This window comes from Scyliorhinus torazame, chromosome 3 (genome assembly GCF_047496885.1).
Source record: "Scyliorhinus torazame isolate Kashiwa2021f chromosome 3, sScyTor2.1, whole genome shotgun sequence".
NCBI lineage: Eukaryota > Metazoa > Chordata > Chondrichthyes > Carcharhiniformes > Scyliorhinidae > Scyliorhinus > Scyliorhinus torazame.
The window spans coordinates 107183618-107327796 of record NC_092709.1 but is presented as its reverse complement, the minus strand read 5'-3'; the positions used below and the strand labels follow the sequence as shown (position 1 = coordinate 107327796).

At 49.3% G+C, this 144179-nt stretch overlaps 1 protein-coding gene across 1 annotated transcript; it reads left to right on the top strand.

Annotated features, from left to right (window-relative positions):
• The first annotated feature begins 36758 nt into the window (after positions 1 to 36758).
• Positions 36759 to 133046, top strand: ednraa (endothelin receptor type Aa). Its single transcript, XM_072496096.1, has 7 exons — positions 36759 to 37688; positions 39117 to 39229; positions 69658 to 69856; positions 99562 to 99714; positions 116641 to 116780; positions 129555 to 129663; positions 131915 to 133046. The coding sequence occupies exons 1-7, from the start codon at positions 37197 to 37199 to the stop codon at positions 132059 to 132061; spliced, it is 1353 nt and encodes a 450-aa protein (XP_072352197.1). The 5' UTR covers positions 36759 to 37196; the 3' UTR covers positions 132062 to 133046.
• Positions 133047 to 144179: the final 11133 nt, after the last annotated feature.

The window sequence follows — 144179 nt, the reverse complement described above, 5'->3', positions numbered from 1 at the left end:
AAGCTGCTGTGCCCTCCCAGGTGGGGGTGGTCACCTTGCTGGAAGGCTGCTCTCTGGTGTGGCGGTCCAGGACATCCCACCTCTGCTGGACTCCATCCAGGAATCTGGTCAGAGCTCCCTCTGAGAAAAGCGATGCTGCCTTCCTGGCAGCCATCCCCTTGAATGGATCTCGAACAAAGGCTGTGGAGGCGTTTATATGGCGCTCCCCACTGATTGCAGTGATTAAGTTCCCCCGGGGCGAGCGAATCAGCGGGAGGCTGCTAAGAGTGCGCCGTGATTCACGTGGGAGAAAAACTCTTCTTTCAGAGACTCAATTCTGTCTCTCTCACCAGAACTGACACTTGGCCATTTTTCGGTAAGATTCCACCCATGATGTGACAGGGTAGGACAGGGAGGAGTTCAATGGGTTTAATGGCAAAAAAATTTCTGTGACAGTAAGTACCAATGATACGGAAATATTCAATGCTGTGACGCCTTTCCCAGTCTTTGATAAAGCTACAAATAAGGAGTTACAGAGATTATTCTTAGTGTGTGGGATGCATCGCACAGAGATCTGTTGTCATCTTTCTAAAACTGAGAGTGCAGATTTGCAGACATTGATTATTCTGACTCTTTCCCAGTCCACTGCAGCATACGGTCTGTGAAGAGTCATCATGCCAGCCACTGATAAGTTGCACTTTCAGTTTAGCTTTGCATCTCTTATCATTAAGTGTCGCTCAGCTAGCAGATATGACTATATTCTCCAGGCTGTAAGAATGTCACTGACTATTTCAAATATGTGACAATGGTTTAATTGCCCGACATTGTTATCTGTATTAAAGTGTGTGGAGATGTTTTCCATGAATCTTATCCTTGTCTTATCACTTTTCACGCACGGGCAGAGCTTTGCTATATCCACTCAGCATAACTCAGCTGTACTATGCACGAAACACAAGACATCATGGCTTCAAGAGTCATTGAACTCATTCAACTTCAGCACCTTAACATGAATCAAACCCACGTGACCAGCAATAATTCCAATGTGTGACGATCATGAATTGGCTGTCTTGCTGTGGTCTGGCGGTTGCCCTTTAAATCAGGCCCAAAGCACAAGAAAATAAAAAACCACTGGAGAACAATCAATTTTGGCTTTTTGTTATAAGTAGGAATAATGCACATTTAATATGCAAAGTATTTTTATCAACTACGGTGGTATGGTGGCACAGTGGTTAGCACTGCTGCCTCACAGCTCCAGGGACCCGCAATCAATTCCGCCCGTGGGTGACTGTGTGGAGTTTGCGCTTTTGCCCCGTGTCTGTGTGCGTTTCCTTCATCGTTCAAAGATATCGGTTTAATATGGCAGAGAGGTTCACCGGCGAGTCCGTCACCGAGTTTGTGTCTCGCATACACAAGATAGCCGGGTTTTGTGAGTATGGAACTGTTTTATTCAATATGCTCCACAATCGTTTTGGTCTGTGGTATTAACAATATGAAAACTCAGAAATAGCTTCTGGGTAAAGTCTCCATCACATTTTAGCAGGCCCTGCAGCCCTCCCTAGCCCAAGAAAGCGCAGAATGCGGCATCCAAGAGGTACAAGGGATGGAGGTGAACATTTTGGGTCATCGCCCCTCATGTACCTCCATGGCACAGACCAACTGCCACGACGACTTTGGCTTCTAGGCGAGTAGCCGGCCATCGGGACATGCGCTGTCCCCGGACTTGGCAGAGGCTGATTCTGGCCCGTGCGCTACATGTGGACGCCGGTTTGGGCGGAGGACGGCCAACACTCCAGGCGCCCTGGTCGAGGTCAATGTCAGCCCCGGGGCGGGGCCTTGCATCTGGATGACACAGAAAAGGCCAAGGAATAGGCTGAGATGCAGCTGAACTGTTTGGCAGCGCCCCATGTGGCCCCTATTCGCGTTCCCAAACAGGTGAATGATCATATGCTCCAAATGGAGGTGGATATGGGAGCGGCCGTTTTTGAAGTGACACAGAGCATTTATGAGCTTATCAAACAGGAGGTGCATACTTTGTCTTTGGCCAACATGACTGCTCATTTGGCCACTTTTTCAGAGGAACGATTGGATACCGTGGGATACACCCTCACCCCATTGGTTTATGAGCACCAATCAGTGCGTCTTCCCTCATTGTTATGCAAGGAAGTGGTCAAAGCCTGTTGGGCCTCGATTGGCTGCACCAACTGCAGTTGGGATGGCAGCATATCCTCCAAGTGGAGTCTGATGGTTTGTGCATGGTACTAAGCAAATTCCCGGAGGTTTTCCAGCTTGGTTTAAGTACCATTACAGGGCTTTGCGTCAGTATTCACCAAAGAGAAGCCTTTGCATCAGTATTCACCAAAGAGAAGGAATTGGTGGATGTTGAGTCTGGAGAAGGGTGTGTAGATGGCCTGGGTCACATTGAGATCCAAAAAGACGAGGTGTTGGGCGTCTTGAAAAATATTACGGTAGATAAGTCCCCAGGGCCTGATGGGATCTACCCCAGTATACTGAAGGATGCTAGAGAAGAAATTGCGGAGGCCTTGACAGAAATCTTTGGATCCTCACTGTCTTCAGGTGATGTCCCAGAGGACTGGAGAATAGCCAATGTTGTTCCTTTGTTTAAGAAGGGTAGCAAGGATAAGGAAACTACAGGCCGGTGAGCCTTACGTCAGTGGTAGGGAAATTACTGGAGAGAATTCTTGGAGACATGATCTACTCCCATTTGGAAGCAAATGGACGTATTAGCGAGAGGCAGCACGGTTTTGTGAAGGGGAGAGCGTGTCTCCCTAACCTAATAGAGTTTTTCGAGGAGGTCACAAAGATGATTGATGCAGGCAGGGCAGTGGATGTTGTCTATATGGACTTCCGTAAGGCCTTTGACGTGGCAGACTTGTACAAAAAGTGAAGTCACACGGGATCAGGGGTGAGCTGGCAAGATGGATACAGAACTGGCTAGGTCATAGAAGGCAGAGACAAGTAATGGAAGGGTGCTTTTCTGATTGGGGGGCTGTGACTAGTGGTGATCCACATGGATCAGTGCTGGGACTTTTGTTGCTCGTAATATATATAAATGATTTGGAGGAAAATGCAACTGGTCTGATTAGTAAGTTTGCAGACGACACAAAGTTTGGTGGAATTGCGGATAGCGATGAGGACTGTCAGAGGATACAGCAGGATTTAGATTGTTTGGAGACTTGGGCGGAGAGATGGCAGATGGAGTTTAATCCAGACAAATGTGAGGTCATGCATTTTGGAAGGTCTAATGCAGGTAGGGAATATACAGTGAATGGTAGAACCCTCAAGGGTATTGACAGTCAGAGAGATCTAGGTGTACAGGTCCACAGGTCACTGAAAGGTGTAGCCAGTTAAAATGGCTAACTCCCGATTTAAAATGGCGAACGGCAAAGGCTGATGGGAAAGTCAGCCAACAGGACACAAACAAGCAGCTGCGGGTTGAGTGTGTATTTACCTCTGGAAAGGCCAGACAAGATCGAGACCGGCAACCATCAGCATAACAAAACACCAGCCATCTGCATATTAATGAGCGATCCCCGAGAACAATGAGCAACATTTAGATACATAAAGCCAACCCAGACTCGTCGGCGCCAGCAGAAGCCTACACAAAGGGAGGTGAACGACCACCTCAAGACCGCCCATCGATCAAGGAATCGCTCCAACATTGGAGAAAATCGAACCAAGTGATTGGAACAAAGTCCTATCACTTGGAACCAGGTACAGGGTCCGCCCCGAAAGGCGGGAAGCCCCTGGGGACTATAAGAATAGAGTCCAAGTTCAAATAGTTCTTCTTGACCGGGTCACTCAGCGACGCAAACCAACCCTTGACAGCGACCGGTCCAGTCATCGCTGAAATCGAGTAAGTCTTACTTCAACGCTCGCTACGAGATAGGTGCTCCGAGCTACCAATCTGTACCAACTTCGAATCCCGCAGGCTCAGAACCCGAACGAAAGGCCATTCGTTTCCCTGACCTGGTGGGCCAGTTCCGAGTTAAGTATTGGCCTGTTAGTCGTAGAAGTAGCTTAGACGTAGAATTTATGCATGAGTAGTGATTACTGTGTATAATAAATGTGCTTTGATTTAAATCTTACTAAGCGGTGTATTGGATTATTGATCATTACTCGGACTTGAACCACGTGGCGGTATCAGAACGATACCTGGCGACTCAAGAGCAAAGGTGATAAAACAGAGCAATTAAACTAAGGCAAAAGTTAACAACAAAGGGGCAACACAGGTGGAGAAGGTAGTCAAGAAGGCATACGGCATGCTTGCCTTCATTGGCCGGGGCATTGAGTATAAAAATTGGCAAGTCATGTTGCAGCTGTATAGAACCTTAGTTGTGTTCAATTCTGGTCGCCACACTACCAGAAGGATGTGGAGGCTTTAGAGAGGGTGCAGAAGAGATTTACCAGAATGTTGCCTGGTATGGAGGGCATTAGCTATGAGGCGAGGTTGAATAAACTCGGTTTGTTCTCACTGGAACGACGGAGGTTGAGGGCGACCTGATAGAGGTCTACCAAATTATGAGGGTCACAGGCAGAGTGGATAGTCAGAGGCTTTTTCTCAGAGTAGAGGGGTCAATTAATAGGGGGCATAGGTTTAAGGTGCGAGGGGCAAGGTTTAGAGGAGATGTACGAGACAAGTTTTTTACACAGAGGGTAATGAGTGCCTGGAACTCGCTGCCAGAGGAGGTGGTGGAAGCAGGGACGATAGTGACATTTAAGGGGCATCTTGACAAATACATGAATAGGATGGGAATAGAGGGATACGGACCCTGGAAGTGCAGAAGATTTTAGTTGCAACGGGCAACATGGTCGGCACAGGCTTGGAGGGCCGAAGGGCTTGTTCCTGTGCTGTACTTTTCTTTGTTCTTTGTTCTTTGGCTGTGGCTAAAATCCAGGTGGTCCCAGAGGCCCAGCCCCAGATATTTTCGGTGCCCGCCCCACTCTCTATGCTATAGTGGAGAAAGTTGAGACCAAGCTGCGGCATTTGGACACCTTGGGCATCATTTGACTGTGCACTTGCTGATTGGGTGGCGCCAGTGGTCCCCGTAATGAAGCTGGATAAGGCAGTCCATCTCTGCGGAGACTATAAGTTGACGGTGAACACAGCTTCGAGGTTGGACTGTCACCCTTAACCTCGCATCAAGGATTTAAATGCAACAGTGGCCGGTGGCTGCACATTCACAAAATTAGGCGGGAGCAATGCATATCTGCAGCTGGTGCTCAATAAATCCTCATGACAGTACGTCACAATTAATATGCACATGGGACTCTATGTGTGCATCCAGCTCCTTTTGGAGTATGCTCGGCGTGCGCAGTCTTCCAGTGTGTTATGAAGAACATCCCGTGTGGATTTCTGCGTGTTGCGGTTTACTTAGATGATGTGTTCATCACAGAGGACTCAGAACAGGGGCATTTGTAGAACCTTGAGGCGGTGTTGAAATGGTTTTCCGAATATGGGGTCCGCCTGCGCCGCGCAACGTCCTTGTTTCACGCAAAGGAGGTGATATATTGGGGTATCGGGTGGACCGGGATGGCCTACACCCAGTCGACAAGAAGGTACGGGCAAACAAAATGACCCCCACTCCGCGGGACGCCACAGAACTTTGCTCTTTCCTGGATTAGTGAATTATTATGGGTGCTTCATTACAAGTTTGGCTACTATCCTCGTCCCCCTCCACTTGCTTTTGAAAAAGTGCCAGCCATGGGCTAGTGCATGGCCCAGGGTATGGTGTTTGACAAGGTGAAGCGGCGGTTGTCCTCTTCATAGGTGCTGACGCATTTTGACTCCTTAAAACCATCGTACGTCATGTGTGATTCTTCGCCGCATGGCATTGTGGCAGTTTTGTCCCATCGGATGGGCAGTGGCTGTGACCGTCCGATTGCTTTTGCCTCCCGTCGCTGGCTGCAGCCAGGAGAAAATATGCCCAGATCGAAGACGAAGGTCTGGCGGTCATATTCGGTGCAAAGCGATTCTATCAATATGTCTACGGCCGCCATTTTTTCATCGTCACCAATCACACACACGTCTTCCAAGGTCGAGATCCCCAAGAACCACGGACAAATTGTACTTCTCCCCGCACACTATTTTTGTATGCAAATATGGGGTTTAGAATCAGTAAAAATGCATCTCTGTGGAGAGCACTTGGGAAGCCTGCTGAGGATGGAGTAACATTCAGAAAGGTAAGCATAAAATATTTTGACATCTTCAAATGTCACTATTAAATGCTGTATTGTATTGCAATGATTCGTCATAGGGATCTGCATCACAAAGGTAAGTAGACAATTAAATTGACCAGTATTGTAGTCATACATTACAGAATTACGTGCTTACAGGACTTTCCAAATTGTCAAAGGTGCCCTAATTAATTATAAATGTGAACAAAGTGTCCAGTCGATCTCTTCTGCCATGCTTTGTACTGTGATTTAAAATGGCTGACAGCTCTGACTTTTGAGTAAGCACTCCCTTCCATTAATTGACAGGCATTCTGCTTTGAAATTGATATGGGACACCATTTTGTTTTGGCAGTGTAACCGGAAGCTTTTGTTATGACAGTTCAGGCAATTATGAATGGTTGGCTGGGTTTCAAAAGCTAACAATGGTTTAAGCCCAGCAGGTGGTGTATTGATCCAATAATGATTGAAACTTCTAAGAGCTTGTAACAGCAGAATGGGAGGTCTTGTGGCACAATGAGTAGTATCACAGCCTCTGAGTCAAAAGCGCTTGGTTCCAGTCACAGTCGGGGCCCTGATTGCCATGGAAGGTGCATTTATAACGCAGCCAAACAGGTTGATTATCAACCTGCAAATCGTTACAATATGTTAATGACAGCTAGCAGGAGAGTCTGCTGGTCAGCCATGCTTGTTTTGGAGTGGTGCCCCTCAAGCTATAGCTCTGGTGACAGATTAATGACCTGTTCCAGAAAAATCTAGCTATGGAAATAGATGTGAGCTATGTTTTTTTGCACTTGGGTAGCTATTTTTCCTTTCAGCATCAATGACAGTGTGTTCAAATTCAAGATTTTATTTGATTGTAATGGTATTTTTTTCCAGTGAATCTAATATACATCCCATTGCTATTGCATAACTCCTGAGGGATGAAGATAATGCAGACTGAGTAAGTGGCTATGTTGAATACATGGGGAGCATGGAGGTGAAGTGGGTGATCAGAGGCGGCATGGAAGTGGGTGGGGGATAAGGGGGCATGGTGTAGGCATGGATGAACTGAGGAGTCATGGAGTGGCATGGGGGAGGTGGGGGATGAGCAGTGAGATTTAGGGGGCCTTTAAACGATGTTGGGAGCGTGGCTGCTCTGTTGCAGAACCGAAGCAGGCCTTCTAACCAACCCATCTCTGCATCCACACTCCTCCCCGACTCCACTGTGCCTCACAAAATGCACTACTAGCCCAGCCCTTGTGTGAATGGACAAAATTCCCAGGTAAAGTCACACATGCGTTGGGTATGCATTTGGATGTCGCAGAGGTGCATAGATTGGGTTTTCCTAAGTCCTCCCGTTAATTATAGATTGGCCTTAAGCAGTGATTACTGGTTTCTTGCCATGCTATGGCAGGATCCGCCAATGAGGGTGGGTGGTTAGATCGCAAATAGATTGGCGCCTGGTGCGGATCTCGGTTTGGGCCTCTCCCACGATCGACTGGCCTTGACGCGCTCTCGCTTCAGCGCAACTCGGTTATTAAATCATGCCGGCGTCAAGGTCACCGCAGCCCTGAACCTCTACGCCTCAGAATAATTCCAAGGCTCATGCAGAGACTCGAGTGGCATCTCACAAGCTGCAGCCCACAAGTGCATCCGTGAAGTCATATTTGTCACCTCTCTAATTCCTTACATATATTACACGCAATGGATGAGATCTTGGACCACGCGGAAGCTGCCCTTGTGGTGCTGCTGGCAAACCAGGTGGCCAGACGCCGGAGGAGGCAGTGAAGTCACTTTGACATGGACCAGCCCCAATAAGGTGCCCGGGCAACAGGATTCTCCGCCATTGACAGGATACCTCAGGTCCAGGGGGTAACAGATGGCACACATGATGCCTTGAGCTCGCCGGGCAGTCTGGGAGTGCCTTACGTTAACAGGAAGGGGATCCACTCCATGAACATCCAGCTCATGTGTTACCACCACTTGAAGATCATTCATGTGTGTGCATGCTTTTCAGGGAGTGTGCATGATATTTACATCCTGGGTCAGTCGGTCATGCGTGGCCTCTTCAAGGACCACCCGAGGATGGTTGATTCTTGGGGTATAAGGGGTACCCGCTGAGGACCTGGCTAACGACACCAGTACGGAGGCCAGTGACCGATGTAGAGTCCCGACACAACGACACACCTGTGGCCATGCAGGCTGTCATTGAGCCAATCTACATGCAGATTAAAATCACCCATAATTACAGGTGTTCCTTTATTGCATGTGCCTGTAATTTCCTGTTTAATGCCATTCCCAACATCACCACTACAATTTGGGGGTCTATGTACGATGCCCACTAATGTTTTTTGCCCCTTGGTGTTTCTCAGCTCTTACCCATACAGATTCCACATTGTCAGAGCTAATATCCTTGCTCACTAATGCAGTAATTTCCTCTTTAACCAGCAATGCATCACACTGCCTTTTCCTTTTTGCCTGTTCTTCCTAAATACTGAATACCCCTGGACAAATGTTCCCATCCCTGGTCACCCTGCAGCCATGTTTTCATGATCCCGATTATATCATACCCCTTTACGTCTATTTGCACGATTAGTTCATCTGCTTTATCGCAAATGTTCCGCGCATTAAGGCACAAAGCCTTGAAGCTTGACTTTTTAATATTATTTGTCTTGCTCCCAATATTTTTCACTGTGGCCCTGTTTGAATCTGGCACTTAGTTTCTCTGCCTATCACTTTTCTTATTCCCCTTTCTGTGTTTTTGTTTATGTCCTTGTTTCCTCCTCCTCTGACTCCTTGCATAGATTCCCATCCCCCTGCCACTTTAGTTTAAACCCTCCCCAAACACTCGAGGAAAATCTCCCCCAGGACAGGTTTTTTCAAAGTCAGAGTCGTGGGCAGGTGTCGGGAGGGCCGTGGAACGATCGGCCATTCCTGCAGTGGCCCCGATCGCAGGAGGAGCATTCATCTTTTACGTTGAGAATGGCCGCCAAGGGGGAACACACACCCACAACAAGGAGGGAGGGCATCGGTGGAGGGGGGGCGGGGCGAGGGAGGAGGTGATTGTCATAATATCCACTCATGTATATAATGAGATGCAGACAGGCAGTGATTGACACATACAACACAGCACAGCCAATCACCAGACAGGACACTACCACTATAAAGCCAGAGGGCACTAGGCTAGCAAGCACAAACACCATGCGGTAGCTAGTAAGTCTGGTCAGGCTACTATAAGGTCACTAGTCAGATCAATATAGTGTCGACCCACAGCTGAATATGTACAGCAGTTCATCTAGTTGAATAAAACAGTGTTGGATCTTCTCCTGTGTTAGATGTCTGTTTCTACCTTCCCTGCATCGAGTGCAGTCCGCATCGAACCAACCTGCCTAACACATCATGGTACCAGAGTGATACTGATCTTGACGGACCTACCTCGAGTGAATCAGCATCGACCAGCAAGCAGCCATCCAGCGAAATGGGAAACATCCAGCCTCCTCCGCAACTCCGCATCTCCGGCAACCTCGGCGGCAACTGGATAATCTTCAAGCAAAAGTTCCTCTTGTACATCGAGGCCTCCGACCCCGAGGCAGCATCGGATGCCAGGAAGATCGCGCTATTTCTCTCCACCGCGGGGGACCACGCCATCCATATCTACAATTCGCTTACATTCGCCGATGGCAAAGACAAAACAAAATTCAAAATAGTCCTGCTGAAGTTCGACAGCCACTGCAACATTGAGGTGAATGAGAGCTTTGATCGGTACATCTTCCAGCAGAGGCTTCAGGGTAATGATGAACCTTTTCAGTCCTTCTTGACCCATCTCCGCATCCTAGCACAGTAACTGTGACTCGATGGCTGATTCCATGATCTGGGATCAGGGGCGAAATTCTCCCCAAACGGCGCGATGTCCGCCGACTGGCGCCCAAAACGGCGCCAATCAGACGGGCATTGCGCCGCCCCAAAGGTGCGGAATGCTCCGCATCTTTGGGGGCCGAACCCCAACATTGAGGGGCTAGGCCGGCGCCGGAGGGATTTCCGCCCCACCTGCTGGCGGAAACGGCCTTTGTTGCCCCGCCAGCTGGCGCGGAAATAACATGTCGGGGCGGCGCATGCGCGGGAGCGTCAGCGGCCGCTGACAGATTCCCGCGCATGCGCAGTGGGGAGAGTCTCCTCCGCCTCCGCCATGGTGGAGACCGTTGCGGAGGCGGAAGGGAAAGAGTGCCCCCACGGCACAGGCCCGCCCGCGGATCGGTGGGCCCCGATCGCGGGCCAGGCCACCGTGGGGGCACCCCCCGGGGTCAGATCGCCCCGCGCCCCCCTCAGGACCCTGGAGCCCGCCCACGCCGCCTGGTCCCGCCGGTAAATAGGTACTCTAATTTACGCCGGCGGGACAGGCAATTTCTCGGCGGGACTTCGGCCCATCCGGGCCGGAGAATTGAGCGGGGGGGCCCGCCAACCGGCGCGGCCCGATTCCCACCCCCGCCCAATCTCTGGTACCGGAGACTTCAGCAACCGGCGGGGGCGGGATTCACGGCGGCCAACGGCCATTCTCCGACCTGCTGGGGGGTCGGAGAATGACGCCCCAGATCTTTTTCGGGGTCCACTCCGACTCCCTGCGACAGCAGCTCCTTAAAATCAAACAGTTGACCCTCTCTGTCGCTATCGAGACGTGCGTTGTCCATGAGCATGCCAAGAATCGTTACTCCCACATCAGGGCAGCAGAAACTGCAAAGCTGGCCTCCCACGAGACAGAAAGGGTGCAGGCCATTGCACAGATGCAGGGCCCGAGCATCGAGGAGAGTGGCCGTTTCACGCGCATTTCTCAGATCCCTGCGCATGCGCGCCACGACCGAGTGGACGACGAGACCGAAAACCCGACTGCGCAGGTGCGTACGTCGGCTGACCGCATTGCACATGCGCGATGGCGCACGGATCGCGCTGACGTCAGCGTCATGACGTATCCGAATAGTGGCTCCGCCCACTTAAAGCGGCAATGTCCGGCAAAAGGATGCTCCAGTGTGGCAAGTTTGGCCACTACGCAGCCCTCTGCAGATCCGCTCCACCGCTCAGCAGCCAGCGATCCCAGCTGCGGCGCAGAAGTATCCGCTCAATACAACAAGGCATGCCAGATTCTGATCCCGACATCCCAACGGACCCTGATGCTGATTGCCTCAAGTCTCCATATCGGGTGGGCATCATAACCACACATGAGCTGGCCTCCACCACACCTGCGCAACGCCTCTCAATCCTCAGTGTGGATCCCAACGATGAGTGGTGTGCTGTCCTCACAGTTAACAAGGCTCGCATCCGATTTAAACTGGACACCGGCGCGTCTGCGAACCTCAACTCACAATCCGACCTCGACACCATCTGGGCCCGACCAAGCATTCTTCCACTGGCCTGCCAGCTCCTTGACTACAATGGCAATGCCATAGCTGCCAGTGGTTCGTGTCAACTAGGGGTATCCAACAAGGTGGTCAAGATAACGTTACGATTTGAAATCGTCAGGCCTGACAGGGCATCCCTGCTCGATGCTCGCGCCTGCAAGCTCCTGAACCTGGTTCAACGAGTCCACATCATGTCACCGTCACCGGCGACGGCCTCGGCCGATGGAAGTTTGCAAGCCGACATAGATGACATTATCACGCAGTACCACAGTGTATTCGATGGAATGGGCACGCTCCCGTACCGATACATAATACGTAATCCATGCACCACGCCGGGTGCCGGCTCCCCTCGAGGATCGTCTGAAAAAGCAACTACAGGACCTCCAAGACCAGGGCATCATCTCAAAGGTCACGGAGCCAACAAACTGGGTCAGCTCCATGGTCTGCGCAAAGAAGCCATCAGGGGAGCTCCGCATTTGCATTGATCCCAAGGATCTAAACCGCAACATCATGCGGGAGCACTACCCGATCCCGAAGTGTGAAGAGTTAACCAGTGAGATGGCTCATGCCAAATTCTTCACCAAGCTGGACGCCTCCCAGGGTTTTTGGCAAATACAGCTGGACATGTCCAGTCGCAAGCTGTGCACGTTCAACACCCCGTTCGGCCACTAATGTTACAACCGCATGCCTTTCAGTATCATATCTGCCTCCGAAGTGTTTCATCGCATCATGGAGCAGATGATGGCGGGCATCGAGGGGGTACGAGTATACGTGGACGACGTGATCATCAGGTCCACAACGCCCCAGGAACACATCACTCGCCTCAAGCAGGTCTTCCAGCGAATTCATGAACACGGTCTCCAGCTCAACAGGGCCAAGTGCTCATTTGGTCAATTTGATATAAAGTTTCTAGGCGACCACATCTCGTGGCAGGGTGTGCGGCCAGACGGCGACAAGGTCTTGGTGATCAACGTCCATGAAGGACAAGAAGGCGGTCCTCCGTTTCCTCGGGATGGTCAACTTTCTCGGGAAATTCATTCCCAAAATGGCAACAGGGGCTGTTTAGCACAGGGCTAAATCGCTGGCTTTGAAAGCAGACCAAGGCAGGCCAGCAGCACGGTTCAATTCCCGTAACAGCCTCCCCGAACAGGCACCGGAATGTGGCAACTAGGGGCTTTTCACAGTAACTTCATTTGAAGCCTACTTGTGACAATAAGCGATTTTCATTTCAGTTCATTTCATCCCACACCACGGCCCTCTGCCATCTCGTCAACAAGTCAACGGAATTCCAGTGGCTGCCCACACATGAAGCGGAATGGCGTGAGCTGAAGGCAAAGCTCACCACAGCCCCAGTTCTAGCGTTCTTCGACCCAACCAAGGAAACCAAGATATCAACTGATGCAAACCAGGACGGCCTTAGGGCGGTGCTCCTCCAGCGAGATGACTCCTCATCCTGGGCTCCAGTAGCATATGCCTCCAGGGCCATGATGCCCACTGAGCAACGGTATGCCCAGATCGAAAAGGAATGTCTGGGTCTCCTGACAGGAATAGTCAAGTTTCATGACTACGTTTACGGCCTGCCGAAATTCACGGTGTAAACGGACCACAGGCCTCTAGTCTACATAATCCAGAAGGATTTAAATGACATGGCACCTCGGTTACAGCAAATTCTTCTTCGACTCCGCCGCTATGACTTCGAACTTGTCTACACGCTAGGCAAAGACCTGATCATTGCAGATGCCCTATCCCGGTCCATCACCACACCGTGTGAACAAGGTGACTTCATCTGCCACATAGAAGCGCAAGTGCAATTGTGTGCCACCAACCTCCCAGCCTCTGACGAACGTGTGGTCCAAATTCGTGAGGAAACGGCCAAGGATCCTTTACTGCAGCGTGTGATGCAGCACCTTACCCATGGCTGGCAGAAGGGACAATGTCCCCAATTCTTTAATGGTAAAGACGAGCTGACGGTTGTGGAGGGAATCCTTCTGAAACTCGACAGGATCGTTATTCCTCAAAGCATGCAGGCTATGGTGCTGGGTCAACTCCATGAGGGTCACCTTGGAGTAGAGAAATGCCGACGCAGAGCTCGGGAGGCAGTTTACTGGCCGGGCATTAACCAGGATATTGCCAACACGGTCCTCAACTGCCCCACCTGTCAGAAGTTTCAACCAGCTCAGCCCAAGGAAACACTGCAACAGCACGAGATCGTGACCTCTCCGTGGTCCAAAGTAGGTGTAGACCTTTTTCATGCCAAGGGGCGTGACTACGTACTCCTGTAACTACTTCTTCCGTTACCCAGAAGTGGTGAAACTGTCCGACTTCACGTCGAAGGCGGTCATCAAAGCCTGCAAAGAAATGTTCACCAGGCACGGGATACCGCTCACGGTAATGAGCGACAACGGTCCATGCTTTTACAGCCAAGAATGGTCTGATTTTGCACAGTCCTACAACTTCCGTCACGTTACCTCCATTCCCCACTACCTGTAATCAAACGGGAAGGCCAAGAAAGGGGTCCATATTGTCAACTGGTTGCTGTGCAAAGCTGCAGACTCAGGCTCCGACTTCAACCTGGCAATTCTGGCATACAGGGCAACCCCACTGTCCACTGGGTTGTCCCCAGCGCAGATGCTCATGAATCGCACTCTGAGGATCACAGTTCCAGCCATCCATATTCCAGACCTTGACCACCTCACGGTACTACAAAAGGTGCAGCAGTCCCGGGCCCAACAGAAGGCCACATATGATGCTCATGCCACGGATTTACCTGAGCTGGCTCCAGCCTATCATGTTCGCGTCCAGTTGCCTGAGGGCGGTTCGTCAGTCACAGCTGTTGTTGTCAAACAAGTTTGGGGCAGCACGGTAGCCTTGTGGATAGCACAATTGCTTCACAGCTCCAGAGTCCCAGGTTCGATTCCGGCTTGGATCACTGTCTGCGTGGAGCCTGCACATCCTCCCCGTGTGTGCGTGGGTTTCCTCCGGGTGCTCCGGTTTCCTCCCACAGTCCAAAGATGTGCAGGTTAGGTGGATTGGCCATGATAAATTGCCCTTAGTGTCCAAAATTGCCCTTAATGTTGGGTGGGGTTACTGGGTTATGGGGATAGGGTGGAGGTGTTGACCTTGGGTAGGGTGCTCTTTCCAAGAGCCGGTGCAGACTCGATGGGCCGAATGGCCTCCTTCTGCACTGTAAATTCTATGAAATTCTATGAAGTTGCCCCAAGGTCTTTCCTTGTTCACATGACTGATGGATCCCTGCTACGGCGCAACAGATGGGCATTGCGAAGAGTTCCACGCCCACCACCTGACCGCAGTGCTCCGCCGGCTATCATACTTCCTCCGGACGTACCCTGCCACGAGGCCACCGATCTTCCAGCGATCCTGCCGGCCCACGTGACCACCGCAATGACAGCGATCCCACCTCTCCACGTGCAGGCAGCTCCCGATCCACCTCTGCGGCAATCGACAAGAATTTGTCGCCCGCCACAAAGACTGAATCTGTAGACTTAACTTTTGTAAATTTTTGTGACTGAATCCATCAACTTAACTCTTGTAAATATTGCTTAGTTTGCCATGTATCTGCATTATCGACACCTTCCCATGTATATACGTTTGTTCAATCACCGTTTGTATATAATCAGGTATATGTATATATATATATATATACAAATACATATATATATACACCTCAGTATTTATTTAACTCAAAACAAAAGGAGATGTCATAATATCCACTCATGTATATAATGAGATGCAGACAGGCAGTGATTGACACATAGGCTGACCAGTAAGCAGAACAACACAGCACAGCCAATCACCAGACAGGACACTACCACTATAAAGCCAGAGGGCACTAGGTTTCCCGCTCTCTCGGGACCCAGCTACTGAGACAGTCAGAGTTCACGAGCTAGCAAGCACAAACACCATGCGGTAGCTTGTAAGTCTGGTCAGGTTACTACAAGGTCACTAATCAGATCAGTATAGTGTCGACCCACAGCTGAATATGTACAGCAGTTCATCCAGTTGAATAAAACAGTGTTGGATCTTCTCCTGTGTTAGACGTCTGTTTCTAACTTCCCTGCATCGAGTGCAGTCCACATTGAACCAAGCTGCCTAACACATCAGTGGTTACGAAGAGGTGGAAGAGGCGGGGGGCAAGGAGGATTGTACGCCGAGTCAGATGGCGACAAACTGTGAATAGAGAAACCTAAGAAAAAAACTTTAGGACTGTACAATAAACAAAAATGAACGACAATGTATTTAATATGGATGTCCGCGTGTCGGTTGGCATCTGAGAAGTTTTGTGGCAGACTCTTGGGGGGAGTGAGACCTGGCATTGAGGGGGAGGTGAGGCCGCTTCATCCCCACAATAAGCAGTTTACCTTTTGGACAAGATCTCAGACTGAATCTGCTGGAGAGAGCTGCGCAGGAGAGTCCAGGGCAGGACAGAGCAATGCTAGTGTTCGCTTTGCATTCAGTTCCAGGGCCTCTGGTTAGCAGCCTACAAAAAAGAAACTTAACTTGGGAACAAAGCAGTATAAAGATGATTTTGTGATGTTTGGTTTTGTCCTTCATGAGGACCTACATGGGCAAGGTTGAAGTTTTCATTTTGGTAAAGGTGAACAAGGTACAAAGGAACTGGCTGCAGTCTGCGCCTGATGTGCACATTGTCCTCTCCTCCTTCGTGCCTGATTCAAGTGAGATCGCGAGGATGACGCAGGCTCCGCTTCTGCACTAAAGGTAATGAAACGTGGCGTTTGTCGCAAAGGTCAGCCGGCATGTTTTCTGAACATCAGCCGGTTGGTAAAAGTGGGTCCCGGGAAAGAAATTTGAAAAACACTGCCCTAGGACATCAGTTCCAGTCCTGCTCAGGTGTAACCATCCAGTTTGTACTGGTCCTATCTCCCCCAGAACCAGTCCCAATGTCCCAGGAATCTGAAACCCTCCCCCTCACACCATCTCTTCAGTCACGTATTTATCCAATGGAACCTGCTATTTCTACTCTGCTAGCACGTAATCCTGAGATCACTACCTTTGAGGTCCAGCTTCTTAACTCATCCGTATCTGCAGGCAAAGCTTTCTATTAGTTAGAATGAATGATAGCTCCCCCCTGATAGGCGGGGTATAAGAACCAGTGCCGCCCCAGCAGCCTTCATTCTGTACCTGAGCTGCTGGGGGAAACATCTAGCTTATTAAAGCCTTCAGTTGGACTACAACCCCGCTTTGGTTGTCATTGATCGTGCATCACGTCTCTAAAACCACGTTTCAAATTGTGTGCATTTAGGGAATTGCTTATTACTATGAGGTTTCTTAAAGTGGTCATGAAGCACAAATTGTTAATTTTCTGTGGTATTGACAAGATAATAAGCTATTGGCTATATCCACACTCGTGAGTATTCTAGAGCACATGAAGAATAATGGTACCAGCACTGATGCATTTTATTCAAATTGCTGTTTTGTATGACTTCTGTGTGGTGTGTGGCTGGTTGTTTTCCTGATCCACCAATTTATTACACAAGATATGGGAACCACAACTGCACGCAACACTGTTACAATCATCTCACAGTGGTAAAGGACCAGAATTTGAGTGTCCTGCATCCTGAGAGCTTGCATAGTGTTTACATGCATTTTGGAATTAGTTTAATCGGAGCGTTGTATTACGTGAAGTCCCATTTTCCAATGTGAGCTGTTGTCTGACCTCTCCGTCGGTCAGTCGGTGCACTGATACATGTGGCTTTCTAGGCACATGTGCCTTGTCGATTTACTGTTTCTATAAAACCTGTACATGGTCCTAATACTTTTAACTATGAAATTGGGAGCTGGAAATGATTTTCAACATTTTCACTGGTGGTTGGAGAGGGATGGTCTTTTCACAGGTCGAAAAAATGTTTATGCAGAGTCCAATTTGTGCTTTTAAAAATTATAAGAATTTATTGGGGGAAATACAACCTTGTGTATTTGTATTTTTTTAAGTAGCTCCCAGTGGCTCATTAAGCACCATTGCCTGGTGCCTAATGAAGCCACATAAACCTGAAGGCTAAGTTTGCTGACCTCACTTGGAATAGTAGTAGAGGTTCTGCAATTATTCTTCCTAGGTCAGGAAGGGGAATATCAGCCAGACACATTCCTGTTCATGAACAGAATGAGATTCCTGATGGAAAGTTCACATGCACAGTTGGCTGATGGGGGTGGGGTTGGGCCTGCAGCAAATGAATATTCCACTGGTACTTACCAGCTAAACATCAGCACAGAACATTTCAGGACAGACATAAGTGGGGTAAAAACATTTCCATTGCATGTCTCCTCAGACATTGCCTGGCTCTATGGTAACGTTGTTCATCCTTAGGTAAACAGTATGGTTTGAGAAATCCATTCCCACTATGCTGGACGTACTGGAATAGTTTAATCAGCTCTGTAGAGTTTGAGAGTTTGGGGGATTATCTGGATATGTAACTGGTTGCCAAATATATAAATAACAATTGTGCATCAGGAAGCAGTGTAGTGTTTGTAATGAGTGTACTGAGCAAGGGATTTGACTAGTGTGTGAGAATTGCTAGGTACTCCAACTGAACTGTGAGCTCATTCATGAGATGAAGACAAACCTATTATTCCCAAGCACTGGTAAAACTAGTACTCTGAGAAAGGGAATCCATTCATGTTCATTCATTTACATTTCAGAAGACCCATTGTGGATTTAAGGAGTCAAATGGGAAAATGGGAATAAAGTTATTGTGTTGCATCTAGTTTTTGGCAAGTTTTAAATGTAACGTGCTATTAAACTTACCAGAAAGCATCAATCGAGTATCCATTTAATATCAATTATACTAGTAGGACACCAGATTATAATAATAATAAACTTCATTAGTGTCACAAGTAATCTTAGATTAACACTACAATGAAGTTACTGTGGAAAGCTCCTAGTTGCCACATTCTGGCGCCTGTTCGGATACACAGAGGGAGAATTCAGAATGTCCAATTCACCTAACAAGCACGTCTTTCGGAATTTGTGGGAGGAAACCGGAGCACCCGGAGGAAACCCACGCAGACACGGGGAGAACGTGCAGACTCCGCACAGACAGTGACCCAAGCCGCAAATCGAACCCAGGTCCCTGGAGCTGTGAAGCAACTGTGCTAACCACAGTGCTATGTGTTTATCCTGTAATTGCAAATTGGAATATCAGGACATCATTGGACATGTAAATATGTTGCTCTTTTAATATTGGTCTCTTAGTTCTTGAAGTAGGGAGGGAGCAGTTTTTCTATTTCAAGAGAGCATTGCCTCGTACTCACAGGGTTTAATAGTGAAATCCTGAGAATAATAAGGCATTGCTCATTACAAAAGGATTTTGTTGTAATAATTAATTTGTTATCATGCTCCCAGTTTCCATAGCCAAGGGGCAGGATTTTCCAGCCCTTCCCATTGGCGAGATCTTCTGGTCCCGTTGCTGTCAGCCCCCGTGGCGGGTTCGTTGGCGGTGGGGCGGGCGAGCCACGCAAAACCCCAATAGCGGAAGGATCAGAAGATCCTGCTGACAGGCAACGTCGAGCAACCTCCACTGCCCCAAAACAAGCCACAGAGGAGATCGGAAAATCTTGCCCCATGTGTCTGGGTTTTTTTAATAGAAAAAATAACAAATTGTTTAATTTCCAAACCACACTCTTTGTCATAGTTTACCTTATGGATTGCTTAATTTTTCCAATTAAGGGGCAATTTAGCGTGGCCAATTCACCTACCCTGCACATCTTTGGGTCATGGGGGTGAAACCCACGCAGGCATGGGGAGAATGTGCAAACTCCACACGGACAGTGACCCGGGGCCCAGACCGAACCCGGGTCCTCGGCGCCGTGAGGCAGCAGTGCTAACCACTGCGCCACCGTGCCGCCCCTTGCTTTTCTAATATTAGGGGAATACGAACTATTTCTGATCCAGTATTACATAAACTTTGAAAAGTCCTCTGGGCCAAAAATGGGCATTTTAATCTCGATTTTAAGTTATCAGTTGCCTCTTGAAAATGTTATCAGTGCGCTCAGGAAACTTAACAATTTAACGGCCATGTAAGCCAAAAGTATGTATCTAGTTTCTCACAATAGAATGTTCAGAGGGTTGTTCTCCCTGGTAACAGGTTTGACAGAAAATCTAAAATGTACATGCGAAACATCATGATGTGTTCAGTTTCAAATTGATGGAATCTTCCTTTTTGAATCTGAGAACCCCAAGGGGGTAATTTTCACTTTCACTGTCCCAGGATGGTTCTCTGGCTGAGAGAACTGTTGTGGGACCCACACAAGTTCCAAGCTATTGAAATTAATGGATGAAAGTCAGGCGCGGTTCTACAATAAGCAAATTGCTCTCTCCCCCTCCAGTCGGGACAGACAGGTCGTGGGGAATTTAATGTCAAGCCCAAGTGTACAGCAAAGATGTATGTGCCGAGTTTGATACATAGCTCCAAAAACAAAAGTTATCTCTTAAAAAATAATTTATTTCCTGCCGTACCATTTTTGTCACATTTTTGTATCAACGTTTTACATCATAAATTCCAATGATGGAAACTGCCGATGGGAACTGTTATTCCATCCTTCCACTAATAGTGATATTGTAGTTTCTCTTATTTTCATCTCCCAGCTCCTCAGCCTCTACTGCAGGGAAGCTTTAATGTTCCAACCAACTCCAGTTCCTTATTTTCCTAAATGTTACTCTTTAATCATAAAAAATATAAAATCAACTTCCGGTGATGGTGATGTGCTGAGTGGGCACACATTAAGTGGCTCTCCTCTCAACCAGAACCAAAAAAGACACTTTGGGAAGAATGTGACCTGAGAAACCAGCAGAAAACAACCCCAATGGAGGAAAAGAATCAACGGAGGAGAAGGTGCCGGCGAATGGGAGCTCGAGAGGCCGACGAGAGGGCAGGAGTGGCGCAGAGGGCCATGAGTAACAGGCGGACGAGCCGGTGGACCCGCAAGGCAATGGGGAGGCTCTGGCCGCCCAAGAGCAGGGGGAGACCGGCGACCCCAGCACCAGCACCAGCCTCCATCTCCCCGCCAGAAGACGGATGGAGGACCTTCCTAAAGAAGGAGCTGGCCGCCATGAAGAAGGCGATGAGAATCGAGATCCAGGTGGCGGCGAAGGTGGTGGTGACGGAGGCGATGGTCCCCCCACAACATACGATCGACGGTCTGGGAAAGAAAGTGGAGGCGCAAGAGAAGACGATCCAAGACCTTAAGAGAGCCTCGACGGACCAGAGCTCTGGAGCAGAGGTCAAAAGGTTGGTGGAGGCCAGGGGAGCTTGAAGGGAAAGGTCGAGGACCAGGAAAACAGATCCCGATGGCACAGCATACGATTTGTGGGCCTGCCGGTAGCATCGAGGGCGGAGACCCGACAGACTGGGCAACCTAGTCAGGAGAGACAGCTTCCCCAATCCCCCAGAACTTGACAGGGCACACAGGTCGCTCAGACCGAAGCCAAGGCGGGGGAGCAACCGAGAGCAATCGTAGCGAAGCTGCACCGATACCAGGACCATGAAAGGATCTTGCGGTGGGCCACACAAACAAAAGCGAGCACATGGGAAGGACATAGAATCCGGGTCTATCAGGACATTGGGGCAGACCTGGCAAAGAAAAGGGCCGAGTTTAATCAGGGAAAGTCGGCGATATACAAGAGTAAATTTGGCATTCTATTCTCGGCCAGACTCTGGGTCACGTACCAGAGCAAAGAATATTATTTCAACACCCCAGTCGAAGCAAACAACTTTGTACAGACCAACGGCCGGGTCAAAGAGCAGGCGCAGCAGCGATGAAGGCGTGTCAGAGGAGGATTGCTGAAAGAGACAGAATCAGCAACTGGCGGGCATAGACAAGGGGTGGTTCAGCCCTAGGAGGGGAGCCACCATACTAGCAGGGAGGGCTAGCATGGGATGACAGGCAGTAAGAGGGGGGGGGGTGGGCAGCATACCTCTCAGCAGAGAGGGAGCGCCTGACCAGGGTTGAGGGTGGGGGGGGGGGGGGGGGGGGGGACAGGGCAGGGCAGGGAGGGGGAACATGGGGCAGGGGACAGAGAGAGGGAGACGCGGGTAGGGGGGAACGGGGGGAGCAGGGGCGGAACAAAGAATACATAGGGAATAGAACGGAGAAAAAGAGTTGGCAATCGATTGGCTCTAGCAGACAGGGAACAGGCCTAGGAAACAAGATGGGGCCGCAAGCAGCAACTTTGGAAGGTCCCTAAACAACGGGAAACCAAATGGCATACACATAGTTGGCGGCCATGTTGGGTGCCCCCTGGACAAAGGGAAACCCCAGAGCGCAGGGGCCCGACCTTATTATGAGAACGGTGCACCAACTCCGCCAGACACGGGGAGCCTTCTATGAACACGGAGACAAGGCCGGCCGTCTACTGGCTCACCAGCTGAGGAAGCAAGCAGCCATGAGTGAAGTAGCGCAGATATAAATTAGTGAAGGCAGACTGGTAACCAAGCCAAAAGAGGTCAACCGGGCATTTGAGACCTTCTACCGGGGACAGTACACCTCCAAGCCCCCCAACGGAGAGCGGGGATGAAACAGTTCCTCGATGGACTGGACATGCCAGTTGCGGGGGAGGACAGACGGGGGGAGCTGGAAGCACCAGTAGAAATGGGAAAAATTCTGGAGAGCATCAGCTCCATGCAGGCAGGGAAGGAGCCGGGACCGAAGGGTTCCCGGCAGACTTTATGTAAAATTTGCGCCGACCCTGGCTCCACATTAAGGGACATGTTTGCAAACTTGCTAGCGACGGGCCCCTGCCTCCTACATTAATACAGGCCACGATGTTGCTGATACCCAAAAACGACAAAGATCCGACAGAATGCGGATAATACAGACCCATTTCGCTGCCCAATGTAGACGCAAAGATACTCGTGAAGGTCCTGGCCAAGACACTGGAGAACTGCATTCCAGAGGTGGTCGCAGAGGACCAGACAGGCTTTGTCAAGGGTAGGCAGCTTACTGCGAACATCAGGCAGCTGCTGAACATAATAATGACACCCCCCCCCCACCCCCGGAGAGAGAACACCAGAAGTGACCGTCTCCCTGGACGCAGAAAAGGCCTTCGACAGAGTTGAATGGAAATACCTCCTCAAGGTACGGTTTGGGCTAGGAGCGGGATTCACTGCCTGGGTGAGACTCCTGAACAACTCCCCCAGGTGAGCGTTTGAACCAACACCACCAGCTCTGAATACTGTCATGATATTCAAGTGAACATCACAGCACATACACACATACATAATGATAGACAGAGCAACGGACCAATTAGCACACATAACATGACAGCCAATCACAGACAAGAGCATACACAGTACAAAACAAGAAACACGACACTTCCTGGGCAGTCCATCAGGAGACGGCACAGGGCAAGGACCTCAAACCAGACACTCACACAGTCACCACGTGCTGAGTACCAAGTTTGTTACATAAATAGTTTAAAGGAATAAAACTGCGTTGTACCAATCGCAACCATGTTGGTTCGTCTGTATCTCAGAGCACCCAACACATCATGGTACCAGAAGTGAATCAAACCCTACCCACAAATCTGCCATCCTGCGCCATGGACACTGTCAACACACCGCAGCCGTTGCAAGTCGCTGGGAACCTTGGCATAAATTGGACGCTGTTCAAGCAGCGCTTCGAACACTTTATGGAAGCCAACGAAAAACAGGGCGCCTTGGACAAAAGGAAGATCGCCATCCTCCTCACCACCGCAGGTCAGCACGCCATCCATGTATACAACTCCTTGGTGTTCGCGGAAGGCGAGGACAAATCTAAATATGACACGGTCCTCCTCAAGCTCAATCAACACTTCAACGTTGAGGTCAACGAGAGCTTTGAGAGGTATGTCTTCCAGCAGCGCCTGCAAGGTAAGGATGAGCTCTTTCAGTCATTCCTGACGCATCTCCGCATACTCGCGCAGTCCTGCGGTTACGACACCACCTCAGAGTCCATGATACGGGACCAGATCGTTTTTGGGGTTGCCTCCGGCAGCCTATGCCGGCAGCTTCTTAAAATAAAAGGCCTGACCTTAGCATCTGCAGTTGAAGCCTGTGTCCTGCACTAGCGACTAGCCGCTATGATCCATTTCAGGGGACCGAATCGGCGCGGAGGGGGTTCCTACGCGACCGGGTTGGCGAGCCAGGTGCCCCACGAGGCCGAACGGGTCCAGGCAATCGAGTTTCTCCCAGCCCGCGGCCCGGACGAGGGAGGCCGTTTCGCGCACTTTTCGAGGCCTCCCGTGCTTGTGCGCGCCAAAACCTACGGCAACACTGAGGGACGTGATGCGCAGGCACGCTCGACGCAAGACCGAACTGCGCATGCGCAGTGGCGTAACGAACACCATGACGTCACGACGTGCGGCAACTGTGGAGCTGCACATTCAAAAGGGCAATGTCCCGCAAAAACCCGGCAATGCCTACGCTGTGGCAAGATGGGCCACTACGCTGCTTACTGTCGAGCGGCTCAACCTGTCAATCTTCCACAACTCCGACAACCTCGCAGGGACGTGCGGACCATTCAGCCTCCACATCACGACATCCAAACCGATGACACAGATGACCAAGACGCCTTCCGGGTTGCGGTCATTGATGGGAACCGGGTCAACACCATCAATCCGGCCGATGAATGGTGTGCCACCCTGACGGTCAACCGATCGCCGATCACTTTCCGCCTGGACACTGGCGCCTCCGCCAACCTCATAGCATGGTCCGCCTTCTACGCCATGAAGGTCAGACCACCAATCCGGCCGTCCCGGTGCAGGATGGTCGACTACAACGGGAACGTTATCCCGGCTATGGGATCCTGCCAGCTCCAGGTGACACACAACACACACACGGCCACACTCTCGTTCGAGATAGTCGGCTCATCGAAGGACTCCCTGCTGGGCGCACAGGCATGCAAGGCTCTCCACCTCGTGCAACGAGTCCACTCTCTCTCTCCAGACGGCACATCTGACTTCCCGGATGCAGAGTTCCACGCACAGCTCCAATCGCTTCTCGCCCACAACCAGGAGGCATTTGAGGGCATGGGAACACTGCCATACACCTACCGAATTCGCCTCAAACCGGACGCCATCCCGGTCGTTCACACACATCGCAGGGTTCCTGCGCCACTTAAAGACCGCCTCAAGCAGCAGCTGCAGGATCTCCAGGACCAAGGGGTCCTATCCAGGATCACGGAGCCCACGCCGTGGGTCAGCTCCATGGTGTGTGTCAAGAAGCCCTCCGGCGAGCTCCGCATCTGTATTGACCCCAAAGACCTCAATAATAATATCATGAGGGAACATTATCCCATACCCAAACGGGAGGAGATCACCAGTGAAATGGCCCAGGCGAAAATATTTACGAAACTGGATGCTTCTAAGGGGTTTTGGCAGATCCAACTCGATCCCTCCAGCCGAAAGCTATGCACCTTCAATACCCCTTTCGGCAGGTTCTGCTATAACCGGATGCCATTTGGCATCATCTCGGCATTCGAGGTCTTTCATAGGATCATGGAGCAGATGATGGAAGGCATCGAAGGGGTGCGCGTATACGTGGACGACGTCATCATCTGGTCCACCACACCACAGGAGCACATATATCGTCTCCAACGCGTTTTTGCCCGCATACGGGAAAACGGCCTGCGCCTCAACCGAGCCAAATGTTCCTTTGGCCAGACCGAGTTGAAGTCCCTGGGGGGACCATATCTCCCAGTCAGGGGTCCGTCCGGATGCAGACAAAGTGAGCGCCATCACAGCCATGCCGCAGCCGGCTGACAAGAAAGCAGTGCTACGCTTCCTTGGCATGGTCAACTTCCTGGGGAAGTTCATTCCCAACCTTGCCTCCCACACAACGGCTCTGCGCCACCTTGTCAAAAAGTGCACAGAGTTCCAGTGGCAACACACACACCAGCTGGAATGGGAGGAGCTCAAACTCAAACTCACCACTACACCGGTATTGGCGTTCTTTGACACGTCTCGTGCCACCAAAATCTCAACTGATGCCAGCCAATCCGGCATTGGAGCAGTGCTCCTGCAGTGGGATGACACGGCATCATGGGCCTATGCATCGCGGGCCATGACCCCCACAGAGCAGCGCTACGCGCAGATCGAAAAGGAGTGCCTGGGCTTGCTAACCGGTTTAGACAAGTTCCATGATTATGTATATGGTCTTCCCAGGTTCACTGTCAAAACTGACCACCGCCCCCTGGTCAGCATAATAAACAAGGACCTGAACGAAATGACCCCTCGCCTCCAGCGCATCCTACTTAAACTCAGGAGATACGACTTCCCCCAGGGAAGGACCTCATCGTGGCGGATGCCCTATCCAGAGCAGTGAGCACGCCGCCACATGCGGAGGGGTTCGTATGTCAGGTCGAGGCACAGGTGGCTTTCACATCGGCAAATCTGCCAGCTGACGACTCCAGTCTGGCCCGCATTCGCGGAGAGACTGCGGCCGACCCCCTTCTACAGCGTGTGATGCGCCACATGACGAGAGGGTGGCTCAAAGGGCAGTGCCCGCAGTTCTACAATGTCCGAGACGACCTGGCCATCATTGATGATGTCCTTCTGAAGCTGGACCGGATTGTGATTCCGCACAGCATGCGCAAGCTGGTTCTCGACCAACTACACGAAGGCCACTTGGGGGTCGAGAAGTGCAGACGGAGGGCCCAAGAGGCGGTATACTGGCCGGGCATCAGTGACAATATTGCCAACATGGTGATCAACTGTACAACCTGCCAAAGGTTTCAGCCGGCGCAACCTCCTGAAACGCTTCTGCCCCATGAGCTGATGACGTCCCCCTGGGCGAAGGTGGGTGTAGACCTGTTTCACGTGCTCGGCAGGGACTATGTCATCATAGTTGACTACTTCTCCAACTACCCAGAAGTCATACGCCTGCACGATTTGACGTTGTCTGCTGTCATCAGGGTCTGCAAAGACACCTTTGCTCGCCACGGCATTCCGATGACTGTCATGTCGGACAATGGGCCCTGTTTCGCCAGCCAGGTTGCTGCCTCGTATGGCTTCACACACGTGACGTCCAGCCCTCTGCACCCCCAGTCAAATGGAAAGGCGGAGAAGGGCATTCGCACTGCCAAGCGGCTCCTCTGCAAGGCTGTTGCTGCCGGGTCGGATGTCTGCCTCACCCTGCTGGCCTATCGCACGGCCCCACTAGCCACTGGTCTCTCACCAGTACAGCTGCTGATGGGTCGCGCCCTCAGGACCACTGTGCCTTCCATCCTGGCACCAACAATAGACCATGCTCCGGTACTGCACAGGATGCAACTGCAGCGCGATCGCCAGAAGAGATCGTACGACACAAGGGCAACTAATCTTCCCGCCCTGGCCCCTGGAGACGACGTCCACATCCACCTACCAGAAGGTGGCTGGTCAGCACCTGCTGAAGTTCTCCGACACATGGCTCCCCGCTCGTTCCTGGTACACATGCCTGATGGATCCGTGCGCTGGCGCAATCGCCGGGTTCTTCACCTACTTCCATGCTCGCAACGAGACCTTACACTGACACCGTGTCCTCCTATGGTTCCTGATAGCGACTTTGCGGAGCTGCCTGCTACCATGCCGCTTCCGTCGCCGCCCGTGGCCAGGCCCACACCTCAGCAGACCCACCCTTGAGGCGGTCAACCCGAATTCGTCGCCCACCTACTAGACTGGACTTATGAGACTGTTTACACGTTGAACTCATGCAACCACAGTTTTAACATGTCTATGTTCTTCTCGTTACAGGCATTCGTTTTATCGTTCCACATTTCCACGTTTTTTTTGTTATGGTACAACTCGTTAGTATGTCACACCCGACATCGCCCCTTGTGTATAGTTAAGCCCCATGTACATGCTGTAAATATTATAGTAAGAAGTCTTACAACACCAGGTTAAAGTCCAACAGGTTTGTTTCGATGTCACTAGCTTTTGGAGCGCTGCTCCTTCCTCAGGTGAATGAAGAGGTATGTTCCAGAAACATATATATAGACAAATTCAAAGATACCAGACAATGCTTGGAATGCGAGCATTAGCAGGTGATTAAATCTTTACAGATCCAGAGATGGGGTAACACCAGGTTAAAGAGGTGTGAATTGTGTCAAGCCAGGACAGTTGGTAGGATTTCGCAGGCCAGATGGTGGGGGATGAATGTAATGCGACATGAATCCCAGGTCCCGGTTGAGGCCGCACTCATGTGTGCGGAACTTGGCTATAAGCTTCTGCTCGGCGATTCTGCGATGTTGCGCGACCTGAAGGCCGCCTTGGAGAACGCTTACCCGGAGATCTTCTTCACAGCCTTCAACACGTCATCGATGAAGATGAAAATCTTGCCAAGGTCATCCCCACACCCCCACTACTTGCCTTCAAACAACCGCGCAACCTCAAACAAACCATTGTTTGCAGCAAACTACCCAGCCTTCAGAACAGTGACCACGACACCACACAACCCTGCCATGGCAATCTCTGCAAGACGTGCCAGATCATCGACATGGATACCACCATTACACGTGAGAACACCACCCACCAGGTACGCGGTACATACTCGTGCGACTCGGCCAACATTGTCTACCTCATACGCTGCAGGAAAGGATGTCCCGAAGCGTGGTACATTGGCGAGACCATGCAGACGCTGCGACAACGAATGAACGGACATCGCGCGACAATCACCAGGCAGGAATGTTCCCTTCCAGTCGGGGAACACTTCAGCAGTCAAGGGCATTCGGCCTCTGATCTCCGGGTAAGCGTTCTCCAAGGCGACCTTCAGGTCGCGCAACAACGCAGAATCGCCGAGCAGAAGCTTATAGCCAAGTTCCGCACACATGAGTGCGGCCTCAACCGGGACCTGGGATTCATGTCGCATTACATTCATCCCCCACCATCTGGCCTGCGAAATCCTACCAACTGTCCTGGCTTGACACAATTCACACCTCTTTAACCTGGGGTTACCCCATCTCTGGATCTGTAAAGATTTAATCACCTGCTAATGCTCGCATTCCAAGCATTGTCTGGCATCTTTGAATCTGTCTATATATATGTTTCTGGAGCAGACCTCTTCATTCACCTGAGGAAGGAGCAGCGCTCCGAAAGCTAGTGACATCAAACAAAACAAACCTGTTGGACTTTAACCTGGTGTTGTAAGACTTCGTACTGTGCTCACCCCAGTCCAACGCCGGCATCTCCACATCGTAAATATTATACACACACACATTTAGCTGCACTCAGTACACATTTCTATTTATAACCACGTAGGCACATAATCTTGTAAAAAAGGGGGCAATGTCATGATATTCAAGTGAACATCACAGCACATACACACATACATAATGATAGACAGAGCAACGGACCAATTAGCACACATAACACAACAGCCAATCACAGACAAGAGCATACACAGTACAAAACAAGAAACACAACACTTCCTGGGCAGTCCATCAGGAGACGGCACAGGGCAAGGACCTCAAAGCCAGACACTCACACAGTCACCACGTGCTGAGTACCAAGTTTGTTATATAAATAGTTTAAAGGAATAAAACTGCGTTGTACCAATCGCAACTGTGTTGGTTCATCTGTATCTCAGAGCACCCAACACATCAAATTCTTCCAGCTGCACAGAGGCACTCGACAGGGATGCCTATTGTCCCCACTCCTGTTTCCCCCTCGCAATTGAACCCCTGGCGATCACACTGCGAGATGCAAAAAGCTAGCAGGGCATCCGAAGGGGAGGCAGACAGCACAGAGTCTCACTCTATGCGGATGACCTGCTCCTCTACGTCTTGGAACCACAGGAAGACTTGAGAGAAATCATGCAGCTTCTGAAAGAGTTCGGAACCTTCTCTTGTTATAAACTTTTAAAAATAAATTTAGAGTACCCAATTCATTTTTTTCCAAGTAAGGGGCAATTTAGTGTGGCCAATCCACCTACCTGCACATCTTTGGGTGGTGGAGTGAAACCCACGCAAACACGGGGAGAATGTGCAAATTCCACACGGACTGTGACCCAGAGCCCGGATCGAACCTGGGACCTCGGCGCCGTGAGGCACAAGTGCTAACCACTGTACCACCGTGCTACCTATCGCGTTATAAACTTAACCTGGGAAAGAGCGAGGCATTCCTGGTGAACCCAAACAGGGGAGGGACACAGCTGGACGGACTCCCATTCAAATTAGCCCAAAGCAAATTCCAGTACCTGGGGATCCAAATACTGGACACAGATCCACAAGTGGAACCTGACCAAGCTGGTGAAGGAAGTTAAAAAGGACCTACAGAAATGGGACACACTCCCGCTCTCCCTGGCAGGGAGGTGCAGACGATCAAAATGAACATGCCGCCAAGGTTCCTCTTCCTGGTCAGATTTATACCCATCTTCATCCCCAAGGCCTTCTTCCACAACATAGACAAAATGATCATGCCCTTTGTGTGGGTGGGTAAGAATCCAAGAAATCCCAAATCAACACTGCAGAGGAGAAACATTATGAGTGGCCTGGCGCTACCAAATTTACAATACCACCATTGGACAGCAATGGCAGAGAAAGTGAGGGGATGTATACGCGAACTGACCACAGAATGAGAGACTTCCTGCAAGGGAACGACCCTCGAGTCCTCACCACGGCAACACTCCCATCTCACCCGATAAAAACACATCCTGCCCAGTGGTGGTAGCTACACTAAGGACAGGGAACCAGATGAGGCAACATTTTGGAAGGCCAAATATGAATGCAGAATACAGGGTTAACGGTAGGGTTCTTGGCAATGCGGAGGAGCAGAGAGATCTTGGGGTCTATGTTCATACATCTTTGAAAGTTGCCACTCAAGTGGATAGAGCTGTGAAGACGGCCTGTGGTGTGCTAGCGTTCATTAACAGAGGGATTGAATTTAAGAGCCGTGAGGTGATGATGCAGCTGTACAAAACTTTGGTAAGGCCACATTTGGAGTACTGTGTACAGTTCTGGTCGCCTCATTTTAGGAAGGATGTGGAAGCTTTGGAAAAGGTGCAAAGGAGATTTACCAGGATGTTACCTGGAATGGAGAGTAGGTCTTACGAGGAAAGGTTGAGGGTGCTAGGCCTTTTCTCATTAGAATGGAGAAGGATGAGGGGCGACTTGATAGAGGTTTATAAGATGATCAGGGGAATAGATAGAGTAGACAGTCAGGGACTTTTCCATCGGGTGGAACAAACCATTACGAGGGGACATAAATTTAAGGTGAATGGTGGAAGATATAGGGGGGATGTCAGAGGTAGGTTCTTTACCCAGAGAGTAGTGGGGGCATGGAATGCACTGCCTGTGGAAGTAGTTGAGTCGGAAACATTAGGGACCTTCAAGCAGCTATTGGATAGGTACATGGATTACGGTAAAATTATATAGTGTAGATTAATTTGTTCTTAAGGGCAGCACGGTAGCATTGTGGATAGCACAATTGCTTCACAGCTCCAGGGTCCCAGGTTCGATTCCGGCTTGGGTCACTGTCTGAGCGGAGTCTGCACATCCTCCCCGTGTCTGCGTGGGTTTCCTCCGGGTGCTCCGGTTTCCTCCCACAGTCCAAAGATGTGCAGGTTAGGCGGATTGGCCATGATAAATTGCCCTTAGTGTCCAAAACTACCCTTAATGTTGGGTGGAGGTGTTGACTTTGGGAAGGGTGCTCTTTCCAAGAGCCGGTGCAGACTCAATGGGCCGAATGGCCTCCTTCTGCACTGTAAATTCAATGATAATCTATGATTAATCTAGGACAAAGGTTCGGCACAACATCGTGGGCCAAAGGGCCTGTTCTGTGCTGTATTTTTCTATGTTCTATGTTCTATGTCCACCATGGCCCCCATCTGCGGAAACCATAAATTCCCCCAGCCATGCTCAACATCACTTTTAAAAAATGGAAACCGGACGGGGGGACGCTAACTGTTAGGGACGTTTACATGGGAGACAGACTAGCGACACTGGGCAAACTGACAGACGACCTAGAACAACCGACAGGACAGGACCTTAGGCACCTTCAGGTAAAGCACTTTCTCCGCAAGGAGAGGTAGGATACCCCAGGGCCCCGAGAACCACATTACTAAAGGACCTGATAAACACGGACAGTAAGGAAGGGGGAAATTGCGGGAAAATCTACGGGCAGCTACTGGACAGGGCAAGACTGCCACTGGACAAAGTCAGATGAAAATGGGAGGACGAACTGGGGACAGAAGTGGGTTGGGGACTCTGGAGCGAAGCACTGAGCAGGGCCAACTCCACCTCCTCCTGCACAAGGCTCGGCCTCATGCAGTTCAAAGTGGTGCACAGAGCACACCTGACCAGAACCCAAATGAGCAGGTTCTTCCCGGAGGTGGAGGATAAAAGTGAGCGGTGCCAAAGAGGCCCGGCCAACCACACCCACATGTTCTGGGCTTGCCCCAGACTTGTAGCGTTCTGGACAGCCTTCTTTGAGGCAATGTCCAAGGTTGTGGGGGTGAGGATGGAGCAGTGCCCTAGAGTGGCAATCTTCGGGGTATCAGAACAGTCAGAACTATACATGTGGAAGAGGGCCGCGCCCTTGGCTTTCGCTTCCCTAATCGCCCATCGGAGAATCCTGCTCGGCTGGCGATCAGCAGCACCACCCACAGCTGCAGACTTGTTGGCAGACCTGGCGGAATTTCTCCATCTGGAGAAAATCAAATACACCGTCCTAGGGTCGGAAGAAGGCTTCTTCAAAGCATGTGGGCAGTTCATCGGACTGTTCCAAGACCTGTTTGAGGCCAAAAGTGCCGAGGGAACGAGTGAGAGACGGGGGAGAGCAGGAGATCCACAACTCTAAGAGGTACAAAGGGAAGGGGGAGGAAATGAAGAGAAAACTCAGGGGAACCACAGGAAGAAGTGGGAGGGGAGGTGGGCAGGAAGCCCCTCCCCCGAACCCACAACGCCGGCACAGAAACCATGGAAGAAAGGGGGGGAAGGGGAGAACAGAAGCTCTGGGACAGAACACCCAGAACAAAAGAGGGGGATGCCAAGGAGGGGTCAGGGAGGGGGGACAGGGTGAGGGGAAGGGGGCTGGGGGGTGGAAGAGGATATTCCAAGAAAGATTGTAGGTACATCAGAACTGGATAAACTGTAAATATCAGACGCAAAGTTGCAAAGTTTAATTACTCAAAATTGAAAATGCCAATCAAATTTTTAAAAAATATATATATATATAAAATCAACCCAGATTAAAATAAAGACAGTAAATATGATTTCAAAATAGGGACTGAATTATACCTGAAAACGCTGTTTCAACATTAACCATCATCTATCCTATTTCACAGAAGACTATATTTGGTCTTGACTACCTGTGTCTGGTGCCAAGGGAGATTGATTAGATCAGGACACAAATTCCACGGGGTAGATTGTCAACCTGCTGACCCAGTTGTAAATCTGACAATGTGGATTGTCCGCTCACTATAAAAACTGCTCAATTATAATTTCACCAAAATGAACAGAAATAAAGATGGTGTGGTTTCTATAATGGCCAGCTGATATGCAATGTCAATTTTCAACATTTAATAATGAATTGAAAATATATCTGGTTGTAACTATTTACTCGCAATGTATAAACAATTATTCACATAAACTGCTATTAAGTAATGTGTGTGATACCAAAACTCAGATCACTTCCTCTTCTTTTACCACTCACATTCCCCTGACGTCTCTGAATCTACTGGTCTCACTATTCACTATTCACCCAGAAAAAAGCTCTCTTCCCTCACAAATTTACTCTTAGGCTTCCAGCTCACATTTTGCTGGTCCTTCCTCGTTCATACTTCTGTTAACGTGCCTATCGACTCCCTCTTCTGATTTACACAGCCTCGTTTACACCAAACTATTCACCTTCCCTACCCTTGTTGTTCCTCGAGCACATACCCAAACTTCACTCCCTTAAATCTGAAAGCTGCAATCCTGAACACATCAGAAAGTTAGCCAGTCTAAGTCTGGCTCAATCATAGTAAGCAAAACTCAGGCCCAACACGAACGAAGATAGTAAAATGCGAAGTGCTAAGACTTTAATCAACTGTAATCTTATCAAGATAATAATCTTTATTATTGTCACAAGTAGGCTTACATTAACACTGCAATGAAGTTACTGTGAAGAGCCCCTAGTCCCCACATTCCGGCACCTGTTCGGGTACACAGAGGGAGAATTCAGAATGTCCAATTCATCTAACAGCCGTGTTTCAGGACATGTGGGAGGAAACAAGAGCACCCGGAGGAAACCCACGCAGACACGGAGACAATGTGCAGATTCCACACAGACAGTGACAGTGACAGAAGTGACAGTGCTAATCACTGTGCTACCGTGCCGGGAACTGCTAACCAGCCAGGAGAGACAACCGACAGACACCCAAACACCCTGTGGAGGATGAAAAAGCCCCTCAAGTCTTGAAATCTGTCATAATTTCCTGAGACGAAACATCAAAGTTTGTACTTGCTGTACAAACAATGGCTACAGCAAACAGAGTACTCGTAGATCATAGAATCTACTGAATTTACTGTGCTGAAGGAGGCTATTCGGCCCATTGAGCCTGCACTGGCCCTTGAAAAGAGCACCCTACTTAAGCCCACACCTCAACCCTATCCCTGTAAACCAGCAACCCACCCAACCTTTTTGGACACTAAGGGCAATTTAGCATGGCCAATCCACCTAAACCGCACGTCTTTGGACTGGGGGAGGAAACCGGAGCATCCGGAGGAAACACACAGACATGGGAGGAATGTGCAGACACCGCACAGGCAGTGACCCAAGACGGGAATCGAACCTGGGACCCTGGAGCTGTGAAGCAACAGTGCCAACCACTGTGCTACCGTGCCCACCCATCAAATTCATCAAACAGCAAATGCAGTTATATGGACCTCAAATCATCACCGGGATTTTAAAGGAATCAACAAACTTAAATTGGTCACAACATTCAACAATCTGCGACTCAAGGACAACAAAAAGACTTGACAGTATATTCTTTGTAACTTTTATATGGACACTTAACTTTTCTTAATTCTGATTTCTGTGTGTGTATGTGTAACGTTCTATCTTCCATTATTTTGCCCTCAAGTTGAGTAGTAAATAAACTTGCTATTTCTTTGATTCAAGAAAACCTCCTTTGACTGACTCCTTATTGCTTGCCAGCATTGATAGTAAAAAATACATTGTAGATTTGGAAAAAGCATCCACAGGGATTTATTTTTTTTCCAAAAACCTTTGTTGTGACCAACCCAGGAGGCTGAATAGAGGGACGCCTGTTCATTCCTCCTTAACTGGTTGTAACAATTGTTAGCAATGCCCTGACCCTGTGCACTCACGACAGTCCACCAAACCCGTATCCTTGGCCAGCTCCTCTTTTGCATCTACATGTCAGCCCCAAATTACATTATCAGTTGGCATATAGTAAGGTTCCCTTTACATGCTGAGGCATTCAATACGCTGTTCCCTTGCCACTGTTTTGATTCCTCTTCCTGGACACAAAACCAAGCTGTGCAAAGTTTTAGCATCCTATTCCACTCAAAATAAGCTTATTTATCCATTATTAAACCCACAAACTTACACCAAGCAGCAAAAGACAAACAGTCCTCATATTGCACCACCAAATCAGCAGGAACCCTAGCCTTATTTTTGTGATTTTAGGTTCAATTTGTCCAATATTATCCAGTATCCTGGCCTTCCATCCGATATGAATTATAACTTGTCCAAAACTCAGGTGCCCATATCTTGCTCCATGGTAGCACAGTGGTTAGCACTGTTGCTTCACAGCGCCTGGGTCCCGGGTTCGATTCCCGCTTGGGCCACTGTTTGTGTGGAGTCTGCACGTTCTCCCCGTGTCTCCGTCTGCTCCAGTTTCCTCCTACAAGTCCCGAAAGACGTGCTTGTTAGGTGAATTGGACATTCTGAATTCTCCCTCTGTGTACCCGAACAGACGCTGGAGTGTGGTGACTAGATTTTCACAGTTACTTCTTTGCAGCATTAATGTAAGCCTATTTGTGACAGTAATAAAGATTATTATACTAAGTTTTGTTCATTTAATGACCCCCCCCCCCCCCCCCCCGCCATGCTCAATGACTGCTTGAAATCTTTGTCCAACTCTCCATGAATTTGCCCTCACCCTACCTGTGCAGTGCCCTCTAACATACACCCTGCTCACACATCTGATCCTCTGAGTCTGATCTTTCAGCCATTTTCACCCCATCATTTTGTTTTATAAATTTAGAGTGCCCAATTCTCTATTTCCAATTAAGGAGCAACTTAGAGTGGCCAATCTATCTAACCTGCACATCTTTGGGTAGTGGGGGTGGAACCCATAGGGAGAATGTGCAAACTCCACACGGACAGTGACCCAGGGCGGGGATTCAAACCCGGGTCCTCAGCGCCGTAGCCCCAGTGCTAACCACTGTGCCACGTGCCGCCCTTCACCCCATCTTTGGGGGATGGGCCTTCAGCCAATCTGGCGGCACCAGTTCTCGAACACCCTCCCTAATACCTCCACCCATCCTTCCCCCCCCCCCCCCCCCCTCTTCATTCTCCACCTTTCCAACCCTCCTCTAAGGCTCAAAAGATATCTGCGTTTTTTTGATGAACTGCCTTCCTTCCCTGCTCCTTGCAACCTCTTCCACCTTTCCCAGTTCTGTGAAGCACCTTAGCACTGTTTTATTTCCCTGGTACCGAAACAGATGGAAAAACTCCACTTGATTGAGATTTCAAACAACTCAAAACAAAGAATTCAGACATACTGCGGATATTTTGCTCTCCCACTGGCTCCCGGAAAGCGGGATGGTGAATCCTAGAGATTCAATAAATGTTTATGGAACAGAGGAAAGCTTAACAAAAAGTTTTTGTTTTAAAGTCATGGCTTCCGCTTCACCTCGGGGCATGTGTTCAGCTGCTTTTAATATAAACTCAATATGATACAAGGGGTCAGTGTGCACTGAGCGATGGCCGATGGGAATCTTTTTGTGCTGGACACTTTAAAATAATAACCAGTTTGCATATAGCACATGCAATTCCATAATACTCTTTGGTGATTCTTAAAGAAAGGAAGAAGCACATCTCGTTGCATTAATTTCCCCACACTAGTTGCTGCCCAGACTGATGTAACACAGTGCAGTGTTACTCAGTTGCTTGAGTTAGCCCCTGACAGCTCCCCCCCCCCCCCCCGGCCGTCCATCCACCCCCCACGTCCAATCCCTCATGGGTTGAGCTGAGCCTGGGGATGGGAAAAGCTTTTGGACATTCTGCTCGGATCTCTCTCTCTCTCTCTTCCTTTCTCTTCGCCCCCCTCCTCCGCCGATTTTTAAAAGTGACGAGATTCATTGGGACCAGCCTCCAGCCTGAGCATTGAGGAAGTTGTGCTGCTGACTCCAGCAGTCAGTGCTGAGCGCTCAGAGGGCTGGCTGCATCTCCACCCAGCACCCAGGGGGCCAGAGGTTTTCCATCAGACAAGCTGGAAGTGCTGAAAAAGTGAGGACACAAAAAAGACAACTCTCACTCGCCAGCCCAGCTTGCTCCCACACGGCCAGAGTCTCTCGAACGATTGAGAAGGCATTGAGATAGAGAATTGAGGTTGAATGAGTCTGATTTGAAGGCTGGATGTTTGGTGAAGTTTATCCGCTGTGAGTTTGTCTTGTGTGTGTGTTTGTGTGTGTGTGTGTGTGTCCCCGGGCTCGCTGAGAATGGAACTGGTGCATGTCTGCACGACCCTGTGTTGGCTCTCTTTATGTCTCGGTTTTGGAATATCACAGATGACCACCGAAGAATATCTGCCAGCTGGGAATGAGACTGGAGAGGAGCTTCATTCACCTTCCCATCACCTGGATTTATTCCACCCGATCACAGTCTGCTCCAAGAAGGATGGATTATCCCAGTGTGGCCGCCCCAATGTGAGGGATTTTAACACAACCACTGGCAATGTTAACGCAACCACTGGCAAGAGGAGCAACTCTACCACCTGCTACTTTCACACCATCAACAGTCGTCCCTTCAAATACATTACTGCCTCGCTCTCCTGTACCATTTTCGTCATCGGGGTGATCGGCAACGCGACTCTGCTGAGGATTATCTACAAGAACAAGTGCATGAGGAATGGCCCCAATTTGTTGATCGGGAGCCTGGCCCTGGGAGACTTGCTCTACATCACCATTGACATCCCTATCCATGTCTTTAAGGTACATCTGACTAGTACTGCTGCCTCACAGCACCCGGGATCCGGGTTCGATTGCAGCCTTGGGTCACTGCCTGTGTGGAGTTTGCATGTCCTCCCTGTGTCTGCGTGGGTTTCTTTCTTTCGGGGCTCCGGTTTCCTCCCACAGTCCAAAGATGTGCAGGTTTGGTGGGGTTATGAGATTAAAGGAATGGGGGGGGGGGCTAGGAAGGGTGCTCTTTCAGAGGGTCGATGCAGACTCGATGGGCCAAATCACCTCCTTTCACGGAGGGATTCGATGGATTCTTGTTCTTTGTCACTCCACTTTCATTCCAGTCCTTCCACTCATTTTTTGCTTCTGCGATCCTCCACACTCCTTCTCCCTCCTCTCATTTCATATCCTCTCATTTCATAACACTTATTTTATTCTGTTTCTTTTTCCCATGTTTTATTGTCTGGTCTTCCTATGTCTATCCATCTATTGGACAGCACGGTCGCACAGTGGGTAACACTGGCTTCATAGCACCATGTTGTGTTGTGTTGCCCTATTATGTATTTTCTTTTATTCCCTTTTCTTCTCATGTACTTAATGATCTGTTGAGCTGCTCACAGAAAAATACTTTTCACTGTACCTCGGTACACGTGACAATAAACAAATCCAATCCAATCCACCAGGGTCCCAGGTTCGATTCCCGGCTTGGGTCACTGTCTGTGCGGAGCCTGCACGTTCTCCCCGTGTCTGCGTGGGTTTCCTCCGGGTACTCCGGTTTCCTCCCACAAGTCCCAAAAGACGTGCTGTTAGGTGAATTGGACATTCTGAATTCTTCCTCAGTGTACCCGAACAGGCGCCCGAGTGTGGCCACTAGGGGATTTTCACAGTAACTTCCTTGCGGTGTTAATGTAAGCCTACTTGTGACACTAAAGATTATTATTATTATTATAAACTAACCTGGGAAATGATTTCTATTTCACTCTCAGGAAATGTTTTCTTATCTCTTTTTATGGTGCATTTTGATCTTTTACATGTTAATGCCTAAAATTGAAAAAGGAAAAAAGGATTCAGGACAACGTTCTGTATTTCAATTTATTCCTAATTATTTTACAGTCATTCACAGTTTTTGATATTGACTAATCCATTCTTTCCAGCCCACATTCCTTCTACCTTTATTCACCATGTCTCTCAATCTAAATTGGCTCGTCCTCCTCTTTGCAGCTTCCTGCATCATCTGCTCTTCAATAGTTTTCATTTTGATTTGGTCATAATTCTTTCATAGCTACTTCCATCTCCCGGTTTTTAATTTCTAACTTATATTTCTCCTTCTACTATTCTAACAGGACTCAAGGGTTAATTGTAGTCTTATTTTTATTTCTTTTGCTTACTTTGTTCATTGCTTTCCAATGTATTCAAGCAAAATAATTGACATTTTTCTCCTTTGCCTATCACCTTCTCCAGCTTCTGACTCCCGAGTGGCCTTTTGGAATTGTTGTTTGCAAGCTGTTACCTTTCTTGCAGAAAACCTCGGTGGGCATCACGGTTCTGAACCTGTGCGCACTCAGTGTGGACAGGTAGGCCTCACACTTATCCTCGGTACCATTTACAGTGTGCTGTTATTGCATATCGTATGACAACCTCCAAATCTGATTTATCCAGGTTTTAGTACTCTAGCATGTTCGGCAATGTTGTGACCAGGAATATGTTATTTTGACATTGCACAATATATTCCTGGCACTCAACATCAAGAACAGAAAAAAACCTCTAAAAGCAACAGAATCAGGTTCCGTGGGAATCTGATGTCTCATTTTCTCAGAAATAAAAAAGTTTCACAAGGATTAATAAAAACATCAATTACATATATATATATATATAGCTTTACTAGGGGTGGCACGGTGGCACAGTAGTTAGCACTGCTGCTTCACAGTACTGAGGATCCGGGTTTGATCCCGGCCCCGGGTCACTGTCCGTGTGGAGTTTGCACATTCTCCCCGAGTCTGCGTGGGTCTCACCCCCACAACCAAAGGAAATGCAGGGTAGGTGGATTGGCCACACGAAACTGCCAGAATATGTTGTGCCCGGGCCCTGTTCACGACGGCGCGGGCACTTGATCCGTGCCACGGAGAATCGCCCCCACAATGTCTGTCCTTTCAATATAGCTCCACATTGCTGTCAGCTATGGTAATGGATAAGTGTGTTCTGCTAATACATAGATACATAGAAGATAGGAGCAGGAGCAGGCCTTTTGGCCCTTCGAACCTGCTCCGCCATTCATCACGATCATGGCTGATCATCCAACTCAATAGCCTAATCCTGCTTTCTACCCATAACCTTTGATCCCATTTGGCCTAAAATCTGCTTTAGGTATTTGCTTTATATATCCTTAAAGGATATTTGATATAATTTGTGAAACCTTTGAAATCCACTGCAGTTTGTGGGCTCCCTCCTACCCTTCATGTCATTCCGCAGGAAATCACAATTTTGTGTCCCTAATATACAGCATATTGCAAGCAAGATTGTTAGAACGATAACAATTGACAATGTGCTGTAACTTATATTTTGCTTTTATTCAGGTTTGATTTGAATGAAAATAAAAGCAAATTACTGCGGATGCTGGAACCTGAAACAAAAGCAGAAAATGCTGGTCGATCTCAGCAGGTCTGACAGCATCTGTGGAGAGAGAGAAGGGTTTGTCAAAGAGTCATCCAGACTCGAAACGTTAGCTCCCTTCTCTCTCCGCAGATGCTGCCAGACTTGCTGAGATTGTCCAATATTTTCTGTTTCAGTTCTGGTTTTGATTTTGATGCAGTTCTTTGGTATCTATGTTACCACATTATTTCACTACTGACACCTTCAAGTTTGTATCAGTAGCACGGTGGCGCAGTGGTTAGCACTGCTGCCTCACGGTACCGAGGTCCCAGGTTCGATCCTGGCTCTGGATCACTGTCCGTGTGGAGTTTGCACATTCTCCCCGTGTTTGCGTGGGTTTCACCCCCACAACCCAAAGATGTGCAGGCTAGGTGGATTGGCCATGCTAAATTGCCCCTTAATCGGAAAAAATTAATTGAGTACTCTAAATTTATTAAAAAATAAAGTTTGTATCCAGTCCAGACGGATGTTGGCAGACATTCTTCTAAAGGAAATATATTTGAAAAGTCTCAACCTAGCTCTAAGTGAACTTAGGTCCACTGAATTACCTACAAATTGACAATAATTGCAGTGAATTGACAGTTTCACTCAGGGTCGATTTTCGAGGTTGAAGTATAAGAATTTCACACTCATAAGACACGTCTGATGTGTTGGGTGTTCTGGATCACATACAGGCCATCAACACTTGAAGTAGTGCAACACTATTTTATTCAAAGGTTATCTATTTAAACATACTTGAACTGTGGGTAAATACAATACCAGCTTTTACTAAAGACCTTTGCCTTGTCCTAACCAGTTGATGCACTCAGCACATGGTGAATGTCTGTGTTGCAGGCTGTGAGCTCTGTGCTCCTAGTTAGCTGCTACTTGAATGAGCGGGAACTCTGATGTCCCCTGTCTTTATAGTGCGAGTGCTCTCACTGGTGGTTGGCTGCGGTGTTGTGTATGTTGATTGGTCCCACTGTGTGTCCATCAGTGTGTGTCTGCACCATGATATACTGGTGTATATTATGACATCCCCCCTTTTATATAAAAAAAATGTGCCTGCGTGACAATAAATAGTGTGTGGTGAATGTTCCTGACTACGTGTGTGCGAAATATTTACAGGACTATGTACATAAAACTATGCTATTTACATGGGAAGGTGCCTGGTGCATAAAAAAACAGTGTGTCACACAAATAACGAGATGAACACTATACACAAACCACTTGAACGATTAAACGGAAGAACAGAACAGACCAGAGAGTCCATTAGTGCAAAGTTCACAAATTAAGTCTCTGAGGTGGGCGACGAATTCTTGTTGACCGTCAGGGTGGCACACCACTCATCGTCTGGATCGATGCTGTATACCGACAGTGGCTGGTGTCTTTGCTTCGGGGACAGCCTGTTTTTCGTTACGACACCGACTCGAAAAGGCGCCTTCGGGTCCTCGGTGTCACTGCTGTGTGGGAGGTCGGAATCGTACTCGGTGACCATGGGTTGAATTGCCCGAACATTCCTGCAAGGCTGGCCGAAGCGATATGAATTGGAAGGCTGAGCTGCTCGACAGCAGGCAGCATAGTGGCCAAGTCTTCCACATCGTAGGCATTGTCGAGATTTTGCGGGGCATTGCCGCTTTAAATGGGTGGAGCCACAGTTGCTGCACATCGTGATGTCAGCACGTTCTCTGCGCCACCGCGCATGCGCGGTGCGGTCCTGCATGGTGCGTGCCTGCGCATTACGTTCCTCCATGTCGCTGTCCCCTCGTTTGGTGCGTACAAGCGCGGGAATCCGCGAAAAGCGCGCAAAATGGCCGCCCTTATCCAGGCTGAGGCCCTGGAGGTGTTCAATCACTTGGACCCGTTCCGCCTCGTGGGGACCTTGCCGCGCCGTTTCACCGACTGATGACATTTTCATGTAGGACACAGGTCTCGATGGCGGTCGCTAGGGTGAGTTGCTTTACTTTGAGGAGCTGCTGACGTAGGGGGTCCGACTGAACACCAAAAATGATCTGGTCGTGTATCATGGAGTCGGAGGTGGGCCCGTAGCTGCAAGATTGCGCAAGGATGCGGAGGTGCGTGAGAAAGGATTGGAAAGGTTCGTCCTTACCCTGCAAATGCTGCTGGAACACGTAGCGTTCGAAACTTTCATTCACCTCTACGCTGCAGTGAGTGTCAAATTTGAGGAGAACCGTCTTGAACTTCGTCTTGTCTTCGTCATCTGCAAAGGTGAGAGAGTTGAAAATATGGATGGCATGGACCCCGGCCGTGGCGAGGAGAAGAGCAATCTTTCTGGTGTCCGAGGCGCCCTCCCTGTCCGTGGCTTCGAGGTCGAGCTGGAAGCGCTGTTTGAAAATCTTCCAGTTGGCCCCGAGGTTGCCGGCGATGCGGAGCGGCGGCGGCGGGCTGATGTTGTCCATGTTGCAGAATGACGGAATGCTGGCGGAAAGCAGATCACTTGCAGGTAGGCCTAAGAAGTGCTAGTATGCAACCACTCCTGGTTTCATGATGTGTTGGGTGTTCTGGATCACATACAGGTCACCAACACTTGAATAGTGCAACACTATTTTATTACAAGGTTAACTATTTAAACGTACTTGAACTGTGGGTAAATACAATACCAGCTTTTACTAAAGACATTTGCCTTGTCCTAACCAGTTGATGCACTCAGCACATGGTGAATGTCTGTGTTGCTGGCTGTGAGCTCTGTGCTCCTAGCTAGCTGCTACTTGAATGAGCGGGAACTCTGATGTCCCCTGTCTTTATAGTGCGTGTGCTCTCACTGGTGATTGGCTGCGGTGTTGTGTGTGTTGATTGGTCCCACTGTGTGTCCATCAGTGTGTGTCTGCACCATGATATACTGGTGTATATTATGACAACGTCCTTATCATTAACATGTCTCACAGATGAATGGCAATGCGAGGGTACTTTTGTTTAACATAACTTATAAAATAAAATGCTATGTTTGCCAAACATAAGTTTAGGAGATATAACTTTACTGCTTACTTTGGTGCTCGACCTGTTTAACAGCTAAAGAATTAAGATTGGCAATTACTGTTAGCTATTTAAAAGATTGAGACAAAGTATTTCTTCCTGAATTGTGTCAGAAATAAGACTGTCATACATTGCCAGTTCATTTGACATAACATTGCTCAAAGATTCAATTGTTCTGTGATTATTGCAGTTGTAAACTTTAAGTCATTTTTCTGTCTTTCCTGCCTGGATATATGTCATCACCTGGAGGGAGAGAAAAATCAGTCAGGAAGATTTCAAGCCATGACAGAACCCACTCAATTTTCCTTTCATTTAAATTAGTGGAAGAAAAATCAGTGCAATTGTCTCTGCATTCCACTCTGCGTTTTACCCAGGAAATACTTAACACCCAGACAGTGGAAACAAAGCTCGACCCACTTTAATCTGTTCCAGAAAAGAATTTGCAACAAGTTGCTTCATTGAGAACATTAATTTATTTTCAGGAATTAATCTTAAATTGATGATCATATATAGCAATTGATTAGTTAGAATTAAATGTCACTGTTTTTACCATACAGTAACGAGGTGGTAATAGCATCATAATAGGCTTGATAGCCTTACTGCCTTTCTGCCGCAGGAAGCTAGCACCTACCTGACCTATTTCCCTTGACTTGATTTCAGGCCACTCCTGCCTGATGTCTCATTATGTGCAGTTTCTGTCTCTATGCTGCCCTTTAAATTATGCATAATTCCAGTATCTGAGCAAATGGCTCTGGGTGCCATGCAATCATAGAATCCCTACTGTGCAGGGACAGGTCATTTGGCCCATCGAGTCTGCACCAACCCTCCGAAGGACCACACCCCCACCCTATCCCTGTAACCTTACATAACCTTTTGGACACTAAGGCACAATTTAGCATGGCCAATCCACTTAACCTGCATATCTTTGGACAGTGGGAGGAAACCGGAGCACCCAGAGGAAACTCATGCAGACACAGGGAGAATGTGCAAACTCCACACAGACAGTCACCGAAGACCGGAATTCAATCAGGGCCCCTGGTGCTGTGAGGCAGCAGTGCTAACCATAGTGCCACCGTGCCGCCCATTGTGTGATCACGTTCTGGTGCTTCATCATTATCACTCTTCTTCCTTTTGTAATTCCTGCTCCTGCACCAGTGCGTGGCAGTTCAAGGATATCCATAAGGAAAAAGGCACAATTGTAGGGTTGTGATGAAGTAAAGGGGAAAACAAGATATATGTGCTGACACCGTTTGCAGCTTGGGAATCAGAAGAGATTGTGGGATGAGGGTAAAAGGGTTGTGAGAAGAATTAATAAGGAACACACTGTCATTTTTAATCCTTTCACACATTCTCCATGTGTCTGCGTGGGTTTCACCCCCACACCCCAAAGATGTGCAGGTTAGGTGGATTGACCACACTAAATTGTCCCTTAATTGGAAAAAGATAATTGGGTATTCTAAATTTTTATTTTTTTTATTTTAAATTCCTTTCAGCCTTACCACTGGCCATGGCCTCAGTGATGCAGAGCTCCATCGCCTCCAATGGGATAATAGCATGTTGTCCACCATCAATTGGGTACCACTGCCTCTGGTTGTGTGTCACCTTGTCCTGCAAGAGAGAGGGAAGTTGGTCGGTCAGTGTGTGTGTGTGTTATGTGTTTAGGTGATGTAGCTGCCATTACTGAAGAGCTGGAAGTCTATGCATGTTGTGAGATGTTAATTTGAGGCTTGCTAGGCATGCGAGTGAGGTGAAGCTTCATGAGTTGTGATTAATGGAGATTATTGATCGGTGAATGATCGCGTGCAATGAGCATTCTGTGGTGCAGTTGGTAGGATGTGGCATTTGAAGGTGCATTTACTTACCTTGACAATTTGTGTAGTCATTGAACTTCTTGCAGCACTGCATCCATTTTCCCAGGGCTACACTGTTAGGAGTGACTTGCATGGTTATCTGCTCTACTACATTTCACAGTTTGTCTGGAGATTCATCTGGTCTCCTGTGGACAGAGGACTTTTCTCCACTTGCATCAAGGCCTCCATTGCTGTGTGGGATAATCTTGGAGCCCTCTCTCTGCCATATTGTTCTTCCTATATCTTTACCATTACATTGCTTTTGTAATGAATGACAGCACCTTTTCAAACTAAAATGCACCTCCCCTTTAGGAGGTGCAGATTTTCTTTAGTAATGCAGACATGCTTGAACTGGTGCTTGCCTCACAAGATTTTGCACCTCCTGCTCAGATGTGCAGTCATTCAACAGTGTGCTAGGTGTACTGGGTGCTGAAACATGCAAATGTACGGGTAACACGCAGTTTGCATGCTGCCTGCCTGCATCGCAGCAAAAAGTGCAGTTTAATCACACACTGTGATTCTCTCAATGACCTATTCAGCCTTATTCATTTCGTCCCCATGTCTTTATTCAGCATCAGGTTTGAGTGATAACTGGCACCACTTTCCTGGTGTAACTAGTAACCGGATCTATCCATGTAACTCACCAACATTCTACAACTGTCAAATGCTCAAGCGTAGGATCTGAGTCTTTGACATAAGGAAAGTGCGTTGAAACTTGAAGGTCGAAAGGACTTTGAAATAAAGTCACAACCTGATCGGGTCACATTAATGATTTAATTTGATTCTTATCTTCATTATTGCAATATTAGAAGTTACATTTTTAAAACAATTAAAAATAGATTAATTGTATTATGTGGCAATTGTTTGTACTTATTCGACATCCACACCTTTTGGTTGATTTCAATAAGCTTTGAATACCATGGTTTTAATCTATAGGAAGGTTTTGTCGTTGTTATCTTTGTATTATTGCTGTGTGTATAGCACCAACCCTAGCCATCATCTGGAATAGTGATGCTTGGTGGTACAGGTCTGGAGGGCATAGGCTAAGTTCATAAACTCAGCCTAAGAGGGAAGATGTCACCCAAATGTTGCAGCACCTTCCTTGCAGGGTAGTTAAGCATGGACAGTACCACATATTTCCCGCACCTGAGCAACGGTTGCTATTGGCAGTGACCTGACAGAGTCACCCACTTGAATTTTAGTGCTTGAATATTTTTGAGGTGAAATTGTTCTCTACCTGTTGCACAAAATGGCTTTCCAGCAAATCGGTTGCCTGTTTTATTCCACACCACATTTTCTGTTCCATGGAAGTCTATTTAACCTCTTCTGTCAGATATAGAACTAGTGAATTTAGTGTTGAGAAAGGTTTTGAAGTATCTCCGCCGCAGTTATTGAGGCAAGTGCCCTTGTCCTGTATTTGACTTTTTAAAATAAATTCCCTCCCCACCTTAATTGGGTGTACCGTTCCTTAGTTCAGCTCAGTCTATCTAATAATCAATGGGATCTTTCTTGCTGGATTTCATTGGAAGAAATGTTTGCTGGTTGGTCATGTTATGCGAGCCTGTGTTTATAATACATTCTTAGCATTGCTTTCTGTTCAAAATAATCTTAAAACAAAAATATCTGAAATTAAAAAAGGGGCCGATGTCAGGGTTAAGTGATTTATTAGTTCCAATGCTGACTCAATGGAGACATAAACCACTAGGTCTGAATAGTAAACCACTGGTATGCACCAAATACGCACTGTATCGCCAATATTAATGTGACAGAGTCAGGAAGAAAGAAAGCTGCAGTATATTTTTCACAGTCTGCTTATTAACCCCTGTTGCTGGATTTTTAAGGGCAGTAATAGTGTCCTTGCTCTCCAATAAAACCTCCATTGTTAACTTTGCAGGTCATTGCCAGTGAAGCACTTTCGTTTTTTTAAAGTGCTGCAGGGCAGTTTCAGTAAAATACAAGGAAGTGCTTCAAAGTGACCCAAAAAGAACTCCTTGGGCCCTGTCGAGCATCCTGGCTGAAAATACTTGAGACAGTTACAGGTTGCAAAGAGCACTTTTAAAAAATCATGCCTTTGAGAATCCTCAGGAGAACCACTTATGAAAACAAAAAATATGACTAATTTCTTCAGCTTGTTTTCTTTCAAGGTTATGTCTACAGTAAACCTCTGGTTTGACTATAAAAAAAAAAGAAATTGTAATACCACTTATTATACCGCAGTACGCATCAACATTTTAAAAAAATGTTGTATTTTTGCAAGGCTTTGATGAAGTAAAAACAGAAAATGCTGGAAAAACTCAGCTTTGAAATCTGATGACTTAAATGGTAACTGAGGATCAGCAATTAGCGGGAAATGTTTGTTTTGAATTCCAGGCTCAGATAAAAAGAAAATTTATGAAGCGGCTGACATAAAAAAAAAGACTGGTACAGAGGGGGGGAAAAAATAATTTGCTGCTTTGACCTTGCTATAAACCCGTCCCTTAGTCCTGGGATGGAACTGCACAAATAATAGGGGCTGGCAACGATCCATTAGGGGCACAACAGGGGTTGTCTGCCCTGCAGAAGGAGCGCCATGATCTTTGAGCTCCGAGAGTGGAAGTAGATCAGTCTGAAAATAAAGCCGAGCCAATTTCTTTTCTGAATTCTGCCATTCCATAGCTGAGGACTGTGGCATCCACTGTCAGATAATAAATAGTGCCAAAGTTACAACAGCAGGGTGAGGAAAGCCCCAAGGAAACTCACCCCTCACCACCTATCCCTCCACACTTGCATAGGTTCTACTGGGCCTGTAAGGGGAGCGTCTGGCAGCAATCCAAAGGTAACCCAAGATGCACCTAGATATGGACACACACCACTGCTTTAACATAAGCGGGATGGAGCATAAGTTCCGAAATCTCCTCTGTTGCAATGTTCTATGATATTAATTAGAAGAAAATCCATCTCTTCTGGATTCTGATTCAAATTGTAATTCCAGCAATGTACCTGCCTTATAAATACATCCATAAAGAAGTGGAATTTCAGTCCCATAGTCTTTACTTAAACTTCAGTTCAATAAAGACTGGTTATCCTAGGAAACCGCAGAATGTGTGTTTGCCTCTATTCAACCACTGTAAGTCTCAGTTACCAGAATTATAGTGTTTGCATTTATTTCTTTGTAACACATGATTCAGTAGTTGTGAAGTCAGTTGTATTTCTTTTTGTGCTTACAACACTTGAAGCATTCTGTGCATGCCACATAAGGTATTGTAATTTATTGTTAGATAGAAATAGATTTCAATGAGCAACCTTTAACCTTTTCAATAAGTGGGGAATTCAAGCAGGGCCACGTGAACCTTTCAAGTCACATTTCTTCTTTGAGGGGAATGAGGGCAGAGAAGCTGTCAAACATTAATTGAAGGCACATGTGCCATATGTTAGATAATGGAGCTTCTGACATGATATTAATTGATGTTCATCATTATGTACCAGTATTATTGACAGCTATATCGTGAAGTCACAGTACAGCAAGTTATGGATTATATTATACGACAAGAATTCCTTTCTGACTGATACATCAATTTGCCAATCAGATGTTAAATAGATTAGTGCCATAAAATTAGTGTCCTATGGATTTATCTTCTGAAGTTCGTGAATGGATAACCTGGAACATTGTTCATGAATTGTCTTCATTTCAAACCTGTGTTTTTAAGGATAGGAAGGCTCCTTAATTATAGAATCATAGAATCCCTACAGTGCAGAATGAGGCCATTTGGCCCATCAAGTCTGCACCGGCCCTGGGAAAGAGCACCCTACTTAAGCCCATGCCTCCACCCTATCCGTGTAGCCCAGTAACCCCACCTAACCTTTTGGACACTGAGGGGCAATTTAGCATGGCCAAACCACCTAACCTGCAGATCTTTGGACTGTGGGAGGAAACCAGAGCACCCGGAGGAAACTCAGATATGGGGAGAAAGTGCAAACTCCTCACAGATAGTCACCCGAGGCCGGAATTGAACCCGGGTCCCTGGTGCTGTGAGCAGCAGTGCTAACCACTGTGCCACCGTGCCGCCCCATTAATGTTCAATTTGTATCTGATTACAGGTACTAATTGCGTCGATCAGTGATTGTTATCTCAGAAGCCACAATGCCGTTAGTGTGTGGAAATACATGAGGGCTGCGTAGGAGAAGAAGCACTCAGTGAATGAATCTTGGGAGAACAGGGATATTTTCTGCAACCAAGGCTGCTGTGTCCATTGGGACCATTACTAATGTTGTCTGGAAATGATCAGGCACTTCGATCACTTTATTATTTACGTTTACCCAGGTGCCCTTACTTACAATGTGAACAAAGGACAGAAACAGGTTTGCGGTTCAACCCAAATTTATTCACAAATTCAATAATAGCAACACAGTTATTATCCCCAAATTATCTTAACCTTATTTGCCCAAGATTCTAATACTACAAGTGCCGATGACCTTGATCGAGCCACAGGTCCAGGTCTGAGCCCTTGCCATCTCAGGATCCTTGTCTTCAAAGGTGATTCTCATACGCCCTCTTCCATCCACGTCTGGGTTGCCACTGGGTCTTGTCTGTCGTCTCCTTGCTGTGGGTCACGCCGAGTCTTCACTGGGGCTGGCCTCCAGGCGTCCCTTCTTATCGCCCCTCTTTGCACTCTTCCAGAAGATTCTCTGGCCTTCAGCCAATGAGGTCACTGGCCGAGGTCAATGGAGTTGCTGGTTCCAAATCGGTATGACGCGAAGAACCCCCCAGGGTCCATTTTCAGGTGTGTGATGAACGGTTACTGCCTTGTCATCATGTAAGGTGATGTCCCCTTTAAGACCGGGCTTGGAGCCCTGGGGACTCCGCCTCTGGTTGTTGCTCTTATCAGCCTTAGTTTTATTAGCTCTAATTCTGTCACCTTTGCTCACGAGTCACCAGGTATCTTTCTGATACCGCCACGTGGTTCAAGCTCTAGTTATGATTAATAAGACAGCACACCGCTTAGTAAGAGTAAAATCAACGGTCATTTATTATATACAGCAATAAATACTTACACAATAATCCTACTTTCTAGACTACTACCTACCACTACTGGCCAATACTTAACTTTTGGGAATGGCCCACCAGGAGAAGAAGGGAGAGAAGGGTCGATCTGAACTTGGCCCCTATCTTTATAGTTCCCGGGGGCTTCCCGCCTCTCGGGGCGGACCTTGACCCTGGTCCCAAGTGATTGGACTTGTTCCCAATCACTGGGTTCGATATGCTCCAATAATGGGGCGATTCCTTGATCGGGGGGGTGGTCGTTCACCTGTCTTTGTCTCGGCCACTGCTGGCGCCGAGAGGTCTGGATCGGCATTCAATTGCTAATATGTTGCAATTGTTCCCGGGGATAGCCAATTAAACTGCAGATGTCTGGGTTGATGTGCTGCTAATGGTCGCAGCTATCGATCTGGGCCGACTTCCCCAGAGCCGAATACGCTGTTGGCTGCTTTTCCCATCAGCCTTTTCGGTTAGCCATTTTTACATCGGGTTTTGGCCAAATTAATCGGGAATCAGCCATTTTAGGTGGCTACATTCCGCCCATCTGTGAGCCATATATAAGGGGCTGCCTTGTGGGCTGTGCAGCAGTTAGCACATGTTTCGGCTCTAGCATAGTTCTTAGTTTATTAAAGCCTTCTTTACCGTTTACACTCTAAGCGTCGTTATTGAGGGTACCTCAAGGTGCATTGTCTATACATAACCCTATTTTATATATGGTAAAGGCAGGAATCCAAGGTGTCAGAGAGACTGGCCAAATATGGAGAATGCACAATAATTGTTCTTATTTGGATAGGGCCGATTATCTCCAATCCCAGCTTGCAGGACAAGCCCAGACTTGCCCTGACTTTCCTGTCTCTGACTCGTGTATTCAAACTTGGCCTGTCCAAATTCCCATCAGGCCTGGCTGTGGGCTGTTGGCTGTGGTTTAATTTAGAATGTCCAATTCAGAGTCGGACCTACGATTCGGGCCGTTGGCCGCCTGTCCATACTAGGAACAGAAGAGCACCTCATCCTTGAAGCTTCACTGTACGCCTGCTAGTCCTCACTACCACGTCTGTCTTCACAAAGGTGTGGCATCTAGTTTAGGGACAATGAAAGAATGAGTGAGGGCGGCACAGTGGCGCATTGGTTAGCACTGCTTCTTCATGGCGCCGAGGACCCAGATTCGATCCCAGCCCTGGATCACTGCCCGTGTGGAGTTTGTACATTTTCTTCATGTCTGCATGGGTCTCACCCCCACAACCCAAAGATGTCCAGGGTAGGTGCATGCTAATTTGCCCCTTAATTGGAAAAAAATAATATTTTTAAAAAATGAAATAATGAGCACAATAGAGCAATAGATGTGCACAATGCATGAAATATCTTCCAGAGGGTGGAGAAGTTGTCAGATTAGGTTATTGCCACCCTTCATGGGCCTATATTAAATGGGTGAGAAAAACTAGGAGCTTATTCACTTCACTCACTCCTGAAAGCAGAAAATTTCACCCTAATGTACAGCCAAGTGCAAGGCAGCAGGATGATTGACTTCACTGACTCCATCAGCAACCTATCTCCATATAGGTGAACACATGCCAGATAATACTGTTCTCCTTGATCATGATATGCCTGACCTGGAGTTTATGGAGGTGACGTTCACTTTCCATTTCCCAGCACAAAAATCAAAACAAGTAAAAGTGTATTAAATCACTTTAGTACACACTAAGTAGGTTCATGGATAATAATGCTGTAATGCTCTGTGATACGGAATGATGAGATATATTTATATCCATGATTCCCCAGAACCCAAGCTCAGGCATGCTATTGAGGAATTTGATGAGTATAGGAGAAATAAAAGAAGGATCTTGTTTTGATGAGCCCTAGATTGTTTTTATTCATAGATGTGAGCGTCACTGGCAGGGCCGTTATTTGTTGCTTAAATTTCCCTTGAGAAGGTGGTTGTGAACTGCCTTCTTGAACTGTTGCAGCCCATATGTTCTAGGTGCACCTGCAGTGCTGTTAGGAAGGAGGTGCCAAGATTTTGATCCAGCGACACAGTAAAGTTCAAAGTCAAGATGGTGTGTGGCTTGGAGGGGAACTTGCAGGTGGTGCTCCCATGTGGCTGCTGCCCTTGTCCTCCTATGATGCAGACATGCTGGTGTCAGACTGGGATGGACACAGTAAGAAGTCTTACAACACCAGGTTAAAGTCCAACAGGATTATATGGAATCCCGAGTTTTCGGAGCGTAGCTCCTTCATCAGGTGACTGACTCCTCACTCATCTGATGAAGGAGCTACACTCCGAAAGCTCCTGATTCCAAATAATCCTGTTGGAGTTTAACCTGGTGTAAGACTTATCCTGCTAGGCAGAGACATGAATTTGGACAGTGCTGCTGAAGGTGGGTTTCGCAAATTCCAACCATAAATTCAGCAGGAGGCCAACAGAACCTTTGGATAAATAGCAAAAACTGCCACAAGTAGCAGTATCTGCAATTGTTATGAGACTTTTTCTGCCAGTTTGCTACTAACGTTTTATGGGAGATCTGAAGAACTCAAATTGAATATCCAAGTCACTGCGTTGAAATGGGAGAAAGTCCGTTGCGTGTCTACTAGCACAGAGAGATGGCTTGAGAATTATGTAAAGCTTGGCCAATACCCAGAACGGGGAGGTAAATAACTTTAAGGTAATATTATCATGATGAACAAAACATTTGGCAAACACATATTATAATCTAAGAATGAGATGGACCAGAAAAAAATGGGTCATGTTCAACATCATGACACATACTGAAGCAATTTAAATCCTCAAATAGTTCATGGAAAGTCTAAATGAGTTAACACTTCCTAATAAGCCCAGAAAAGTTTCAATCAAACATATTGAGAATATGTTCAAGAAAAATAAAGAAAAAAAGATTTTTAAGACAAATTTCCAACTAAGGAGGCAATTTTAGGGTTGCCAATCCACCTATCCTGCAGTTTTGGGGGCGAAAACCACGCAGGCATGGGGAGAATGTGCAAACTCCACACGGACAGTGACCCGGGGCCGGAATGGAACCCAAGTCCTCGGCGCAGTGAGACTGTAGGGCTAACCACTGCGCCACCTCAAGGTAAATAAATAATGGTTTGCTAGAGAGTATTTCATGAAGATATTGATCATTATATCGTAAGGTTTAGGATGACTGTGGAAAAAGACAATGAACAATCCAGAGTAAGATAATTAACTGGAGGAAAGCCAATTTCAATGGGGTAAGAATAGTGCTGAGCCAGAGCTTGTCAGGAAAAACAGTAGCTGAACAATGGGTTACGTTCAAAGGAGAGATGCTACAGGCACAATCAAAGTATAGTCCCTCGAAAGGGAAAGGTGGGGGGAACAAATCCAGAGATCCCTAGATGAGAACAGAATTAGAAATTAAGATAAAGAAGAAATAGTATGCTTATGACATGTGTCAGGTAGAAAATACAATTGAGAACTAAGTTGAATACAAAAGCCAGAGAGTGGAGATGAAAAAGCAAATAAAAAACATAAAGAGGGAATGTGAAAATAGATTGGCAGATAACATAAAAGGGAATCGCAAAATCTTCTATAGGCATATAAACATTGAAAGGGTCATAAAGGAGAAGTAAGGCTGATTAGGGACAAAAAGGGGTTTGCACACGGAAGCACGAGGCATGGCTGTGGCATTAAATGAACACATTGCATGTGTCTTTACCAAGTAAGAAAATGCTACCCATGCCATGGTCAATCAGGAGGAAATTAAATCATGAGAAGGGTTTAAAATTGATAAGGGTGAGTGATAGGCTGTCTGTACTTAAAGTGAATAAGTTACCAGGACCAAATTTGATGCATCCAAAGATACTGAGGGAAGTGAGATTGGAAATTGCAGAGGCACTGACCATAATTTTTCAGTCTTCCTTCGACTCAGGGGTGGTGCCAGAGGACTGGAGAATCTCTTATTCAAGAAAGGGGGCAGAATTCTCTGATAATTGGGCTATATCCCCACGCCCGCGAGAAAACAGGCAAGAATCACTCTGGACTTTCCTGGAGAAAGTCCAGAGTGATTCTCCTACCTCAGGGGGGCTAGCAGGGCCCCAGAGTGCTCCTTGCAGCTGCGGCTGCTGATACGGGGCCCTGCACTTCTGGCCGGGGGTCCGTGCATGCACGCAGCGGCCCGCACAACATGGCTGGCCCACACCGCGGACCGGCCCTGACAATATAAGGCCCCCCCAGATCACACGCGCCCACCGATCGGTGGCCATCAATCACAAGCCTGGCCTTCCTGGAGCCACCCTCCCCCCCCCCCCCCCCCCGGTGACGGATACCCCGCCCCCCACCAGGGCGGCCGCGGACAGAGTCCGCAGCTGCCACTCAGAGTGCCCGCCGGATGGAACCATGAATGAACCACGCCAGCAGGAACTCGGCCAGTTGCCAGTGGAGAATCGCCGCAGGGGCCTCTTTCAATTCTCCACCCCCGCGCGAGCACGATTGCGGCGCGGAGGCTCGGAGAATCTCGACCAGGGGGTAAGGAAAGTACAGTAACAGCACACCAGTCAGTTTAATGTTGATGGTAGACAAACCTATAATGCGAGACACAATTGATGCTCACATGGACAATTGGGGGTTAGTTAAGGAAAGCCAGTGTGTGGTGTGCATGGGGTGGAATACTCCCAAGTCCCTGATGGTGAGTTTAAAGGTGGAGGTGGAGGGAAAATATGTTGGGAGTCCCAGAAATCATTTTCACCCTGACATGAATTTCCTACTGCACCGGACATCTGGTGATGTCACATGCGGTGAGGATGCACACATCGCAGCTCCCGCGAGGACCCGCTTTTCCGAGCCTTTTTTTTGGGTGGAATTTTCTCTCACCAAAATATTTTCTGCTGTTGGCAAAGGATCCCTAATCCACCACAATGGAGAAAACATGAAACAGCGACCCACAGAACAGCATTCTTCAATGGATTCAGAGGCATTGAGCAGCTCCCTGGTGGACAAGATGGCAGACAGCGGCCTCCCTGATCACCGCAGAAATGCTGGCCATTGTACTAGCTGAAGCAATTGATTCTAACGTTGGGAAGCAATGGAGGCAGACGGATGAAAAATGATGTAAGTCCTTTGAGGAAGCCCTGGGCCCAGTCCAGATGAAACTAGAAAAAACTGCGGAGTTGGTTAGAAAACATGTCGAGGTGATCGAGTGCATGGAAAAGACGCTGGCGAATCACGGGGAACAGCTTGCCTCACTAGAAGCTGAAATAGCCGTGGTGGCTGAAGGCAAAAACCAATGACCTCGGAAACTTGAGCTCGGAGTCAGAACCTTAGAATTGTGGTGTTGCCGGAGGGAGTGGAGGGTTCGAACCAAACTGCATATCTTGCTCGCATTATCTTGGGAAAATGATGGAGGAGGGTAAATCTGCGTCCCCTCTGAAATTGGATAGAGCCCACCGGGATCCTTTGCCAAAAACGCCGACTGAATGAGTCGCCAATTGTGCTAATAGTGCGTTTCCACAGTTTTCAAGAGGAAGAGTGGGTGCTGAAATGGACCAGGGATCATCGGGATTGAAGATGGGAAGGCAGTCTTGTGTGGATATACCAGGATGTGGGAGTTGAGCTGGTGAGGAAGCGGGCAGCCTTCAACAAGGCCAAGGCTGCCTCGTAAAGGAAAGGAGTTTGGTTTGGTGTAGTATACCAGGAGAGGCTGCACGGGTCACATTCGATTAAAGGGACTTCTACTTCGACATGCCTTCGACTCGGTTCAAATTATGATATCTTTTTTAGCCTTTGATTACTGTGGATTGGGAGGAATATTGGGATATCCTATGTACAATTTTCGGCAATTGGGGTTGAAATTCTTCTTTAAAAATGTTTTTTTGCTCTCTGGGGTTTATGGCTTCATGTATGGTTTGATTATTGGGGTGGAGGGGTTGACTCCTATGAAAAGGCTTGTTTTTCTTGTATTTTGTAAGATAATTGGAGACTCTCAGTCTCACTCGTAGGGGTTTTAGTATTGAGAGATCTATCTTATCCCTGGAGTGGGCAATAAAATGTTGTTTTCTTTCTCTATCCTGGAGGGGGACTGCATGGCTAATATTAACATTCTATTAGTTAACGGCAGTGAGATGGGGTGGGGGGAAGAGCTGCAGCTGTCAAGCCAGTCTCATGCTGTTTGGCGAGTTTAGTGTCCATAAATAGATGGGTTTGGGGGAGGGGATCTTGGTCTTTTAGTGGGTATCAATATGTATTTGTGTGTGAAGTGTTAATTGGAGGGTGGGGGGAGGGGCTAGTTTGCCAATTGTGATTGCAAGATTATTTTTGTCTCGCTTTGTGGGTGGATTTGGTGGCCATTTTGGGTGGGCCTTGGTCCCATTTTTCTTGGCGGCTCCTGGCGGTGGAAACGACTGACTCAGGGATGAGTGGGGTTGGGTGGCCCCCAATTCGGCTGGTCACCTGGAATGTAAGGGGGTGGACGGCCCAGTAAAAAGTTTTTGCTCACCTAAAGAATCTAAGTGCTGATGTTTTTGCAGGAGACCCATCTGCGGTAAGGGATAAACTGCGAAAGGAGTAGGTGAGTCAAATGTTCCATTCGGGCTTTGATGGATGGGCCCGAGGTGCAATGATCTTAGTCAGTAACCGGACTCTTTTCTCGGCCACTGAGACCATAGCAGATCCCAATGGTAGATTTGTAATGGTCAGCTGATCTCTAGAGGGCACGTTGGTGGTTCTAGTAAATATTTATGCACCAAACTGGGATGATGTAACATTCGTTCAGGGGGATTTCAACTGTGTCTTAGATCCTAAACTAGACCAATCCATGCCTCGATCGTTTGCTCCCACGGGGGTGGCGAAGGTACCTCTGACCTTTAGGGAACAAGGGGGGTGGGGGGGGGAAGAGGTATTTGGAGTTGGATTTTGTTTATTGTCACGTGTACCAAGGTACAGTGAAATGTATTTTTCTGCGAGCAGCTCAACAGATCATTAAGTACATGAAAAGAAAAGAAAATACATAATAGGGCAACACAAGGTACACAATGTACATAAACACTGACATTGGGTGCAGCATACAGGGGTGTAGTGTTAATCAGGTCAGTCCATAAGAGGGTTGTTTAGGAGTCTGGTAACAGCGGGGAAGAAGCTGTTTTTAAGTCTGTTCTCAGACTTTTGTATCTCCTGTCCGATGGAAGAAGTTGGAAGAGTGAGTAAGCCGGGGGGAAGTGGTCTTTGATTATTCTGCCGCTTTCCCCAGGCAGCGGGAGGTGTAGATGGAGTCAATGGATGGGAGGCAGGTTTGTGTGATGGACTGGGCTGTGTTCACGACTCTCTGAAGTTTCTTGCGGTCTTGGGCCGAGCAGTTGCCATACCAGGCTGTGATGCAGCCAGATAGGATGCTTTCTGTGGTGCACCTGTAAAAGTTGGCAAGAGTTAATGTGGTCATGCCGAATTTCCTTATTTCCTGAGGAAGCATAGGCGCTGTTGGGCTTTCTTGGTGGTAACGTTGAGGTGGGTGGACCAGGACAGGTTTTTGGCACACTGATGGTGGTTTATACACCCAGGGGACAGGGAGTTCTTTTCTTTTCCCACGTGTATAAAGTCTACTCCAGGATTGACTTATTTTAAATGGGTGAGTCCCTCCTTAGGTGAGGAGAGCAGAATACTCAGCAATTGCTATCTCGAACCACACTTCATTGACTTACCCTTGGAAATTGACTCTAGTCAGCGCCCACTATGTGGACTTGCGGTAGCACTGCTGGTGGACTGAAGGCTTTGTGAGTACATGGCCAAGGCCTTTGAAGAGTATATCAGGTTAAATAGGAAGGACTCTGTCTCTCCCTCCACATTGTGGGAAGCCCTTAAACCAGTTGTAAGGGGGGAGGTAATCTCCTTTAAAGCTCATTTAAATAGGGTGGTGAGGGTGGAGCGACAGCACCTAGTGGATGCACTCCTTGAGATGGATCGCCAAAATTCGTCTGACCCCAATCCGGAGTTGCTTGCGAATAGGAAGAAGCTCGAAACCCAGTTTGATTTACTGTCCATTGGGAAGGTGGTGAGCCAACTCTGTCGTTCAAGTATGAGGAAAAGGCCAGCCGTATTCTAGTTCACCAGTTGAGACGGCTTCTCGAGGGATTATATGAATCAAAACTTGGTTGGCAGTCTGGTTTCCACCCCAAATGAAATCAACCCAGTCTGAGTCCTTTTACAAACACCTCTATAGGTCAGAGCCCCCGGAGGATATGTCGGTCATGTTGCCGTTTTTGGATGGGTTGTCCTTTCCGACGGTGGAGAGAGAGAGGCAGGAGGAGTTGGGCGCTCCGTTGAGCCCGGAGGAAGTTCTGAAGGGCATTAGATCGGTGTAATCGGCCAAGGCCCCTGGTCCTAATGGGTTCCCCATCGAATGTTACAACAGGTTTGCGAGCCAGTTAACATCGTTGATAGTGGACATGGTTAATGATCCCTTGTCGTGAGGGTCATTGCCACCTACGCTCCCCCAGGCTTCCATATCTCTCATTTTAAAAAAAGACAAAAACCCCACAGAGCATTGTTTTTACTGACCCATTTCTCGCCTGAATGTGGACATCAAATTGACAGCTAAGGTGTTGGCGCTATGTTTGGAGTCATATGTTCCGGAGGTGGTAGTGGATGACCAGACAGGTTTCATTAATGGCCAGCAGTTATCGGCGAATGTGCAGCGACTATTGAATGTTGTCCTTTTCCCCCTCTCTGGCTTCTGAACCATAAGTGATTGTGTCTCTGGACGCGGAGGTGTTCAAGAGGGTGGTAAGGGAATACCCCTTCGGGGCCTTGGGGAGGTATGGTTTTGGACAAAAGTTCATTTCATGGATTTGGCTGCTATATACTGCCCCTATGGCCAATATCCACACCAATGCCTTGAGCTCGGGATATTTCTCACTAATTGGAGGTACTAGGCAGGGTTGTCCCTTGTCACCATTCCTGTTTGCCCCAGCGATTGAGCCATTAGCAAAAGCGCTAAGACCCTCGGGTAAATGGAGGTGGATAGAATGGGGGGGGGGGGCACGGGGGGGGAGAGAGAGCATAAGGTGTCCCGATATGCCGATGACCTGCTTCAGTATATTACGGACCCAGTCACCCAGTCTCCTCTATGGATGAAATAATAAAGTTACTCAGGAGCTCTGGCTCCTTTTCGGGATACAAACTGAAGAGTGAATATTTTCCAGTCTACCCCCCAGGGAGGGGAACTGACCTGGGGATATTACCTTTTCGTCATGCCAGAGGTAGGTTTTGGTATCTGGGTGGCCTGCAACTAGCCATAGTTTGAACTACACTACTCTGGTGAGCAGGGTGAGGTCCGACTTGCAAAAGTGGGATAACCTCCCTCTGTCCTTAGCGGGCAGGATCCAGACTATAAAAATGAACATTCTCCCGAGGTTTCTATTTATTTTTCAGTGTCTTCTGATCTTTCTCCCCAAATCCTTTTTTTCTAACATTAATAAGTTTGTGGCCTCTTTTATTTGGGCTGGTAAGTCCCCAAGAGCCCATAGGGCTTTCCTTCAGAGGGACCGGTATTCGGGGGTCCGACATTACCCAATTTACTGGTTTACTATTGGGCGGCCAACATCGAGGTGGTATTGGGATGATTTGGGGAGCCGGGCCCCATGAGAAGACAGATGGAGACAACTTCCTGTAGAGGCTCTGATCTAAGGGCTTTGTCAATGGCCCCACTTTCCTTCCCTCCGATGATGTTCTCCTAGAATCCGGTGGTGGTGTCCACTATTAAAATATGATGGTAATTTCGGCAGCATTACAGATTGGAATCCATGTTATTGCTGGCCCCTACCTGTGGCAACCACATATTTGCTCTGTCAGGCTTATCAGCAACATTTGGGCCATGGGAGAGGAGGGGCCTTGGGATTTTTAGGGATCTTTTTGTGGAGGGACGGATTGCTAGTTTGGGGGTCTTATGAGCAAGGTTGCAACTCCCAGGGACGAACTTGTTCTGTTGCCTCCAGGTGCATGACGTTTGTTTGGAAGGCTTTTCCCACATTCCCCTTGGCTCCTTGTTGAGTAGGATCTTATCATCTGCAGGGGGTGGGGGCAACATTTCCAGCATCTAGCAAATCCTATCAACAGGTGGCTCTACTAGACGAGGTGCAGGCAAAATGGGAGAGAGCACGGGATCCTATTATAGATGAAGACGTGTGGTGTGAGGCCATTTTTAGGGTGAACTCCACATTCTCCTGTGCACGACATAGGGCTCACCTAACTAAAGCTAGGTTGAGCAGTTTCTTTGTGGGGGTAGAAGTTAGGTGTGAGTGGTGAACTTTGGGACCTGCTAATCACACCCATATGTTCTGGTCATTTTCCAGGATGGAAAGCTTTTGGGTCTCCTTCTTTAACACCATGGCAGCGATTTTTAACATTGATCAGGAGCCTTGTCCTTTGGTGACCATTTTCAGGATATCGGACTCGCCGAGGTTGCGGACCAGGGTGAAGGCGGATGTTCTCGCCTTTGCCTCGCTGATAGCCTGGAGGCGAGTTCTGCTGGGGGGGAGATCTGCTGCTCCACCTCGTGCCTCGGCCTGGTTTGGTGACTTAATGGAATTTCTACATCTAGAGAAGGTTAAATACACCATCAGGGGTTCAGTTGAAGAATTCTACCTGGGGTGGCGGCCATTCATTTCCTACTTTAAAGAGCCAATCACCATCAGCTGTTAGGAGGGGAGGGGTCGGGGGAAGGGGGGTTCTTTCCTCGGTGGGTTTTGTAGAATTGATTTGGGTTTTTTCTATTATAATATTGTACTTTCTGTAATGTTCATTTTTACTTATTGTTGTGTATTTTGTATGTTTGTTATAAATGAAAACTCTTTCATAAAAATATTTTATAAAAAAATGTTTTTAGATGAACTCCCTGCTGAATCTTCCATTGGTGCCTAACATGGTGGGTTAGAAAACCTGCCGGCGGCTGGCGTGAAACTAATTTGCGTCCCGCTAATGGAATGCAAATGAAGGCTTGACCAAAATCATCCACCCATTCCCAATTCTCTGCGACACCAGGGGCAAAACACACTGGCGCATCTTGGAATCTGGTATAAAACAATCTGGTTGCTTAATTAATGAGGTTGGGGTCGGAAGATTTGACACGTTTTCCTTCTGGCCTCCACAAAGTTAGTGATTCGAAACAAACCTGTTGGACTTTAACCTGGTGTTGTTAGACTCCTTACTGTGCTCATCCCAGACCAACGCTGGCATCTCCACATCAGGAGATTTAAGAGAAGGATTAAAAAGTCATGAAGAGTCTGCCAGGGGAGATAGGGAAAAACTATTCCCACTCATGAAAAGATAGAGACCTACCAGGCGCTGATTTAAAGTAATTGGCAAAGAAGCAAACGTGATGTGAGAAAAAACTTTTTCACACAGCAAGTGGTAAGGGTCTGGAGTGCACTGCCTGGAAATGTGATAGAGACAGGTTCAATCGAGACATTCAAGATGGAATTAGATGATTATTTTTTTTTAAAGAAACAGCCTGCAGGGTTACGGGGAAAAGACAGGAGAATGGCACGAAGTCATAATGGTCGTTCGGTGAGCTGGTGCTGGTACAATGGGCAAAATGGCTTCTGTCTGCACTGTAACAATTCTGTGATGCTGTAAAAGATTTTAACAATAAAAGTAAGGTAAAATATTCATAATTCTGTTTGAATTATAATCTGGGGCGAAATTCTCCCGAAACGGTGGGATGTCCGCCGACTGGCGCCCAAAACGGCGCCAATCAGACGGGCATCGCGCCGCCCCAAAGGTGCGGAATGCTCCGCATCTTTGGGGCCCGAGCCCCAACATTGAGGGGCTAGGCCGACGCTGGAGGAATTTCCGCCCCGCCAGCTGGCGGAAACGGCCTTTGTTGCCTCGCCAGCTGGCGCGGAAATGCGGCGCATGCGCGGGAGCGTCAGCGGCCGCCGACAGTTTCCCGCGCATGCGCAGTGGAGGGAGTCTCTTCCACCTCCGCCATGGTGGAGACCGTGGCGGAGGCGGAAGGGAAAGAGTGCCCCCACGGCACAGGCCCGCCCGCGGATCGGTGGGCCCCGATCGCGGGCCAGGCCACCGTGGGGGCACCCCCTGGGGCCAGATCGCCCCGCGCCCCCCCCCCAGGACCCCGGAGCCCGCCCGCGCCGCCTTGACCCGCCAGTAAGGTAGGTGATTTAATTTACGCCGGCGGGACAGGCAATTTATCGGCGGGACTTCGGCCCATTCGGGCCGGAGAATCGAACGGGGGGGGGCCCGCCAACCGGCGCGGCGCGATTCCCGCCCCCGCCGAATCTCCGGTGCCGGAGACTTCGGCAACCGGCGGGGGCGGGATTCACGCCAGCCCCCGGCGATTCTCCGACCCGGCGGGGGGTCGGAGAATGATGCCCCTGAAGTCATTCTGACCCCAATCCAATCAAAAAATCACACTTCACAGGACACAGGCATCGGCAGCTTTGCAATTCAGAATCAAACCTACCTCCTGATCCACGCCTCCAGCAGAAATATAGTCGCCTTATTAACGACACTCGCATCCCAGAAATTAATAAAAAAGTCCCACCAACACCTTGAAAAATGGTAATTTTGTGCCTGAAAATCCATTATGATAGGATCAATTTGCTAGAATCTCCTGTAAGGATGCTATTGGAGTATATGTGTTCGCGAATTAAACATTTTTAGCAGGTACCACAATAGGCCTATTTTCAGTTTCTTACAAATGTGGTAGGGTGTTGATTAAAAATGAATGCTGGAAAGTTGCTCTTAGTTACACTCACAGCCCCATGATCTTAAAGTGACCCTTTTCTAAAAGCTCATATCCTCCTCTGTGCTAACTTGGGGATTAGATTGGGCCCCAAGACTGGACTCATCGGTGGACTCAACGTCTTCTGGCCTGGAGACATCTTTTCACCTCCTAATGGATGCCAGATCAACATTTTATAATCCTATGCCCCTGACCACGCCCCTTCTGATGTACACCGTATAGCCAGAGAAACCTCTCCAAGCAAAACTACAAAGAATTTAGGAGCAGAAGCTGAGATTCAACATATTTGTCCTCTGATTGTATTCCTGGGTTTCCACTGCATTAGCACCTGGCTTATGGCAGAATACATAGACAAGCCCAAGGATTTTAAGTACACCTGTAAATTTATATTTATATAAGCCTATTCATGCAATTCCTTGCTTTCAGAGGGAAACTTTCACTCAAAGTGACTGCAATTGGAAATAGGACAATTGTTTAATCACGATTCACACACCCAAATTCCCTGGAGGCTCAATTCTCCATTGGTGCACATGGAAGGGCTGAATAAATGTAAGATAGTCACTAATAAGTACAAGGAGGAATTAAGGAGAAACTTCATTGCTAAAGGAGTGGGGAGAGTATGGAACTTCTTTTCACATATAACGGTTGAAACACATAGGGGCGATTGTCCGGCCGCATTGCGACAGCCGCAAATCCCGTTATTTCGGGAGAATTGTGGGAGAGCCCTGAAATGGGGGCGTAATTTAACCATCATGATGCGCCCAGTGCAGATCAGGGTAAGCCAGGTAAATAGAGGGAAAGGCCAAAATAGGTGCGAATCAGTTTGCAATTTAACCGGCCCAATCCCGAAGACGAGTTCCGGATCTTGTTCAAAAATTAACCCTCATCTGCTTTCATTTCCATCTCATTAACGAGATTGAAGTTGAATGCCGCGGCCTCCTGGGAATTAATCAGCTCCCCAGTTGGAAGTCACACGAGTGCCGTTTAGTGCTCCTTTTCAAACACATGAAGCTGGCGCAATGGTTGCTGAGGGGAAGTGAGGAGGTGATTAGCCATTTCCATTTTCCGGCATGCAGCTGAAGGGCAGTGGAGCAGCTCTACTAATGGTCGTTGGGTTTGGGGGTGACCCCACGGCGGGTTGGGGTTGGGCTTGGTCGATTGGCTGAAGCATTCCAGGTCGGGGTTGCCCCTGGGCCAGGAAGGTGAGGGTCTTTGCATCTGTAAGGCCTTCAACCCATCTGTAAATATTGTGGAGACCCATAACAGTTGGGGGGGGGACGTCTCCAGATCGCCCTGCCCCATCAAATAGAGATCCTACGAGGCAATGGACATGTGGTCAGTGAGAGGGAAGGATCATTTTCTCTGACATGAACTATTCACTTGAGACAGGGCATCTGGGTGAAGGGGCAATGGATCCTCACCTTTATGGCATAGGCCAACCTCGCTGTTGGTGACTTCTCTCTCCCCGGTCAACCCCACGATCTCCAGGGCCCCTTCCTCAGGAGGTGAGGACTCGGATCTCTGGAATGCACTACCCATCTTGGCCCTTCCCCAAGGATATTTTGAGCCGCACGCTAGATGGGTCAGGGGGTCTATCGTGGGTGGCATGTGTGGGCACCGCACCTGGACATGAAGGGACTGTCCTGGTGGGTGCCAGGAGCTCCTGAAGAACAAGCACAAAGATCAGGTGTGAGGAGGGTGCAAGATGTCAGCCAGTGATTTGTGCTCGGTGGGTGGGGGGGGGGGGATGGTTTTGGGAGTTTTAGGGGTGGCAGGCGGAGTTGATGCCAGGAGAGAGGTGGTAACTTGCTCTTTCGAGGAAGCACTTCAGAGAAGAAAACACCCACAGTGCACCTCAGTGGAGGTCATTGGTCTTCCGACATTGGATGGCAGTCCTCCTTACCATGCTGCCCAGACTGACAGCTGCTGCACTGCCTTCCAGGCGGCATTGCTAACCCCCCTCGGGGGGACAGGATGTCCCGTCTCTCATTCACAGTACCAAGAAGCCTGGCAAGGTTGGCATTGACAAATCGAGGAGCAGGTCTGCACGCTGCCATGCTTGTGTATTGACTGAGTGTGAGTGGTGAGGGAGCATTTAAAAGCAACACCATCTTATCAGTAGCAAGCAGCTGGGCGCAGGTCCGTCGAATCAGACGGTAAGACAGCCAGTAATGGTGAGTAGCTCATGGGGGCTCATTTGCCAATAAATAACAGCCATGATCTCGCCAACGCGGTCTTCGTGGAACACCCCGCCAATTGCGCCCAAAATAACACTTAGAAATGTTTCCGTCAAATCACATTCGAGATTTCCCAGAAAGGGTGAGAAACTGATCGCAGTTAATTTCCATTCATTTTAATCTAATTGGTCAGTCGAATGCAATGGCCTCCCGGTATTATCCCAGCCCCCCACCAGCAGGAAGCCACCTGGCTGTGAATCACTACTGGTCCTTAAAACCGGGGGCTAGGACTCCGAGGGCGAGCATGGAGGTGAGTACCCCCCTCTCCACTTCCCCTCAGGGAGCACAAGGGCAGAGCTGCAGCTGGTCAGATGCCGTGTGGGAGTCATTCAAGGGATCTGGTGGTTGTGGGGCTCAGGCAGGGCTGGAAGGGGCCAAGTCGCGAGTCTCCCATGGGTTGGGGGTCGCTTTAGAACATAGAACATAGAACAATACAGCGCAGTACAGGCCCTTCGGCCCACGATGTTGCACCGAAACAAAAGCCATCTAACCTACACTATGCCATTATCATCCATATGTTTATCCAATAAACTTTTAAATGCCCTCAATGTTGGCGAGTTCACTACTGTAGCAGGTAGGGCATTCCACGGCCTCACTACTCTTTGCGTAAAGAACCTACCTCTGACCCCTGTCCTATATCTATTACCCCTCAGTTTAAAGTTATGTCCCCTCGTGCCAGCCATATCCATCCGCGGGAGAAGGCTCTCACTGTCCACCCTATCCAACCCCCTGATCATTTTGTATGCCTCTATTAAGTCTCCTCTTAACCTTCTTCTCTCCAACGAAAACAACCTCAAGTCCATCAGCCTTTCCTCATAAGATTTTCCCTCCATACCAGGCAACATCCTGGTAAATCTCCTCTGCACCCGCTCCAAAGTCGCCACGTCCTTCCTATAATGCGGTGACCAGAACTGTACGCAATACTCCAAATGCGGCCGTACCAGAGTTCTGTACAGCTGCAACATGACCTCCCGACTCCGGAACTCAATCCCTCTACCAATAAAGGCCAACACTCCATAGGCCTTCTTCACAACCCTATCAACCTGGGTGGCAATTTTCAGGGATCTATGTACATGGACACCTAGATCCCTCTGCTCATCCACACTTTCAAGAACTTTACCATTAGCCAAATATTCCGCATTCCTGTTATTCCTTCCAAAGTGAATCACCTCACACTTCTCTACATTGAACTCCATTTGCCACCTCTCAGCCCAGCTCTGCAGCTTATCTATATCCCTCTGTAACCTGCTACATCCTTCCACACTATCGACAACACCACCGACTTTAGAATCGTCTGCAAATTTACTCACCCACCCTTCTGCGCCTTCCTCTAGGTCATTGATAAAAATGACAAACAGCAACGGCCCCAGAACAGATCCTTGTGGTACTCCACTTGTGACTGTACTCCATTCTGAACATTTCCCATCAACCACCACCCTCTGTCTTCTTTCAGCTAGCCAATTTCTGATCCACATCTCTAAATCACACTCAATCCCCAGCCTCCGTATTTTTTGCAATAGCCTACCGTGGGGAACCTTATCAAACGCTTTGCTGAAATCCATATACACCACATCAACTGCTCTACCCTCGTCTACCTGTTCAGTCACCTTCTCAAAGAACTCAATAAGGTTTGTGAGGCATGACCTACCCTTCACAAAGCCATGCTGACTATCCCTGATCATATTATTCCTATCTAGATGATTATAAATCTTGTCTCTTATAATCCCCTCCAAGACTTTACCCACTACAGACGTGAGGCTCACCGGTCTATAGTTGCCAGGGTTGTCTCTGCTCCCCTTTTTGAACAAAGGGACCACATTTGCTATCCTCCAGTCCGCTGCACTATTCCTGTAGCCAATGATGACATAAAAATCAAAGCCAAAGGCCCAGCAATCTCTTCCCTGGCTTCCCAGAGAATCCTAGGATAAATCCCATCAGGTCCCGGGGACTTATCTATTTTCAGCCTGTCCAGAATTGCCAACACCTCTTCCCTACGTACCTCAATGCCATCTATTCTATTAGCCTGGGGCTCAGCATTCTCCTCCACAACATTATCTTTTTCCTGAGTGAATACTGACAAAAAATATTCATTTAGTATCTCGCCTATCTCTTCAGATGCCACACACAACTTCCCATCCCTGTCCTTGACTGGTCCTACTCTTTCCGTCTGTGGAGTCTGTGAAGCCTTGAAGCCTGCTTTCTTTCATGTTGAACACCCCAGAGCAGAGTGAAGCACCGCTGCAGCCTGTCTCCTAAAATCTTCTCAGAGGACAGAGACATTCTGCAGTTTGTTTCTCAGAGAAGTATTTCACTCCTCTTGAAGTTTTCCCTTTGTACTTGCCTGCTTACATTCCATTTCACTCCCCTTGAAGATTCAATAGGCTCTTTAGTTTCAATGTTGCAGTATGCCTGCTTGGATCCCTTTGCACGTAGTTGTTTGCATTGAGTTTCACACCCCATTGATTTTTACAAGCCTCTAAGGTTTCACTTGATATATGCCTGCTTTTATCCCTTTGTACTTGGTGTTTACATTGAATTTTACACCCTGATGATTTTTATGAGCCTCTTGATTGACAGCTGAAGTCTATCTCAAAGGAGGATTTAGTTTTGTTTGTTTTTATAGCATTTCACAGTCCATTAACTCTGAAGTGCTTCCTCCTTTCAGCAGGTATCCTACCTGAGTGCTTTTTATTCACCGTGGGTGTTTTCTTCTCTGAAGTGCTTCCTTGAAAGAGCAAGTGCTCTCAGAACGTTTTTGTTTTTAGACCTCCGATGCTTAAACACCGTTCCTGCACTGGAGGAACGTTTCAAACATAGAAGGAGCTGGCATTGAAGTGCAAGGGTTCCTCATGAGAAGCTTCTCACAGCCACAGTTCTCTGGATAGACATGTTGACCAGGCCAGGGGGAGAATGAGGGGGGAGGGGTGGCAGTCAGAGGCCTTTGTAGCCTCTGGGTGGTCAGGGATGTGGTGTTCTTTGTGATGCTGTTATCAGGATGGATGTCGTAGTGTTCACAAAGACCACAGAACCTAAGTTCATTAACAAAGCAAACATTTATTTGCACGACTTAAATTAAGTTTGACCACTTACTCCTATAGTAAACAGCAATTATAGTAATCTACACTCTACTAACACTAGTTTCTACACTAACTGTACTCTATCCTCTAGATCTCTTCTATGCACTCCACTCCAGCCTTCACTCTCTCTCGCAGAAGTCTGAGTCAGTGCCTTATGTAGTACTACGCCTAGCTCCATCTAGTGGTTAATTGTAACATGACATTAACCCTTTTTGTACTGAACATTTCTATAATGTCACAAGAGACATGGCTATACAGTGGCACTATCAGGTTGCCAGGGGATAGAGGGAAGTGCGGTGCCTGTAAGAGGGTCTTTGGTGAACCCATAATGGGATATTGCTCATTTGGGGGGGGGGGGGGGGGGCTGGTGGCTGATGCCAGTGATTGTGTGGGGGTCTTTGCCAATGATGGGGGGCTGTAAGGTTATTCTGAGATCGGGGCGCCCTTTCTAAACGACTTCCCGATCTCTGAGGATCCGGCCTTGCCGGAGCCTTTGGGCCTCTGTCTCCAAAAAAACATTTTTTTAAATTTAGAATATCCAATTTTTTGTTTTCCAATTGAGGGTCAATTTAGCAATGCCAATGCACCTGCCCTGCATATCGTTTTGGGTTGTGGGGGTGAGACCCACACAGGCACAGGGAGAATGTCCAAACTCCACACGGACAGTGACATGGGGCCAGGATCGAACACGGGTCCTCAGCTAACCCTCCAAAGAAAAACTTCTAAGTATGGTAGGATTGCGACCTGAATTGCGCTGCTCCATCCAGCGGGAATCACACCTCATTTCCCGTCAGCTACCATACTTAGGGGAAAATATTTGGGGATAATTCCACCCATTAGTGCATTTAAGTGGAGACTGGAAATAGTACAGGGGCAGGATTCTCCGTCGGCGGGATGCTCCGTTTTGTCGGCAGCCCAGGGGTTTCCCGACGGTGTGGGGCTGCCCACAATGGGAAGCCCCATTGACCGGCCGGTGGAACGGAGCATCCCGACGACGGGGTGAGGCAGAAATGTGGCATGGCAGGGCAGAGAATCCTGCCCCATGAGAGAGAAAGGAATTGAAGGATAAATTGTTAGGGTTAAATTAAGAAAATAAAGTGGAAGGAGACTCTCGGAAAGCATAAGTACCAACAAAGACCAGTTGGGTCATATGACCTGTTTCTGTACTGTAATCTTTCTATAGTGTAACCATTAACAGGCAAAGTCAGACAATATTTCTGGACAGTAATAGATTTGGAGGTATTGTTAATGATGTAATCAAACTTCACTTCTGATCATATTTGCAACCCTTAAATACATTTAGATATTGTAGCACACTCATATGTGTGTGCATGCTATATATATTGTATGAACATATACAATGTATATGTTGTATATTTGCCACTTAGATGCTTTGTATAGACTGTAGAAGATAAAAGTAAATATAAGGAATCATTTTGCTGAATTAAATCTAACTAAGACTTCTGTTGTTATGAAACAGGTATCGGGCTGTCGTCTCCTGGAGCCGGGTTCAGGGGATCGGAGTCCCACTATTCACAGCCTTAGAGATCATTAGTATCTGGATTCTGTCTATCATCTTGGCTATTCCTGAAGCTATCGCCTTTGATATCGAAAATCTACAGTATGGTGAACAGAATTTTAGTGTATGTCTCGTTCTTCCAAGAACAGAATTTAATAAGGTAAGACTTCTTCTGAAGATTAGTAAATGTATATGCTTTTTCCCAATATATGTAAGGAACATGAGTTATAAATATCAAAATTCACTGGTTTAATTTTCTATTTTAGGCCTTAGTCCATTTCAAATAAGAACAACCTTTTGCATTTAAGGGGCTGGATTTTCCAGTACCCCTTCCCCCTCCCCACGGCATGTTTTCCGGCAGCGGAGGTAGCTCGCCATTGTAGCCGCCAGCGGGATTGTGCAGATCCACCAAGGGCTACGGCATTTTGCATGGCTTGCATCTGCCACCGCCAGCGAACCCACCACGGAGAGGGCCGGAAAATCCCACCCTATTAGTTTACTAGTTTGCTGGTTTAACAAGGAAAAGTGTACGAATGGTATCAGCACTGATACAGATATAGGTAGCTATAAGAGGAAGTAGTCCCACCAACAAGATTCAGGCCATGTGGAATTTTACAGTCGGGCCTAATAGCCTCATAAATTGCCCTTGCACACTTTAACCTAAATTCCCAGTTGAAAATCTCAGGGAATCGATCATTGACTATAATAAAATAAGATTGTTTGGGGTGTAAACTCCTGTGGGCTTCTCGCTGGGGTTTAATTTTAATATTTAAATATAGTCTTCATTTATGTAAATTCTAGCACTCGTGATTTCTTCTTGTCGAACAAGGACGGTGGGTTGGTACTTGCCACCTGGGGTCGGATGAGGAAACATTCCGGTCACAAAGAAGATCCTGAGAGACTGGTTGAGTTGTCATTTCAAAAATCTGTTCAATGCTGCTGTCCCATAATAGTTTTTGATATGATTTTCCCCTAGCACTACTGTGTCCATGAGGGGTGGGGGTTCTGTGTCTGCAGGGGGAGGGGGGGTTCCCATGTCTGTAAGAGGGTACCCTCATGTCCGTGGGGGGATGCGACAGGGCCAAGGCTGCTGCTGGGGCTTATTCAGAGGCCACCCCGCCAGTGTGATGTTCGTGGGACCCGCCTCCAGGGTTTTGTTTTGACCATAAGTCAAAGATATGGCAGGAAAAGCTGGCAGTGCAGCCAGCAGGCTCTACACCGCTTTTCCCACCTGAGTTGACACAGTGGCATTCTAATCATAGCATATTCCAGTAGAAAGGTCCATAGAAAGTCTGTGAGCAAGTATATGTCTAATAAATGATGTGTATTCACCACTGACCTGAAAATTGAGCTGTTTCTCACGTCACTCGGCTCCATAACAATGGAAGTCCTCAATGGGCAGCACGGTAGTGTCATGTGAGAGTACCTTTAAGAAATGGATGTCTATAAATGGGTGTGCATATAAATATCTGTAGTGAGAGTACCTTTAAGAAAGTACCTTTAAAAAATGGGTGTTTACTACTGCAGTGATGTCAGAGAGTGGGTGGAGCTGGGCTGTCTGTCAGCTTTTTACTTTCGTTTTAGGCTGTTTGCTGCAGGGTGTGTTTTAGTTTCGTTTTCAGAGCTGGGTAGCTGTAGTCACAGTCAGAAGGAGTATGAATCTCTCTCTGTAATCTAAAGACTGTAAATCGATCCTGGTGATTTAAAACTAATAACAGTAGTGGCTTTAACCTGATGTGCTTCTGGTAAAAGGTGTTTTAAGTCGTATGGATGTTAAAAGGAAAGCTTAAAGGATTACTTAGTGTTGTAGTCTTTGGGGGTTGTATTTGAATTAATGGTTGCTAAGATGTTCACTGTTTGTTTTAAAAAGGTTAACTTGAGTTCATAGAATAAACATTGTTTTGCTTTAAAAAAACTACTTTTCCATTTCTGCTGTACCACACCTGTAGAGTGGGTCATGTGCTCCCCATACCACAATATAGCAAAGGTTGTGGGTCAGGTGAACTCCATGATATACATTGGGGTTCTCTAAACCCTGGTCCATAACAGTAGCATAGTGGTTAGCACAGTTGTTTCACATCTCCAGGGTCCCAGGTTCGATTCCCGGTTTGGGTCACTGCCTGTGCGGAGTCTGCACGTTCTCCCCGTGTCTGCGTGGGTTTCCTCCGGGTGCTCCGGTTTCCTCCCATAGTCCAAAGATGTGCAGGTTAGGTGGATTGGACTTGCTAAATTACCCTGAGTGTCCAACAAGGTTGGGTGGGGTTATTGGGTTATGGGGATAGGGTGAATGTGTGGGCTTGGGTAGGGTGCTCTTTCCAAGGGCTGGTGCAGATTCGATGGGCTGATTGGCCTCCCGCACTATAAATTCTATGATTCTATGATTGTGCATATTGCGTCCTGTAATCAGGTGGCTGTAGTGTTGACAGCAGCCACCACTACCCTGACAGCGCTGCTGGATACAGAAGAACCGCTGGCCTCCTATTGGCTCGCATCGCTCAATAGGCGGGAATACCACTCCTTGGGTCCTCAAACCCAGGGAAGGCCTGCCGCTGACCTGTCAAGTGCCGGAGTAGCACAAGATACTCCTGGCCATCTCAATAAGCGGTATTGCAGAGCTCACACTGGCTCTCGAAAAATCCCCATCTCATCCACAAGACTCTATACCCTGTGTCCCAGCTAGGAAGATGCCTCAGACTTGAACATTGACACTACTCCAGCTCTCAGGCCACGTACTTCTCAAATCTTCGGCCGATCAAACCTGTTAGGTGTACACTCATTTCAGTTATCCCGACTCTTCACAAATGTATGAGTTATTTCAGCATATTCACTGTGAATATCACTAGAATGTCTTAACAAACACCATTGACTCAAACTGAGGTTATGGGGAGAAGGCAGGCGAATGGGGATGAGAAAATATCAGCCATGATTGAATGGCGGAGCAGACTCGATGGGCCGAGTGGCCTAATTCTGCTCCTATGTCTTATGGTCTTATGGATATGATCGGGTTGGTGGTAAGAAATCTCCAGTCACCACATAACCAGACGTCTCATACTTTGTGTTCTCAAAGGGTCGCCCATTTTATGTTGAAAAGGCCAACAGAAGCTAACTTAGTGATTCATCTCGCCACACTTTAGACACCTGATTTTATTGTCCTTGGTCTTTGGTTCCGCCACTCTGGATAGATCAATTAGTTGGCACATTAAGAATTTCGCCTGTGGGCTAGGTGGTATCTGGTCTCCCACCCATGCGATAGTTCACCGTCACTCTCTGGGCTATAAAGGCCGGTGCAGACTCGATGGGCCGAATGGCCTCCTTCTGCACTGTAAATTCTATGATAATCTATGAAAATCATCGGCAGATATGTAGTTGTTGAGACTTTTATTTCTTAGTTTAATAACCTTCAAATAGATGGCCTATTTCCAAATATGTTGGGCACGATTTAACAGGACAGAAACAGAGTCCCGTTTCGGGCACGTTTAGCAGGGAATTTCCTGCCGCCTACAGCTATTTAACTGCACTTTGCCGGTGTTTTTTGGCCTCAGTGAGGAATGCCCCAATGAGGCCGCACTTACATCATTTCCTGACGAGCTCAGAGTAGCGCCTGACCTTTCGACCCCACCTCAGCCACCGCACCGCAGCCTCTGGATCCCACCACTGCACCCAACCTACCTCTTATGAGGTGTTCGAGCCCCCCTCACCCCACCTAAGGGCAATTCACCCCCTGGCCCGATCCCTGGCATGGCCAACCTGGCTGGCACTACCAGGGTGCTGGGGTGGCACTACGAAGGTGGCAGTTGGCAGTGCCAAGGTGCCCGTGTATCAGCGGGAGTGCCAAGGTGCCACCTTCCCCAGAGCCTGACCACCCAGGAGTCTCTAATGGCTCAGAGATCCCCCAGGTATGAACTAGTACTAACCTGTTCCCTGGCGAGGTATCTCAGGTGAGGTCATTAGTTCCTGGGCCCCAGGAGAATATGGTGCAGACATATTTAAATGAGCCTAATAGCTCACTTAAATATGTTAATAGCGATCTTGCCTCTTGCAAGATTCAACAACCTTGTCGCGTCAACAAGTCTGGTGTGACGAGGCTGGCAAATCCGCCTGTTACCTCTTAAATGACAAAGATCTTTTAGTTCATTATAGTTTCATTTTGCGGGGCAGCATACTGGTGCAGTGGTTCACACTGCTGCCCTCACAGTGCCGAGAACCCAGGTTCGATCATCACCCCGGGTCACTGTCCATGTAGAGTTTGCACATTCTTTTTTTTTTATTTTTGTTTTATAAATTTAGAGTACCCAATTCATTTTTTCCAATTAAGGGGCAATTTACCATGGCCAATCCACCTACCCTGCACATCTTTGGGTTGTGGGTCCGAAACCCACGCAGACACGGGGAGAATGTGCAAACTCCACACGGACAGTGACCCAGAGCCGGGATCGAACCTGGGGCCTCGGCGCCGTGAGGCAGCAGTGCTAACCACCGTACTGCCCTGAGTTTGCACATTCTCCCCGAGTCTGCCCCATAACGCAAAAAGATATGCAGGGCAGGTGGATTGACCACATTAAATTGCCCCTTAATTGGAAAAAAAAGAATTGGGTACTCTAAAATTTAAAAAAAAAATATATATATATATAGTTTCATTTTGCAATCCAAGATTCTATAAATTTTTAAAATTTGTCTCTCCATACTAAGTAGATTTTTCCTTAATTCCTTAAACATTTGCTCATATCTGGAATGGCTCCCATCTTAATCCTCTCACATCCAAAGGGTGGAGTCTTGAGTGCATCTGTTGTACAAATAGTTTGATTATCCATCACTGGATCTCATGGGCCACATCAAACGCCTTTGGGGCTCTGTCTGCTCTGCCAAAACCTCCCACAATGCTAGGATCATCCTCGAGAGCAAGGATAATCCCCAGTTTCCTTTCTCCACTGCCAACTATTTCTTTGAACTCATCTCCCTAAGAAGTCACATTAGAAGACACAACTTACAGACCAGAAATATTGGATAACCCTGGGGCTAAAAAATGTGAGGGACTTGATGTCAGTAAAGAAATAGTACTGGAAATATCAAAGACTAAAATTCGACAAATCCCCAGGACCAACCGATGTGGCCTACATCTTGGTATTCTAAAAGAGACAGCTGTGGAGATAGTGGGTGTACCGACTATGATTTTCTCAAATTCCTTTAATTCTAGAAAAGTCCCAGCAGATTGGAAGATAGCAGTTATGACGCTGCTATTCAAGAGAAAATAGGGAACTACAGGCCAGTTAACCTGACATTGGTCATCAGGAAAGTGCTGGACAGGGCAGCACGTGGCACAATTGTTAGCATTGCTGCCTGCGGCGCTGAGGACCCGGGTTCGAATCCCGGCTCTGGGTCACTGTCCGTGTGCCGTTTGCTCATTCTCCCCGTGTCTGCGTGGGTTTCACCCCCCACAACCCAAAGATGTGCAGGTTAGGTGGATTGGCTACGCTAAATTGCCCCTTAATTGGAAAAAAATAATTGGGTACTGTAAATTATTTTAAAAAGGAAAGTGCTGGACTATATTATAAGGATGATGTGGAGATGCCGGCATTGGACTGGGGTGGGCACAGTAAGAAGTCTTACAACACCAGGTTAAATTCCAACAGGTTTGTTTCAAATCACTAGCTAGATCACCGACATGGGTACCACCATTACACGTGAGAATACCACCCACCAGGTAAGCGGTACATACTTGGGTGACTCGGCCAACGTTGTCTACCTCATACGCTGCAGGAAAGGATGTCCCAAAGCGCGGTACATTGGCAAGACCATGCAGACGCTACGATAACGGATGAACAAACATCGCGTGACAATCGGCAGGCAGGAATGTTCCCTTCCAGTCGGGGAACACTTCAGCAGTCAAGGGCATTCAGCCTCTGATCTCCGGGTAAGCGTTCTCCAAGGCGGCCTTCAGGATGCGCGACAACGCAGAATCGCCGAGCAGAAACTTACAGCTACGGTCCTCACACTTAGTACGGCCTCAACCGGGACCTTGGATTCATCCCCCACCATCTGTCTGGGTTTGCAAAATCCTATCAACTGTCCTGGCTTGAGACAATTCACACCTCTTTAACCTTGGGTTAGCCCTATCTCTGGATCTGTAAAGACTTAATGACCTGCAAATGCTCGCATTCAAAGCATTGTCTTGCATCTTTGACTTTGTCAATATATATGTTTCTGGAACACACCTCTTTATTCACCTGAGGAAGGTGCAGTGCTCCGAAAGCTAGTGTTTGAAACAAACCTGTTGGACTTTAACCTGGTGTTGTAAGACTTCTTACTGTATTATAAGGAAGTCTTAGAAAATTATAGCATAACCAGACAAAGTCAACATGGAAGGGAAATTGTGCTTGACAAATATTTTGAGGAAGTAGTCAGGTAGCTCAAGGGGCATTAGTAGATGTAGTATACTTGGATTTCCAAAAGACGTTCAATAAGCTGCAAACTAAAAGATTAACCCAGAAAATAAAGGCTCGTGGAGTTGGGTGTAATAAATTAGCATGGATGGAGAATTGGTTGACAGACAGAAAGCAAAGAGTAGGGATAAATGGGACATTTTTAAGTTGACAGGCTGTGAATAGTAGAGTTCCCTAAGGATCATCGCTGGGAGCTCAACTATTTACAATTTATATGAATAAATTAGACAAAGAGACTGAGATTATTGTATCTAAGTTTGCTAATAATACAACATTGGTGGGAATGCAAGCTGTGAGGAGAACACAAACAAGTTACTCAGGGATATAGACAAGTTAAGTGAGTGGGAAACCAGGTGACAGATAGAGTACAATATGGGGAAGTGTGAGGTTATTCACTTAGGTTATGAGACTAGAAAAGCAGAATATTTTTTAAAAGGCATGAAACTTCTAAATGTCAATGACTTAAGAGGTGTACTGTACAAGCACACTGAAAGTTATCTTGCAGGTACAGCAAGCAATTAGTAAGGCAAATGACATGTTGACCGTTAATGCAAGTGGATTGGAATGCAAAAATAAATGAGTCTCGCTACAGTTGTATAGGGTTTTGGTGACTCTAGACCTGGAATACTATGCACAATTTGGTCTCCTAGGATGAGAGGGTTATCCCAGGATGAGAGATTGTATAAATTGGATCAATCTTCTCTGGAGTACGCTGGAAACAAACAGGATTTTGAAGTAGCATTACAGGGTAGACACCAAGAGGTAATTTTCTGTTGTGATATGTGGTACAAATACCATTAAGAGGGTGTATCGTAAGCTACTGTCACCTACTGCCACCTCAGCAGGATGTGATGTATTAGTCCCATGACATTGTATTCAGTCTGTAACCAGCAGCAGTGTTTGTACATAGTCTTATCTTCAAATAAAGAACCCACATCATTGTTTCACCAATCCATGTTGAATCATTGGTATGGTTAAGTCAAAGAGAAGAATGCTGTTCCTCCTAGCTGTATAACCTAGAACAGTCTCAGGATAAAGGGTCGAACATTTAGATAAGGAGAAATTTCTTCACCCTAAAGGGTTGTGAAAAGTTGGAATTCTCTGTCCTAGAAGGTTGTGAATGTTCCATCATTGAACATATTTAAGTTTGAAATAGACAGATTTTGGGTCTCTCGGCAAACCAAGGTATATGGATAGTGGGCAGGACAGTGGATTGAAGCTGCAGATCAGCCATGATCATATTGAATGGCGGAGCAGGTTCGATAAACCATGCAGTCTTACGCTGCTAAGGACATTCACCTTTACCTCCAACAACATGTGCAAGGATCTTGGGTACGATTCTCCAGCCTCGTTACGCTCTCGCTCAAGAGAAACGAGGCCGGTGAATAGTGGGAGAGGCTGAAAATGAGAACCATGCCAGGCGCCAAACAGTTTGCGATGCAACTGGCCTGCTCCCGTAGGCAAAATCGGGATCTCGCCGTAGCGTGGCGAGAAGCCAATTATCACCACTTAAGCACCATCTCCATCCAATTAACAAGAACCACCTCCTATCCAATGGCCTCCTGTCATTCAGCGGCCTCCCCAATAAGTGGTCACGCTGGCACCGATTAGTACTCCTTTTGAAAAATGTGAACCTGGCGGAAGGGCTTCTGATCTTTTGTGGACTCAGCTCCACTTTCCGGCCTGAACACCATAACCCTTAATCCCTTTATTCTTCAAAAAACTATCTATCTTTATCTTAAAAACATTTAATGAAGGAGCCTCTACTGCTTCACTGGGCAAGGAATTCCATAGATTCACAACCCTTTGGGTGAAGAAGTTCCTCCTAAACTCAGTCCTAAATCTACTTCCCCTTATTTTGAGGCTATGCCCCCTAGTTCTGCTTTCACCCGCCAGTGGAAACAACCTGCCCGCATCTATCCTATCTATTCCCTTCATAATCTTATATGTTTCTATAAGATCCCCCCTCATCCTTCTAAATTCCAACGAGTACAGTCCCAGTCTACTCAACCTCTCCTCGTAATCCAACCCCTTCAGCTCTGGGATTAACCTAGTGAATCTCCTCTGCACACCCTCCAGTGCCAGTATGTCCTTTCTCAAGTAAGGAGACCAAAACTGAACACAATACTCCAGGTGTGGCCTCACTAACACCTTATACAATTGCAGCATAACCTCCCTAGTCTTAAACTCCATCCCACTAGCAATGAAGGACAAAATTCCATTTGCCTTCTTAATCACCTGTTGCACCTGAAAACCAACTTTCTGCGACTCATGCACTAGCACACCCAGATCTCTCTGCACAGCAGCATGTTTTAATTTTTTATCATTTAAATAATAATCCCTTTTGCCGTTATTCTTACCAAAATGGATAACCTCACATTTGTCAACATTGTATTCCATCTGCCAGACCCTAGCCCATTCACTTAGCCTGTCCAAATCCCTCTGCAGACTTCCAGTATCCTCTGCACTTTTTGCTTTACTACTTATCTTAGTGTCGTCTGCAAACTTGGACACATTGCCCTTGGTCCCCAACTCCAAATCATCTATGTAAATTGTGAACAGTTGTGGGCCCAACACTGATCCCTGAGGGACACCACTAGCTACTGATTGCCAACCAGAGAAACACCCATTAATCCCCACTCTTTGCTTTCTATTAATTAACCAATCCTCTATCCATGCTCCTACTTTCCCCTTAATGCCATGCATCTTTATCTTATGCAACAACCTTTTGTGTGGCACCTTGTCAAAGGCTTTCTGGAAATCCAGATATACCACATCCATTGGCTCCCCGTTATCTACCGCACTGTTAATGTCCTCAAAAAATTCCACTAAATTAGTTAGGCACGACCTGCCCTTTATGAACCCATGCTGCGTCTGCCCAATGGGACAATTTCCATCCAGATGCCTCGCTATTTCTTCCCTGATGATAGATTCAAACCCGCAGTATGTCCCGCAGAACCTCATCAAGGTCGGCCTGATGCTGGGTCACATCCTCCAGCGAGGCGGACACTCTGTTGAGACCCTCACTGACTGTGAGACACCTTGGGCACCTTCACTAATGGTGCCGATGTCACCAGGCTCTCCCCTGTGGTCGCCACCCGAGCAGTGTTGGCCTCGGTGCCAGGCTCTCCCCTGTGGTCGCCACCCTGGCAGTGTTAGCCTCGGTGCCACGCATTGCCGGCGACATCTCCTGCACCCGTAGCCTCTAGGAGTCCTCCAAGCAGCTATGGATCTGCTGGAGTGTCGCCGACATCTCCCTCTGAATGTCCCGGGTGCTCCCTAACATTTCCATCAGCTCCGGGTAACCGTGTTCAACAAGCTCAGCATCAGGCTGGGACCCAGCTGGGTCCTGAGATCCAGCAGACCTCCGACTGTTGTCTCGCCTGGGAGTTCCTGCCTCCACCAGATGTACATCAGCAGTGTGGTGCTCACCAGATTGTGCCCCAGAAGCCTGACCACTAAATATGTCCCACTGAGGTGTGTGTATCTGCGCTGGTGGGGATGACAGCTGTGCCGCGACTATTATGGTGGCGTCCTCGGAGCTCTCCTCCGAGGTGTTCTCCTAGGCTATTAAGGGTGCCTCCCAGGATGGGCCGGCACCGTCAGCTGGAGGTCCTGCGGGAGAATGGACATGTGGTCAGTGGGGGGGATGGGTCAGTCAGTAAGGCAATAACTCACGTTTGAAAGGTTCTGCAGGTGGAGCCCGGTGGTTCCTCACATCTGCAGTGTCCGCCGGCCTCCGTGTTGGTGACCGCTCGGCCTCACTGATCACCTGCAGGGCACGCTCCTTGAAGGAGGTGGGGATTCTGAAGTCCAACACCCCTCCACCAATCTGGCCCTCTCCCGACGGTTGTGGGAGAGCTTTTCCTGAGAAGACACAGAGAGGGCATTGTTAGCCATGCGCGTGGTTCATAGTTGTGGGAAGGGACGGTGTGAAGGAAGGGTTCGGGTTGAAGGAGGAGGGGGGTAGATGCTCCCATGGGGTGGGGAGAGATATCGGGGAGGTGGGGGTGGGTTGTGGTGTCTACTCACTCATGCTGCCCATTTAGGTCATTGACCCTCTTCCTGCACTGGAGGTCAGTCCTCCTGGTCATACTCCCAGCACTCACAGCCGCCACCTCATCCCAGGCAGCACTGGCTGCCCTATGGCTAACCCTCCTGGACCCATGGAGGAACAGGACATATCGCCTGGCCTCCACTTCATCCAGTAGCCTCCTCAAGTCAGCGTTCCCGAATCTTGGGGCCGGTCTCCTCGGCACCATTATTGCAAGCTGCCTGGGGTTGGCTGAGCAAGTGCTGTTTAGATGCTGTTCGACTTTGTTAGCAGGAGGCCGACGAGCCTTCTTTTCATATCATAGAATTTACAGTGCAGAAGGAGGCCATTCAGCCCATCGAGTCTGCACCGGCTCTTGGAAAGAGCACCCTACCCAAGGTCAACACCTCCACCCTATCCCCATAACCCAGTAATCCCACCCAACACTAAGGGCAATTGTGGACACTAAGGGCAATTTATCATGGCCAATCCACCTAACCTGCACATCTTTGGGCTATGGGAGGAAACCGGAGCACCCGGAGGAAACCCACGCACACACGGGGAGGATGTGCAGACTCCGCACAGACAGTGACCCAAGCCGGAATCGAACCTGGGACCCTGGAGCTGTGAAGCAATTGTGCTATCCACTATGCTACCGTGCTGCCCCATTAAGTGGCGAGAAGTCCGTGCGGCCTCATTAAGTGGACCAACTTCCTCTAAGACTTCCCTAGTTTAGTCTTGAATCTGCACATCTTTTTAGTTCCTTCCCCATCTTCCCTCATGGCCAATCTGAGCTCATCCCATCCATTTTTTAAAAACTTTAGTGTACCCAATTCATTTTTTCCAATTAAGGGGCAATTTAGCGTGGCCAATCCACCTACCCTGCACATCTTTGGGTTGTGGGAGCGAAACCCACGCAAACACGGGGAGAATGTGCAAACTCCACACAGACAGTGACCCAGAGCCGGGATCGAACCTGGGATCTTGGCGCTGTGAGGCTGCAGGGCTAACCCACTGCGCCACCGTGCTGCCCTCGCTCATCCCATCCATGAGACCTCCTCCTGCTCCCTTGACCACATTCCCACTAAACTGTTGACTACCCAATGTTTCTTTGTGCCCCCCCATACCACCCGTTTCTACCAACAGACATTGTGAACCGTTCCTTCTTCTTAGAGACGACCCCTTGCCTTGCACAACAACCATCACCACCCGTCTAAGAAAAGCATATCTTGACCCCTCTTGCTTGTGAATCCAATTTAATCTCCCTTTCTTTGATTGCCTCAAATGTGTTTTGCCCCCAGTATCCAGAGCAATCTTTCCCATCGCTCTGTTTACAATGGTCAGGTTCCTGTTCCTGCCACAGTAACAACATGGCTCTGATCAAAGCAAATGAGGACATCCTGTGAGCCTGCGATTACGCTCCATTATACTTCCTTGATCATTCTGCATGAATATATTCAAGGGTGAGATAGACATTTTTTGGTACCTCAGGGAATCCAGGGATTTTTCTTTTCTTTATTCTTTCATGGGCTGTGGGCATTGCAGGCAAGGCCAGCATTTTTTGCCCATCCCTAATCGCCCTGAAACTGAGTCCCATTTTAAGAGTCAACCACATACTGTGGGGTGGGGGGGACATAGTGGGGGGGGGGGGGGGGGGTGGGGGGGGGGAGGGGGGTGCAGGAAAATGAATTTGAAGCTGAAGATCAGTTATGACATGATTATCAGTGGGAAAGAAGGAAAACAAAACTTTAGAACTGCATGGTACTAGCCTTGAATTTGGAGGGGGCTTCAGTCTCACTTCCCTTTGTGACCAACATGCGTCTATAGACCTATATGAAGCTTGTAACATAAAAGGTTTAGTAACTTGAGGAAGCCAGCGGTAGAAGAACCGAGATTTATTTAACTAGATACAATATTCTGCTCACGGCAGTAACTTGCTTCCACTCCAGTCCTTGCTGGGAGAACAAACCACACCAGGCTCTGATTTTATGTATCGCATGTAGCGAGCTCCAACTGGATGGCCTCCACCCCTGTCTGGGACGCTCCTATGGGCAGATCAACAATGCTTTCGCTGTGATCGTGCGGGGGTTATAACACCCCTCCCCCATAAAGTCTGAAAGTTCCCCTTCAGCCGGCAATAATGGGGGATTTTTGCTCCACTTTAGCCGCGGTTGTGCTTCCACTGGCGGTGGCTCTGGGTCGGGTGATGTGTATCGTTCATCGACTGTGATTATTTTGGCCGACCTCCGAAGTGTTATTGCTGTGACCTTGGTCCCAGGTGCGACATCGTCAGTAGGCATGGACACGATGTTGTCCATTTCCGTGCCAGAGTCATCATTCTCCTGCTGGACTGGGTGTTGGGATCCAGACAGTTGGGTCCCCTGGCTGGGCGGGGCGGGGGGGGGGGGGGGGCGCTAGCACAGAGGAGATGTCAATGCTGTCAATTGGGTGTCATGAAGTGCAGGCTCCCCCTTCTTCAGGTGGTCCAAATGCATCCTCTGAACTCTCCCCACATCCGAACTTCGCAGCGGACTGGTCCCGTTCCCTCCACCACAACACCTGGGAGCCAAAGTGCCGCGAATCCAAAGTCGGGGGCATAGACCATGTGCCTTGACTGCCACCCTGACGTCCTCAAGTCATGGTGCTGCTTCTGCGCCTCCTACTGCACCGCCACTTTCCTGCCGAGGTTTGGAAATGTGAGACTCAAGTGGGTTCTAAACCATCGCCTCAACAACAGTTCTGCCGGGGCGATTCTTGCCATCACTTGTGACATTGGGCGGTGGTTAAAAAGGAACCGTGCCAGTTGCGGGACCTTGGAACCATGGTTTGTTTCTTTTATCCCCTTTTGAAATTCTGGACCGCTCTTTCCGCCAGGCCGCTGGACGAGGGATGATACGGGCGGTTCTAATATGTCGGATGCCATTCCACTTTGTAAAAGCAACAAACTCTTCATTACTCTTCCCCGTGTCTGCGTGGGTTTCCTGCGGGTGCTCCGGTTTCCTCCCACAGCCCAAAAATGTGCAGGTTAGGTGGATTGGCCACACTAAATTACCCTTAGTGTCAAAAGCGGTTAGGTGGGGTTACTGGGTTATGGGGATAGGGTGGAGGTGTGGTGTGTTCTTTCCAAGGATCGGTGCAGACTCGATGGGCCGAATGACCTCCTTCTGCACTGTAAATTCTATGTCAATGTCTATGTCTACTAGTAAAGGGCATCCCATTATCCGTTACCAGGGCCTCAGGGATTCTATGGGTGCTAAACGAGTACCGTCTCTTTTCCACCATGGCCCTGGATGTTGTCGAGGCCACCTTGCACACTTCTAGCCACTTCGTGTGGGCATCCATGATGACAAAGAACATAGACCCCATGAAAGGCCCTGCGAATTCCGCATGTAGTCGCACCTTTGGGTATCCTGGCCATTACCATGGACGAAGGGAGGTCGCCGACAGGAATTCTGATGCTCCTGGCACAGTGGACAGCTGCGCACGATCCTCTCAATGTCACCATCGATGCCGGGCCATCAAACATAACTATGGGACATCTTCATCTTAGAGGCGCCTGGGTGCTCACTGCTTAGGCCCTTCAGCAGGGACTCTTGACCCTGCGGCGGGATTACCACAGGAGCTCCCCACAATATGACACTGTCCTCCACGCTGAGTTCCGAGAATTTCTGGGTAAAAGGCCGGAGGGCCACAGGAAGGGCCCCCTGTATTCTGCTGCTGAAAAGCATGAGGCAAAGTATCGCCAGTCTCAGATCCCGCTGCACCCATGCGTGCACCTGAGTAGCAAGGTATCCATAAAGTTGAGAATTGCACCCACTTCATCCGCCACTGGTGGGATGGGGCACTTGTAGCCAACGGAAGATGACCAAGAGCATCAGCCTGGGTGATCTGCGTACCCGGGCAGTGTCAAAACAAATATTGATACGTGGCAGGAAGAAGCGCCAAACGCTTAATTCTAGCCAATGCGATAGGTGGGATTCCCTTATCCTCCCTAAAAAGGCCAAGGAGTGGCTTGTGGTCAGTCACAATGAAGAAATGCCACCCATAAACATATTGGTGGAATTTCTTGAATCCGAATATTACTGTCAAGCCCTCCTTCTCGATTTGAACATAATGTCGCTCAGCGTCTGCCAGGGTCCTCGAAGCGAAAGCAGTGGAGCATTCTGTGCCATCGTCGCATCCGTGGGCCTGCACCGCCTCAATGCTGTAGGGGGAGGCATCGACTGCCAGGATTAGGGGTCGAGCTGGATCATAATGTGTGGACGACAGATGCTTTTTTACTCCAGCGAATGCTTTGTTTTGTGAGGCACCACAGAACCACTCCTGGTCCTTCCTCAACAATATGTAGAGTGGAGTGGAGCCGATATAGTGACCAGGTACACAATGAACCTCCCACAGTAACATTTACCAGGTTTAGAAATGACCGGAGTTCAGTGGCGGTCTTTGGGGTCATGGCCCCTTTTATGGCCGGAACCTTATCTTCCATTGGGTGTCGACCATCCTTGTCCACCCTGTAACCTAAGAGGTCACCGCTCTAATGCAGGACACACACTTATTCCTCTTTAGCCGGGTGCCTACTGGGGAAAAATGCCGGTGTATTCCTTGCAGGTTGTCCATTTGCTCCTTCTCCGTGGTGCCCATAATGAGCCCGTCGTCCAAATAGACGACCACCTTCGGCAGGCCCTGCAAGATATTCTCCATTATCCACTGGAAAATCACCAGGGCCAATGAAACCCCAAACAGGAGGCGAGTGCATTTAAATAACCCCTATAGGTGTTAATGGTTGCAAATTTCCTGGATTCGGGATCTAGCTCCACCTGTAAATAGTGTGGTTCAAGTTAAGCTTCATAAAAGAACATCCTCCGGCCAATTCTGCATACAAATTCTCCACTCCAGGCATCGGGCACTGGTCCAGGTGTGAAGCTCTGTTACCATGAGCTTAAATTCCCCGTAGAGTATGGGCTTATGATCCCCAGATCCTTCAGGTGCCGAAGCTCCCCATCAATTTTGGCAAGCAATGCAGAGGGGACAGGCTTCGAACTAAAACAAGCCTGAGCATCAGGGGATCCACGTAGATATGGGCCTTGGCCCCCCTTTATCCTGGCCAGACCCTCCTGGAACACTTTAGGGTATTTGCTCTGTAGGTTGTGCATATTTCTAGTGCCCATCTGAAAACCTGTTTCCAGTTGAAATGGAGAACTCGGAACCAATCATGCCGCAGCAAATTGGGCCCGGGTCCCTGTACCACAACCTAGGGAAGGTGGACTGACTGCTGCCCATGCCTTACCAGAGTCACAGTGGTCCCCATGATGTTCAAAGGCTCACCGGTATAGGTTGCCAACCTTCCTTTGGTGTCGTGCAATGTCAGTAGCATGATCCTTTGTGTGCAGATTGTCAAAATGCTAGATGGTCCACGATGGAGATGGCAGCTCTAGTGTCCATTTCCATCACCACGGGGTGACCATTTACTTGCAATGTGACCCGGATCGGTGCTACCTTCGGGGCCATGAAGCAGTTCAGTTGCATTAAACTATCCTCCTCATCTGGAGGTTCTGGTTCGTGGTGATCTCGGTGGCTGCCGTGGGCGGCGTTCTCTGCACCAAAATTGGTGACTCTGGCAATCACGTCTCATCTGACCACACAATTGGCAATGCGGCCGACTCTCCCCTTCATCGTTGGGGGAGGTATCCTGCCGCTCAGTGGTCGCACCCGAGAGTCTGACCCGGCTGCCGAATTGCCTCTGGGGCTGTCCTTTCGGAGGTGATCTGGCCAGGCCGGCAATGCCCCTGATGCAGTGGGAGTTCATAACAATGGCAGGCCAAACCATGGGCACCAGAGTCCATAGACCCCTGCAGCTCCTGCACTCCTTTCTCTATGTGCTCCCGGGACAACGATAGCTCGATGACCCGTTTCAAATGTAAGGTGGGCGCTGCCAACAGCTTCCTCTGAGTGGCCGTGTTGTTTATGCCAAACACTGACCTATCCCTCAACATTTTGGAGAGGGATGACCCAAACTTGCAATGCTCAGCTAGACGCCTCAGACGGGTCAGGAAATCAATAACCAATTCACGTGAAGACTGCATCGCCGTATTAAACCTATACCAGCATGATCATGGTCATAATTTCAGCTATCAAAGTGACCAGCCCATCAAACGATTTGGAGTCCTGTGCAGCCAGGTAAGTTAGACTTTATATCATCCCAAAAGTCTGGGCCCTGCAGACGATTGGAGGATGATTTCTGATGGTCATCCCCTAAAATCCCATTTGCCTGGAAGAAATACCTCATGCATTCAGCATACTGGCTCCAGTCTTCCAGGCCTGTCTCGAAGCTTCCAGCTTCCTCAACAGTGGAATCCTGAACTTTTATTACCCCACTTCCGGAATTGTAATCGACCTGGTGACGAGGCAGTTCTACGAGCAAGTCCAGAGTTTCCTTTTGTCATCATCGCCAGTTCAGTAACTTCAGGAAGCCAGCGGCAGGAGAACAGATAGTTATTTACCTATATACAATATTCTGCTCACAGCAGTAATTCCCTCCCACTCCAGTCCTTATTGGAAGAACTAACCACACCAGGCCCTGCTTGGGCCGGCTTTTAGGTAACACCTTTGCCCCCTATCTGGGAAGCTTGTACTCCACGGGTCCAATGGGAAGATCAACAATGGTTTCCCTTGGTGGTGGGGGGGGAGGGAGGGGGGTTACAACGAAATGTAATTAAGATATGGAATAAATTATTGTGGTGTTGGGCGTTCTGACACACAGATGAGCCAACACAGTTGTATTTGGTACAACGCTGTTTTATTCAAACTTACTATCTACAGTTTTGTCTTGATACTCTGCACGTGGGGACTCCCTGTCTGTGATGTTAAAACAGGTCTTGTCGTTGTCCTTGTCCCCAGATCTACTGCCCACCAGGTGTCGTGTTTGTCCTTTTATACTGTCCCTGTCCTTGTCTGTGATTGGTTGTGGTGTTGTGTGTTCTGATTTGTCTGTTGGTGTGTCTATCATGATGTGTGTGTTTGAATATCATGACAATTATCACAGTAATTGTTGAAAGGCAAGTAAATCACAAAAGCTAGAGTTGGAGAAGCACTTGAAAAAAATATTAAGGGTGCTGGAGGAGAGCAGGGAAATAGGATCAGCATAAATTGCTGCAATTGGAACTGACATGAGCATAATTAACAAATGGCCTCCTTCTCTATTGAATTTGTTATGATTCTATGATAACCAAATTCAGGAATAACTGCATTACTTGTTACCTTATCAACCAGTCCAATAGTTTCGGAGTTTACGCTCCGCTGCCATTGGGTTTTTGAGGGGGGTATGTAAAATTCAATGGCTGGCCTTCCTGTCACCTACATCTGCCAAATCTGAAATTTACAAGGTGTGGGGGAGGTGGAACAGGAGGTGTGGGCCTTGGGCCTGTTGAAGTCCTTGTGCAGCCTATTATTTGGAACTTCAGGACTTCATCCTGCCACCACTGGTATATTGCCCACGGCGTAGGGATGCCAATGTGAGGTGGGGTGCCCAACAGCTTGAATTCTGTGGACTGGTATTTGGCAGGGTGTGGGACCTCCTATGCAAGCCCCCTATGCTCATTAGGGGCACTTACCCCGAGGTCATTCCCCCCTTTGGCCCCCAACCTCTGGCCTTGTGAACCTGGCCACTCCCCCAACTCCGACCTCTGTCAACTCCCTTGTCAAGACCCCTGACCCCTGTTAGTATGGGCTACTCACCATTGCAAAGTACTTAAGTGCCAGAAGTGGCCACCGCTCTTGGCTGGTATTACGAGGACGACAGAAATGTCGGCCTACCCAATAGGCCAGCAAACTCCCTAAAGGTGGACTTCCTCCCTAGAAAGGCGCAGAAGTCTCACGTTTAAAGAAATTAACATTGCTTCCTGCGTTAAATTGCTGCGGGCTGCCCCATCTGGATCGTGGGTGGGCTCCCCCTCCCAATGTTTCAGCCGGCAGACTATGGAACCATCACTCCCCACAAATTCCAGCCCATGATATAATAATTCCCTCTCCAAACAGCCACCACTATTTAAAAGATTGGTGCTTTTTCTTGAGTCTGTTAAGCATTAAAATATGTTGTTTCTGTTCTGCCTCATTCCAGTTGTCTTCTATTGATCTTGTAAATTGAAATATGATGTTTGTGCCTCACAAGGACAAAATTATTTGTGGAATGTATCCAGAAGGCATTTGTCATGAAAAATAATTTGCTTTGATGTGGGACCTTTGTGCTTATCCTGCTGTTAATTTCTCCCTGGTACATTTGGTTGGGAGTTACACAATTAACATCATGCAAGAACAGTACTTCAATCCTCCGAGATGGTGAAAAAATTATGATAAAAATAAATGTCCACAAATCACTGAGCAGTCAGTCTGGTTTGATTTACTTCAAACCTGATGGCTCACCTTTAAAGCCCTGCAGTAGCTATTTGGCTATTGGAGTTGGTCTGTAATTACCTATTATCAGTCAGCTGATTTTTCCAATGCACTGAAAGTACCGACTAACTCCATTATGACAGTCACTAGGACTCAAATATTCTTCATTAGTGTAAGAGGCCCTCCTGTTTATTTCCTTTGTTTTCATTTTATTTAATTATTTTTCGTCCGTGGACCCATAATCAGAATGTGCCTTTAATTAGAGGACTCAAGTTGAAGCAGCCTGCTTGTCAGGACACTGTGTTCCAGATTTTGTATTTTGGAGAGGAGAAATCAGAGGCTTTGGCGCCAAGTGGATCTCAGGAACCAGCTTTGGAGGCAGTCGGTTCGATTGGTCGGCTGGCAACCTGTGTGTTGGCCAGGGGTAGTGTTCTACCTGACGACAGTCAGTGATTGGTTCCGGCATGATGCTTTCTCAGAGAGCTGGACAGAACACCTTAGAAAAGACATTGGAAGGAGAAGGAGCAGTCTCTCTCTTGCTGAACAAACTGCTTTATTCTTTAACCAGTGAGAGTCTGGCACATCTTTGCTGCAAACTTATGATCCTGAGTCCACAGAAAAAGTAGGAAACCTTGCCAGAAGCTTCTAAACCCTTGAAGGAAGAAGAGCGGTGTTTTCTCTTTCTGCTGCTGGTACCTGCTGTTTCTGTGAGCCTGAAGTGAAGGTCGTTACCAGCTCAAAGAAAAGAAAGTGCTCAACGGAAGGCCTATCCTTCAGAAAGACATTAACTAGAAGCAATCCTAGTTTATTAAAGATCCTTTGTCCATTTATTTTATTAAGATTTTCTTTGGGCGGGATTCTCCCACAACTGGCCGGATGGCCCGACGCCGTCGCCAAGAGCGGCGCGAACCACTCCAGCGTCGGGCTGCTCGGAAGTTGCGTAATCCTCCACATTTCCGGGGGCTAGGCCGATGCCGGCGGGGTTGGCGCTGCGTCAACCGGCGCCGAAGGGCCGCCGTGGGCCAGCGCGAGTTGGCGCATGTGCAGAACCGCCGGCATGTTTCCTGCGCATGCGCAGGGGGTTTTGGCCGGTGCGGTGGGAAAGAGTGACCCCACGGCACAGGCCCGCCTGCAGATCGCTGGGCCCCGATCGCGGGCCAGGCCACTGTGGAGGCGATTCTCCAACCCGGTTAGGAAGGGGTATTAGATAGTCAATTGTAGTTTTTGACTATTTAATTATGATACTGTACATAATAAAAGGTTACTTGTGTCTGTTTTACAAACCTAGTGATTGACGTCTATTGGGCTCAGCCAAGGTCCTCAAGTATTTTAAAATATAATCTAATTTCACTTGTGTTGTGTCTCCTGATCAAGTGGTACTGGAATTGACCGTGCACTAGCCCCAGGATGCTGTAAGACTAGAAAGACTAGCTTTGATATGGCTCGAGGTTATAAAAGGCTTTTTTAAATATAAATTTAGAGTACTCAATTAAGGAACAATTTAGAGTGGCCAATCCACTACCCTGCATGTCTTTGGGTTGTGGGAGTGAGACCCATACAAACACAGGGAGAATGCGCAAACTCCACACAGATGATGACCCGAGGCCAGAAGAGCTTGAATGAAGAGGTAGGTTTTAAGGAGCGTCTTAACGGAGGAGCAAGCGGGAGGTGGTGGGATTTAGGGAAGGAATCCCAGTACTTAGGGGTAGGTAGTTGACAGCACGGCTGTCAATGGTGGAGTGATTAAGATCAGGGAAACTCAAGAGACCACGATTGCAGCAGCACAGAGATCTCAGAAAGCTGTAGATCTCCAGGAACTTACAGAGATAGGATGAGGCAAAGGCAGTGGAGGAATATTAAAACAAGATGAGAATTTTAAATTTGAGGTTTTGGCTGACCAGGAGGTCATCTAGGTCAGCAAGCACAAGAATAATGAACAAGACTTGCTGCATGTTGGGATATAGGCAGTATAGATTTGCTGGGGGCAGACCAGGAAACCATTGGAATAGTCAAGTCTAGAAGTAACAAAGGCACAGATGAGTCTTTTAGCTGTAGATGAGCTGATGCAGGGTGGAGTTGGCCATGTTACAGAAATGGAAATAGGCAGCCGTTGTGATGAAGTGGGCATGTGGCTTAATGCTCATCTCAATGTCAAATATGACAACAAGGTTGAGAAAGGTCTGGTTCAACCTCAAGACAGTTGTCAGGAAGAGGGATGGAGTCAGTGACTAGGAATCAGAGGGCACGATCCACCAGCCATTTTGCACCCGAAAAGCAGCACGGAATGGCCGGTAGATGCTGTGAGATCCCTCTTCAGGGATCTACCTAGATCTCGCGAAACGTCATGATCTGAATCCTGCCCATATTGTGGGTGTGTACACTATTTTGAAAATCTGCATCTTAGAGTGAAACAGTTAGTCTCACTCTAATATACTTCAATTTGATTTTGATTTATCGTCACGTATACGGAGGTAGAGTGAAAAATATTGTTCAGGAAGATTGTTCCATTCTTGAAAAGCACGGTAGCATTGTGGATAGCACAATTGCTTCACAGCTCCAGGGTCCCAGGTCCGATTCCGGCTTGGGTCACTGTCTGTGCGGAGTCTGCACATCCTCCCCGTGTGTGCGTGGGTTTCCTCCGGGTGCTCCGGTTTCCTCCCACAGTCCAAAGATGTACAAGTTAGGCGGATTGGCCATGATAAATTGCCCTTAGTGTCCAAAATTGCCCTTAGTGTTGGGTGGGGTTATGGGGATAGGGTGGAGGTGTTGACCTTGGGTAGGGTGCTCTTTCCAAGAGCCGGTGCAGACTCGATGGGCCGAATGGCCTCCTTCTGCACTGTACATTCTATGATTCTATGATGATTCTATGGCAAAGAATACATACACAATGTAAATACGTAGACATAGACATCGGGCAAGCATATGGAGTGCAGTGCTAAAACATAAAAGAGAAAGGTTAGAGATAATGTTAGTGTTAGAATTAAGTTTTAAAAGGTTAGTGCGGGTGTAAGAGATGTAGGAAAAGGATCTGTGGGAGAGAGCTCGCAGAAAGTCGCCATGCTCCGGCGCCATCTATATGCTTTCCCATGACCTACCTGAGGTGCTGGGTTCTAACCAGCGCTGGTCTCCACAAACGGGGTCCAGACCAAACAGACTGTGGGGGGTCTCCCAGGGGATTGGAGGCCTTCAGGTGCTAGCCCTCTGGGCAGGGTGCCCCCTGGCACTGCTGGTGCCACCTGGGCATCCTGGCACTGCCAGCCTGGTACACTGGCTGTGCCACCTGGGTGCCAGCCTGGCATTGCCAAGGTGTCCAGGTGGCACTGTCAGCTGGCAGGCATTTTCCCCACGAAGGGGATCAGGCCTGGGCGTGCTCTGTGTGGTTGTAGTCGGGTGGGGGGGCCGAGGACGCCCTTTTCGGTGAGTTGGTTTTTTTTTAAATGGCATCCTGGTCTCCTGCAATGAGCGCCGGGAAACACCCGGCTAAACGTGTTTGTTACGGCACTCTGTTACCATTCGATTAGATCGCACCCAGAGTTTAAAGGGGGGATCAAAAATAGTGGCTTTGATCTTCCCAATATTTGGAAGAAGGAATTTGTGTTCATCCAGCAATGGATATCTGACAAACAATGGGACAAATAGGAAATAGTGGGATTTGAGGGCTGGTGATCAAGTTGATCCGTGAATTGTCAGTGTCTTTCTCTCTCTACCTATAATGATATGTAACCATAGAGTATCAGGGCAGCGTACAGCGGGGAGTAAACCATGACAGACTTCACACATATCCTTCATTGTAGCTGGGTACAGAACAGTAGGGAAAGCTTCACTGTCATATCAATCCAAGGACAATATGCACCAGAGAGAAATTCAGAACTGCGGGGAAAATAACTTCTGATACTGAAGAACAGTTTAAATTAAGCATTAGTGTGTATCTTATAAATAAGATGTAATCTGCAGTTATAACCACTGTGTTTTCTAAAAAGAACAACTGAAATGTAGGTATCTGGGGCGAATTTCTCCGGAAACGGCGCGATGTCCGCCGACTGGCGCCCAAAACGGCGCAAATCAGTCGGGCATCGCGCCGCCCCAAAGGTGCGGAATGCTCCACACCTTTGGGGGCCGGTCCCAACCTTAAGGGGCTAGGCCCGCGCCGGACGAATTTCCGCCCTGCCAGCTGGCGGAAAAGGCCTTTGGTGCCCCGCCAGCTGGCGCGGAAATGACATCTCCGGGCGGCGCATGTGTGGGAGCGTCAGCGGTCGCTGACGGCATTCCCGTGCATGCGCAGTGGAGGGAGTCTCTTCTGCCTCGCCATGGTGGAGACCGTGGCGAAGGCGGAAGGAAAAGAGTGCCCCCACGGCACAGGCCCGCCCGCGGATCGGTGGGCCCCGATCGTGGGCCTGGCCACCGTGGGGGCACCCCCCGGGGACAGATCGCTCCGCGCCCCCCCGGAGCCCGCCCGCGCCGCCTTGTCCCGCCGGTAAGGTAGGTGGTTTAATCTACGCCGGCGGGACAGGCATTCTAGCAGCGGGACTTCGGCCCATCCGGGCCGGAGAATCGCGGGGGGGGGGGGCCGCCAACCGACGCAGCGCGATTCCCGCCCCCGCCGAATATCCGGTGGTGGAGAATTCGGCAACCGGCGGGGACGGGATTCACGCCAGCCCCCGGCGATTCTCCGACCCGGCGGGGGGTCGGAGAATCTCGCCCCTGAAATCTAAAAAAACTCTATAAAGTATGAACCATAGTTCAGTCAGAATCTGAAGTAGAAAATGTTGTTGAATACTGCAGGAATTGAGTCTCTGATGCTTGGGGGAAAATAGAAGTGTGCTAAATAGAACAATTTTTTTTAAAAAATAATTTTTATTAACGTTTTCACAAAATATCAACAACAAAATGTAAAAGGAACCCAATAAAATTAAATACAAAACAAAACAAAACAACCCAGTGCCCCCCCTCCCCCCAAATATAAATAATATATTTACACCCGCCGAAACACATAGCAAACATAGCAAATATATCCACCCCCTCAGATCCCCCAGTATAGACAAACAAATATAAAATAGAACCCACCCTCCCCTCCGGGTTGTTGCTGCTGCTGACCATTGTCTACCGTTCTGCCAGGAAGTCCAAGAACGGTTGCCACCGCCTGAAGAACCCTTACACCGATCCCCTTAAGGCAAATTTCACCCTCTCCAATTTAATAAACCCTGCCATGTCGCTGATCCAGGATTCCACGCTTGGGGGCCTAGCATCCTTCCACTGAAGAAGAATATTCGCCGGGCTACCAGGGACGCAAAGGCCAGAATTCCGGCCTCTTTCACCTCCTGCACTCCCGGCTCCTCTGCAACCCCAAATATTGCGAGCCCCCAGCCCGGTTTGACCCTGGATCCTACCACCCTCGACACCATCCTTGCTACGCCCTTCCAAAATTCCTCCAGCACTGGGCATGCCCAGAACATATGGGTGTGGTTTGCTGGGCTCCCTGAGCACCTAACACACGTGTCCTCACCCCTAAAAAAATGGTTCATCCTTGCCCCGGTCATGTGTGCCCTGTGCAGCACCTTAAACTGTATGAGGCTGAGCCTCGCGCACGAAGAGGAAGAGTTCACATTCCTAGGGCATTTGTCCATGTCCCTTCCTCGATCACCTCCCTCAACTCCTCCTCCCACTTACCTTTCAGCACCTCCACCGAGGCCTCCTCTTCCTCCTGCATCACCTGGTATGTTGCCGAGATCTTCCCCTCTCCAACTTACCCCCCCGAGAGCACCCTGTCCTGTACTGTGCGTGGCGGCAGCAGCGGGAATTCCACCATTTGCCACCTGGTAAACGCCCTTACCTGTAGATACCTAAAGGCGTTTCCTGGGGGGAGCCCGTACCTCTCCTCCAGCTCACCCAGGCTCGCGAACTTCCCATCCACAAACAAGTCCCCCAACCTTCTTATCCCTGCCCTGTGCCACCCCGAAAACCCTCCATCTATTCTCCCTGAGACAAACCGGTGGTTCCCCCGTATCGGGGTCCACACCGAGGCCCCCACTTCCCCCCTGTGCCGCCTCCATTGCCCCCAAATTTTGAGGGCAGCCGCCACCACCGGGCTTGTGGTATACCTCATTGGAGGGAGTGGCAGCGGCGCCGTTGCCAGCGCCTCCAGACTCGTACCCACACAGGACGCCGTCTCCAGCCTCTTCCATGCCGCCCCCTCCCCCTCCATCACCCACTTGTGCACCATTGCTGCATTGGCGGCCCAGTAGTACCCACAGAGGTTGGGCAGCACCAGCCCCCCCCCATCCCTACTCCGCTCCAGGAACACCCTTCTCACCCTCGGAGTCCCTCGCGCCCACACAAACCTCATTATGCTCCTGTTGACCCGCCTAAAGAAGGCCTTCAGGATAAGAATGGGGAGGCACTGGAACAGGAACAAAAACCTTGGGAGCACCGTCATTTTGACTGACTGCACCCTACCCGCCAGGGACAGCGGCAACACGTCCCACCTCTTAAACTCCTCCTCCATTTGCTCCACCAGCCTCGTGACATTAAGTCTATGCAGGGCCCTCACGCTCCTGGCCACCTGGACCCCCAAATACCTGAAGCTCCTCTCCGCCCTTTTTAGTGGGAGCTCGCCGATTCCCCTCTCCTGGTCCCCTGGGTGAACCACGAACAACTCGCTCTTCCCATGTTCAGCTTGTACCCTGAGAAATCCCTGAACTCCCTGAGGATCTTCATTACCTCCGGCATTCCCCCCACCGGGTCCGCCACATATAGCAGCAAGTCGTCCGCATAGTGCGACACCCTCTGCTCCTCCCCACCCCGCACCAGCCCCCTCCAGTTCCTCGACTCCCTCATTGCCATAGCCAGGGGCTCAATCGCCAGCGCGAAGAGCTGGGGGGACAAGGGACAGCCCTGCCTCGTCCCTCGATGCAACCAAAAGTACTCAGACCTCCTCTTGTTCGTGGCCACACTCGCCATCGGGACCTAGTACAACAGCCTAACCCACCTGACGAACCCCTCCCCAAACCCGAACCTCTTCAGCACCTCCCACAAGTACCCCCACTCTACCCTATCGAAGGCCTTCTCAGCGTCCATTGCCGCCACTATCTCCGCCTCCCTCTCCCTCGCCGGCATCATAATAATGTTCAGGAGCCTCCGCACATCGCGTTCAACTGCCTCCCCTTCACGAACCCATCTGTGCTTCGTGGATGACCTGAGGCACCCAGTCCTCAATTCTAGTGGCTAAAACCTTCGCCAGCACCTTGGCATCTACATTTAACAATGAAATTGGCCTGTAAGACCCACACTGCAGGGATCCTTGTCCCGCTTCAGTATCAAGGAGATCAGTGCCAGGACATCGGCAACGTCCCCCTCCCTTGCCTCATTGAAGGTCCTAACCAGCAACGGGCCCAACAGGTCCACATATTTTTTGTAAAATTCGACCGGGAAACCGTCCGGCCCCGGTGCCTTCCCCGCCTGCATGCTCCCTATTCCTTTGGCCAGCTCCTCCAACCCAATCGGGGCCCCTAATCCCGCCACCAGTCCCTCCTCCACCTTTGGGAACTTCATTTGGTCCAGAAAGCGGCCCATCCTTCCCTCCTCCAGTGGGAGCTCAGACCGATACAGTTCCTCATAAAAGTCCCTGAACACCCCATTGATGCCAACCCCACTCCGCACCACACTCCCCCCCCCCCCCCCCCCCCCCCCCCCCACTATCCTTAACTCCCCCGATCTCCCTAGCTGCTTCCCGCTTCCGAAGCTGATGCGCCAGCATCCGACTTGCCTTTTCCCCATATTCATAAATCGCCCCCTGGGCCTTCCTCCACTGCGCCTCCGCCTTCCTGGTGGTCAACAGGTTGAATTCGGCCTGGAGGCTACGCCTCTCCCTCAACAGTCCCTCTTCCGGCACCTCCGCATACCTCCTGTCTACCCTCACCATCTCCCCCACCAGCCTCTCCCTCTCCCTCAGCTCTCTCCTCTCCTTGTGGGCCCTAATGGAGATCAGCTCTCCCCTAACCACCGCCTTCAGTGCCCCCCAGACCATCCCCACTCGGACCTCCCCGTTATCATTGGCCTCCAGGTATCTCTCTATGCTTCTTCGGACCCACTCGCTCACCTCCTCGTCCGCCAACAGCCCCACCTCCAAGCGCCACAACGGGAGCTGGTCCCTCTCCTCCCCCAGCTCTAGGTCTACCCAATGCGGGGCGTGATCCGAAATGGCTATTGCCGAGTACTCGGTATCCTCTACTCTCGCAATCAGCGCCCTGCTCATAACAAAAAAGTCGATCCGGGAATAGGCCTTATGAACGTGCGAGAAGAATGAAAATTTCCGAGCCCCCAGCCTTGCAAATCTCCAAGGGTCCACCCCTCCCATCTGGTCCATAAACCCCCTCAGCACTTTAGCTGCCGCCGGCCTCCTACCCGTCCTAGACCTGGAGCGATCCAGTGCTGGATCCAACACCGTGTTAAAGTCCCCCCCCCCATTATCAGGCCCCCCACTTCCAAGTCCGGGATCTGACCCAACATGTGCCGCATAAAACCCGCATCGTCCCAGTTCGGGGCATACACATCGACCAGTACCACCCTCTCCCCTTGCAGCTTACCACTTACCATTACGTACCTGCCGCCATTGTCTGTCACAATGCTCAACGCCTCAAACGACACCCTCTTTCCCACCAAGATCGCAACCCCCGATTTTTAGCATCCAGCCCCGAATGAAACACCTGACCTACCCACCCCTTCCTCAATCTTACCTGGTCTGCCACCTTCAGGTGTGTCTCCTGGAGCATGACCACATCCGCCTTCAGCCCCTTCAGGTGCGCGAATACCCGGGCCCGCTTAACCGGCCCGTTCAGTCCCCTTACATTCCAGGTTATCAGCCGGATCAGGGGGGCTACCCGCCCCCCTCCCCGCCGACTAGCCATAACCCCTCCTCGGCCAGCCCCGCGCCCCACGTCCGGCCGTTCCCCACGGTGGCAGACTCCTGTCCCAACCCCCTCTACTCGCTCCAGCTCCCCCTTGACCATACCAGCAGCAACCCGTTTCCCCCCCCCCCCCCCCACCCCCCAGCTAGGACCCTTCCTAGCTGCATTGCTCCCCCTAGTGCACACCCGCAAGTCAGCTAACTCCTGCTGACTCCGGCCGCTCCTGCCTCTCCTTCGACTTCTCCCATTGTGGGACTTCCCCTCCCCCTCCATTACCCACCAGCAGGCTCTCTGCCTCCCTCTTCCATCCCAAGCACGGGAAAAAACCCACGCTTCCCCACCCCGCCCCATCCAGCCTTCAGCGCGGGAAAAAGCCCACGTTTTCCACCTGCCCGGCCCCGCCACCTCTGACGCAGCTCCTTTTACAGGCCCAGTCCCCTCACCCCCGACTCGGGCCTCCCCCTCCCCCGCGGGGCCCCATCCCCCCTACCGGCCATCCACCCCCTACTCCGTTTACTTTCCCCCTCCAAGAGCCCACCCGACAGACCCAACCAAAACAGTGCCCAACCCACCCTAACCACCCACACCGAACCAAAACTAAACAAGAACAAAGAACCCCCCCTCAAAATGTAACAAACCAACAGCAATCCCCGACCCCCCATCCCGACCCTCAGTCTGTGTCCAGCTTCTCAGCCTGAACAAAGGCCCACGCCTCCTCCAGGGGTTCAAAATAATGGTGCCGGTCCTTGTAGGTGACCCACAGACGTGCCAGCTGCAGCATGCCAAACCTCACTCCCTTCCTGTGCAGCACCGCCTTCGCCCGGTTGTACCCGGCCCTCTTCTTTGCCACCTCCGCGCTCCAGTCCTGATATACTCAAACCTCCGCATTCTCCCACCTGCTGCTCCTCTCCTTCTTGGCCCACCTGAGTACGCACTCCCGATCAGCGAACCGGTGAAACCGCACCAGCACCGCCCGCGACGGCTCGTTAGCCTTGGGCCTCCTCGCCAACACTCTATGGGCCCCTTCCAGCTCCAGGAGCCCCTGGAAGGACCCCGCTCCCATCAGCGAGTTTAGCATGGTGACCACATAGGCCCCCACGTCCGACCCCTCCAGCCCCTCCGGGAGGCCCAGAATCCGCAGATTCTTCCGCCTCGACCGATTCTCCATCTCCTCGAACCATTCCTGCCATTTCTTGTGGAGCGCCTCGTGCGCCTCCACCTTTACCGCTAGGCCCAAGATCTCATCCTCGTTATCTGAGATCTTTTGTTGGACCTCGCGGATCGCCACCCCCTGGGCCATCTAGGTCTCCAGCAGCTTATCAATAGAAGCCTTCATCGGCTCCAGCAGGTCCGCTTTGAGCTCCCTGAAGCAGCGCTGGATAGCATCCTGCTGCTCCTGCGCCCACTGCATCCACGCTGCCTGGTCCCCGCCTGCCGCCATCTTGCTCTTCTTCCTTCGCACTTTCTTTGGCTTCACCACCACTTTTTTAGTCGCCCCGCTCCTGGTCCAAGCCATACAGTGTTGGGGGAATGTTGCAGTCTTCTTCCCACACCAGGAAATGTCAAACAAATGTCGTTGGGGGCCCTGAATAAAGCCCAAAAGTCCGTTCCAAGCGGGAGCTGCCGAACGTGCGACTTAGCTCTGCATAGCCGCAACCGGAAGTGGCTATAGAGAACAATTAATAGGAATGCACACTAGTTGGAAAGCTAAATGGCATGTCATTAGTAAAGCTGAGTTTCTCACACTTGTTACACAAGGTACTAAGAACACCACGCATAGTGGCTCCAGCATTGCTAAAGGCTTGTGGGGGGATTTAAAAATGAAAGGGTGATCAAGTCCACCAAATTTGCTCAAAGATCTCTACTCTCAGGAATCTAGCCAGGGTTCAAGGAGGCCGTTGCCTTGGTAAAGCTATTCTGTCATTGCAATCAGCTGAAAATATAGGCCATTACTCTTTTCGACCATTGTGGTGCCCTGTAGTATGGGCCTTATCTTTTCAATACGTAAAGAAAATGGCACTCTGTAGATATTTGACGATGTTCTTCCTGTGAATGCTCTTTAAGGTTTCGGTCTCACGGAATGCTCTTTGTTTTCTTTCAGTTCTACATCAATGTGAAGGATTGGTGGTTGTTTGGGTTTTATTTCTGCATGCCCCTGGTCTGCACAGCTTTCTTCTACACTCGAATGACCTGTGAGATGTTGAACAAGAGGAATAAGAGTTTCAGAGTCGCCTTGAGTGAGCACTTGAAACGGGTAAAATCTTATGACTATCAATTAACGTCAAAAAGGAGCTGTGCTGAAGTCTAAACATATCCCAGATTCCTAGGTCCAAAGTGTCCAGGTACTTGGCTGAATCGGCCATGTCTCACCAGTTAACGAACAATTTACATGCCTTTCGCATCCTTTCCAGTCATACGCAGTGGGACACGGTAGCACAGTGGTTAGCACAGTTACATCACAGCTCCAGGGTCCCAGGTTCGATTCCCAGCTTGGGTCACTGTCTGTGCGGAGTCTGCACGTTCTACCCGTATCTGCGTGGGTTTCCTCCGGGTGCTCCGGTTTCCTCCCACAGTCCAAAGATGTGCAGGTTAAGTGGATTGGCCATGCTAAATTGCCCTTAGTGTCCAAAAAGGTTAGGTAGGGTTATTGGGTTACAGCAATAGGGTGGAGGTGTGGCCTTAAGTGGGGTGCTCTTTCCAAGGGCCAATGCAGACTTGATGGGCCGAATGGCCTCCTTCTGCACTGTAAATTCTATGATTCTATGACAACTTTTGTGAACAAATGAACAACTTAATAAAACACATTGCACCATTAATAATTCCTAATAAAAGTATCACAAAGTTGATTCACCAACCCAGTGCTTCCCATGAGAAGCCAGGCTCAAGGCGAGTAGATCCAAAACTATTTAAAGATACTCTTAGTGTGATGCCAATTCTCCAGCAGCATCCTCAGCTCACATAAGTAAATTTACTCTTAATTCCTACTTGGTCATTTTAACTTCCACTGGTGGAGAACTGACTAATCCTTTTCTGAAAGGTTATCAGATCTTCACAAGCAATAGTAGATTTTTCCAAACACAATATGTTAATCTCACCTCCCCCCCCCCTCCATTGTCAACCTGTTTGAACCTCTATTTCTGCTGTCATTGCCTTTAAATTGGAGAAAACAGTTCCTTTCTTTACCATTCTCGATATTTTTCATCATCATTTTGGCCTTTTGCTCCCTCAATTTTCCTCGTTCTCCTAAATAGCTAATTTCCTGATCTTAGAATCCATAGGATCCCTACAGTGCAGAAGGAGGCCATTTGGCCCATCGAGTCTGCACGGCCCTTTGAAGGAGCACACTACCTAGGCCCACTCCCCTGCGCTATACCCATAACCCTACCTAACCTGCACATCTTTGGACACTATTGTAACCTGCACATATCTTATTGGGTGGGGACAATTGGTTACCCCATGGATTCTTCCTCGATAAGGGGTAGGGCAATCATTAACCTTTTCTATTGTATAAATTGAGCTGGCCTGTTGGTACCGGCTAGAGAGAAGACCAGTAGCAAAGTACTGGTGCTGTGTAAATATTAGTGTAAATAAAGTAAAGATTTGTTTGACTTAGCAGGGCGGTGCTGTGGTTAGCACGACGCCGAGGACCCGGGTTCGATCCTGGTCCCTAGACACTGTCTGGAGTTTGCACATTCTCCCAGTGTCTGGGTGGTTCTCACCCCCACAACCCAAAAAGATATTCAAGGTAGGTGAAATGGCCATGCTAAATTGCCCCTTAATTGGAAAAAAAGAATTGGGTACTCTAAACTTATATTAAAAAAAATATGTTTTGTTTGACTCACAAACTCATGTTGGACTCTTCGTGGCCCTCAAAAAAGACACTAAGGGGATACTTAGCATGGCCACTCCACCAAACCTGTACAGCTTTGGCTTTGGATACATCTTCCGCTCGACATTATTCTTTTCTACATCGAATAAGGTTCATGTCCACTTTTTAACAAGATGGTCGAAAGACTGAGACAGTGGTGCTTTGGAAGGAAATAGGTTTTTTTTCTTTTTATTTGCTGTGATGAAGTATAATTTCAGTACACTGTTAATTTACCGTCTCCAAAATCCTCACACGTGTTCTACTTCTTAATTCAGCACCTCATCAATCTGGTGGTCAAACCTGCGTGCCAGATTCAGTGAATCAGTCATGAAGAATGCATGGATAAAATCCCAATGATTGGCATGTAAAACTAGCTGCCAATTCCCTCCCGTATGTTTTGTGTCGTAGCCCTAGATCAATTTGAGCCTCAGTAAACCCGTACCAAATTTGTCTTTCTTTAGCTCAGTAGTTCTAATTTATTTCAAATGTTCATTATTGTAGATATCAGAATATAGGAAAACATGGAGGACCAATTGACCTTTTGATGGACACTCTTTCCTTGATTGTCCCTGTTTGTTAACCATTGTAACTTTTGTACATAATTTTGGGATAGTGTGTTAAGGCACTTAAGGGGCGAGGGCTGTGACTGCACAGATCACGTGACCGGCCTGAGGCCAATTGCACGGGAACACACAAACCCAGCCAAATGGGGAGTTTGCGCGGGGCCCTGGGAGCAGGACCATGGGCAGTGTGAACCAGGGAGCTGAAGTGTAAAGACCGGTTGTATAGTGTTCTGTGCTTGTTATCTCACTTTCTTTGCATTTCATCACTAAACCGCTTTGTTTATTACTGGGAGCCTCTGGTGTAGGTCTCGAGCCACCACACCAATCTTCAAATAATTGTATGCTTTTTATGCCAATTTTACCCCATCTTCAACTTCTTTAATTAGCAATGGATGACACAGCCTCCTCCGCCTACAGTCTTCCTGGCTGGAATGTATTTTTGCTGAATGTTACGAAATATCTCCTCAACTGTCAGCTACTGCATTTCTACTGTCTTATCCTTTAACTACTTTCCCAGTTCACTTTTACCAGTTCGGTCTTCATACCCTTGTAATTGCCTTTATTTGAGTTTAAAATACCAGTCTTAGACCCACTCTTCTCTCTTTCAAACTGAATGTGAAATTAAATCCTGTATGATCACTGCCTCCTTGAGGCCCCGTAGCTATTGGGTCATTAAATAACCCTGTCTCATTGCACATCACCAGGTCAAGAATAGCCTGCTCTGTGGTTGGCTCTCAAATATACTGCCCTAACAAATTGTACGAAACACACTGGGCGGGATTCTCCCATCTGAAGGCAGAGTGTTGACGCCGTTGTAAAATCTGGAGAATTTAACGACGACGTCATTGGACCGCTATGTGTAGCGATCCTCTGCCCCACAGGAGGCCAGCACGGCACTGGAGCGATCCACACCGCTCCAGCTGCTGATACCGTCGGCAAATGGGCGCCGGGGGTCTGCGCATGCGCACTACGACCGGCGCGCATGCGTGGTAGTTCCCTTCTCCGCGCCGGCCCCGACGCAACATGGTGTAGGGCTACAGGGGCCGGCACAGAGCAAAGGAGGCCCCTCACCACGAGAGGCCGGCCCGCTGATCGGTAGGCCCCGATCGCGGGCCAGGCCACGGTGGAGGCCCCCCCTGGGGTCATACCCCCCCCCGCCCCCCGCCCCCCACTCCCCCCCCCCCCGACCAGGCCATCCCCCGCAGGATGGATGCTGAGGTCCCGCCTGGTAAGACCAGATGTGAACGGCGCCGGCGGGACTCGGGCTTTTTTGGGCGGCCACTCGGCCCATCCCGGGCGGAGAATCGCCGGGGAGGGCGCGTAGAGCGGCCCCCGACCGGTGCCAATGGCGCCGATTCTCCGCTCACCGGGGAATCGGCGGACCAGCGTCGGGGCGGCGGCGCACAATTCGCGCCCAGCCTGGCGGTTCTCCAACCCGCCGTGGGCTGGGAGAATCCCGCTCACTATGAGCTCAACTTCTAGGCTACCTTGGCCAGTCTGATTCAACCAATTTATTATAGAATGAAATTATTAATGATTATCCCAGTGCCTTACTCACAAGCCCCCATTATTTCTTCCTGTAAACTCCAGCCTAGAGCATTGTTACTGTTAAGAAGCCTATAAGTAGTGAGGCCGTGGAATGCCCTACCTGCTACAGTAGTGAACTCGCCAACATTGAGGGCATTTAAAAGTTTATTGGATAAACATATGGATGATAATGGTATAGTGTAGGTTAGATGGCTTTTGTTTCGGTGCAACATCGTGGGCCGAAGGGCCTGTACTGCGCTGTATTGTTCTATGTTCTATGTTCTATAAACTATTACCACAATTTACTTGTTCCCTTTGCCTCCACCTAAATTGATTTTCCACCTTGATCCTTAGAACTAAGGCCATCTCTTACTATTGTACTAAGGTTACCCTTAATTAGTAAAGCTACCCCACCAACTTTTCCCAGCTTCCCATCCTTCCAAAATGTAAAGTCCCCTTGAAGATTCAGGACCCAGCCTTGGTCACCTTGCAACCACATCTCTGTAATGGCTATCAGGTCAAATGTATTTATTTCTATTTGAGCTGCAAATTCATCCATTTTGTCCTGAATACTTTGCGCATTCAGATACAGAGCCTTCACTGTCGTCTTACTGTTTTGCAAACCCTTGCCTTATCTGCTGGCACACACTTAAGTTGACCTCTTCCTGCCATGTTTTGATTATCAATACCCTTATTGCTATCTTGCTCTCATCTTCCCCTTTCTCTTTAATTTACCACATGTTCTCTCACATGATCCCCTGCCCCCACTAATTAGTTTAAAGCCTCCTCCCCTGCTTTAGTTGTGTGACTTGCAAGAACACTGGTCCCAGCACAGTCAGGTGAAGACTATCCCAATGATACAGCTTCCACTTTCCCCAGTATTTGCACTAGTGCCTTATAAATCAAAACTCATTTCTCCCACACCAAGCTTTGAGTAAAGCATTAATCCCTTTTTACACTGTGCCAATTTGCTTACAGTTGTGGTCCTTCTTTACAATTTAGCCTCTAGCTGCTCTATTCCTGAAGCAAAACCACTTTCCTAGTCCCATCTATATCATTTAACCACAACAATGAATCCTGCCCTTCCCACTGCAAGTTCTTCCCCAGCCCCAAGATGTTCCATACCCTAGCACCAGTCAGGCAACACAGCCTGCTGAACTTACACTCTTAGTTACTATACTATCCATCTCTACCACTATATTCCTATTTTTGTGAGGGCCACGAAGAATCTAGCACGAGTTTTAAGGATACAAAGAAATAACACTTATTTACAATAACATATATATACACAACAGCAGCAGCAACTTCGCTTGCTGTTCACTCCTTCCTGCTGGTTCCAAACTGGCCAGCTTTATTTATACAGGGAGTCTGCTAATGATTTCTCCGCCCCCTCATTGGGGAAGCTCATACTCCCACAGGATTGTCATTAGTCCCCAGCCAATGGTAAGCAGGCAGGTTAGAAAACCTATTTACTTTTTGCATATGAATGGCTTCCTGTATCACGGTGCCATGGTCAGTCTGTCCATCCACCATGCAGCACCCCCCACCTCCCCATCCATGCAAGCTACAATGTCCTCAAACCTGTTGGGTAATTTCAAGGTTTGAGGTTACTCCACTTTTACCTTCTCAAATCACCATATCTTCCTCACTCGAAGTCACATTCCCCTGTCGCTGACGAGATCAGAAAACCCTATCCTTTTTTAAAAAAATATTTTTATTATGGTATTTGAAAGATCTTGTAAAAATAACATAGACAATGACATCAACATGGTATAATAAACATTGCCCCCCCCATCTCAATCTTCTTTCCAACCATAAAATAATAATCCGGCCCTCCCCACTCCCCCCCACCGGAATACTGCATCTGCTGACATTTTAATTTTCCCCGGAAAAGTCGACGAACGGCTGCCACCTCCGGGTGAACCCGACCATTGACCCTCTTAAGGCGAACTTTATTTTCTCGAGACTGAGAAACTCAGCCATGTCACTAACCCAGGTCTCTGCACTCGGGGGGCTTCGAGCCCCTCCAAATTAACAAGATCCGTGTCCGGTCTACCAGGGAGGCAAAGGCCAAGACGTCAGCCTCTTTCGCCCCCAGAACTCCCGGCTCTTGCGACACTCCAAAGCTCGTTACCTCCGGACTTGGCAACACCCGTGTTTTTAGCACCGTGGACATTGCCTGAGCGAAACCCTGCCAAAACCCTCTGAGCTTCGGGCATGCCCAAAACATTGGACATGATTTGCTGGGCTTCCCGCGCACCTCGCACACCTATCCTCAACCCCGAAAAACCTGCTCATCCTAGCCGCTGTCATGTGTGCCTGGTGGACTACCTTAAATTGTTTCAGGCTAAGCCTGGCACATGATGAGGAGGTATTAACCCTGCTTAGGGCGTCCGCCCACAGACCCATCACTATCTCTCCTCCTAGCTCGTCCTCCCACTTGCCCTTAAGCTCCTCCACCGGAGTTTCCTCCGCCTCTGAAAGCTCCTGGTAAATATCCGATACCTTCCCCTCTCCCACCCAGGTACTGGAAACTCTCTATCCTGTGTCCCCCGTGGTGGCAGCAGCGGAAAGGCCGGCACCTGTTTTCTCAGGGAGTCTCGCACCTGCAAATACCTAAACCCATTCCCTGCTGGAAATTCAAATTTATCCTCAAAGGCTTTCAAGCTGGGAAAGCTCCCGTCTATAAATAGATCCCCGATCCTTCTAATTCCTGCCCTTTGCCAACTCCAGAACCCACCATCTAGCCTACCATGTACAAACCGATGATTATTATAAATCGGGGTCCAAACCGATGCTCCCTCCACCCTCTTGGGTGGGATTCTCTGACTCCCCGCCGGGTCGCAGAATCGGCAGGGGGCGGCGTGAATCCCGCCCCCGCCGCCTGCCGAGATCTCCGGCGCCAGGGATTTGGCAGGGGCGGGAATCGCGCTGTGCCGGTCAGTGGCCGCTGGCAGCAGCACCCCCCCCCCGGCGATTCTCCGGTCCGCGATGGGCCGAGTGGCCGCCCGTTTTTTTTTGCCGGTCCCGCCGTCGTAAATTAGAGTAGGGCCTTACCGGCGGGACCTGGCGGCTCGGGTGGACTCCAGGGTCCTCGGGGGGGCGTGGGGGGATCTGGCCCCGGGGGGGGGGGGTGCCCCCACGGTGGCCTGTTCTGTGGGGGCACTCTATTGTTCCCCGTCGGCCGCTGTGGTCCTCCGCGATGGCCGACGCGGAGAAGATCGCCCCCTGCACATACGCCAACTCGCGCCAGCCGGCGGAGGACCTTCGGCGGTGGTTGGCATGGCGCCAAGCCCCTTTCCCGCCAGCTGGCATGGCGCAAACCACTCCGGGGCCGGCTTAGCCCCTGAAGGTGCGGAGGATTCTACCTTTGGGGCGGCCCGATGCCGGAGTGGTTCACGCCACTCCTCGGCGCTGGGACCCCCCGCCCCGCCGGGTAGGGGAGAATCCTGCCCCTTATATCTCCTCCATTGCCCCCCAGATTCTCAGAGACACCACGACCACCGGACTTGTGGAGTATCGGGCCAGCGAGAACAGAAGAGGCGCCGTTATCAGTGCTCCCAAACTGGTGTCTTTACACGACGCCGCCTCCATCCGCTCCCATGCCGACCCCTCCCCCACTACCCACTTCCTAATCATCGCTATATTAGCCGCCCAGTAGTAGTTGCAGAAGTTCGGCAGCGCCAACCCACCCTCCCCCCGACTGTGCTCCAGCAACACTTTCTTCACTCGCGCGGTTTTACCCGCCCACACACAGCCCAAAACAACCTTATTTACCCGCTTGAAAAAGGCCCTCGGGATGAAGATGGGGAGGCAATGAAAGACAAACAGAAATCTGGGGAGGACCGTCATTTTCACGGTCTGTACCCTCCCCACCTGTGATAGCGGGAGCATGTCCTATCTCTTAAAATCCCCTTCCATTTGTTCTACCAACTGGGATAGGTTTAAATTGTGCAGTGCCTCCCATTCCCGGGCCACCTGGATTCCCAGATACCGAAAGCTCTTCCCTACCATTCTGAGCGACAGCTCTCCCAGTCTCTTCTCCTGTCCTCTTGCCTGGATCGCGAACATCTTGCTTTTCCCCATGTTCAATTTATACCCCGAAAAATTGCCAAATGCCCCCAGGATTCGCATTACATCCCCCATCCCATCCAACGGGTCTGAACTATGCCCCCCCCCCCCCCCCCCCCCGAAACTCCCTTTCCAGTTCCTAGAGGCTCTTAACGCCATGGCCAATGGCTCGATGGCCAGAGCAAACAGTAACGGGGAGAGGGGGCACCCTTGCCTCGTCCCTTGGTGTAGTTTAAAGTACCCCGACCTCAGCCGGTTCATACGCACACTCGCTACTGGTGCCTGATAGAGCAACCGCACCCGGTCAATGAAGCCCTCACCCAACCCAAACCTTCCCAGCGCTTCCCACAGGTAATTCCACTCCACCCGATCAAAAGCCTTCTCCGCATCCGTCGCTACCACCACCTCCACCTCCACTCCTTCTGAGGGCATCATAATAACATTCAAAAGCCTTCGAGCATTGGCCTTGAGTTGCCTGCCCTTTACAAATCCCGTCTGGTCTTCCCCTTTCACCCCCAGGACACAGTCCTCTATCCTTGTGGCCAGTATCTTAGCCAGCAGTTTGGCGTCCACATTCAGTAGAGAAATCGGCCTGTATGACCCGCATTGCTCCGGATCCTACTCCCGTTTCAGGATCAATGAAATCGAGGCCTGCGACATTGTTGGGGGGAGGACTCCCTTCTCTCTTGCTTCATTAAATGTCCTCACCAGCAGTGGGCTCAATATCTCCGAAAACCTCATAGAATTCCACCGGGTAGCTGTCAGGCCACGGGCAGAAAACCCTATCCTAAGGCTGCCTTCTGGAAATAAACGCCCAGTTAACTTGCTCCCTCCTTGATGCTGAGCAACATCTGGAGTTTGTTGATTGTGAGCTGAAGCTCCTCCAGCGGTCACCATGTACTGCAGACATGTTTGACAAGGATCATACTGGTGTCCATGAGCGCTCACAAACTGCAGCTGCAGCACATCTTTATTGCATTTTAATTGACTGGGTCACTATCTGTGTGGAGTTTGCACATTTTCCCCATGTCTGCGTGGGTTTCACCCCCACAAACCAAAGATATGAAGGTTAGGTGGATTGGCCACGCTAAATTGGCCCTTAATTGGAAAAAAAATAATTGGGTACTCTAAATATATTTTTTTAAGTTTTAGTTATGATTTTCTAATCGTCAGCTATTCACACACACCCTAAAAGCAGCATAGAACCATAGAAACGCGATGGGCAGTAAGAGGCCATGCAGCCCATCATGTCTGCACCGGCCGAAAAAAGAAACAAGCCGCTCATTTTAATCCTGCTTTCCAACACCAGGGGCGGGAGTCTCCCGTACCCGGCGGGGCGGGGGGTCCCGGCGGGATGGAGCAGCGTGAAGCACTCCGACATCGGGCCGCCCCAAAGGTGCGGATTTCTCCGCACCTTTAGGGGCCAAGCCCTCACCTTTAGGGGCTAGGCCCGCACCAGAGTGGTTGCCGTCCCACCGGCTGGCGTGGAAGGCCTTTGGCGCCACGACAGCCGGGGCCGAAGGGACTCCGCCGGCCGGCGTAAGTCCGCGCATGCGCGGAGCGTCAGCGGCTGCTGACGTCATCCCCGCGCATGCGCCCCGGGGGGTGCCCCCACGGTGGCCATCGCGGAGACCTACACGGCTGACGCGTAGTAAAAGAGTGCCCCCACGGCAGAGGCCCGCCCGCGGATCGGTGAGCCCCGATCGCGGGCCAGGCCACCATGGGGGCACCCCCCGGGGCCAGATCGCCCCAGGCCCCTCCCCCCCAAGGACCCCGGAGCCCGCTTGCGCCGCCTGGTCCCGCCGGTAAGGGAGGTGGTTTAATCCATGCCGGCGGGACCGTCATTACAGCAGCGGGACTTCGGCCCATCGCGGGCCAGAGAATCGCCGGAGCGGCCCGCCAACCGGCGCGGCACGATTCCCGCCCCTGCCGACTCTCCCGTGCCGGAGAATTCGGCGGCTGGAGGGGGCAGGATTCACGCCGCCCCCCCAGCGATTCTCCGACCCGGCAAGGGGTCGCAGAATCCGGCCCCAGGTTCATAGCCTCGCAGGTTACAGCACTTCAGGTGCAGGTCCAGGAGGTGAGCATTTTAGCCTCAAAACCAACTTGGATAGCGAATTCCAGATGCTCACCACCCTCTTGGGTGAAATGTTTCTTCTCATGCCTCCTCTAATTCTTCTACTAATCACCTTAAATCCATACTCCCTAGTAATTTACCCCTCAGCTATGGGAAACAGGTTTTTCCTGTCTAGCCTCCTCATAATTTTGTACAATTTAATTAGATCACCCTTCAGCCTCCTCTGGTCTCAGGAAAACCATTCTTTCCAATCTCTCCTCATAGCTGTAATTTTCAAGCCCTGGCAGCATTCTTGTAACTTTTTCACAGTAACTTCATTGCAGTGTTAATGTAAGCCTACTGTGACAATAATAAAGATTATTATTATTAAATCTCCTCGACACCCTCTCCAGAGAAATGATGCCCTTCCTGTAATGTGGTGACCAGAATTGTACACACAATTCCAACTGTGGCCTAACCAACGTTTTATACATTTCCAGCATTAAATCCCTGTTTTTGTATTCAGTACCTCTCCCCATAAAGGAAAGCATTCCATATGCTATCTCGACCATCTTGGCCACCTCTCCTGCTGCCTTCAAGGACCTGTGAACATGTACCCCAAGGCTCCCAACTCCTAATTATCTTCCCATTTGCTGCATATTCCCTTATTGTGTTTGCCCTCCCCAAATGCATTACCTCATATTTTCCAGAATAAATTCCATTTGCCACTTCTCTGCCCTCTCAACCAAACCATTGATATAATTCTGAAGTTAACAGCTATCCTCTTCACTATCAACTACAGACACTCTTTAACAGCAGTTACACAACCAGTCAACTTTCGGCTTTCCTGGGATGTGATGTTTGATTTTGTTCAAACTCAGTCAGTGGGTGCTGGGACCGGATGGGTCCCAGGTGGAATTTTATAAAAAGTTTGCTGACCAGCGTGTACCAAAGAACAAAAAAAACATAAATGTACAGCATAGGATCAGGCCCTTCGGCCCTCCAAGCCCGTGCCGACCATGCTGCCCGACTAAACTACAATCTTCTACACTTCCTGGGTCCATATCCCTCTATTCCCATCCGATTCATGTATTTGTCAAGGTGCCCCTTAAATGTCACTATCGTCCCTGCTTCCACCACCTCCTCCGGTAGCGAGTTCCAGGCACCCACTACCCTCTGCGTAAAAAACTTGCCTCGTACATCTACCCTAAACCTTGCCCCTCTCACCTTAAACCTATGCCCCCTAGTAATTGACCCCTCTACCCTGGGGAAAAGCCTCTGACTATCCACTCTGTCTATGCCCCTCATAATTTTGTAGACCTCTATCAGATCGCCCCTCAACCTCCTTCGTTCCAGTGAGAACAAACCGAGTTTATTCAACCGCTCCTCATAGCTAATGCCCTCCATACCAGGCAACATTCTGGTAAATCTCTTCTGCACCCTCTCTAAAGCCTCCACATCCTTCTGGTAGTGTGGCGACCAGAATTGAACACTATATTCAAAGTGTGGCCTAAGGTTCTATACAGCTGCAACATGACTTGCCAATTCTTATACTCAATGCCCCAGCCAATGAAGGCAAGCATGCCGTATGCCTTCTTGACTACCTTCTCCACCTGTGTTGCCCCTTTCAGTGACCTGTGGACCTGTACACCTAGATCTCTCTGACTTCCAATACTCTTGAGGATTCTACCATTCACTGTATATTCCCTACCTGCATTAGACCTTCCAAAATGCATTACCTCACATTTGTCCGGATTAAACTCCATCTGCCATCTCTCCGCCCAAGTCTCCAAACAATCTAAATCCTGCTGTATCCTCTGACAGTCCTCATCGCTATCCTCAATTCTACTAACCTTTGTGTCGTCTGCAAACTTACTAATCAGACCAGTTACATTTTCCTCCAAATCATTTATATATACTACAAACAGCAAAGGTCCCAGCACTGATGCCTGTGGAACACCACTGGTCACAGCCCTCCAATTAGAAAAGCATCCTTCCATTGCTACTCTCTGCCTTCTATGACCTAGCCAGTTCTGTATCCACCTTGCCAGCTCACCCCTGATCCTGTGTGACTTCACATTTTGTACTAGTCTACCACGAGGGACCTTGTCAAAGGCCTTACTGAAGTCCATATAGACAACATCCACTGCCCTACCTGCATCAATAATCTTTGTGACCTCCTCCAAAAACTCTATCAAGTTAGTGAGACACGGCCTCCCCTTCACAAAACCATGCTGCCTCTCACTAATACGTCCATTTGCTTCCAAATGGGAGTAGATCCTGTCTCGAAGAATTCTCTACAGTAATTTCCCTACCACTGACGTAAGGTTCACCGGCCTGTAGTTCCCTGGATTATCCTTGCTACCCTCCTTAAACAGAGGAACAACATTGGCTATTCTCCAGTCCTCCGGGGCATCACCTGAAGACAGTGAGGATCCAAAGATTTCTGTCAAGGCCTTAGCAATTTCCTCTCCAGCCTCCTTCAGTATTCTGGGGTAGATCCCATCAGGCCCTGGGGACTTAACTACCGCAATATTTTTTAAGACGCCCAACACCTCGTCTTTTTGGATCTCAATGTGACCCAGGCTATCTACACACCCTTCTCCAGACTCAACATCTACCAATTCCTTCTCTTTGGTGAATACTGACGCAAAGTATTCATTTAGTACCTCTGGCTCCACACATAGATTCCCTTGCCTATCCTTCAGTGGGCCAACCCTTTCCCTGGCTACCCTCTTGCTTTTTATGTACGTGTAAAATGCCTTGGGATTTTCCTTAACCCTATTTGCCAATGACTTTTCGTGACCCCTTCTAGCCCTCCTGACTCCTTGCTTAAGTTCCTTCCTACTTTCCTTATATTCCACACAGGCTTCGTCTGTTCCCAGCCTTTTAGCCCTGACATATGCCTCCTTTTTATTTTTGACGAGGCCTACAATATCTCTCGTTATCCAAGGTTCCCGAAAATTGCCGTATTTATCCTTCTTCCTCACAGGAACATGCCGGTCCTGAATTCCTTTCAACTGACACTTGAAAGCCTCCCACATGTCAAATGTTGATTTGCCCTCAAACATCCGCCCCCAATCTAGGTTCTTCAGTTCCCGCCTAATATTGTTATAATTAGCCTTCCCCCAATTTAGCACATTCACCCTAGGACCACTCTTACCGTTGTCCACCAGCACTTTAAAACTTACTGAATTGTGGTCACTGGTCCCGAAATGCTCCCCTACTGAAACTTCTACCACCTGGCCGGGCTCATTCCCCAATACCAGGTCCAGTACCGCCCCTTCCCTAGTTGGACTGTCTACATATTGTTTTAAGAAGCCCTCCTGGATGCTCCTTACAAACTCTGCCCCGTCTAAGCCCCTGGCACTAAGTGAGTCCCAGTCAATATTGGGGAAGTTGAAGTCTCCCATCACCACAACCCTGTTGTTTTTACTCTTTTCCAAAATCTGTCTACCTATCTACTCCTCTATCTCCCGCTGGCTGTTGGGAGGCCTGTAGTAAACCCCCAACATTGTGACTGCACCCTTCTTATTCCTGATCTCTACCCATATAGCCTCACTGCCCTCTTAGGTGTCCTCCCGTAGTACAGCTGTGATATCCTCCCTAACCAGTAGCGCAACTCCGCCACCCCTTTTACATCCCCCTCTATCCCGCCTGAAACATCTAAATCCTGGAACGTTTAGCTGCCAATCCTGCCCTTCACTCAACCAGGTCTCTGTATGGCAACAACATCATAGTTCCAAGTACTAATCCAAGCTCTAAGTTCATCTGCCTTACCCGTAATACTTCTTGCATTAAAACATAAGCACTTCAGGCCACCAACCCTGCTGTGTTCAGCAACTTCTCCCTGTCTGCTCTGCCTCAGAGCCACACTGTCCCTATTCCCTAGTTCTCCCTCAATGCTCTCACCTTCTGACCTATTGCTCGCGTGCCCACCCCCCTGCCATACTAGTTTAAACCCTCCCGTGTGACGCAAGCAAACCTCGCGGCCAGGATATTTATGCCTCTCCAGTTTAGATGCAACCCGTCCTTATATAGGTTACACCTGCCCAGGAAGAGCTCCCAGTGGTCCAGATAACGGAAACCCTCCCTCCTACACCAGCTGTTTAGCCACGTGTGTAGCTGCTCTATCTTCCTATTTCTAGCCTCACTGGCACGTGGCACAGGGAGTAATCCCGAGATTACAACCCTAGAGGTACTGTCTTTTAACTTTCTGACTAGCTCCCTGAACTCCTGCTGCAGGACCTCATGCCCCTTCCTGCCTATGTCGTTAGTACCAATATGTACAACGACCTCTGCCTGTTTGCCCTCCCCCTTCAGGATGCCCTCTACCCGTTCGGAGACATCCTGGACCCTGGCACCAGGGAGGCAACATACCAGCCTGGAGTCTCTTTCACGTCCACAGAAGCGCTTATCTGTGCCCCTGACTATAGAGTCCCCTATTACTATTGCTCTTCTGCACTTTGACCCTCCCGTCTGAACATCAGAGCCAGCCGTGGTGCCACTGCTCTGGCTGCTGCTGTTTTCCCCTGATAGGCTATCCCCCCCGACAGTATCCAAAGGGGTATACCTGTTCGAGAGGGGGACAACCAAAGAGGATTCCTGCACTGACTGCCTGCCCTTTCTGGTGGTCACCCATTTCTCTGCCTGCACCTTGGGTGTGACCACATTTATATAACTGCTATCTATGACGCTTTCCACCACCTGCATGCTCCTAAGTGCATCCAATTGCTGCTCCAACCGAACCATGCGGTCTGTGAGGAGCTCCAGTTGGGTGCACTTTCTGCAGATGAAGCCACCCGGGACGCTGGAAGCCTCCCGGACCTGCCACATCTCACAGTCAGAGCACCGTTGTTAGTGGAGGCATTTGAGGACTCAGTAGCTCGGGAGTCGCTCCGGAGACGATAATGCAGGCATCTATCTCGCTCCTTCTGATGGAGAAGGGCCCAGTGGAATGCGGGTTGTATCAGCCGATTCTGTTATTGAACACAGATGTAAAGATCCTGGCAAAGGTGCTGGCACTCAGATTGGAGGAGTGCGTCCCGAGCATTGTCGGGAGGATAAAGGGGGGTTTATTCAGAGTAGGCCGTTATCCTTTAATGTCCGGTGCCTGTTGAAGGTGATCTTATCCTCGCTGGTGGGGGTGGGGAGCAGGAGGTCATTGTAGTGTTGTGGATGCGTAAAATGTCTTCCATAGGGCAGAGTGGAAGTATCTGTGGTTTTGGAGCGGTTCAGGATTGGGCCCAAGTTTGTGTCGTGTGTGAGACTGTTATACAGGGAACCTAAGGCTAGTGTTCGCATGAATACTATGAGCTCGAAGTATTTTCAGCTGCATGGGGGAACTAGGGCCCTATGCCCCCGCTCTTATTTGCCTTGGCAATAGAGCCTTTGGCCATCCTGTTGAAGAATTCGGGTGAGTGGCGGGGGATAGTTAGGGGGGAGGAATGGAACATAGGAGGCCGGATTCACCGCAATCGGCGAATTGGCCCGACGCCAGCGCCAAGAACGGCGCGAACCACTCCAGCATCGGGCCAACCTGCGCGTGTTCCTGCGCATGCGCAGGGCAGTGTCTTCTCAGCACCGGCCATGGCGGAGCCCTACAGAGGCCGGCGCGGAAGGAAGGAGTGCCCCCACGGCACAGGCCCGCCCGCAGATCGGTGGGCCTAGATCGCGGGCCAGGCCACCGTGGGGGGGCTCCCCCCCGGGGCTGGATCCCCCCGCGCCCCCTCGAGGACCGCACCAGCCGGCCTACCAACCAGGTCCCGCTGTGTGGGACCATGTCCAATCCACGCCGGCGGGACTGGCTAGAAACCGACGGCCGCTCGGTCCATCGGGGCCTGGAGAATTGCCAGGGGTGTCGCTGCCAAAGGCCCCCGACCGGTGTGGCGTTATCCCCGCCCCCGCCCGAAAACTGGCGCCAGAGAATACGGCAGCCGGTGTTGGAGCGGTGGGGCGGGTTTCGCGCCGCCCCCCGGGGATTCTCCGACCGGACAAGTACTCTGACGACTTGTTACTATACATTTCGGACCCGGTCCTGACAATGGGGAGTATAATACCACTGTTGAAGTGGTCTAGTGCGGTCTCTGGGTATAAGTTAAACCTGGAGAAGAGTGAGTGTTTTACAGTTACCCCGCCATAGAAGGGAGCTAATTTAGGGATGTTGCCGTTTTACTTGACAGGCCCTCATTTTAGGTATTCAGGGGTGCAAGAAAAAAGAGCACGGGATTGAGCCCGACTTCGTAAGTTAAACTTTATGAGTCTGGTAGGTAGGGTTAAGGCGGACCCACAGAGGTGGGATAGTCTCCCTCTGTCCTTGGCAGGCCGAGTGCAGGCCGTGAAGATGAACATTCTGCCATTCTGTTTAATAAAAATATTTAATAAAATCTGAGTCCTCTTGATAAATCTCTCTCTGATCACGTTGTGCTCTCTTTCTGTGGTTCCTCTCTGGTCTTGCTGTACTCTCTCTCTGAAGGCTATAACTTTTTCTCCCAGGCTATTTTTATAGCTCCCTCTGCAGTCTCCATTCTAACTCCATTTTTATCCACAGAATCCCTACAATTCCCATCGAGTCAGTAGCAACCGTCCAAAAGAACGTCCTACATAGGCCCACTCCTCCAGAACTTCATCTGACCTGCACATCTTTGGACACTAAGGAGCAATTTTAACATGACCAATCCACCTAATCTGCACATTTTTGGATTGTGAGAGGAAACTGGACCTGGAGGAAACCCACGCAGTCAGGGGGAGAAAGTGCGAACTCCACAGTCACCCAAGGCTGGAATCGAACGCAGATCCTTGGCTCTGTGAGGCAGCAGTGCTAACCACTGTGCCACCATGCTACGCGTTTTTATTTAATTGCACATTTTTCACTGTTATACAAAATCAAGATCAGCTCCCCATGACCTTTCACCAGCTTGTGCTGTGCATTATTTGATTAGATCTATTTGTTTGGTAAATACATCTAAAGGATTCCTGTCACACACCCTCAATTTAGAAACACTTGTGTGGAGAACTATCAGTTTTGTTTGAGGTTCTGTATAAGTGACTGATACCCATTGAACTAAAGCTTGTTTTTATGTGTTTATCTTTCAGCGTCGAGAGGTGGCCAAAACCGTTTTGTTTTTAGTTGTGATTTTTGCTCTATGTTGGTTCCCTCTCCACCTTGGCAGGATTCTAAAGCTAACCAATTACCGGTACAAAGAAAATGACAGAAAAAGATGTGAATTCCTCAAGTAAGTGAGATTAACAGATGCTGTTCCCTTTACATAAACCTTGAATTCACTTTGTGGGATGTTGACAGGAATTATTAATAAGTTCACATGAAACTCTAAGCGCGATCCTCCGGGCACGCTGTGCTGGAAAAGCAGCTCGCCGCTGCGCAACATGGCCGTTGAAAGCTGGGAGACTTTGCGAGATGCAACGCAATCTTGCGAGATGTTGTGATGTGAATCCTGCCCACAATGGGCGGGATCACCTTTTAGCAAATCTGCCTCTTAGAGCAAGGCAGTAAGCCTCACTCTCATATTTAGATTTCCGAGGTACCTGAGGCTTTCGGATTCAATCCCTTTGCCTCAGAGACCTTGGCCGAGTGCCGTTTGGTACTGGTTCCCGCAAACGGGGACCAGACGGAACGCCACTCGTGGGGGTCTCCCAGTGAATTGGAGGCCCCTGGGTGCATGCCCTTTGGGCAAGGTTGTTCTCTGGTACTGCTGGTGCCACCCTGGTAGCTTGGCAGTGCCAGCCTGGCACCCTGGAAGAGCCACTTGGATCCCAGCTTGGCACTGCCAAGATGACCAGCTGGCATGGGCACTTCCAAGAGTGCCAGGCTGGCATTTTGTGCACTCACACGCACAATCTGGCTGGGGTTGCCCACCATGGGGGGGGGGGGGGGGGTGCCAGGGACTCTACCATATTGTATTCAGGCTTGGGATAAGGTCGGGGATTCTTTCGGGGACCTCGGAGATCGTGATGCCATATAAAAGTGGCGTCCCGATCTCTCTCTAAAAGGTGGAGGTCCGGTGAGCAGAGCTCCTCACTTTAAAAAAACGGGACTATCCATGCTCTTGGTTTCCCTCGCAATCAAACCCCTGGCGATAGCTCTGCAGGATGTGGAAAGCTGGAAGGGCATTCAAAGAGGAGACAGAGAGCGCAGAGTCTCGCTCTATGCAGGTGACCTGCTCCTACACGTCTCAAAGCCACAGGAAGGACTGAAAGCAATTATGCAGATCCTGAAAGAGTTTGGAACCTTCTCAGGTTACAAGCTCAACCTGGGCAAGAGCGAGGCATTGTCAGTGAACCCAAATGGGGGACGGACAGAGCTGGAGGGGCTCCCTTTTAAAATAACCCAAAATAGATTCCGATACCTGGGGACCCAAATAGCCAGAGACTGGACATAGATCCACAAGTGGAACCTGACAAGCCTGTTGGAAGAAGTCAAAAAAGACCTGCCACGGTGGGGCTCACTCCCATTCTGCCTGGCGAAGAGAGTGCAAACAATCAAAGTGAAAGCGCTGCTGACGTTCCTCTTCCTGTTTAGATCCATACCTATCTTCATCCCCAAGGCCTTCCTCCAAAACATGGACAGCTTAATCATGGCGTTTGGGTGGGGGAATAAGAATCCACAAGTCCCAAACCAACATTGCAAAGGAGGAAAGTTAAGGGAGCCCTGGCATTACCAAACCTGCAATACTACCACTGGGCAGCAACAGCGGTAAGAGTGAGGGGATGGGTACACAAACCCAACCCGGAGTGGGTGCGGATGGAGGAGGCCTCCTGCAAGGGGACGACCCTCCGGGCCCTAGCCACAGCAGCACTCCCATCCCCCTCGACAAAATACACATCCAGCTGTGCTGATCTTTGTGAGGGGTTTCCAGGATGGAAGGCGGAGTGATCACAAAGACACACAAAGCTCTTTTGAGGAACTAAACTAATTTTATTAACACTACTAAATTTGAGTTCAACACTTATTCCAAATAGCAAACATATATATAAGAATTAAACTACACTCACTAACACAATCTCGATCTACTAACTATAACTATAATATCTTAACTAGCTCTGTAATACACTTTGAATCTTGTCTCCTTCAGCTCTAAACTAATCTCCTCCTCCTACCACCTTCCCTATCATCTTCTGACCTTCTGTCCCACAAGGCTTAGCACCATCTGTTATACGCTTATGGGACTAGCCCTCTCTAGTAGCTGTCTGTATACACTTCATTAACCCTTGCATTGCCTTCATGTATGATAATACCACAGTAGCGGCCACACTGAAAAAGTGGAACGAATTAAGACAACATTTTGGACTGACCAAGACGTCCCCCATGGCCCCCATCTGTGGGAACCACAGGTTCCCACCAGCCATGCTAGACGCCTCCTTTAAAAAATGGAGACAGGATGGGGGAATGCAAACTGTTAGGGACTTCTACATAGGAAACAGACTAGCGACGCTGAATGAACTGATGAAGGCATGGGGACTACCGACAGGACAGGAAATGAGACACCTACAAATAAACATTTCCCCTGCAAAGAGACAGTAGGATACTCCAGGGCGCCGAGACCACACTATTAGAGGACCTGATGAATACAGACAGTAAAGAAGGGGGACTATGTATGGACAGCCACGGGACAGAGCCCGAATGCCACTAGACGAGATCAGATGGAAATGAGGGGGCGAACCGAGACAGGTGGGTTTGGGCTCTGGAACGAAGCACTGAGCAGGGGGAACTCCACCTCCTCCTGCGCAAGGTTCAGCCTCATGCAATTCAAATTGGTGCACAGAGTACACCTAACCAGACCCCGAATGAGCAGGTTCTTCCCGGAGGTGGAGCATATATGTGAATGGTGCCAGAGGGGCCCGGCCAACCACACCCACATGTTTTGGGCCTGCCCCAAGCTTGCTGGGTTCTGGACAGCCTTCTCCAAGGCAGTGTCCGAGGTTGTGGGGGTGAGGATGAAGCCATGCTCAAATGTGGCAATCTCCGGGGTATCGGAGCAGTCAGAGTTACACATGGGGAAGGGAGCCGACGCCATTCGAGGGTCGGAGGAAGGCTTCCTTACAGCATGGGGGCAACTTATTGGCCTGTTCCAAAACCCGTTTGAGGCCAACAGCAAGTAGCAGAGAGGAAAATTGGAAAGTAAAAGAGAAATGTCAGGAACACACAACCCAGGGGGAGGTGGGAGGAAGAGAAGAAGGAGCCTGAGGGGGGCAAAGGAAACACCACGAAGAAAGGGGGAGGGGGTAGAACCCCCCCCCCACCCACAAGACGGATGCGGCCGAAATTGGCACGAGAAAAGGGGTAAGGGGGAGAACCAAGGGGGAGGGGGAACACCCCCTGAAGGAGCAGGGAGGACATCGAGGGGAAGTGCTCGGGAGGGGGGGGGTTAGGAAAGGGGGGCAAGGGAGGAGGGGAATGAAGGATAGCACACCGAGTTAGACGACGACAAATTGTAAATAGACATAAGAAAATCTTTTGTATTGTACAGTAAACAAACACGAACTGCAATGGGTATAAATCTGAAAATGCCAATAAAAATATATTTTTTTAAAAACGGGGCTATGTGCAGCCTTGGCACATAAACATGTGCCGAGGAAACATGCGGCTGAACGCGTCGCTAGGGGACGTTGTTCCGTTTTGGGAGGATTGTGCCCTCTTTCTCCCACTATCTTACCCTGTATAATTATGAACCTGTATAAAAAATTATCAGTTTAAATTAAGCAGTTAATATCTGCAATGCAAAGGAAGCATTTCATAAAAACCCACTAAACATTCACAGCATGCAGAGCTCGGTTATGTGGTGTCTTTCATGTCCTCAGAATGTCCGAAAGCTTGTATATTCACTCCAAAAGTATCCTACAATCACTGACTCTAAAAAATGTGGGATCATCTGGAGACTTGAGCACAAAATCTAAGCTGACACTCCAGCACGGCTACTGACGGAGTGCTGCAATGTTGGAAGAGCCACCTTTTGAATGAAATGTGAAATGAGGTCCCGCCTGTCCATCCTGTTGAATGTACTTCAAAGATGAAGTCCTCCTGGCTCAGTGATTATCACTCAGCCTACCTTTCATAACTCATTGGCCAGATTTTGTAGGCAGCTGTGAATGATTGGTGCTCACTGTTTATTACGCTTGTTGTTGCCCAGACACATTTTGTGAGATTTTGTGCCTCGTAGTACAGTCATCAGGAGTCTAGGAGGATGTAGTGTCTTCAATCTGGGATGTGTGTGAGCAGGCCAAGCGGCAGCACCTTCTGCAGTAAGTAACTCATCTCTTGATTCCAAGCCTGCACACGCACACAAGGCACAGGTCAGGAATGTTGGAATACTCTCCACTTCCCTGGTTGAGAGCAACTCGAACAACACTCAAGAAGCTTGGCAACACTGAGGACAAAGCAGGTCGCTTGACTGGCACATCATCCACCACCATTCACTCTCTCCACCAATGTTGCACAGTAGCAGCAGTGTGTACCATCTACAGGATGTACTGCAGCGACTCACCAAGGCTCCTTCAACAGCACCTTCAAAACACACAACCTCAACCACTTAGAAGGACAAGGGCAGAAGATACATGAGAACACCACCAGCTGGAAGTCCCCCTCCAAACCATACACCATTCTGACTTGGAGCTATTTCACCATTTCTTCACTGTTGCTGTTTAAAAGTCCTGGAACTCCCTTCCTAACAGCACCTACACCACATCACTGTAGTGGCTCAAGAAGCCAGCTCACACCACCTCCTCAAAGGCCATTAGAGATGGGCAACAAATGTTGGCCCAGCCAACGATGCCCACATCTGGTGAAAGAATTTTTGAAAATTCTTTCGCATTGAAGAATGTTTACTGAGCCATGTAGGGCTGAATTTTAACCTTGTGACCTGTTCACTGGAAAGCCCAGCAACACATCGGGAACTCTGAGGTTGCAGCATCGCACTTGCTTGTGGCTTCTTAACCCAGCCACTGACTTCAGGGTTTCCTGTCAAATTAGAGCATGAACATGATGTCTATTTCATTCCAACTATGCAAGATTTAAAGCATTGCAGAGATCTTTAGACAGAGTTGAATCTGGCGCTGTGGAGTCACAACCTAACAGGGCAACACCGCACATCAACTATGCCTCTCAGGTGACGACACTGCTGGGTGCTACAGGCAGATTCTGTTCTCCGAGGACAGGAGGTAAAAATCTGCCTCAGAAAATAAGAAGTGATTGGGCATCAGCAGCAGGAGTGTGGTGTCAAGCCCTTGGATGCAAGGCCTGAAGAGGTTTAATGGCCTAATCAGGACAGGAATGGTGAGTGGCGTAGCCCATTCACATCTAAATTCTCGAACTCTGAAATACCCTGCACATCATTCCTAATAGCAGCCTACCTTTCACAAAGCAGGTCGCTTGACTGACACCATCCGCCATCATTCACTCTCTCCACCAATGTTGCTCAGTAGCAGCAGTGTGTACCATCTACGGGATGCCTTCAACAGCACCTTCCAAACACGCAACCTCAACCACAATAGAAGGACAAGGGCAGCAGATACAGGAGAACGCCACCAGCTGGAAGTTCCACTGACATTCACCTTCATCAGGACTGGTAGAAAAGGAAGGGAAGGAATTGTGGGTGTATATTGATGATTAACAAATGTTGCATTGTTACATTGCTGATCAATTTTTTTCTGAACCATAAAATGTATTTGGTTGCTCCTTGCGTGGCCTTTCGTCCATCCTTGTTCCCAGGGTCAGCTGCATTATGAGCAATCTTTCCCCACTGATTTCTATTCTCTGCTGCCCTCTCTGCCTGTCCCGTAGAGATACCAGTCCACGTTCTGATATTATCCATCAATACCAACTTGGGTCTTCCATGCATATGTTTTAACAGGTGTTTTGCCTTGCATTATCTCGTTTTTCCAAACACTCCCCTACTGTCCACTGCATGTGTCCAAAATATGTGATTGCTCCAATTTCTCATCATGCCCATTTGCTGCCACCTGCAAAGTGGCCTTCTGTTTTGTGAACAGTGGTGAGACAAGAATTAAGGACAAGCAATGGTTAACCGTAAAAGGGGTGGATTGTTGATTGTGGGACAGCTTTGTGCCGGGGACTGGGAGAACCCAGCAGGTTCAGAATTTATGTGCCCAATGGCTTCTTGCGTCACTTGAAGTGAACTTTGCCTTAGGATGTCCCAGGCAGCTGCTGGTATCTTTGCCGTATCGCACTCCTCTCAAGTGGCAAAGCACCCAGCATCTCTGTCCTGCAGCTCCAGACCTCACTGCTGCACTATGCAAGTCACAACAGCCCATCTCTGCAGAGGACAGAATCTCTCTGTAGGACCCAGCAGTGTCATCACCCGAGAGGCACTCTCATTCTGAAAACGCTGGATGGCGCCTCCAGATCTGTCGAGGCACCGGAATCACACTTTCAGCATTTCAATTTCCTGCTCCAGCACAGCTCTGGTGATCAGGTAGTTTCTGCTGAGTCTCCAGGGTGTCCTGCTCCTCAGCAGTGTCATCATCAATAACTTCAGCAGAGGGCAGTCCTTGTCTCCAGGAATCATTCACTAACTTGCTAAGCGTTGTGAACATCTCAAGGAGACTTAACTGAGACAGCATGAACACATCATGGCAAGTTCCTGGATATTTTTTACACAAGGCATACAGAATAACCTTTCAATGATCGCAGGCAAGCTGACTGTTGGTGGAGTGAATCCCTTTCAGTTTCTCCGCAGTGCCACGAGGAAGGTGGTGGATGCTGCAGGAAAGACACCCACCCAGGACCCGGTCTTCACTAAACTCTGATGGGTGATGGTGGGACCGCTTTTACAGGGTGGGGGGCCCTGTGGGAGGAGGATGTAGGGAGGTCAACAGCAAGGGCAGGATTCTCAGTGGCCTCCCCCCTCCTGATGCTGGGTCCCTCAACCAGCCACTGATTGCCTTTGAACAAGGAACATGCCCGCACACCCTGCACCAAGAGACCACAAGTAACCTGCACAGTTTACTTGCCGCCTCTCTGCAAGGCAACGGGCACCTTCCTTTCTGATAGGTATGACTTCAGCCAGTAGAGAGTTTTCCTTCTGATTCCCATTGACTAAAATTTTACTGGGACTCCTTGATGCTACATTTGATCAAATTGATGTCAAGTGCAGTCATTCTCACCTCACCGTTTGAATTCAACTCTTCAGTCCATGTTAGGATCAAGGCTGTAATGGGTTCTGGAGCCAAGCAGAATCCTAACTGAACAATGGTGAGCAGGTTATTAGTGAAGTGTCACTTGATAGCACTGCCAACGACACTTTCCATCACTTTTCTGATGATTGAAAGTAGATTGATGAGGTAGTAATTGGTTGTATTAGATTTGTCCTGTTTTTTCTGGACAGGATACCTGGACGACACCTGAGTAGAGGCGAGTATTGCAGCTGTGCTTAATGGGTTAATCAAGGCCATATACAGTTCTTGAGCAGCACAGCCAGGATGTTGTCAGGGACCCTGGCCTTTGCGATATCCTGGCACTCAGCCATTTCTTGATATTACGTGGAGTGAATTAATTTAGCTGGTAATCTCAGGAGGATGCCGAGATCAATCTTACACTTAACACCTCTGGCTAAAAATGGTTGGAAATGCTTCATCCTGGTCTTTTGCACTCAACTGGGCTCTGCCACCAGAGTATATTATGCCCTTGCTACATTCAGTGCTTCTTCCTACTGGTGTTCAACATGAAGGAGTACTAATTCATCAACTGAGGGAGGGTGGTAGGTAGTAATCATCAGAAAGTTTCCTTGCCCATGTTTAACCTGAATCTATGAGACTTCATTGGGTCCGGTGTCAATGTTAAGTCCTCCCAGGGCCACTTCCTCTCAACTGCGTGCATACCATTGTGCCGCTACCTCTGGTATCTCACCTGCCACTGAGACAGGATGGGCGGGATTCTCAATTTATGAGACTAAGTGTTGACGCCGACGCAGAATTCGTAAACTTTTACGACAGAAAAACTGGCGCCGAACCTGGATCGATTCAGCAACTATGGAGGGGCTAGCACTGGCGCCACGTGAAACACAATCGATTCCAATGAAAAAGGATTGGGATTCGTCGGGTCTGTGATTGACACTCGGGTGGCTGACAAGTTGCCCCCGCACACACATTTTACAATCCCCACACACACTCATCCCAGCCAACAAGATGGCACTGGTTGTTCTAGAGCGCGCCCATACATCTGATGGGTCGGCTGGGGCCAGAGGAGTGCCCTGGGGGGACACCAATATGACCCGTGGCCCTAAGTTCACATTGGCCTGTTAGCGGTGTGTGCAATTGTACGGCTGCCTTGCCAGCTGCGGCAATGGTGTTCCGTGCCTGTCCACCCCGACCCCGCAGCCCACTTCCTGGCCACCTCCCGCTACTCCCCCCGGCCCTGGCAGAAGCCCCCCCGGTCAGCAGCACAACTGTCAGCAAACTCTGGCGATGTTGGACACTTTCCGCACCCTCTCTCTCCCTCAGCAGGCACGACACCGGATTCATGATTGGTGAAAGCACAAGTGAACCACACCATTGGAGACTCGGCCCATCGGAGGTGGAGCATCACGGAGGCCCTCGGGAATATCGGGTTGGGCCCGCTAATGATATGCAAGCGGTGTTTACTGTATGTGGGTTCAGGACCACGTTGACGCTGTTGTCGAGGTGGCAGAGAATTGCGATTTGGCGTCAAATCGGCGCCTGCCATGATTTTAGCTTATTATCCGCCCAATCGCATTTTGCGATTTCGGGATAAGCAACGGAGAATCGCACCCGATATATCCAGGGATGATGATGGAGGAACCTGGGACATAGTAAGGTATGGTTCGGTGAGTATGATTATGTCAGGATATTGTTTGACTTGTCTGTGGGAGCGCTCTCTCAATTTCGGCAAAGGTCTCCAGCTGTCAGTGAGCAGTGCTGACTGGTCACGGTGTGCCTTTCTCATGTTAACTGCCGAGCTCAATGCTGGCTGATTTGTCTGACCTTATTCGTATTTGACTTTTGAGTAGCTTGTTAGGCCATTTCAGAGGGCAGTTAAGCAACAACTACGATGTTGTGGGTCTGGATTCACACATAGTTGGATGATTAAGGAAGCAAAGTTTCTTCCCTGAAGGATATCAGTAAATCAGTTTGGTGTTGCAACAATCCATCAGTTGAATGGTCATCATTATTGAGACTAGTTTTGTACTCTCAAATTACTTGGAATAATTCAATGGAAATATGTCCAGCTGATGTGGTGGAAGTTGGACCCATGTCCCCAGAGCATTAGTCCAGGCCTCTGGATTCAAGACTATTAACATTGTCTATCCTTAAATTAAATTAATAATTCCCTTAAATGCTCTTAAATTAAGAACATTACACCATTAAATTTACACTTACACTTGAATGCACTAGCTTTTCCTTACTTTTCCTGGCATGTTTAATGGGCGACAACAATTTCATACCCTTACATGTATTTCAGTGACTCTCCCAGTGAGGTACCAATATGGTGGCACTTGTGAAAAAACACGGCAAACCAGTCACTTCCAGATTTCCAAATTTTACCACGCCTGTACAAACATCTAAAGTTGCTGTCTGATTTATACTTTAACAGTGGTGAGCAATGATAGCTTCACTTAATATTACCACAAACATGCTGGCCTTAATTGCTGTTTGTGGGCATTTGCTGTGAGCAATGTATTGACTGTACTTCCTGCATTAAAAAACTTTGACTGTGCCTCAAAAGTACTTTATTGCCTATGAAGCACTTTGGGACAACCCGTGCTTGTGAAAGGCACTACATAAATGCAAAACTTTGGACAGGACTTTCTCCCCCTCCGTGACGTGTTCTGTTGTGGCAGAGGGTACATCGCCAGTGTCCAGTGATGGCATCTTCTGGTCTCGCCGTTGTCAATGGGGTTTCCCGTTGAACGCACCCTTCCCCGCCAGAAACCCGTATCGGGGGGTGTGGGGTCGGTAGGATCTTCCGGCCCTGCCGGCAATGGCTGGAAAATCTCACCCTTTGTATTTTCTCTTGGTATCCCAGAGAGTAATTTCAAGGCTACTGTCATTAACATCTTCGATCATAAACAGAATTAACATTACTTGGTACTCGCAGTTTTAAGAGAATTTGTAACTATCCAGGGAAAGAGCTGGCAAGAAGTTAAAATGGCATGGCTCCGTTTCCCATTCCCACCTTGCTAATTCAGCAATCTTAACACCAATGGCCTTGTCAGCAAAGTAGGCTCCCACTGGATTCTGCAAATGCAAATTGAGGTTTCATGATGCATGTGGGACTCCAAGCGGCATTATAAACCACTGTTGAGCTGCCCCCCCATGAAACACTGACAGAAAACTAGCATGGCTGTTGATGACAGGTTTAAACAAAAATGTCTTTTACTGGACCAGGAGTAGGGGTGATCTTCTGGGCATCACAAGGAAAAACTGGACCTCCATTGACCCATCCATGAGACCCTCTTCACACTGCCCCCCCACCACCACCCAACCCCCAGAATGACCTTTGTTTGGTGCTGCCAGTGAGCCATTGGGCGCTCTGATCTGCATCTCAAACTCCCCTTAGGCCAGTTGCTACTTTCCATACAAAATGGGAAAGCAGTGAGACCCCATAATATCAACTGCCAGTTCCTACTGGAAGTTAAAACACATTTACGTATCTGTTGCTTTTAAATTTTCATGTAAGTTTATTCTCGGAGAAACAAACAAAATAAATGCTCTGTGTTTCAGAGAGTAAAGATGGTCTAATTATCTATCACCTCCCTTATGTATCTGTTCCCCCCACCCCAACATCTTGCCCGAGCATACCTGCAAGGCTAAATGGAAACAATTTCCAGCTGCATTTGAAGAGGATCAGAAAATGGTTCACTGTGGTGTTTGTCCCCTTTATGGGGCGATCTGCAAAGATGGATCCTCGGCAGATCCCCCCCTATAAAGGGGAAAATCACCACAACTATTACATATACAAAGAAAATGCATGAAATATGCTTTCACAGTAAGAAACCTCGACTGACGTATCATGCAGAAGTTCTGTTCTGGGTGGGAAAATAAGAACGTTTTTCTTGTTTTTTATAAAAATTCACAAATATAATAATAATCTTTATTCGTGTCACACTGCAATGAAGTTACTGTGAAAACCCGCTAGTCGCCACACTCCAGGTACATAGAGGGAGAATTCGGAATGTCCAAATTACCTAATAAGTCCGTCTTTTGGGACTTGTGAGAGGAAACCGGAGCACCCGGAGGAAACCCACGCAGAAACAGGGAGAAGTTGCAGACTCCGCACAGACAGTGACCCAAGCCGGGAATTGAACTTGAGCCCTGATGCTGTGAAGCAACGGTGCTAACCACTGTGCTACCATGCCGCCCTGTGCACAAGATACAAGGCGATTGATCGAATCTCAAGAGTTTTTAAGTCTGCCTTTCCTGAACATTGATGGGTAAAAGCGAATAACAGACCACACTAAATGGCAAGCCTGCTTCTTCAGGCCCCAGCTTTTTGGCAAGTCTGCTTACGAAGTGGGTGGGGATTTCATATGTTAAATACCAGTTGCTGCAGTGAGATGATCAATGAATGTATTTGATCTTCAGTTGCAGGACAACTCAAAGCAAATAAATGTAGTTTCCAAGATAATTTAAAATTACACCTGGAGAATTGTGTGAAGTTTTGAACTCCTTATCTAATAAAGGATATATTTGCCGTTGTGGGAGTACAGGGAATGTTCACCAGACTGACTTTGGATGTCATATAAAGAGAGATTGGGTCAAATTTACAATTTTAACACTGGCGCCAAATAATTCCGTAATTATTTACTTTAAATTTGCTGAGCCCATCAATAAAGCGGTCAGTGGTGGCCTCTGTTCACACAGCCTTTTCTATTTTAAAATGTCGACCCAGCTGGAAAGCATGATGGAGAAAAAGAAAATAAAGTCAAACAGCTGCATTGCCTTTCAGGAAATCAGTTGGTTCACTTGAATTTGAGATTGGCCAGGGAAATGCTGTCGGTGCGGCGCCCATTACCATGAGAACCACTCACCCCTGATTAGCCAGTGATAATGAAAACAATTCTTTACAGAAGCAGGAGGTAAAGTTAGAAAAATCCAATCCAAGTTTCCAACAGCTAGTTAGCTGGAGGCATCAGACTTCACTTGCATTGCAATGATCAAGAAAAAGTGATGTACTTTGTGTACTATAATATTCCACAGGGGACCTACGGGTGGGAATACTTACCTAGTTGTAGGTTGGTGAAGTTGATGTAGTTTACATGGATTTCAGCAAAGCCTTTGACAAGGTCCCACATGGGAGACTTGTAAAGAAGGCAAATTCACATGGGATACAGGGTAACTTGATAAAGTAGATTCAAAATTGGCTTATGGGAGACGGAGGGTGATGTCCAAAGATATGCAGGTTTGGTGGATTGGCCATGCTAAATTGCCCTTAGTGTTCAAAAAGGTTGGGTGGGATTACTGGGTTTCGGGGATAGGGTGGAGGTTTGGGCGTGGTAGGGTGCTCTTTCCAAGGGCCGGTGCAGACTCGATGGGCTGAATGGCCTCCTTCTGCACTGTAAATTCTATGACAAAACAAAATGGGCCGGTATTCACTGAAATTTAGAAATATGAGAGGGGGTCTAATTGAAACGTGAAAAATTCTGACAAGGCTGGGCAGACTGGACGCAAGGTCATTGTTTCTAGTGGCTGGTTGGTCTTGAACAAGGTATCACGGTCTCAGGTGTAGGCCATTTAGGACTGAGATGAGGTGAACCTCCTCACTCAGAGGATGGTAAACCTGTGGAATTCTCTCCCACAAAAGGCAGTGGAGGCCAAGTCACTGAATATAATATGAAACAGATTTCGAAATGTGTGAAGGGGTATGAGAAGGGCATGGGAGTATGGTGTTGAGAGAGACGATCAGCCAAGATCATATTGCATGGCGGAGGCTGAATGGCCTACTCCTGCTGTTATTATCTATGTTTTCTCATGAGAGCACACTGACAACTCTCACAGTGGTTTGTTCTTTTCCTCAGCTTTATTCTCGTCTTGGATTTTGTTGGTCTCAATCTAGCAATTCTGAACTCCTGTATAAACCCCATCGCCCTGTACTTTGTGAGCAAGAAATTTAAAAATTGCTTCCAGGTAGGAACTTTGTCCACAAAGATGTGTAATTAAAATATGTAATTCTTAGGCTGTTAAATGAAAATGAATGAATCTCACACATTTATCTAACTTCTTAATTCGCTATGTCATATAAAAAGACAAATCCCACAAAGTAGTACTCGCAGTATTGAACATGTTCAAAGGGAGCACAAGCTGAGCATCATTGCCTCCAAAAGGTATCGCATTTCGCAGTTCAAGAAGAAGGCCTACCACCCAACTTCTCAGGGCGACCAGAGATGGGCAATAAATTCCATCTTTGCCAACCACACCTATATCTTCAGATCAAAATCAAAAATAAATATTCTAGTCCGATCTCTCATTTACAAATTAACTGAAAGTCTACCACAGCCCTGACAGCCATACTTGGCCAAAACAAACTGAAGTGTTCTACATTATAGCACAAAAGGGTCTTTGATTATCGACATCAGCGTTCCTACCTATGAGGGGAAGACAACAAGATTTTGTCATTTGGCAGATAGAATCAGGATAATGACTGCCTGTTTCTCTTCATGGGATATTCAGGCCTCACACAACAGGAAGGTTACCAGAAGCTCACTGCCCATGGTGGGGTTGGCTTTTTCTCTGCTGGAATACACGCCTTGCTCAAATCTTAGCTTGTTTCCTGCTGCCAACCTCGAGGTGACAGCTAAACACATTGGCCCTGATTTTACCTCCTGGTTGGTTTTGGGTAGTTGGGAAGCTAGATGTGTTGGAAACCTGATATGATAATAATTAGGCTTACATTAACACTGCAATGAAGTTACTGTGAAAAGCCCCTAGTCACCACACTCCGGCGCCTGTTCGGTTACAGAGGGAGAATTCAGAATATCCAAATTACTTAACAGCACGTCTTTCAGGACTTGTGGGAGGAAACTGGGGCACCCGGGGGAAACCCACGCAGACATAGGGAGAAGGTGCAGACTCCGCACAGACAGTGACCCAAGCCGGGAATCGAATCTAGGACCCTGGCACTGTGTAGCCATAGTGCTAACCACTGTGCTGCCGTGCTGCCCATGAGGCTATTTTCAGCAACTGGGTCTCATTTGAGTTTGTCCAGCTGACTTCCTTCCTGCATGAAGTCAGTGGGGAGGTTCTGGGGGAAAGAATTGCACAGTCCAGAGGTTAATGCAAGCTGGTAGCAGGATTACCTTGCAGACTGTCTCTCTGGAGTCTCGTGTTTGGGAAGGGGGAATTTCTTTAAAATTCATTTACAGGATGTGGGTGTTGCTGGGTGTTATTGCCCATCACTGACTGCCCTCCATTTCTGAGGACATTTGAGAGTCAACCGCATTGCTGTGGGATCGGGAGTCAGATAGGCCAGGCCAGATAAGATTTCCTCCCCTAAAGGACAGTAGTGAGCCAGATAGGGTTTTATGACAATCGACAATCGCTTCATGGTCATCATTAGACTTGTAATTCCACATTTCTTATTGAGTTAAAATTTCACCATCTGCTATGTTGGGATTTGAACCCAGGTCCTCAGATCTTGCCCCGGTCTCTGGATTACTAGTCCAGTGACAATACCACTATGCCACTACCTCCCTCTACTGGAACAGCGAACCTTAAACTTTCGCTGTGGAGTCCAGTGGAGTATTCCTGTTTCTCCCAGCATCACGATGGAGCGAAGCTTGATTTTATTGTCCATTTCCCCTTCCCAGTAGGACCTAACTAGCTTCACCTGGTGGGAAAGCAGCAGTGCCCACTCAGGCTTTAGTTAAAATGACATTCCAATTCCTATGAGTTTATTGGTGCTTAACATACTTATGTAAGGGCGGACTCTGAGGAACTTTGGTGTCCTTCCCTGCCTGAACTAAATTTTAGACAGACTAGTTGGAGGGACGAGGAGCTGGCTTCACACGGAATACTTGAGCCCCTGCTACCAGGAGCTTCACTCTCCCTCCCAGCCAGCATTGGCTTTGAAGCTCCGTGCCAAAGTGTTCCCAATTCTTGCTCCCCTCCACTGACCTTGACATCATTCCAGACAGCTTCAAGTGTGCGATGTTAAAATCAGGCCCGGTAGTTAATATCATCCAGGCCTCTATTCTCTTCCACCACTCACATACCATTTATGCATCGGATTAGAATCAATGCCTATGTTTTGGTTCATGCTTAGAAGTGTACACAATAATAAGGCATTGTTCCGTGCCCTTTATCTCAGTCATTTGTCACAGCTGTATATGTTGGCAAGGAAGTAGAAAGCTAATATGCTAATTGTTTGTGTGCCTTTCAGTCCTGTTTGTGCTGCTGTTGCCAGAGCCAGGCTCTCATGACCGTGATGCCCATGAATGATACCTCCAAACATGTGAGCATTCATTGGAAAAACCATGAACACAATAACCCTGGTGACCGGAACAGCCGGAAGGGTAGCATGAACTGAAAAGGGAAGAGTTGCAGTCGGCATTGGGAAATGCTGCATGAGTAGAGCCTACACCTTCCTCTGTGTCTTAAACTGTACCTCTGACACCCTCTGCGGTGGAACTAAAGACAGGATGGATTGTGACTTGAACTCATCAATTGTGCCTCATTTTGGACTCCCAAAGAACCGTGATTACCTGTTCCAAAGAGTTCGTCATGCATCAGCGTTGAATTGTTTTTGTTGTGAGCAGCAACAGACAATATTTGAAAATAGGCATTGTCGCCAAGTTGAATATCCGCATGGATTATTACCTTCTTGAAAGGTCTTTAGGGCCCACTATAGATTTTATTCACCTTTGGCATGCTGTTAAAATTGAAACCACTGGGTAAGTCTATTGTGATATTTCACTGTATATGTCACTAAGCTGTTAGATGCTAGAATCCAGGAAGAAAAATGTGTTTCACATATCTCTTCAGCATATAAACCTGTGTTTTTGTATCATCGGGGCTATAATGATAGTTTCACGTGAATGTAATAAGTACTGCAGTGAGACAGATTCAGCAATTCAATTCAACTCAATTCAATTGTTGACTGACAAAACGTAATGCAAACCAACACTTTTTAATAGAGTTGTTTAATCTATGTGAAAAGAAATAAACATCCACCCTCAACACTCCTGCAAAACTATAGATGTTTTTAAGTAATTAGTTTTAGGGGATATATATCCTTTCCCTTTTGCGTATAACCAATTGTGATTATTCTATATTGTTTAAATGAACATAATTATTGTCAGTTTCTAGAAATGTCCTACAGATGAACATTAAAATATAACGGTCTCAATGGCAATGTCATCAAAAGAACATAAATCCCACATCAACGTTTTTTTAATTCTGTAAACTACAGGGTCTATTCCAGTGAAGCACGTCTCAGACAAGCTCTGACTTATTTGTATTTGTAATGAATCCTCTACCTCCCCCAAAATGCAATAAAAACAAGAATGATTCTTCATTGCTGTAATTTTGGTTAATTGCTGTTATTTAATGCAATGTGGCACAACACATAAAACTGCTTCAACATGGTTTATATCTGTAACTAATTCATTCATACATTTGTTTCACAGATGTTGGGTGTGATTGAACGGCCTCATTGCGCCTGACCATGTAATGCGACAAAACCATTAAATCTCGCAAACGACACTTGGAACGCCTCGCGAGATCTAACAAAATCTCGCGAGACATCACATTCTGGATCTTGCTCTCGCTGGGCAAGATCCAGATTAACATATTTATGTGAGACATTATACTCATTTAAATATGTCGCCGCCCGATTCTCCTGAGGTCCGAGAATTAAATCCCACACCTGCGAGACCTCACCATTTAACACTGGTCCACACAAAGGTGGACCAGGCATAATGGCACCTGGAAGGCTCCCCCTGGCCATCGGAGGGCCCAGGCCGTCAGGCTCTGAGTAGGATAGTACCCTGGTACTCCCACTGCCACTGGACACCTTGGCACTGGCACGTTGGCACTGCCACCCACACATCCTGGTGCACCTCCAGGCTGCTCAGGTGACACTACAAGCCTGACAGTAGCACTGCTAGGCTGGCAGTGCCAAGGTGCTTGTGTGCCAGGCTGCCCATGTGCCTTTAAGGGCAGGGATGCCCTGCCCTTAAAAGATGGGGTGACGTTGATTGAGGACCCCTCTAAGAGGTAAGTTGGGGGGAGGGGTGGCTGGAGGACGAGGTGCGGAGTCAGAGGAGGTTGAGAGATTGGGGCGGCATTTAAAAATGGTAGGTGGATTGGCGATGCTAAATTGTCCCTTAATTGGAAAAAAAAGAATTGGATTCTCTAAATTTATTTTAAAAAAGAAAAAAAAATCTCACGCATATGCACAACTGAACTACTGCTCAATTCACCATCAACCCTTTCACTCACCTACCAACAACCGTTATTAACCATGACTCATATCTCACATTCATAGTTTCACTTAATGGCTGGTCACCATCACTTTCTCAAGGGCAATTAGGAAAGAGCAATATGCAGGAATTGCCAGGAATGCTCATATCCCACAAAGAAATTTTATAAAAACAACTTGCACTGCTGCAAACCTCGCACCAAACTCTCACAGTGTGCCAGCTATTCAACAATGACAAGCATATTGCCCAAACATATTGCATTGCTGTCTTGCAGGAAGAGGTGCTGCAAAAAGAAAATGTGCTGCTGTTTGGCGGAGGACAGGCACAACTGTATAGCTCACCTCCACGAAGGATACAGCGCTTGGAGTGAGCATGACTGAGGCCAGTGGTGGGGGTGAAAATGACAGAGCTCCTTACAATCCAGGTGGGATTGTCCCTCCCAGGGTGCCTGGACCAGACCCCCACCACAGACAGACCCCCCCCCCAAAAGAAAAGTGACCCATGTCTGGAAACTAGAGAACAGTCCAGACAGGGGCAATTGGGTGCAAGTGCACTCCAAGCACTAAGTGCATTCCAACCATTCAAGCATGCAATTTCACTGCACTTACCTCTCTTTGATGTGGTTAATGTTTGCAAATATTGGATTTTCACCACTTAGGCCACTGAATTGTGAAGGGATCAAAGATATAGATGGTTTGTAGAAGCTGTCAGTTAAGGACTACTACTGGAAAGCTATGAATGGCTTGCAGCTAATGGGTCTGTGGGAACCTGACACAGACACAGCTTCTCTCCTTCCAGGAATGGACACATGGAGCTGCAAGGTAAGTATTACAGCTATAATGCTTCCCACTCCCTGGCTGGGATTCTCCAATCCTGCAGGCAAGTTATGACGCCAGCGTTAAAAGCGGCGCGAGCGACTCCGGCATCAAGGCCAGCAAAAGTTCGCATATTCTGTGCCACAAAAGGGGCCAGCACGAGCGTCACGGGGAGCGCGACGGCGTGACCCAAAACAGTGCCACAGACGGCACGTCGCGTGGCTGTTGAGTGGACGGCACCAGCAGAGACACAGGGCACCGTGGAAAGATAGCCGCCCACCGTGCAGCGGCAAGGGTCCAAGACCAGCATATCGAGGCGCTCCCGGACTCCGTGGAGCGGAGGAGGGAAACCCTGTACCCCGGACGTGGCCGTAGGGTCGCAGCCAACACCAGCCGGTGCCTGTGGAAGGAGGTGAGAGAAGCTGTCAGCTCCATGGGCATAACCCCCAGGACAGGCAGCCAGTGCCACAAGAAGGTCAATGACTAGTCAGGGCAGCCAGGGTGATAACCCCCCCACTGTGCCCATGGCAGCAACCCCCCACACATGTGGCACGGCCCTCCCCTCCGCATGATGGGCGGTACAGCCCAAGCTGAGACCCACATGGCTGCACCCACCCATGCAAGCTGCATGGGCAGGATGGCCTGTGAACCTATGCCAACATACACCAAACGAATGGGCTGCAAGTATATGTCCGCCTAACAATGATCTTTTTCTCTTCCCTCCCCCACCCCTCCACCCCATGAGAAGTGCACCTATAACAACTCGGGAGCGTGACAGGACCGGAGGGGGTCTACCTGAATTGCGCCCCTCAACCGTTCATGAAGAGAGGGCCCTGGACCTCGCAGTTGGACCCGAGGACTGGGAGATTGCGGATGCAGAGATCAGGGGCGCACCACCAAGTGAGACCCCCCTGCCTGCCCCTCCCACTCCTGCCCCACCCCCTCCCATCCCCCTTCTCCCCCTCCTCCCATCACCCCCTTCCCCCCACCCCCTTAGCCCTGTCCACGTATCTAACCATGCTGTATTGTGTATTGCAGGACTACACGGCGATGCACCCGTCCCTGCGGAAGCAGACCGCCCCCAGGCCGTGCCAGGGCGACGTGGAGGAGAGGTGAGCGGTCCTGTGCCCCAGACGTGGAAACCACCACCGTCCGGCACTTGTGGAGGGAGGTGGCCAATGCCGTCAGTGCCGTGGGGCTTACCCCACGTACTGGCGAACAGTGCTGCATGGAGATGCACGACCTTACGAGAGCAGCCAGGATGAGGACATAGCAACGTGCCCCTGGCACCACCCTGCCCCATCCCACCCACACATGTGAAATGCGCCCCTCCCTCCCAGGAGGACGGCAGCACCCCCTACCTGACCCACATGGGCTGCACCCATCCATGCCAGGTGCATTGGCCGGCTGTCCCATGCTACCCAACATCTGCGCTGCCTGCGTTGGACCGCCTAACACTGGTATTTGTTTCGCCTCCCACCCCCCCCCCCCAGAATAAGACTGACCGCAACCACAGGGAGCGTGAGAAAACAGGAGGGGTCCACCCGTACTGCACCCCCTCACCGTCCGTGAGCAGAGGGCATTGGACCTCGCAGGCGGAGCCGAGGACCGGGAGGTTGCCGGTTGCCAGGTCGGAGGCAAATCAGCAAGTGAGACTCCCCGCCTGACTCCACCCCCCCCTCGCCCCAACCCCCCATGCCCCATTTGCACCCCGTCACCCCATGCCCCTCCATCCCCCACTGAACCCTCTCACCCCATGCCCCCCATCCCCCACTTCACCCCCTCACCACATTCTGCCTGTGTAACAATACCTGGGGCGGAATTCACCGACCCCCTGCCGGGTCAGAGAATCGCCGGGGGGGGGCAGCGTGAATCCCGCCCCCGCCGGCTGCCGAATTCTCCGGTTTGGCGGGGGCGGGAATCGTTCCACGCCGGTCGGCGCCCCCCCCCCGGCGATTCTCCAGCCTGCGATGGGCCGAAGTCCCGCCCGTTCTATGCAAGTCCCGCCGGTATACATCGGAGTTGGTCCCTTACCGGCGGGACCTGGCGGTACAGGCGGGCTCCGTGGTCCTCGGGGGGGTGCGCGGGGCGACCTGGCCCCACGGGGTGCCCCTACGACGGCTTGGCCCGCAATCAGGGCCCACCGATCCACGGGCGGGCGTGTGCCGTGGGGGCACTCTATTCCTACGTGCCGGCCGTGTCAGCCTCCGTGATGGCCGACGCATAGGTGAACCCCCGCGCGCATGCGCAGGGATGACGTCAGCAGGCCAAAGGCCTTCCATGCCGGCGGGGTGCCAACCACTCCGGGCAAGCTTAGCCCCTGAAGGTGCGGAGGATTCCGCACCTTTGGGGCGGCCCAACGCCAGAGTGGTTCACGCCACTCCGTCCCGCCGGGTACGGGAGAATCCCGCCCCAGCTGCTGTCTTGTGTCTTACAGGACCTGCTGCCAGTGGTCCCGGCCCGTCTGGCATTGCAGGCCCATGGCCAGTGCCAGGCTCAGTGGCCCCCAGGGATGCAGGCCACGGGGGGAGGGGGGGGGCAGATGCCATGGAAGCCGATCCATTGACACAGAGACCCAGGACACTGAAACCCAGAGGCCGGACACCCAGGACACCAAGAGCCAGGACACGGACACCCAGGTCCCAGATGCACACGACACCGAGGATACTGACACACAGAGGACAGGAAGAAGTCTTACAACACCAGGTTAAAGTCCAACAGGTTTGTTTCAAACACTAGCTTTTGGAGTGTGGTAGTCACCACTGTTGTATTATATTGTATGTATGGGTATTACGGTAAGGCCCCTGTACTACAGGTAAGGGGGTAGATCCCTGCCTGCTGGCTCCGCCCAGGAGGCGGAGTATAAATGTGTGTGCTTTCCGAACAGCAGCCATTTCATAAGCTGCTGTAGGAGGCCACACATCTCTGTGTAATAAAGCCTCGATTACTGTCTACTCCCGTCTCGTCGTAATTGATAGTGCATCACGGAGCAGTGCTCTTTCCTCAGGTGATCGGGGCCCACCGATCCGTAGGACAGAGGACACAGAGGACTGACACCCAGAGGACTGACACACAGAGGACTGACACACAGAGCACGGCAACCCAGAGGACTGACACACCGAGCACGCCAACCCAGAGGACTGACACACCGAGCACGCCAACCCAGAGGGTTGACACACAGAGCACGGCAACCCAGAGGACTGACAAACAGAGGACGGTAACCCAGAGGACAGACACACAGAGCATGCCAACCCAGAGGACTGACACACAGAGGACTGACACACAGAGGACTGACACACAGAGCACGCCAACCCAGAGGACTGACACACAGAGCACGGCAACCCAGAGGACTGACACACAGAGGACGGCAACCCAGAGGACTGACAAACAGAGGACGGTAACCCAGAGGACAGACACACAGAGCACGCCAACCCAGAGGACAGACACACAGAGCACACCAACCCAGAGGACAGACACACAGAGCACACCAACCGTGGGGACAGACACACAGAGGATGGCAACCCAGAGGGCTGACAGACCGGACAGTAGCACGCAGACGGGGGCAACTCATGGACCTTCGGGCCAGGGTCGCGCAGGAGACCCCGGACTTTGACTCCGATGAAGACATTGACTTCTCAGCACTACTATCTCCTACACCCTCCACCATCGCAGAGACTCTCATCTCGGTTGGGCACTTTAGTGATGAGGCTTCTGGGACACGCACTGATGCGCACCACACAGCCCTACCGGTACAGCAGGTGGAGGTAGGAGCAGCCGAGGGGTCGGACGGTCGGAGGGCAGCCCAGCCCCAGCAACCAGCTGCCGCATAGACGGCTCCCGGGTTCCTGGACGAACCACACCCACCCATACACCCGATGCATTTGGACACCCAGGGACTGGACAACGGGATGACGGCCGGCTTCCAGCATCTGCAGACGCAGGTGGAGGAGTCCATCCGCGTCCTGGAGCGGGGAGTGGCGCCGGTCATAGCTGCCACCCATGGCCGACACTGCACAGGTGGCATCCGCGATGGAGGCATTGGGGGCAACGGTATAGGCCAGGGTCAGGTTATGCAAGGTGTGGGGTTTCATGTGCATGCATCATCCATGGCCCGGGACAGGGCTGCCCTCTCACAGGCAGCCATGTGCCAGAGCCAGCTGGACATTGCAGCCGCGCTCCGCAGTCTGGCCGAGTCTCAGCAGGCCATCGCCCAGTCTCAGCTGGCCATGGCCCAGTCTCAGCAGGCCATCGCTGAGAGCATCAGCGGCATTGCCCAGATGTTGGGTGGCATCACACAGGCTCAGAGGAGGGTGGCGCAGTTCCAGATGGGGATGGCCCACTCCCTGAGCTCCATCGCTGCTGACGTAAGGACCCTGGTCGATACCACAGCGGGCCTCCAGGACTGGCAGCACCAGATGTCAGTGGTGCCTCGGGGCTTGTCTCCGCTTGCAGCCCCGTCACATAGAGAGGCCCGTAGGCCATCAGGCACCCGAGGGAGGAGGGGGGTCTGGGGCCCGTGCCGGTGACTCCTGCAGGGGAGGTCCCGGAACACCGCAGCATCTCGGACTCCCCGTTCCGTCCTTGGTGCATCTGGTGGACAGGGTGGCACCACGCCATCCAGGATGCCTGGGAGGCAGCCTGGCCCATCCAAGCTGGGCCGTCCCAGGAAACAAGCGCCAACGGGGAGCCAAGTTACAGGGCAGGAGTCTCAGCAGTCCGCCTCCACTCCTGCTGTGCCGTCTGGGGAGGCACAGAGATGTAGTGGTAGGGCCCGTTAGGCCAAGAAGTTAGACACCTAGTAAGTTGGCATGGTGCAGGGCACAGTTTAGTTATAGGGGCTACGGCACATGTATGTAACGTTTCTAGTTAAACTCACTGTTACACCAATGCAATCTGCCTCTGCGCCATGTCTGATGTCTGCGGGGTCAGGTAGGGGACTGAGTGCCACGGTGGCTGAGGGGTGAAGGAACGTTGAGCCCCGGTGGGTGCCCCCCTCACCCCCCTGGACTTCCACGCCACCCCGCCCCCATCGATTCGACAGGGCCATGTGATGGAGTGTCCAGCCCGCATACAGGGACCACCCAGGTGGAGGGTGTAACTGTGGCCAGGAGTCAGACATTGTCTAACGATTTGGCGTTCAGAGCTCATGGCAGAGCGGGTTCTCATCATCCTCCATGGCATTGATCACACCCACGTCCACAAGCAACCGTGTGAGCCCAGCCCGTTGTGCCGCAGGTGGATGTGTAATGGAGGGCTGTTGTGCATGTGGTCATGCGGGAGCTAAGGGTGGTGGGTGGTGCGTCTCATGGGTGTTGTGAGAGGTGGGGGTGCGGGGTGGTGAGGTGGTACCATACAGTGGGGTTAGTGCCCGTGCTCAGCGAGCCCCTACCCCCCTAGTTGGTGAAACGTGCGGCGATCAACGCTTCCCGTGCTCGCTGGCCAAGCCGGTGGCGTTGTGCAGCCTCCCGCCCATATCCAGCCCCCATATCCCGTTGATTCCCCATTCTCCTCATCTGGAGAGCTGTGCCCTTCCCCGGGCTCCCCCTCTGCCTCCTCCTCCTCCAGCACATCGCCCCTCTGCTGGGCTATATTGTGTAGGACGCAGCAGACCACAACGATGCGGCTGACCCGTTCTGACGGGTACTGGAGGGCCCCTCCAGAGCGGTTCAGGCACCTGAAGCGCTTCTTCAATGGCCCAAAGCACCTCTCGACCACACCTCTGGTTGCTGCATGGGCCTCATTATAGCTGGTCTCCGCGTCGGTTCGTGGCCTCCGTATAGGCGTCATCAGCCATGACCGAAATGGGTAACACCTGTTGCCCAGCAACCAGCCCCTCAGCAGGGGGGGTGTCCCTCGAACATTGCGGGGAAGAACGATTGTGCCAGGGTAAACGTGTCATGTACACTGCCCGGGTACTGGGCGCAGGATCTTCATCTGGTGGTCACAGACCACCTGAATGTTCATGGAGTAGTACCCTTTCCTGTTCATGAACACCGCCCTGTTATCCGCCGGTGGCCACATGGCGACGTGCATCCCATCGATCGCCCCCTGGACCATGGGTATCCTGGCGACACAGTGAAGCCCGCTGCCCAGGCGTTCTGGTGGGCGCGGTCCACAGGGAACTGGATGTACGGCTCCGCGATGTCATACAGGGCGTCTGTCACTGCACGGATGCACCGGTGCGCCACTGCCTGGGGAATCATAGATTATCATAGATTATCATAGATTATCATAGAATTTACAGTGCAGAAGGAGGCCATTCGGCCCATCGAGTCTGCACCGGCTCTTGGAAAGAGCACCCTACCCAAGGTCAACACCTCCACCCTATCCCCATAACCCAGTAACCCCACCCAACACTAAGGGCAATTTTGGACACTAAGGGCAATTTATCATGGCCAATCCACCTAACCTGCACATCTTTGGACTGTGGGAGGAAACCGGAGCACCCGGAGGAAACCCACGCACACACGGGGAGGATGTGCAGACTCCGCACAGACAGTGACCCAAGCCGGAATCGAACCTGGGACCCAGGAGCTGTGAAGCAATTGTGCTACCACAATGCTACCGTGCTGCCCTAATGCTCCGGAATGCCGGACAGGTCCCCACTCGGCGACTGGAATGACCCCGTGGCATAAATGTTCAGGGCCACCTTAACCTTGACGGCCACCAGGATAGCATGTCCTCCCCCAGTCCCAAGCGGTGCCAGGTGTGCCATCAAGTGGTAGATATGGGCGACGGTTTCTGGCTTATCCGGAGTCTTCTGCCCTGTCCGGCAGGTTCTCGAAAGGTGCCGGTAGACACGGGGCCTCATCGGGTGCTTGCACCTCCTCCTTCACCTCCTCCTCCTCCTCCTCCCCCCCATCCACATCGGTATCCTCATCCTGTGCTTCGCCCCCATCGTTGTCCTCCTCCTCCTGCACCTGTCGGGCGGGCGGCCCTGCAGCCTGAGCGGGTGCCACCTGGCCCTCTGCAGCCCGTGCCTCTGCTGCAGCCGCTGCTGCCGCCTCTCTGAGCCGCCTGCGCCGACGCTGCCACAGGGCTGCATGCAGGGCAGCGGCCCCCGCCACGGCGGCCAACATCGCTGGCTGGTGCCCAAACATTATGATCTGCATGGGGTGGGGGTTAGACAACAGGTTTAACCATGGCCCCCTCCACAACCATATGCCATGGGCTACATGGCCACCCTGGTTGGCCGGTTGCGCCACGCTTGTGCCACACACACGCATGCACACCCACCCCTGGCCGCACCCTCTGTGCCCCGACTTCTGTTGCCCATCTCTCCTGCTAACTCCACCGTTGGATGCCAGTGCCTTCATTGGGGGATGCCCCCGGGGGGTGGGGGGGGCGGCACCCACCCGCACGACCAGGCGCCCTGCGCTCAGCCAGCACCTGGGATCAGTGTCCATCAGCCTGGCTGCCGTAATGGCGGCCGTGACTTAGGCACCGCCCTGCCATGGCGGGCCGTTCCCTGTCGGCGGGGCTGTCCTCCCCATGCCACCGAACCTGGAGGCCCTTCATCCCCTCGCCCCCCCAGGCATAATCGTGCCCGTCCCGTCATCCGTAGGTCCCTCCCATGCTGAGCCCTCACCTCCTGCTCCCGCATCGTGAGCCAGCACGACTGCCAACCCGGTTTATTTATTAATCCAAGCTCGGTTACGTGCACACAGAGATGAGATCTGGTTAATGCCAAGATTTATCTACTTAACATTGATAAAAACACATCAATTTTACAATTTCCAAAAATTAATAGTGCGATGGGCCAGAGTTTGAGAACCCCAAAGTGTATCATGGAGTTCACCTGACCCACAACTTTTAATAGATTGTGGTATGGGGAGCACACGGCCCACTCTACAGGTGTGGGACAGCAGAAATGGAAAAGTATTTTTTAAAGCAAAACAATGTTTATTCTATGAACTCAAGTTGACCTTTTTAAAACATACAGTGAACATCTTAGCAACCATTTATTCAAGTACAACCCCCAAAGAATACAACACTAAGTAATTCTTAAGCTGTCCTTTTAACATCCAGAAGACTTAAACAAAGCCTTTAAACAGAAGCACATCGGGTTAAAGTCACTACTGAGAGAAGTTATTTTTAAATCACCAAAGGATCGATTTACAGTTTTTAGATTACAGAGCGAGAGACTCATATACCTTCTGGCTGTGACTGCAGCTATCCAGCTCTGAAAATGAAACTAAAACACACCCTGCAGCAAACAGCCTAAAACGAAAGTAAAAAGCTGACAGACAGCCCAGCTCCACCCACTCACTGACATCACTGCAGTAGTAAACACCCATTTCTTAAAGGTACTCTCACTACAGATATTTATATACACACCCATTTATAAACAACCATTTCTTAAAGGTATTCTCACATGACACCTCCCCCCAAGTAAAAAAATAAAACATCAACTTCAAGATGGTTTCATTTTTCACCGTTTCACTATCCTTTAAGAAATGCACACAGTAAATATACTTTTTCGTTTCAAAAAACAACACATGCAAACAGGTACAACAATATAGTCCATTTTTTGTTTTTCCTCCAACTGGAATACTTCTCGATTGACAGTCTCTTCGAACAAGAAGGTCTCTGCACGATCCGTCCATTTCTCTCGCCTTGGCATTTTTCTTTAAAGTCAGATACTTTTGTTCAATCTGATCACAGAGTCCCTTGTAATTCTCCAACACAGGAGCATTGGTTATCACAGCTTTCAGGCCGTCAAATGCCTGTTGAAACTCCGCTGTCCGCTGGAATTCTTTACGTTTCTGCAGCAGCAAGTCCATCAGTGGAGCAACCATGCTACAAACGTTTTTCACCAATGTTCGATCAAATCCACTCATGCCAAGAAATCGCATTATTTCCCTTCGTCTCAAGGGTATCGGAAACTTCTCAAGGAAAGTGACTTGGGCTTTTCCAAATTCACTTTTGGCTAGGTTAATCACCAAACCCGCCTCCTGAAGTCAATCAAATAACTTCATCAGATGTTTTAAATGTTCTTTCCATGTCTGGCTGAAAATTACCAGATCGTCGATGGGTAATTGGGTAATCCTGAAACAACTTTGTTAGTTAACCATCGAAATGTGGCTGGGGCGTTTTTCATGCCAAATGGCATAACTTTGAATTGGTATATACCACCTGGAGTCACAAAAACTGAAATCTCCTTCGCCCTTTCGGATGAAGGTACCTGCCAGTAACCTTTAAGTAAATCCAGTTTGGAAATAAAAGCTGATTGTCCCACTTTCTCAATGCAATCTTCCAAACGTGGGATAGGATAAGAGTCCATTCTTGTAACTGCATTAACCTTTCTATAGTCCACACACAACCGTTGGGTACCATCTGGTTTAGGTACCATCACTATGGGTGAGCTCCATTGACTGCAACCCACTTCAATTATGCCATTTTTAAGCAT

Coding starts and splice junctions, on each gene's coding strand:
- ednraa (XM_072496096.1), top strand. CDS start 37,197: ATGGAACTGGTGCATGTCTGCACGACCCTGTGTTGGCTCTCTTTATGT. Junction 39,230..69,657: donor TGCGCACTCAGTGTGGACAG/GTAGGCCTCACA, acceptor GTTATGAAACAG/GTATCGGGCTGTCGTCTCCT. Junction 116,781..129,554: donor AAAAGATGTGAATTCCTCAA/GTAAGTGAGATT, acceptor TCTTTTCCTCAG/CTTTATTCTCGTCTTGGATT.